Below are 142500 nucleotides of genomic sequence, written 5' to 3'. Positions count from 1 at the left end.
GCCCTGTCTTGGTACCAGAGCAAATCTGGACTTTAGTTTGCCTAGACTTGCCTGTTGCTCTCCGTCTCTTATTGCCAACTTTGCTCTTGGGCTTTTCTGAAGTCTTCTGCTCTGGCTTAAACAATACCGGTTCATAGATGTCTGTGGTTTGCAAATCAGGTCCACTTTTCCGTAAGGATTTGGGTGGTAAAGGCAAGAGAGGCTGGAATCCAGTCATCCCAGGATGAGAAGGAGATCTGGGTGGTAGGAAGGCCCTCAGAGATTGCCGAACTCTTTCTGGAAGACCCCATCTGTGCTCTGATGTACGATGTCTCAGATGGACCTCCAAGAGTTCCTTTTCCTCAACGCTGAGAAAATCGAGGCCTTGACTGAGGATTTGCACTTCTCCTCTATCACGTGGGGGAATCTTGGTCACAGTGTCTGCGGTGATCTTCTCTGCTTTAAAGAGAGGTGGGGCGAAAGCTTGCAACGATTTTAGCACTGTTGATGGCAAGCCCCATGCACTCTGGATTCTCTTCCACTGGATGTGGAATTCCAGAAGGTTCCGGCTGCTCTCTGGGAGGAAAGAGAGCCCTGTCTTGGTACCAGAGCAAATCTGGACTTTAGTTTGCCTAGACTTGCCTGTTGCTCTCCGTCTCTTATTGCCAACTTTGCTCTTGGGCTTTTCTGAAGTCTTCTGCTCTGGCTTAAACAATACCGGTTCATAGATGTCTGTGGTTTGCAAATCAGGTCCACTTTTCCGTAAGGATTTGGGTGGTAAAGGCAAGAGAGGCTGGAATCCAGTCATCCCAGGATGAGAAGGAGATCTGGGTGGTAGGAAGGCCCTCAGAGATTGCCGAACTCTTTCTGGAAGACCCCATCTGTGCTCTGATGTACGATGTCTCAGATGGGCCTCCAAGAGTTCCTTTTCCTCAACGCTGAGAAAATCGAGGCCTTGACTGAGGATTTGCACTTCTCCTCTATCACGTGGGGGAATCTTGGTCACAGTGTCTGCGGTGATCTTCTCTGCTTTAAAGAGAGGTGGGGCGAAAGCTTGCAACGATTTTAGCACTGTTGATGGCAAGCCCCATGCATGCTGGATTCTTTTCCACTGGCTGTGGAATTCCAGAAGGTTCCGGCTGCTCTCTGGGAGGAAAGAGAGCCCTGTCTTGGTACCAGAGCAAATCTGGACTTTAGTTTGCCTAGACTTGCCTGTTGCTCTCCGTCTCTTATTGCCAACTTTGCTCTTGGGCTTTTCTAAAGTCTTCTGCTCTGGCTTAAACAATACCGGTTCATAGATGTCTGTGGTTTGCAAATCAGGTCCACTTTTCCATAAGAATTTGGGTGGTAAAGGCAAGAGAGGCTGGAATCCAGTCATCCCAGGATGAGAAGGAGATCTGGGTGGTAGGAAGGCCCTCAGAGATTGCCGAACTCTTTCTGGAAGACCCCATCTGTGCTCTGATGTACGATGTCTCAGATGGGCCTCCAAGAGTTCCTTTTCCTCAACGCTGAGAAAATCGAGGTCTTGACTGAGGATTTGCACTTCTCCTCTATCACGTGGGGGAATCTTGGTCACAGTGTCTGCGGTGATCTTCTCTGCTTTAAAGAGAGATGGGGCGAAAGCTTGCAATGATTTTAGCACTGTTGATGGCAAGCCCCATGCATGCTGGATTCTCTTCCACTGGATGTGGAATTCCAGAAGGTTCCGGCTGCTCTCTGGGAGGAAAGAGAGCCCTGTCTTGGTACCAGAGCAAATCTGGACTTTAGTTTGCCTAGACTTGCCTGTTGCTCTCCGTCTCTTATTGCCAACTTTGCTCTTGGGCTTTTCTAAAGTCTTCTGCTCTGGCTTAAACAATACCGGTTCATAGATGTCTGTGGTTTGCAAATCAGGTCCACTTTTCCGTAAGGATTTGGGTGGTAAAGGCAAGAGAGGCTGGAATCCAGTCATCCCAGGATGAGAAGGAGATCTGGGTGGTAGGAAGGCCCTCAGAGATTGCCGAACTCTTTCTGGAAGACCCCATCTGTGCTCTGATGTACGATGTCTCAGATGGGCCTCCAAGAGTTCCTTTTCCTCAACGCTGAGAAAATCGAGGTCTTGACTGAGGATTTGCACTTCTCCTCTATCACGTGGGGGAATCTTGGTCACAGTGTCTGCGGTGATCTTCTCTGCTTTAAAGAGAGGTGGGGCGAAAGCTTGCAATGATTTTAGCACTGTTGATGGCAAGCCCCATGCATGCTGGATTCTCTTCCACTGGATGTGGAATTCCAGAAGGTTCCGGCTGCTCTCTGGGAGGAAAGAGAGCCCTGTCTTGGTACCAGAGCAAATCTGGACTTTAGTTTGCCTAGACTTGCCTGTTGCTCTCCGTCTCTTATTGCCAACTTTGCTCTTGGGCTTTTCTAAAGTCTTCTGCTCTGGCTTAAACAATACCGGTTCATAGATGTCTGTGGTTTGCAAATCAGGTCCACTTTTCCGTAAGGATTTGGGTGGTAAAGGCAAGAGAGGCTGGAATCCAGTCATCCCAGGATGAGAAGGAGATCTGGGTGGTAGGAAGGCCCTCAGAGATTGCCGAACTCTTTCTGGAAGACCCCATCTGTGCTCTGATGTACGATGTCTCAGATGGGCCTCCAAGAGTTCCTTTTCCTCAACGCTGAGAAAATCGAGGTCTTGACTGAGGATTTGCACTTCTCCTCTATCACGTGGGGGAATCTTGGTCACAGTGTCTGCGGTGATCTTCTCTGCTTTAAAGAGAGGTGGGGCGAAAGCTTGCAACGATTTTAGCACTGTTGATGGCAAGCCCCATGCATGCTGGATTCTCTTCCACTGGATGTGGAATTCCAGAAGGTTCCGGCTGCTCTCTGGGAGGAAAGAGAGCCCTGTCTTGGTACCAGAGCAAATCTGGACTTTAGTTTGCCTAGACTTGCCTGTTGCTCTCCGTCTCTTATTGCCAACTTTGCTCTTGGGCTTTTCTAAAGTCTTCTGCTCTGGCTTAAACAATACCGGTTCATAGATGTCTGTGGTTTGCAAATCAGGTCCACTTTTCCGTAAGGATTTGGGTGGTAAAGGCAAGAGAGGCTGGAATCCAGTCATCCCAGGATGAGAAGGAGATCTGGGTGGTAGGAAGGCCCTCAGAGATTGCCGAACTCTTTCTGGAAGACCCCATCTGTGCTCTGATGTACGATGTCTCAGATGGGCCTCCAAGAGTTCCTTTTCCTCAACGCTGAAAAAATCGAGGTCTTGACTGAGGATTTGCACTTCTCCTCTATCACGTGGGGGAATCTTGGTCACAGTGTCTGTGGTGATCTTCTCTGCTTTAAAGAGAGGTGGGGCGAAAGCTTGCAACGATTTTAGCACTGTTGATGGCAAGCCCCATGCATGCTGGATTCTCTTCCACTGGATGTGGAATTCCAGAAGGTTCCGGCTGCTCTCTGGGAGGAAAGAGAGCCCTGTCTTGGTACCAGAGCAAATCTGGACTTTAGTTTGCCTAGACTTGCCTGTTGCTCTCCGTCTCTTATTGCCAACTTTGCTCTTGGGCTTTTCTAAAGTCTTCTGCTCTGGCTTAAACAATACCGGTTCATAGATGTCTGTGGTTTGCAAATCAGGTCCACTTTTCCGTAAGGATTTGGGTGGTAAAGGCAAGAGAGGCTGGAATCCAGTCATCCCAGGATGAGAAGGAGATCTGGGTGGTAGGAAGGCCCTCAGAGATTGCCGAACTCTTTCTGGAAGACCCCATCTGTGCTCTGATGTACGATGTCTCAGATGGGCCTCCAAGAGTTCCTTTTCCTCAACGCTGAGAAAATCGAGGTCTTGACTGAGGATTTGCACTTCTCCTCTATCACGTGGGGGAATCTTGGTCACAGTGTCTGCGGTGATCTTCTCTGCTTTAAAGAGAGGTGGGGCGAAAGCTTGCAATGATTTTAGCACTGTTGATGGCAAGCCCCATGCATGCTGGATTCTCTTCCACTGGATGTGGAATTCCAGAAGGTTCCGGCTGCTCTCTGGGAGGAAAGAGAGCCCTGTCTTGGTACCAGAGCAAATCTGGACTTTAGTTTGCCTAGACTTGCCTGTTGCTCTCCGTCTCTTATTGCCAACTTTGCTCTTGGGCTTTTCTAAAGTCTTCTGCTCTGGCTTAAACAATACCGGTTCATAGATGTCTGTGGTTTGCAAATCAGGTCCACTTTTCCGTAAGGATTTGGGTGGTAAAGGCAAGAGAGGCTGGAATCCAGTCATCCCAGGATGAGAAGGAGATCTGGGTGGTAGGAAGGCCCTCAGAGATTGCCGAACTCTTTCTGGAAGACCCCATCTGTGCTCTGATGTACGATGTCTCAGATGGGCCTCCAAGAGTTCCTTTTCCTCAACGCTGAGAAAATCGAGGTCTTGACTGAGGATTTGCACTTCTCCTCTATCACGTGGGGGAATCTTGGTCACAGTGTCTGCGGTGATCTTCTCTGCTTTAAAGAGAGGTGGGGCGAAAGCTTGCAATGATTTTAGCACTGTTGATGGCAAGCCCCATGCATGCTGGATTCTCTTCCACTGGATGTGGAATTCCAGAAGGTTCCGGCTGCTCTCTGGGAGGAAAGAGAGCCCTGTCTTGGTACCAGAGCAAATCTGGACTTTAGTTTGCCTAGACTTGCCTGTTGCTCTCCGTCTCTTATTGCCAACTTTGCTCTTGGGCTTTTCTAAAGTCTTCTGCTCTGGCTTAAACAATACCGGTTCATAGATGTCTGTGGTTTGCAAATCAGGTCCACTTTTCCGTAAGGATTTGGGTGGTAAAGGCAAGAGAGGCTGGAATCCAGTCATCCCAGGATGAGAAGGAGATCTGGGTGGTAGGAAGGCCCTCAGAGATTGCCGAACTCTTTCTGGAAGACCCCATCTGTGCTCTGATGTACGATGTCTCAGATGGGCCTCCAAGAGTTCCTTTTCCTCAACGCTGAGAAAATCGAGGCCTTGACTGAGGATTTGCACTTCTCCTCTATCACGTGGGGGAATCTTGGTCACAGTGTCTGCGGTGATCTTCTCTGCTTTAAAGAGAGGTGGGGCGAAAGCTTGCAACGATTTTAGCACTGTTGATGGCAAGCCCCATGCATGCTGGATTCTCTTCCACTGGATGTGGAATTCCAGAAGGTTCCGGCTGCTCTCTGGGAGGAAAGAGAGCCCTGTCTTGGTACCAGAGCAAATCTGGACTTTAGTTTGCCTAGACTTGCCTGTTGCTCTCCGTCTCTTATTGCCAACTTTGCTCTTGGGCTTTTCTAAAGTCTTCTGCTCTGGCTTAAACAATACCGGTTCATAGATGTCTGTGGTTTGCAAATCAGGTCCACTTTTCCGTAAGGATTTGGGTGGTAAAGGCAAGAGAGGCTGGAATCCAGTCATCCAAGGATGAGAAGGAGATCTGGGTGGTAGGAAGGCCCTCAGAGATTGCCGAACTCTTTCTGGAAGACCCCATCTGTGCTCTGATGTACGATGTCTCAGATGGGCCTCCAAGAGTTCCTTTTCCTCAACGCTGAGAAAATCGAGGTCTTGACTGAGGATTTGCACTTCTCCTCTATCACGTGGGGGAATCTTGGTCACAGTGTCTGCGGTGATCTTCTCTGCTTTAAAGAGAGGTGGGGCGAAAGCTTGCAACGATTTTAGCACTGTTGATGGCAAGCCCCATGCATGCTGGATTCTCTTCCACTGGATGTGGAATTCCAGAAGGTTCCGGCTGCTCTCTGGGAGGAAAGAGAGCCCTGTCTTGGTACCAGAGCAAATCTGGACTTTAGTTTGCCTAGACTTGCCTGTTGCTCTCTGTCTCTTATTGCCAACTTTGCTCTTGGGCTTTTCTAAAGTCTTCTGCTCTGGCTTAAACAATACCGGTTCATAGATGTCTGTGGTTTGCAAATCAGGTCCACTTTTCCGTAAGGATTTGGGTGGTAAAGGCAAGAGAGGCTGGAATCCAGTCATCCCAGGATGAGAAGGAGATCTGGGTGGTAGGAAGGCCCTCAGAGATTGCCGAACTCTTTCTGGAAGACCCCATCTGTGCTCTGATGTACGATGTCTCAGATGGGCCTCCAAGAGTTCCTTTTCCTCAACGCTGAGAAAATCGAGGTCTTGACTGAGGATTTGCACTTCTCCTCTATCACGTGGGGGAATCTTGGTCACAGTGTCTGCAGTGATCTTCTCTGCTTTAAAGAGAGGTGGGGCGAAAGCTTGCAACGATTTTAGCACTGTTGATGGCAAGCCCCATGCATGCTGGATTCTCTTCCACTGGATGTGGAATTCCAGAAGGTTCCGGCTGCTCTCTGGGAGGAAAGAGAGCCCTGTCTTGGTACCAGAGCAAATCTGGACTTTAGTTTGCGTAGACTTGCCTGTTGCTCTCCGTCTCTTATTGCCAACTTTGCTCTTGGGCTTTTCTAAAGTCTTCTGCTCTGGCTTAAACAATACCGGTTCATAGATGTCTGTGGTTTGCAAATCAGGTCCACTTTTCCGTAAGGATTTGGGTGGTAAAGGCAAGAGAGGCTGGAATCCAGTCATCCCAGGATGAGAAGGAGATCTGGGTGGTAGGAAGGCCCTCAGAGATTGCCGAACTCTTTCTGGAAGACCCCATCTGTGCTCTGATGTATGATGTCTCAGATGGGCCTCCAAGAGTTCCTTTTCCTCAACGCTGAAAAAATCGAGGTCTTGACTGAGGATTTGCACTTCTCCTCTATCACGTGGGGGAATCTTGGTCACAGTGTCTGCGGTGATCTTCTCTGCTTTAAAGAGAGGTGGGGCGAAAGCTTGCAACGATTTTAGCACTGTTGATGGCAAGCCCCATGCATGCTGGATTCTCTTCCACTGGATGTGGAATTCCAGAAGGTTCCGGCTGCTCTCTGGGAGGAAAGAGAGCCCTGTCTTGGTACCAGAGCAAATCTGGACTTTAGTTTGCCTAGACTTGCCTGTTGCTCTCCGTCTCTTATTGCCAACTTTGCTCTTGGGCTTTTCTAAAGTCTTCTGCTCTGGCTTAAACAATACCGGTTCATAGATGTCTGTGGTTTGCAAATCAGGTCCACTTTTCCGTAAGGATTTGGGTGGTAAAGGCAAGAGAGGCTGGAATCCAGTCATCCCAGGATGAGAAGGAGATCTGGGTGGTAGGAAGGCCCTCAGAGATTGCCGAACTCTTTCTGGAAGACCCCATCTGTGCTCTGATGTACGATGTCTCAGATGGGCCTCCAAGAGTTCCTTTTCCTCAACGCTGAAAAAATCGAGGTCTTGACTGAGGATTTGCACTTCTCCTCTATCACGTGGGGGAATCTTGGTCACAGTGTCTGCGGTGATCTTCTCTGCTTTAAAGAGAGGTGGGGCGAAAGCTTGCAACGATTTTAGCACTGTTGATGGCAAGCCCCATGCATGCTGGATTCTTTTCCACTGGATGTCGAATTCCAGAAGGTTCCGGCTGCTCTCTGGGAGGAAAGAGAGCCCTGTCTTGGTACCAGAGCAAATCTGGACTTTAGTTTGCCTAGACTTGCCTGTTGCTCTCTGTCTCTTATTGCCAACTTTGCTCTTGGGCTTTTCTAAAGTCTTCTGCTCTGGCTTAAACAATACCGGTTCATAGATGTCTGTGGTTTGCAAATCAGGTCCACTTTTCCGTAAGGATTTGGGTGGTAAAGGCAAGAGAGGCTGGAATCCAGTCATCCCAGGATGAGAAGGAGATCTGGGTGGTAGGAAGGCCCTCAGAGATTGCCGAACTCTTTCTGGAAGACCCCATCTGTGCTCTGATGTACGATGTCTCAGATGGGCCTCCAAGAGTTCCTTTTCCTCAACGCTGAGAAAATCGAGGCCTTGACTGAGGATTTGCACTTCTCCTCTATCACGTGGGGGAATCTTGGTCACAGTGTCTGCGGTGATCTTCTCTGCTTTAAAGAGAGGTGGGGCGAAAGCTTGCAACGATTTTAGCACTGTCGATGGCAAGCCCCATGCATGCTGGATTCTCTTCCACTGGATGTGGAATTCCAGAAGGTTCCGGCTGCTCTCTGGGAGGAAAGAGAGCCCTGTCTTGGTACCAGAGCAAATCTGGACTTTAGTTTGCCTAGACTTGCCTGTTGCTCTCCGTCTCTTATTGCCAACTTTGCTCTTGGGCTTTTCTAAAGTCTTCTGCTCTGGCTTAAACAATACCGGTTCATAGATGTCTGTGGTTTGCAAATCAGGTCCACTTTTCCGTAAGGATTTGGGTGGTAAAGGCAAGAGAGGCTGGAATCCAGTCATCCCAGGATGAGAAGGAGATCTGGGTGGTAGGAAGGCCCTCAGAGATTGCCGAACTCTTTCTGGAAGACCCCATCTGTGCTCTGATGTACGATGTCTCAGATGGGCCTCCAAGAGTTCCTTTTCCTCAACGCTGAGAAAATCGAGGCCTTGACTGAGGATTTGCACTTCTTCTCTATCACGTGGGGGAATCTTGGTCACAGTGTCTGCGGTGATCTTCTCTGCTTTAAAGAGAGGTGGGGCGAAAGCTTGCAACAATTTTAGCACTGTTGATGGCAAGCCCCATGCATGCTGGATTCTCTTCCACTGGATGTGGAATTCCAGAAGGTTCCGGCTGCTCTCTGGGAGGAAAGAGAGCCCTGTCTTGGTACCAGAGCAAATCTGGACTTTAGTTTGCCTAGACTTGCCTGTTGCTCTCCGTCTCTTATTGCCAACTTTGCTCTTGGGCTTTTCTAAAGTCTTCTGCTCTGGCTTAAACAATACCGGTTCATAGATGTCTGTGGTTTGCAAATCAGGTCCACTTTTCCGTAAGGATTTGGGTGGTAAAGGCAAGAGAGGCTGGAATCCAGTCATCCCAGGATGAGAAGGAGATCTGGGTGGTAGGAAGGCCCTCAGAGATTGCCGAACTCTTTCTGGAAGACCCCATCTGTGCTCTGATGTACGATGTCTCAGATGGGCCTCCAAGAGTTCCTTTTCCTCAACGCTGAGAAAATCGAGGCCTTGACTGAGGATTTGCACTTCTCCTCTATCACGTGGGGGAATCTTGGTCACAGTGTCTGCGGTGATCTTCTCTGCTTTAAAGAGAGGTGGGGCGAAAGCTTGCAACGATTTTAGCACTGTTGATGGCAAGCCCCATGCATGCTGGATTCTCTTCCACTGGATGTGGAATTCCAGAAGGTTCCGGCTGCTCTCTGGGAGGAAAGAGAGCCCTGTCTTGGTACCAGAGCAAATCTGGACTTTAGTTTGCCTAGACTTGCCTGTTGCTCTCCGTCTCTTATTGCCAACTTTGCTCTTGGGCTTTTCTAAAGTCTTCTGCTCTGGCTTAAACAATACCGGTTCATAGATGTCTGTGGTTTGCAAATCAGGTCCACTTTTCCGTAAGGATTTGGGTGGTAAAGGCAAGAGAGGCTGGAATCCAGTCATCCCAGGATGAGAAGGAGATCTGGGTGGTAGGAAGGCCCTCAGAGATTGCCGAACTCTTTCTGGAAGACCCCATCTGTGCTCTGATGTACGATGTCTCAGATGGGCCTCCAAGAGTTCCTTTTCCTCAACGCTGAGAAAATCGAGGCCTTGACTGAGGATTTGCACTTCTCCTCTATCACGTGGGGGAATCTTGGTCACAGTGTCTGCGGTGATCTTCTCTGCTTTAAAGAGAGGTGGGGCGAAAGCTTGCAACGATTTTAGCACTGTTGATGGCAAGCCCCATGCATGCTGGATTCTCTTCCACTGGATGTGGAATTCCAGAAGGTTCCGGCTGCTCTCTGGGAGGAAAGAGAGCCCTGTCTTGGTACCAGAGCAAATCTGGACTTTAGTTTGCCTAGACTTGCCTGTTGCTCTCCGTCTCTTATTGCCAACTTTGCTCTTGGGCTTTTCTAAAGTCTTCTGCTCTGGCTTAAACAATACCGGTTCATAGATGTCTGTGGTTTGCAAATCAGGTCCACTTTTCCGTAAGGATTTGGGTGGTAAAGGCAAGAGAGGCTGGAATCCAGTCATCCCAGGATGAGAAGGAGATCTGGGTGGTAGGAAGGCCCTCAGAGATTGCCGAACTCTTTCTGGAAGACCCCATCTGTGCTCTGATGTACGATGTCTCAGATGGGCCTCCAAGAGTTCCTTTTCCTCAACGCTGAGAAAATCGAGGCCTTGACTGAGGATTTGCACTTCTCCTCTATCACGTGGGGGAATCTTGGTCACAGTGTCTGCGGTGATCTTCTCTGCTTTAAAGAGAGGTGGGGCGAAAGCTTGCAACGATTTTAGCACTGTTGATGGCAAGCCCCATGCACTCTGGATTCTCTTCCACTGGATGTGGAATTCCAGAAGGTTCCGGCTGCTCTCTGGGAGGAAAGAGAGCCCTGTCTTGGTACCAGAGCAAATCTGGACTTTAGTTTGCCTAGACTTGCCTGTTGCTCTCCGTCTCTTATTGCCAACTTTGCTCTTGGGCTTTTCTGAAGTCTTCTGCTCTGGCTTAAACAATACCGGTTCATAGATGTCTGTGGTTTGCAAATCAGGTCCACTTTTCCGTAAGGATTTGGGTGGTAAAGGCAAGAGAGGCTGGAATCCAGTCATCCCAGGATGAGAAGGAGATCTGGGTGGTAGGAAGGCCCTCAGAGATTGCCGAACTCTTTCTGGAAGACCCCATCTGTGCTCTGATGTACGATGTCTCAGATGGGCCTCCAAGAGTTCCTTTTCCTCAACGCTGAGAAAATCGAGGCCTTGACTGAGGATTTGCACTTCTCCTCTATCACGTGGGGGAATCTTGGTCACAGTGTCTGCGGTGATCTTCTCTGCTTTAAAGAGAGGTGGGGCGAAAGCTTGCAACGATTTTAGCACTGTTGATGGCAAGCCCCATGCATGCTGGATTCTCTTCCACTGGATGTGGAATTCCAGAAGGTTCCGGCTGCTCTCTGGGAGGAAAGAGAGCCCTGTCTTTGTACCAGAGCAAATCTGGACTTTAGTTTGCCTAGACTTGCCTGTTGCTCTCCGTCTCTTATTGCCAACTTTGCTCTTGGGCTTTTCTAAAGTCTTCTGCTCTGGCTTAAACAATACCGGTTCATAGATGTCTGTGGTTTGCAAATCAGGTCCACTTTTCCGTAAGGATTTGGGTGGTAAAGGCAAGAGAGGCTGGAATCCAGTCATCCCAGGATGAGAAGGAGATCTGGGTGGTAGGAAGGCCCTCAGAGATTGCCGAACTCTTTCTGGAAGACCCCATCTGTGCTCTGATGTATGATGTCTCAGATGGGCCTCCAAGAGTTCCTTTTCCTCAACGCTGAGAAAATCGAGGTCTTGACTGAGGATTTGCACTTCTCCTCTATCACGTGGGGGAATCTTGGTCACAGTGTCTGCGGTGATCTTCTCTGCTTTAAAGAGAGATGGGGCGAAAGCTTGCAATGATTTTAGCACTGTTGATGGCAAGCCCCATGCATGCTGGATTCTCTTCCACTGGATGTGGAATTCCAGAAGGTTCCGGCTGCTCTCTGGGAGGAAAGAGAGCCCTGTCTTGGTACCAGAGCAAATCTGGACTTTAGTTTGCCTAGACTTGCCTGTTGCTCTCCGTCTCTTATTGCCAACTTTGCTCTTGGGCTTTTCTAAAGTCTTCTGCTCTGGCTTAAACAATACCGGTTCATAGATGTCTGTGGTTTGCAAATCAGGTCCACTTTTCCGTAAGGATTTGGGTGGTAAAGGCAAGAGAGGCTGGAATCCAGTCATCCCAGGATGAGAAGGAGATCTGGGTGGTAGGAAGGCCCTCAGAGATTGCCGAACTCTTTCTGGAAGACCCCATCTGTGCTCTGATGTACGATGTCTCAGATGGGCCTCCAAGAGTTCCTTTTCCTCAACGCTGAGAAAATCGAGGTCTTGACTGAGGATTTGCACTTCTCCTCTATCACGTGGGGGAATCTTGGTCACAGTGTCTGCGGTGATCTTCTCTGCTTTAAAGAGAGGTGGGGCGAAAGCTTGCAACGATTTTAGCACTGTTGATGGCAAACCCCATGCATGCTGGATTCTCTTCCACTGGATGTGGAATTCCAGAAGGTTCCGGCTGCTCTCTGGGAGGAAAGAGAGCCCTGTCTTGGTACCAGAGCAAATCTGGACTTTAGTTTGCCTAGACTTGCCTGTTGCTCTCCGTCTCTTATTGCCAACTTTGCTCTTGGGCTTTTCTAAAGTCTTCTGCTCTGGCTTAAACAATACCGGTTCATAGATGTCTGTGGTTTGCAAATCAGGTCCACTTTTCCGTAAGGATTTGGGTGGTAAAGGCAAGAGAGGCTGGAATCCAGTCATCCCAGGATGAGAAGGAGATCTGGGTGGTAGGAAGGCCCTCAGAGATTGCCGAACTCTTTCTGGAAGACCCCATCTGTGCTCTGATGTACGATGTCTCAGATGGGCCTCCAAGAGTTCCTTTTCCTCAACGCTGAGAAAATCGAGGTCTTGACTGAGGATTTGCACTTCTCCTCTATCACGTGGGGGAATCTTGGTCACAGTGTCTGCGGTGATCTTCTCTGCTTTAAAGAGAGGTGGGGCGAAAGCTTGCAACGATTTTAGCACTGTTGATGGCAAGCCCCATGCATGCTGGATTCTCTTCCACTGGATGTGGAATTCCAGAAGGTTCCGGCTGCTCTCTGGGAGGAAAGAGAGCCCTGTCTTGGTACCAGAGCAAATCTGGACTTTAGTTTGCCTAGACTTGCCTGTTGCTCTCCGTCTCTTATTGCCAACTTTGCTCTTGGGCTTTTCTAAAGTCTTCTGCTCTGGCTTAAACAATACCGGTTCATAGATGTCTGTGGTTTGCAAATCAGGTCCACTTTTCCGTAAGGATTTGGGTGGTAAAGGCAAGAGAGGCTGGAATCCAGTCATCCCAGGATGAGAAGGAGATCTGGGTGGTAGGAAGGCCCTCAGAGATTGCCGAACTCTTTCTGGAAGACCCCATCTGTGCTCTGATGTATGATGTCTCAGATGGGCCTCCAAGAGTTCCTTTTCCTCAACGCTGAAAAAATCGAGGTCTTGACTGAGGATTTGCACTTCTCCTCTATCACGTGGGGGAATCTTGGTCACAGTGTCTGCGGTGATCTTCTCTGCTTTAAAGAGAGGTGGGGCGAAAGCTTGCAACGATTTTAGCACTGTTGATGGCAAGCCCCATGCATGCTGGATTCTTTTCCACTGGCTGTGGAATTCCAGAAGGTTCCGGCTGCTCTCTGGGAGGAAAGAGAGCCCTGTCTTGGTACCAGAGCAAATCTGGACTTTAGTTTGCCTAGACTTGCCTGTTGCTCTCCGTCTCTTATTGCCAACTTTGCTCTTGGGCTTTTCTAAAGTCTTCTGCTCTGGCTTAAACAATACCGGTTCATAGATGTCTGTGGTTTGCAAATCAGGTCCACTTTTCCATAAGAATTTGGGTGGTAAAGGCAAGAGAGGCTGGAATCCAGTCATCCCAGGATGAGAAGGAGATCTGGGTGGTAGGAAGGCCCTCAGAGATTGCCGAACTCTTTCTGGAAGACCCCATCTGTGCTCTGATGTACGATGTCTCAGATGGGCCTCCAAGAGTTCCTTTTCCTCAACGCTGAGAAAATCGAGGTCTTGACTGAGGATTTGCACTTCTCCTCTATCACGTGGGGGAATCTTGGTCACAGTGTCTGCGGTGATCTTCTCTGCTTTAAAGAGAGATGGGGCGAAAGCTTGCAATGATTTTAGCACTGTTGATGGCAAGCCCCATGCATGCTGGATTCTCTTCCACTGGATGTGGAATTCCAGAAGGTTCCGGCTGCTCTCTGGGAGGAAAGAGAGCCCTGTCTTGGTACCAGAGCAAATCTGGACTTTAGTTTGCCTAGACTTGCCTGTTGCTCTCCGTCTCTTATTGCCAACTTTGCTCTTGGGCTTTTCTAAAGTCTTCTGCTCTGGCTTAAACAATACCGGTTCATAGATGTCTGTGGTTTGCAAATCAGGTCCACTTTTCCGTAAGGATTTGGGTGGTAAAGGCAAGAGAGGCTGGAATCCAGTCATCCCAGGATGAGAAGGAGATCTGGGTGGTAGGAAGGCCCTCAGAGATTGCCGAACTCTTTCTGGAAGACCCCATCTGTGCTCTGATGTACGATGTCTCAGATGGGCCTCCAAGAGTTCCTTTTCCTCAACGCTGAGAAAATCGAGGTCTTGACTGAGGATTTGCACTTCTCCTCTATCACGTGGGGGAATCTTGGTCACAGTGTCTGCGGTGATCTTCTCTGCTTTAAAGAGAGGTGGGGCGAAAGCTTGCAACGATTTTAGCACTGTTGATGGCAAGCCCCATGCATGCTGGATTCTCTTCCACTGGATGTGGAATTCCAGAAGGTTCCGGCTGCTCTCTGGGAGGAAAGAGAGCCCTGTCTTGGTACCAGAGCAAATCTGGACTTTAGTTTGCCTAGACTTGCCTGTTGCTCTCCGTCTCTTATTGCCAACTTTGCTCTTGGGCTTTTCTAAAGTCTTCTGCTCTGGCTTAAACAATACCGGTTCATAGATGTCTGTGGTTTGCAAATCAGGTCCACTTTTCCGTAAGGATTTGGGTGGTAAAGGCAAGAGAGGCTGGAATCCAGTCATCCCAGGATGAGAAGGAGATCTGGGTGGTAGGAAGGCCCTCAGAGATTGCCGAACTCTTTCTGGAAGACCCCATCTGTGCTCTGATGTATGATGTCTCAGATGGGCCTCCAAGAGTTCCTTTTCCTCAACGCTGAAAAAATCGAGGTCTTGACTGAGGATTTGCACTTCTCCTCTATCACGTGGGGGAATCTTGGTCACAGTGTCTGTGGTGATCTTCTCTGCTTTAAAGAGAGGTGGGGCGAAAGCTTGCAACGATTTTAGCACTGTTGATGGCAAGCCCCATGCATGCTGGATTCTCTTCCACTGGATGTGGAATTCCAGAAGGTTCCGGCTGCTCTCTGGGAGGAAAGAGAGCCCTGTCTTGGTACCAGAGCAAATCTGGACTTTAGTTTGCCTAGACTTGCCTGTTGCTCTCCGTCTCTTATTGCCAACTTTGCTCTTGGGCTTTTCTAAAGTCTTCTGCTCTGGCTTAAACAATACCGGTTCATAGATGTCTGTGGTTTGCAAATCAGGTCCACTTTTCCGTAAGGATTTGGGTGGTAAAGGCAAGAGAGGCTGGAATCCAGTCATCCCAGGATGAGAAGGAGATCTGGGTGGTAGGAAGGCCCTCAGAGATTGCCGAACCCTTTCTGGAAGACCCCATCTGTGCTCTGATGTACAATGTCTCAGATGGGCCTCCAAGAGTTCCTTTTCCTCAACGCTGAGAAAATCGAGGTCTTGACTGAGGATTTGCACTTCTCCTCTATCACGTGGGGGAATCTTGGTCACAGTGTCTGCGGTGATCTTCTCTGCTTTAAAGAGAGGTGGGGCGAAAGCTTGCAATGATTTTAGCACTGTTGATGGCAAGCCCCATGCATGCTGGATTCTCTTCCACTGGATGTGGAATTCCAGAAGGTTCCGGCTGCTCTCTGGGAGGAAAGAGAGCCCTGTCTTGGTACCAGAGCAAATCTGGACTTTAGTTTGCCTAGACTTGCCTGTTGCTCTCCGTCTCTTATTGCCAACTTTGCTCTTGGGCTTTTCTAAAGTCTTCTGCTCTGGCTTAAACAATACCGGTTCATAGATGTCTGTGGTTTGCAAATCAGGTCCACTTTTCCGTAAGGATTTGGGTGGTAAAGGCAAGAGAGGCTGGAATCCAGTCATCCCAGGATGAGAAGGAGATCTGGGTGGTAGGAAGGCCCTCAGAGATTGCCGAACTCTTTCTGGAAGACCCCATCTGTGCTCTGATGTACGATGTCTCAGATGGGCCTCCAAGAGTTCCTTTTCCTCAACGCTGAAAAAATCGAGGTCTTGACTGAGGATTTGCACTTCTCCTCTATCACGTGGGGGAATCTTGGTCACAGTGTCTGCGGTGATCTTCTCTGCTTTAAAGAGAGGTGGGGCGAAAGCTTGCAACGATTTTAGCACTGTTGATGGCAAGCCCCATGCATGCTGGATTCTTTTCCACTGGCTGTGGAATTCCAGAAGGTTCCGGCTGCTCTCTGGGAGGAAAGAGAGCCCTGTCTTGGTACCAGAGCAAATCTGGACTTTAGTTTGCCTAGACTTGCCTGTTGCTCTCCGTCTCTTATTGCCAACTTTGCTCTTGGGCTTTTCTAAAGTCTTCTGCTCTGGCTTAAACAATACCGGTTCATAGATGTCTGTGGTTTGCAAATCAGGTCCACTTTTCCATAAGAATTTGGGTGGTAAAGGCAAGAGAGGCTGGAATCCAGTCATCCCAGGATGAGAAGGAGATCTGGGTGGTAGGAAGGCCCTCAGAGATTGCCGAACTCTTTCTGGAAGACCCCATCTGTGCTCTGATGTACGATGTCTCAGATGGGCCTCCAAGAGTTCCTTTTCCTCAACGCTGAGAAAATCGAGGTCTTGACTGAGGATTTGCACTTCTCCTCTATCACGTGGGGGAATCTTGGTCACAGTGTCTGCGGTGATCTTCTCTGCTTTAAAGAGAGATGGGGCGAAAGCTTGCAATGATTTTAGCACTGTTGATGGCAAGCCCCATGCATGCTGGATTCTCTTCCACTGGATGTGGAATTCCAGAAGGTTCCGGCTGCTCTCTGGGAGGAAAGAGAGCCCTGTCTTGGTACCAGAGCAAATCTGGACTTTAGTTTGCCTAGACTTGCCTGTTGCTCTCCGTCTCTTATTGCCAACTTTGCTCTTGGGCTTTTCTAAAGTCTTCTGCTCTGGCTTAAACAATACCGGTTCATAGATGTCTGTGGTTTGCAAATCAGGTCCACTTTTCCGTAAGGATTTGGGTGGTAAAGGCAAGAGAGGCTGGAATCCAGTCATCCCAGGATGAGAAGGAGATCTGGGTGGTAGGAAGGCCCTCAGAGATTGCCGAACTCTTTCTGGAAGACCCCATCTGTGCTCTGATGTACGATGTCTCAGATGGGCCTCCAAGAGTTCCTTTTCCTCAACGCTGAGAAAATCGAGGTCTTGACTGAGGATTTGCACTTCTCCTCTATCACGTGGGGGAATCTTGGTCACAGTGTCTGCGGTGATCTTCTCTGCTTTAAAGAGAGGTGGGGCGAAAGCTTGCAACGATTTTAGCACTGTTGATGGCAAGCCCCATGCATGCTGGATTCTCTTCCACTGGATGTGGAATTCCAGAAGGTTCCGGCTGCTCTCTGGGAGGAAAGAGAGCCCTGTCTTGGTACCAGAGCAAATCTGGACTTTAGTTTGCCTAGACTTGCCTGTTGCTCTCCGTCTCTTATTGCCAACTTTGCTCTTGGGCTTTTCTAAAGTCTTCTGCTCTGGCTTAAACAATACCGGTTCATAGATGTCTGTGGTTTGCAAATCAGGTCCACTTTTCCGTAAGGATTTGGGTGGTAAAGGCAAGAGAGGCTGGAATCCAGTCATCCCAGGATGAGAAGGAGATCTGGGTGGTAGGAAGGCCCTCAGAGATTGCCGAACTCTTTCTGGAAGACCCCATCTGTGCTCTGATGTATGATGTCTCAGATGGGCCTCCAAGAGTTCCTTTTCCTCAACGCTGAAAAAATCGAGGTCTTGACTGAGGATTTGCACTTCTCCTCTATCACGTGGGGGAATCTTGGTCACAGTGTCTGTGGTGATCTTCTCTGCTTTAAAGAGAGGTGGGGCGAAAGCTTGCAACGATTTTAGCACTGTTGATGGCAAGCCCCATGCATGCTGGATTCTCTTCCACTGGATGTGGAATTCCAGAAGGTTCCGGCTGCTCTCTGGGAGGAAAGAGAGCCCTGTCTTGGTACCAGAGCAAATCTGGACTTTAGTTTGCCTAGACTTGCCTGTTGCTCTCCGTCTCTTATTGCCAACTTTGCTCTTGGGCTTTTCTAAAGTCTTCTGCTCTGGCTTAAACAATACCGGTTCATAGATGTCTGTGGTTTGCAAATCAGGTCCACTTTTCCGTAAGGATTTGGGTGGTAAAGGCAAGAGAGGCTGGAATCCAGTCATCCCAGGATGAGAAGGAGATCTGGGTGGTAGGAAGGCCCTCAGAGATTGCCGAACCCTTTCTGGAAGACCCCATCTGTGCTCTGATGTACGATGTCTCAGATGGGCCTCCAAGAGTTCCTTTTCCTCAACGCTGAGAAAATCGAGGTCTTGACTGAGGATTTGCACTTCTCCTCTATCACGTGGGGGAATCTTGGTCACAGTGTCTGCGGTGATCTTCTCTGCTTTAAAGAGAGATGGGGCGAAAGCTTGCAATGATTTTAGCACTGTTGATGGCAAGCCCCATGCATGCTGGATTCTCTTCCACTGGATGTGGAATTCCAGAAGGTTCCGGCTGCTCTCTGGGAGGAAAGAGAGCCCTGTCTTGGTACCAGAGCAAATCTGGACTTTAGTTTGCCTAGACTTGCCTGTTGCTCTCCGTCTCTTATTGCCAACTTTGCTCTTGGGCTTTTCTAAAGTCTTCTGCTCTGGCTTAAACAATACCGGTTCATAGATGTCTGTGGTTTGCAAATCAGGTCCACTTTTCCGTAAGGATTTGGGTGGTAAAGGCAAGAGAGGCTGGAATCCAGTCATCCCAGGATGAGAAGGAGATCTGGGTGGTAGGAAGGCCCTCAGAGATTGCCGAACTCTTTCTGGAAGACCCCATCTGTGCTCTGATGTACGATGTCTCAGATGGGCCTCCAAGAGTTCCTTTTCCTCAACGCTGAGAAAATCGAGGTCTTGACTGAGGATTTGCACTTCTCCTCTATCACGTGGGGGAATCTTGGTCACAGTGTCTGCGGTGATCTTCTCTGCTTTAAAGAGAGGTGGGGCGAAAGCTTGCAACGATTTTAGCACTGTTGATGGCAAGCCCCATGCATGCTGGATTCTCTTCCACTGGATGTGGAATTCCAGAAGGTTCCGGCTGCTCTCTGGGAGGAAAGAGAGCCCTGTCTTGGTACCAGAGCAAATCTGGACTTTAGTTTGCCTAGACTTGCCTGTTGCTCTCCGTCTCTTATTGCCAACTTTGCTCTTGGGCTTTTCTAAAGTCTTCTGCTCTGGCTTAAACAATACCGGTTCATAGATGTCTGTGGTTTGCAAATCAGGTCCACTTTTCCGTAAGGATTTGGGTGGTAAAGGCAAGAGAGGCTGGAATCCAGTCATCCCAGGATGAGAAGGAGATCTGGGTGGTAGGAAGGCCCTCAGAGATTGCCGAACTCTTTCTGGAAGACCCCATCTGTGCTCTGATGTATGATGTCTCAGATGGGCCTCCAAGAGTTCCTTTTCCTCAACGCTGAAAAAATCGAGGTCTTGACTGAGGATTTGCACTTCTCCTCTATCACGTGGGGGAATCTTGGTCACAGTGTCTGTGGTGATCTTCTCTGCTTTAAAGAGAGGTGGGGCGAAAGCTTGCAACGATTTTAGCACTGTTGATGGCAAGCCCCATGCATGCTGGATTCTCTTCCACTGGATGTGGAATTCCAGAAGGTTCCGGCTGCTCTCTGGGAGGAAAGAGAGCCCTGTCTTGGTACCAGAGCAAATCTGGACTTTAGTTTGCCTAGACTTGCCTGTTGCTCTCCGTCTCTTATTGCCAACTTTGCTCTTGGGCTTTTCTAAAGTCTTCTGCTCTGGCTTAAACAATACCGGTTCATAGATGTCTGTGGTTTGCAAATCAGGTCCACTTTTCCGTAAGGATTTGGGTGGTAAAGGCAAGAGAGGCTGGAATCCAGTCATCCCAGGATGAGAAGGAGATCTGGGTGGTAGGAAGGCCCTCAGAGATTGCCGAACCCTTTCTGGAAGACCCCATCTGTGCTCTGATGTACAATGTCTCAGATGGGCCTCCAAGAGTTCCTTTTCCTCAACGCTGAGAAAATCGAGGTCTTGACTGAGGATTTGCACTTCTCCTCTATCACGTGGGGGAATCTTGGTCACAGTGTCTGCGGTGATCTTCTCTGCTTTAAAGAGAGGTGGGGCGAAAGCTTGCAATGATTTTAGCACTGTTGATGGCAAGCCCCATGCATGCTGGATTCTCTTCCACTGGATGTGGAATTCCAGAAGGTTCCGGCTGCTCTCTGGGAGGAAAGAGAGCCCTGTCTTGGTACCAGAGCAAATCTGGACTTTAGTTTGCCTAGACTTGCCTGTTGCTCTCCGTCTCTTATTGCCAACTTTGCTCTTGGGCTTTTCTAAAGTCTTCTGCTCTGGCTTAAACAATACCGGTTCATAGATGTCTGTGGTTTGCAAATCAGGTCCACTTTTCCGTAAGGATTTGGGTGGTAAAGGCAAGAGAGGCTGGAATCCAGTCATCCAAGGATGAGAAGGAGATCTGGGTGGTAGGAAGGCCCTCAGAGATTGCCGAACTCTTTCTGGAAGACCCCATCTGTGCTCTGATGTACGATGTCTCAGATGGGCCTCCAAGAGTTCCTTTTCCTCAACGCTGAGAAAATCGAGGTCTTGACTGAGGATTTGCACTTCTCCTCTATCACGTGGGGGAATCTTGGTCACAGTGTCTGCGGTGATCTTCTCTGCTTTAAAGAGAGGTGGGGCGAAAGCTTGCAACGATTTTAGCACTGTTGATGGCAAGCCCCATGCATGCTGGATTCTCTTCCACTGGATGTGGAATTCCAGAAGGTTCCGGCTGCTCTCTGGGAGGAAAGAGAGCCCTGTCTTGGTACCAGAGCAAATCTGGACTTTAGTTTGCCTAGACTTGCCTGTTGCTCTCTGTCTCTTATTGCCAACTTTGCTCTTGGGCTTTTCTAAAGTCTTCTGCTCTGGCTTAAACAATACCGGTTCATAGATGTCTGTGGTTTGCAAATCAGGTCCACTTTTCCGTAAGGATTTGGGTGGTAAAGGCAAGAGAGGCTGGAATCCAGTCATCCCAGGATGAGAAGGAGATCTGGGTGGTAGGAAGGCCCTCAGAGATTGCCGAACTCTTTCTGGAAGACCCCATCTGTGCTCTGATGTACGATGTCTCAGATGGGCCTCCAAGAGTTCCTTTTCCTCAACGCTGAGAAAATCGAGGTCTTGACTGAGGATTTGCACTTCTCCTCTATCACGTGGGGGAATCTTGGTCACAGTGTCTGCGGTGATCTTCTCTGCTTTAAAGAGAGGTGGGGCGAAAGCTTGCAACGATTTTAGCACTGTTGATGGCAAGCCCCATGCATGCTGGATTCTCTTCCACTGGATGTGGAATTCCAGAAGGTTCCGGCTGCTCTCTGGGAGGAAAGAGAGCCCTGTCTTGGTACCAGAGCAAATCTGGACTTTAGTTTGCCTAGACTTGCCTGTTGCTCTCCGTCTCTTATTGCCAACTTTGCTCTTGGGCTTTTCTAAAGTCTTCTGCTCTGGCTTAAACAATACCGGTTCATAGATGTCTGTGGTTTGCAAATCAGGTCCACTTTTCCGTAAGGATTTGGGTGGTAAAGGCAAGAGAGGCTGGAATCCAGTCATCCCAGGATGAGAAGGAGATCTGGGTGGTAGGAAGGCCCTCAGAGATTGCCGAACTCTTTCTGGAAGACCCCATCTGTGCTCTGATGTACGATGTCTCAGATGGGCCTCCAAGAGTTCCTTTTCCTCAACGCTGAGAAAATCGAGGCCTTGACTGAGGATTTGCACTTCTCCTCTATCACGTGGGGGAATCTTGGTCACAGTGTCTGCGGTGATCTTCTCTGCTTTAAAGAGAGGTGGGGCGAAAGCTTGCAACGATTTTAGCACTGTTGATGGCAAGCCCCATGCATGCTGGATTCTCTTCCACTGGATGTGGAATTCCAGAAGGTTCCGGCTGCTCTCTGGGAGGAAAGAGAGCCCTGTCTTGGTACCAGAGCAAATCTGGACTTTAGTTTGCCTAGACTTGCCTGTTGCTCTCCGTCTCTTATTGCCAACTTTGCTCTTGGGCTTTTCTAAAGTCTTCTGCTCTGGCTTAAACAATACCGGTTCATAGATGTCTGTGGTTTGCAAATCAGGTCCACTTTTCCGTAAGGATTTGGGTGGTAAAGGCAAGAGAGGCTGGAATCCAGTCATCCCAGGATGAGAAGGAGATCTGGGTGGTAGGAAGGCCCTCAGAGATTGCCGAACTCTTTCTGGAAGACCCCATCTGTGCTCTGATGTACGATGTCTCAGATGGGCCTCCAAGAGTTCCTTTTCCTCAACGCTGAGAAAATCGAGGCCTTGACTGAGGATTTGCACTTCTCCTCTATCACGTGGGGGAATCTTGGTCACAGTGTCTGCGGTGATCTTCTCTGCTTTAAAGAGAGGTGGGGCGAAAGCTTGCAACGATTTTAGCACTGTTGATGGCAAGCCCCATGCACTCTGGATTCTCTTCCACTGGATGTGGAATTCCAGAAGGTTCCGGCTGCTCTCTGGGAGGAAAGAGAGCCCTGTCTTGGTACCAGAGCAAATCTGGACTTTAGTTTGCCTAGACTTGCCTGTTGCTCTCCGTCTCTTATTGCCAACTTTGCTCTTGGGCTTTTCTGAAGTCTTCTGCTCTGGCTTAAACAATACCGGTTCATAGATGTCTGTGGTTTGCAAATCAGGTCCACTTTTCCGTAAGGATTTGGGTGGTAAAGGCAAGAGAGGCTGGAATCCAGTCATCCCAGGATGAGAAGGAGATCTGGGTGGTAGGAAGGCCCTCAGAGATTGCCGAACTCTTTCTGGAAGACCCCATCTGTGCTCTGATGTACGATGTCTCAGATGGACCTCCAAGAGTTCCTTTTCCTCAACGCTGAGAAAATCGAGGCCTTGACTGAGGATTTGCACTTCTCCTCTATCACGTGGGGGAATCTTGGTCACAGTGTCTGCGGTGATCTTCTCTGCTTTAAAGAGAGGTGGGGCGAAAGCTTGCAACGATTTTAGCACTGTTGATGGCAAGCCCCATGCACTCTGGATTCTCTTCCACTGGATGTGGAATTCCAGAAGGTTCCGGCTGCTCTCTGGGAGGAAAGAGAGCCCTGTCTTGGTACCAGAGCAAATCTGGACTTTAGTTTGCCTAGACTTGCCTGTTGCTCTCCGTCTCTTATTGCCAACTTTGCTCTTGGGCTTTTCTGAAGTCTTCTGCTCTGGCTTAAACAATACCGGTTCATAGATGTCTGTGGTTTGCAAATCAGGTCCACTTTTCCGTAAGGATTTGGGTGGTAAAGGCAAGAGAGGCTGGAATCCAGTCATCCCAGGATGAGAAGGAGATCTGGGTGGTAGGAAGGCCCTCAGAGATTGCCGAACTCTTTCTGGAAGACCCCATCTGTGCTCTGATGTACGATGTCTCAGATGGGCCTCCAAGAGTTCCTTTTCCTCAACGCTGAGAAAATCGAGGCCTTGACTGAGGATTTGCACTTCTCCTCTATCACGTGGGGGAATCTTGGTCACAGTGTCTGCGGTGATCTTCTCTGCTTTAAAGAGAGGTGGGGCGAAAGCTTGCAACGATTTTAGCACTGTTGATGGCAAGCCCCATGCATGCTGGATTCTTTTCCACTGGCTGTGGAATTCCAGAAGGTTCCGGCTGCTCTCTGGGAGGAAAGAGAGCCCTGTCTTGGTACCAGAGCAAATCTGGACTTTAGTTTGCCTAGACTTGCCTGTTGCTCTCCGTCTCTTATTGCCAACTTTGCTCTTGGGCTTTTCTAAAGTCTTCTGCTCTGGCTTAAACAATACCGGTTCATAGATGTCTGTGGTTTGCAAATCAGGTCCACTTTTCCATAAGAATTTGGGTGGTAAAGGCAAGAGAGGCTGGAATCCAGTCATCCCAGGATGAGAAGGAGATCTGGGTGGTAGGAAGGCCCTCAGAGATTGCCGAACTCTTTCTGGAAGACCCCATCTGTGCTCTGATGTACGATGTCTCAGATGGGCCTCCAAGAGTTCCTTTTCCTCAACGCTGAGAAAATCGAGGTCTTGACTGAGGATTTGCACTTCTCCTCTATCACGTGGGGGAATCTTGGTCACAGTGTCTGCGGTGATCTTCTCTGCTTTAAAGAGAGATGGGGCGAAAGCTTGCAATGATTTTAGCACTGTTGATGGCAAGCCCCATGCATGCTGGATTCTCTTCCACTGGATGTGGAATTCCAGAAGGTTCCGGCTGCTCTCTGGGAGGAAAGAGAGCCCTGTCTTGGTACCAGAGCAAATCTGGACTTTAGTTTGCCTAGACTTGCCTGTTGCTCTCCGTCTCTTATTGCCAACTTTGCTCTTGGGCTTTTCTAAAGTCTTCTGCTCTGGCTTAAACAATACCGGTTCATAGATGTCTGTGGTTTGCAAATCAGGTCCACTTTTCCGTAAGGATTTGGGTGGTAAAGGCAAGAGAGGCTGGAATCCAGTCATCCCAGGATGAGAAGGAGATCTGGGTGGTAGGAAGGCCCTCAGAGATTGCCGAACTCTTTCTGGAAGACCCCATCTGTGCTCTGATGTACGATGTCTCAGATGGGCCTCCAAGAGTTCCTTTTCCTCAACGCTGAGAAAATCGAGGTCTTGACTGAGGATTTGCACTTCTCCTCTATCACGTGGGGGAATCTTGGTCACAGTGTCTGCGGTGATCTTCTCTGCTTTAAAGAGAGGTGGGGCGAAAGCTTGCAATGATTTTAGCACTGTTGATGGCAAGCCCCATGCATGCTGGATTCTCTTCCACTGGATGTGGAATTCCAGAAGGTTCCGGCTGCTCTCTGGGAGGAAAGAGAGCCCTGTCTTGGTACCAGAGCAAATCTGGACTTTAGTTTGCCTAGACTTGCCTGTTGCTCTCCGTCTCTTATTGCCAACTTTGCTCTTGGGCTTTTCTAAAGTCTTCTGCTCTGGCTTAAACAATACCGGTTCATAGATGTCTGTGGTTTGCAAATCAGGTCCACTTTTCCGTAAGGATTTGGGTGGTAAAGGCAAGAGAGGCTGGAATCCAGTCATCCCAGGATGAGAAGGAGATCTGGGTGGTAGGAAGGCCCTCAGAGATTGCCGAACTCTTTCTGGAAGACCCCATCTGTGCTCTGATGTACGATGTCTCAGATGGGCCTCCAAGAGTTCCTTTTCCTCAACGCTGAGAAAATCGAGGTCTTGACTGAGGATTTGCACTTCTCCTCTATCACGTGGGGGAATCTTGGTCACAGTGTCTGCGGTGATCTTCTCTGCTTTAAAGAGAGGTGGGGCGAAAGCTTGCAACGATTTTAGCACTGTTGATGGCAAGCCCCATGCATGCTGGATTCTCTTCCACTGGATGTGGAATTCCAGAAGGTTCCGGCTGCTCTCTGGGAGGAAAGAGAGCCCTGTCTTGGTACCAGAGCAAATCTGGACTTTAGTTTGCCTAGACTTGCCTGTTGCTCTCCGTCTCTTATTGCCAACTTTGCTCTTGGGCTTTTCTAAAGTCTTCTGCTCTGGCTTAAACAATACCGGTTCATAGATGTCTGTGGTTTGCAAATCAGGTCCACTTTTCCGTAAGGATTTGGGTGGTAAAGGCAAGAGAGGCTGGAATCCAGTCATCCCAGGATGAGAAGGAGATCTGGGTGGTAGGAAGGCCCTCAGAGATTGCCGAACTCTTTCTGGAAGACCCCATCTGTGCTCTGATGTACGATGTCTCAGATGGGCCTCCAAGAGTTCCTTTTCCTCAACGCTGAGAAAATCGAGGTCTTGACTGAGGATTTGCACTTCTCCTCTATCACGTGGGGGAATCTTGGTCACAGTGTCTGCGGTGATCTTCTCTGCTTTAAAGAGAGGTGGGGCGAAAGCTTGCAACGATTTTAGCACTGTTGATGGCAAGCCCCATGCATGCTGGATTCTCTTCCACTGGATGTGGAATTCCAGAAGGTTCCGGCTGCTCTCTGGGAGGAAAGAGAGCCCTGTCTTGGTACCAGAGCAAATCTGGACTTTAGTTTGCCTAGACTTGCCTGTTGCTCTCCGTCTCTTATTGCCAACTTTGCTCTTGGGCTTTTCTAAAGTCTTCTGCTCTGGCTTAAACAATACCGGTTCATAGATGTCTGTGGTTTGCAAATCAGGTCCACTTTTCCGTAAGGATTTGGGTGGTAAAGGCAAGAGAGGCTGGAATCCAGTCATCCCAGGATGAGAAGGAGATCTGGGTGGTAGGAAGGCCCTCAGAGATTGCCGAACTCTTTCTGGAAGACCCCATCTGTGCTCTGATGTATGATGTCTCAGATGGGCCTCCAAGAGTTCCTTTTCCTCAACGCTGAAAAAATCGAGGTCTTGACTGAGGATTTGCACTTCTCCTCTATCACGTGGGGGAATCTTGGTCACAGTGTCTGTGGTGATCTTCTCTGCTTTAAAGAGAGGTGGGGCGAAAGCTTGCAACGATTTTAGCACTGTTGATGGCAAGCCCCATGCATGCTGGATTCTCTTCCACTGGATGTGGAATTCCAGAAGGTTCCGGCTGCTCTCTGGGAGGAAAGAGAGCCCTGTCTTGGTACCAGAGCAAATCTGGACTTTAGTTTGCCTAGACTTGCCTGTTGCTCTCCGTCTCTTATTGCCAACTTTGCTCTTGGGCTTTTCTAAAGTCTTCTGCTCTGGCTTAAACAATACCGGTTCATAGATGTCTGTGGTTTGCAAATCAGGTCCACTTTTCCGTAAGGATTTGGGTGGTAAAGGCAAGAGAGGCTGGAATCCAGTCATCCCAGGATGAGAAGGAGATCTGGGTGGTAGGAAGGCCCTCAGAGATTGCCGAACCCTTTCTGGAAGACCCCATCTGTGCTCTGATGTACAATGTCTCAGATGGGCCTCCAAGAGTTCCTTTTCCTCAACGCTGAGAAAATCGAGGTCTTGACTGAGGATTTGCACTTCTCCTCTATCACGTGGGGGAATCTTGGTCACAGTGTCTGCGGTGATCTTCTCTGCTTTAAAGAGAGGTGGGGCGAAAGCTTGCAATGATTTTAGCACTGTTGATGGCAAGCCCCATGCATGCTGGATTCTCTTCCACTGGATGTGGAATTCCAGAAGGTTCCGGCTGCTCTCTGGGAGGAAAGAGAGCCCTGTCTTGGTACCAGAGCAAATCTGGACTTTAGTTTGCCTAGACTTGCCTGTTGCTCTCCGTCTCTTATTGCCAACTTTGCTCTTGGGCTTTTCTAAAGTCTTCTGCTCTGGCTTAAACAATACCGGTTCATAGATGTCTGTGGTTTGCAAATCAGGTCCACTTTTCCGTAAGGATTTGGGTGGTAAAGGCAAGAGAGGCTGGAATCCAGTCATCCAAGGATGAGAAGGAGATCTGGGTGGTAGGAAGGCCCTCAGAGATTGCCGAACTCTTTCTGGAAGACCCCATCTGTGCTCTGATGTACGATGTCTCAGATGGGCCTCCAAGAGTTCCTTTTCCTCAACGCTGAGAAAATCGAGGTCTTGACTGAGGATTTGCACTTCTCCTCTATCACGTGGGGGAATCTTGGTCACAGTGTCTGCGGTGATCTTCTCTGCTTTAAAGAGAGGTGGGGCGAAAGCTTGCAACGATTTTAGCACTGTTGATGGCAAGCCCCATGCATGCTGGATTCTCTTCCACTGGATGTGGAATTCCAGAAGGTTCCGGCTGCTCTCTGGGAGGAAAGAGAGCCCTGTCTTGGTACCAGAGCAAATCTGGACTTTAGTTTGCCTAGACTTGCCTGTTGCTCTCTGTCTCTTATTGCCAACTTTGCTCTTGGGCTTTTCTAAAGTCTTCTGCTCTGGCTTAAACAATACCGGTTCATAGATGTCTGTGGTTTGCAAATCAGGTCCACTTTTCCGTAAGGATTTGGGTGGTAAAGGCAAGAGAGGCTGGAATCCAGTCATCCCAGGATGAGAAGGAGATCTGGGTGGTAGGAAGGCCCTCAGAGATTGCCGAACTCTTTCTGGAAGACCCCATCTGTGCTCTGATGTACGATGTCTCAGATGGGCCTCCAAGAGTTCCTTTTCCTCAACGCTGAGAAAATCGAGGTCTTGACTGAGGATTTGCACTTCTCCTCTATCACGTGGGGGAATCTTGGTCACAGTGTCTGCGGTGATCTTCTCTGCTTTAAAGAGAGGTGGGGCGAAAGCTTGCAACGATTTTAGCACTGTTGATGGCAAGCCCCATGCATGCTGGATTCTCTTCCACTGGATGTGGAATTCCAGAAGGTTCCGGCTGCTCTCTGGGAGGAAAGAGAGCCCTGTCTTGGTACCAGAGCAAATCTGGACTTTAGTTTGCCTAGACTTGCCTGTTGCTCTCCGTCTCTTATTGCCAACTTTGCTCTTGGGCTTTTCTAAAGTCTTCTGCTCTGGCTTAAACAATACCGGTTCATAGATGTCTGTGGTTTGCAAATCAGGTCCACTTTTCCGTAAGGATTTGGGTGGTAAAGGCAAGAGAGGCTGGAATCCAGTCATCCCAGGATGAGAAGGAGATCTGGGTGGTAGGAAGGCCCTCAGAGATTGCCGAACTCTTTCTGGAAGACCCCATCTGTGCTCTGATGTACGATGTCTCAGATGGGCCTCCAAGAGTTCCTTTTCCTCAACGCTGAGAAAATCGAGGCCTTGACTGAGGATTTGCACTTCTCCTCTATCACGTGGGGGAATCTTGGTCACAGTGTCTGCGGTGATCTTCTCTGCTTTAAAGAGAGGTGGGGCGAAAGCTTGCAACGATTTTAGCACTGTTGATGGCAAGCCCCATGCACTCTGGATTCTCTTCCACTGGATGTGGAATTCCAGAAGGTTCCGGCTGCTCTCTGGGAGGAAAGAGAGCCCTGTCTTGGTACCAGAGCAAATCTGGACTTTAGTTTGCCTAGACTTGCCTGTTGCTCTCCGTCTCTTATTGCCAACTTTGCTCTTGGGCTTTTCTGAAGTCTTCTGCTCTGGCTTAAACAATACCGGTTCATAGATGTCTGTGGTTTGCAAATCAGGTCCACTTTTCCGTAAGGATTTGGGTGGTAAAGGCAAGAGAGGCTGGAATCCAGTCATCCCAGGATGAGAAGGAGATCTGGGTGGTAGGAAGGCCCTCAGAGATTGCCGAACTCTTTCTGGAAGACCCCATCTGTGCTCTGATGTACGATGTCTCAGATGGACCTCCAAGAGTTCCTTTTCCTCAACGCTGAGAAAATCGAGGCCTTGACTGAGGATTTGCACTTCTCCTCTATCACGTGGGGGAATCTTGGTCACAGTGTCTGCGGTGATCTTCTCTGCTTTAAAGAGAGGTGGGGCGAAAGCTTGCAACGATTTTAGCACTGTTGATGGCAAGCCCCATGCACTCTGGATTCTCTTCCACTGGATGTGGAATTCCAGAAGGTTCCGGCTGCTCTCTGGGAGGAAAGAGAGCCCTGTCTTGGTACCAGAGCAAATCTGGACTTTAGTTTGCCTAGACTTGCCTGTTGCTCTCCGTCTCTTATTGCCAACTTTGCTCTTGGGCTTTTCTGAAGTCTTCTGCTCTGGCTTAAACAATACCGGTTCATAGATGTCTGTGGTTTGCAAATCAGGTCCACTTTTCCGTAAGGATTTGGGTGGTAAAGGCAAGAGAGGCTGGAATCCAGTCATCCCAGGATGAGAAGGAGATCTGGGTGGTAGGAAGGCCCTCAGAGATTGCCGAACTCTTTCTGGAAGACCCCATCTGTGCTCTGATGTACGATGTCTCAGATGGGCCTCCAAGAGTTCCTTTTCCTCAACGCTGAGAAAATCGAGGCCTTGACTGAGGATTTGCACTTCTCCTCTATCACGTGGGGGAATCTTGGTCACAGTGTCTGCGGCGATCTTCTCTGCTTTAAAGAGAGGTGGGGCGAAAGCTTGCAACGATTTTAGCACTGTTGATGGCAAGCCCCATGCATGCTGGATTCTTTTCCACTGGCTGTGGAATTCCAGAAGGTTCCGGCTGCTCTCTGGGAGGAAAGAGAGCCCTGTCTTGGTACCAGAGCAAATCTGGACTTTAGTTTGCCTAGACTTGCCTGTTGCTCTCCGTCTCTTATTGCCAACTTTGCTCTTGGGCTTTTCTAAAGTCTTCTGCTCTGGCTTAAACAATACCGGTTCATAGATGTCTGTGGTTTGCAAATCAGGTCCACTTTTCCATAAGAATTTGGGTGGTAAAGGCAAGAGAGGCTGGAATCCAGTCATCCCAGGATGAGAAGGAGATCTGGGTGGTAGGAAGGCCCTCAGAGATTGCCGAACTCTTTCTGGAAGACCCCATCTGTGCTCTGATGTACGATGTCTCAGATGGGCCTCCAAGAGTTCCTTTTCCTCAACGCTGAGAAAATCGAGGTCTTGACTGAGGATTTGCACTTCTCCTCTATCACGTGGGGGAATCTTGGTCACAGTGTCTGCGGTGATCTTCTCTGCTTTAAAGAGAGATGGGGCGAAAGCTTGCAATGATTTTAGCACTGTTGATGGCAAGCCCCATGCATGCTGGATTCTCTTCCACTGGATGTGGAATTCCAGAAGGTTCCGGCTGCTCTCTGGGAGGAAAGAGAGCCCTGTCTTGGTACCAGAGCAAATCTGGACTTTAGTTTGCCTAGACTTGCCTGTTGCTCTCCGTCTCTTATTGCCAACTTTGCTCTTGGGCTTTTCTAAAGTCTTCTGCTCTGGCTTAAACAATACCGGTTCATAGATGTCTGTGGTTTGCAAATCAGGTCCACTTTTCCGTAAGGATTTGGGTGGTAAAGGCAAGAGAGGCTGGAATCCAGTCATCCCAGGATGAGAAGGAGATCTGGGTGGTAGGAAGGCCCTCAGAGATTGCCGAACTCTTTCTGGAAGACCCCATCTGTGCTCTGATGTACGATGTCTCAGATGGGCCTCCAAGAGTTCCTTTTCCTCAACGCTGAGAAAATCGAGGTCTTGACTGAGGATTTGCACTTCTCCTCTATCACGTGGGGGAATCTTGGTCACAGTGTCTGCGGTGATCTTCTCTGCTTTAAAGAGAGGTGGGGCGAAAGCTTGCAATGATTTTAGCACTGTTGATGGCAAGCCCCATGCATGCTGGATTCTCTTCCACTGGATGTGGAATTCCAGAAGGTTCCGGCTGCTCTCTGGGAGGAAAGAGAGCCCTGTCTTGGTACCAGAGCAAATCTGGACTTTAGTTTGCCTAGACTTGCCTGTTGCTCTCCGTCTCTTATTGCCAACTTTGCTCTTGGGCTTTTCTAAAGTCTTCTGCTCTGGCTTAAACAATACCGGTTCATAGATGTCTGTGGTTTGCAAATCAGGTCCACTTTTCCGTAAGGATTTGGGTGGTAAAGGCAAGAGAGGCTGGAATCCAGTCATCCCAGGATGAGAAGGAGATCTGGGTGGTAGGAAGGCCCTCAGAGATTGCCGAACTCTTTCTGGAAGACCCCATCTGTGCTCTGATGTACGATGTCTCAGATGGGCCTCCAAGAGTTCCTTTTCCTCAACGCTGAGAAAATCGAGGTCTTGACTGAGGATTTGCACTTCTCCTCTATCACGTGGGGGAATCTTGGTCACAGTGTCTGCGGTGATCTTCTCTGCTTTAAAGAGAGGTGGGGCGAAAGCTTGCAACGATTTTAGCACTGTTGATGGCAAGCCCCATGCATGCTGGATTCTCTTCCACTGGATGTGGAATTCCAGAAGGTTCCGGCTGCTCTCTGGGAGGAAAGAGAGCCCTGTCTTGGTACCAGAGCAAATCTGGACTTTAGTTTGCCTAGACTTGCCTGTTGCTCTCCGTCTCTTATTGCCAACTTTGCTCTTGGGCTTTTCTAAAGTCTTCTGCTCTGGCTTAAACAATACCGGTTCATAGATGTCTGTGGTTTGCAAATCAGGTCCACTTTTCCGTAAGGATTTGGGTGGTAAAGGCAAGAGAGGCTGGAATCCAGTCATCCCAGGATGAGAAGGAGATCTGGGTGGTAGGAAGGCCCTCAGAGATTGCCGAACTCTTTCTGGAAGACCCCATCTGTGCTCTGATGTACGATGTCTCAGATGGGCCTCCAAGAGTTCCTTTTCCTCAACGCTGAAAAAATCGAGGTCTTGACTGAGGATTTGCACTTCTCCTCTATCACGTGGGGGAATCTTGGTCACAGTGTCTGTGGTGATCTTCTCTGCTTTAAAGAGAGGTGGGGCGAAAGCTTGCAACGATTTTAGCACTGTTGATGGCAAGCCCCATGCATGCTGGATTCTCTTCCACTGGATGTGGAATTCCAGAAGGTTCCGGCTGCTCTCTGGGAGGAAAGAGAGCCCTGTCTTGGTACCAGAGCAAATCTGGACTTTAGTTTGCCTAGACTTGCCTGTTGCTCTCCGTCTCTTATTGCCAACTTTGCTCTTGGGCTTTTCTAAAGTCTTCTGCTCTGGCTTAAACAATACCGGTTCATAGATGTCTGTGGTTTGCAAATCAGGTCCACTTTTCCGTAAGGATTTGGGTGGTAAAGGCAAGAGAGGCTGGAATCCAGTCATCCCAGGATGAGAAGGAGATCTGGGTGGTAGGAAGGCCCTCAGAGATTGCCGAACTCTTTCTGGAAGACCCCATCTGTGCTCTGATGTACGATGTCTCAGATGGGCCTCCAAGAGTTCCTTTTCCTCAACGCTGAGAAAATCGAGGTCTTGACTGAGGATTTGCACTTCTCCTCTATCACGTGGGGGAATCTTGGTCACAGTGTCTGCGGTGATCTTCTCTGCTTTAAAGAGAGGTGGGGCGAAAGCTTGCAATGATTTTAGCACTGTTGATGGCAAGCCCCATGCATGCTGGATTCTCTTCCACTGGATGTGGAATTCCAGAAGGTTCCGGCTGCTCTCTGGGAGGAAAGAGAGCCCTGTCTTGGTACCAGAGCAAATCTGGACTTTAGTTTGCCTAGACTTGCCTGTTGCTCTCCGTCTCTTATTGCCAACTTTGCTCTTGGGCTTTTCTAAAGTCTTCTGCTCTGGCTTAAACAATACCGGTTCATAGATGTCTGTGGTTTGCAAATCAGGTCCACTTTTCCGTAAGGATTTGGGTGGTAAAGGCAAGAGAGGCTGGAATCCAGTCATCCCAGGATGAGAAGGAGATCTGGGTGGTAGGAAGGCCCTCAGAGATTGCCGAACTCTTTCTGGAAGACCCCATCTGTGCTCTGATGTACGATGTCTCAGATGGGCCTCCAAGAGTTCCTTTTCCTCAACGCTGAGAAAATCGAGGCCTTGACTGAGGATTTGCACTTCTCCTCTATCACGTGGGGGAATCTTGGTCACAGTGTCTGCGGTGATCTTCTCTGCTTTAAAGAGAGGTGGGGCGAAAGCTTGCAACGATTTTAGCACTGTTGATGGCAAGCCCCATGCATGCTGGATTCTCTTCCACTGGATGTGGAATTCCAGAAGGTTCCGGCTGCTCTCTGGGAGGAAAGAGAGCCCTGTCTTGGTACCAGAGCAAATCTGGACTTTAGTTTGCCTAGACTTGCCTGTTGCTCTCCGTCTCTTATTGCCAACTTTGCTCTTGGGCTTTTCTAAAGTCTTCTGCTCTGGCTTAAACAATACCGGTTCATAGATGTCTGTGGTTTGCAAATCAGGTCCACTTTTCCGTAAGGATTTGGGTGGTAAAGGCAAGAGAGGCTGGAATCCAGTCATCCAAGGATGAGAAGGAGATCTGGGTGGTAGGAAGGCCCTCAGAGATTGCCGAACTCTTTCTGGAAGACCCCATCTGTGCTCTGATGTACGATGTCTCAGATGGGCCTCCAAGAGTTCCTTTTCCTCAACGCTGAGAAAATCGAGGTCTTGACTGAGGATTTGCACTTCTCCTCTATCACGTGGGGGAATCTTGGTCACAGTGTCTGCGGTGATCTTCTCTGCTTTAAAGAGAGGTGGGGCGAAAGCTTGCAACGATTTTAGCACTGTTGATGGCAAGCCCCATGCATGCTGGATTCTCTTCCACTGGATGTGGAATTCCAGAAGGTTCCGGCTGCTCTCTGGGAGGAAAGAGAGCCCTGTCTTGGTACCAGAGCAAATCTGGACTTTAGTTTGCCTAGACTTGCCTGTTGCTCTCTGTCTCTTATTGCCAACTTTGCTCTTGGGCTTTTCTAAAGTCTTCTGCTCTGGCTTAAACAATACCGGTTCATAGATGTCTGTGGTTTGCAAATCAGGTCCACTTTTCCGTAAGGATTTGGGTGGTAAAGGCAAGAGAGGCTGGAATCCAGTCATCCCAGGATGAGAAGGAGATCTGGGTGGTAGGAAGGCCCTCAGAGATTGCCGAACTCTTTCTGGAAGACCCCATCTGTGCTCTGATGTACGATGTCTCAGATGGGCCTCCAAGAGTTCCTTTTCCTCAACGCTGAGAAAATCGAGGTCTTGACTGAGGATTTGCACTTCTCCTCTATCACGTGGGGGAATCTTGGTCACAGTGTCTGCAGTGATCTTCTCTGCTTTAAAGAGAGGTGGGGCGAAAGCTTGCAACGATTTTAGCACTGTTGATGGCAAGCCCCATGCATGCTGGATTCTCTTCCACTGGATGTGGAATTCCAGAAGGTTCCGGCTGCTCTCTGGGAGGAAAGAGAGCCCTGTCTTGGTACCAGAGCAAATCTGGACTTTAGTTTGCGTAGACTTGCCTGTTGCTCTCCGTCTCTTATTGCCAACTTTGCTCTTGGGCTTTTCTAAAGTCTTCTGCTCTGGCTTAAACAATACCGGTTCATAGATGTCTGTGGTTTGCAAATCAGGTCCACTTTTCCGTAAGGATTTGGGTGGTAAAGGCAAGAGAGGCTGGAATCCAGTCATCCCAGGATGAGAAGGAGATCTGGGTGGTAGGAAGGCCCTCAGAGATTGCCGAACTCTTTCTGGAAGACCCCATCTGTGCTCTGATGTATGATGTCTCAGATGGGCCTCCAAGAGTTCCTTTTCCTCAACGCTGAAAAAATCGAGGTCTTGACTGAGGATTTGCACTTCTCCTCTATCACGTGGGGGAATCTTGGTCACAGTGTCTGCGGTGATCTTCTCTGCTTTAAAGAGAGGTGGGGCGAAAGCTTGCAACGATTTTAGCACTGTTGATGGCAAGCCCCATGCATGCTGGATTCTCTTCCACTGGATGTGGAATTCCAGAAGGTTCCGGCTGCTCTCTGGGAGGAAAGAGAGCCCTGTCTTGGTACCAGAGCAAATCTGGACTTTAGTTTGCCTAGACTTGCCTGTTGCTCTCCGTCTCTTATTGCCAACTTTGCTCTTGGGCTTTTCTAAAGTCTTCTGCTCTGGCTTAAACAATACCGGTTCATAGATGTCTGTGGTTTGCAAATCAGGTCCACTTTTCCGTAAGGATTTGGGTGGTAAAGGCAAGAGAGGCTGGAATCCAGTCATCCCAGGATGAGAAGGAGATCTGGGTGGTAGGAAGGCCCTCAGAGATTGCCGAACTCTTTCTGGAAGACCCCATCTGTGCTCTGATGTACGATGTCTCAGATGGGCCTCCAAGAGTTCCTTTTCCTCGACGCTGAAAAAATCGAGGTCTTGACTGAGGATTTGCACTTCTCCTCTATCACGTGGGGGAATCTTGGTCACAGTGTCTGCGGTGATCTTCTCTGCTTTAAAGAGAGGTGGGGCGAAAGCTTGCAACGATTTTAGCACTGTTGATGGCAAGCCCCATGCATGCTGGATTCTTTTCCACTGGATGTCGAATTCCAGAAGGTTCCGGCTGCTCTCTGGGAGGAAAGAGAGCCCTGTCTTGGTACCAGAGCAAATCTGGACTTTAGTTTGCCTAGACTTGCCTGTTGCTCTCCGTCTCTTATTGCCAACTTTGCTCTTGGGCTTTTCTAAAGTCTTCTGCTCTGGCTTAAACAATACCGGTTCATAGATGTCTGTGGTTTGCAAATCAGGTCCACTTTTCCGTAAGGATTTGGGTGGTAAAGGCAAGAGAGGCTGGAATCCAGTCATCCCAGGATGAGAAGGAGATCTGGGTGGTAGGAAGGCCCTCAGAGATTGCCGAACTCTTTCTGGAAGACCCCATCTGTGCTCTGATGTACGATGTCTCAGATGGGCCTCCAAGAGTTCCTTTTCCTCAACGCTGAGAAAATCGAGGTCTTGACTGAGGATTTGCACTTCTCCTCTATCACGTGGGGGAATCTTGGTCACAGTGTCTGCGGTGATCTTCTCTGCTTTAAAGAGAGGTGGGGCGAAAGCTTGCAACGATTTTAGCACTGTTGATGGCAAGCCCCATGCATGCTGGATTCTTTTCCACTGGATGTGGAATTCCAGAAGGTTCCGGCTGCTCTCTGGGAGGAAAGAGAGCCCTGTCTTGGTACCAGAGCAAATCTGGACTTTAGTTTGCCTAGACTTGCCTGTTGCTCTCTGTCTCTTATTGCCAACTTTGCTCTTGGGCTTTTCTAAAGTCTTCTGCTCTGGCTTAAACAATACCGGTTCATAGATGTCTGTGGTTTGCAAATCAGGTCCACTTTTCCGTAAGGATTTGGGTGGTAAAGGCAAGAGAGGCTGGAATCCAGTCATCCTAGGATGAGAAGGAGATCTGGGTGGTAGGAAGGCCCTCAGAGATTGCCGAACTCTTTCTGGAAGACCCCATCTGTGCTCTGATGTACAATGTCTCAGATGGGCCTCCAAGAGTTCCTTTTCCTCAACGCTGAGAAAATCGAGGTCTTGACTGAGGATTTGCACTTCTCCTCTATCACGTGGGGGAATCTTGGTCACAGTGTCTGCGGTGATCTTCTCTGCTTTAAAGAGAGGTGGGGCGAAAGCTTGCAACGATTTTAGCACTGTTGATGGCAAGCCCCATGCATGCTGGATTCTCTTCCACTGGATGTGGAATTCCAGAAGGTTCCGGCTGCTCTCTGGGAGGAAAGAGAGCCCTGTCTTGGTACCAGAGCAAATCTGGACTTTAGTTTGCCTAGACTTGCCTGTTGCTCTCTGTCTCTTATTGCCAACTTTGCTCTTGGGCTTTTCTAAAGTCTTCTGCTCTGGCTTAAACAATACCGGTTCATAGATGTCTGTGGTTTGCAAATCAGGTCCACTTTTCCGTAAGGATTTGGGTGGTAAAGGCAAGAGAGGCTGGAATCCAGTCATCCCAGGATGAGAAGGAGATCTGGGTGGTAGGAAGGCCCTCAGAGATTGCCGAACTCTTTCTGGAAGACCCCATCTGTGCTCTGATGTACGATGTCTCAGATGGGCCTCCAAGAGTTCCTTTTCCTCAACGCTGAGAAAATCGAGGTCTTGACTGAGGATTTGCACTTCTCCTCTATCACGTGGGGGAATCTTGGTCACAGTGTCTGCGGTGATCTTCTCTGCTTTAAAGAGAGGTGGGGCGAAAGCTTGCAACGATTTTAGCACTGTTGATGGCAAGCCCCATGCATGCTGGATTCTTTTCCACTGGATGTGGAATTCCAGAAGGTTCTGGCTGCTCTCTGGGAGGAAAGAGAGCCCTGTCTTGGTACCAGAGCAAATCTGGACTTTAGTTTGCCTAGACTTGCCTGTTGCTCTCTGTCTCTTATTGCCAACTTTGCTCTTGGGCTTTTCTAAAGTCTTCTGCTCTGGCTTAAACAATACCGGTTCATAGATGTCTGTGGTTTGCAAATCAGGTCCACTTTTCCGTAAGGATTTGGGTGGTAAAGGCAAGAGAGGCTGGAATCCAGTCATCCCAGGATGAGAAGGAGATCTGGGTGGTAGGAAGGCCCTCAGAGATTGCCGAACTCTTTCTGGAAGACCCCATCTGTGCTCTGATGTACGATGTCTCAGATGGGCCTCCAAGAGTTCCTTTTCCTCAACGCTGAGAAAATCGAGGTCTTGACTGAGGATTTGCACTTCTCCTCTATCACGTGGGGGAATCTTGGTCACAGTGTCTGCGGTGATCTTCTCTGCTTTAAAGAGAGGTGGGGCGAAAGCTTGCAATGATTTTAGCACTGTTGATGGCAAGCCCCATGCATGCTGGATTCTCTTCCACTGGATGTGGAATTCCAGAAGGTTCCGGCTGCTCTCTGGGAGGAAAGAGAGCCCTGTCTTGGTACCAGAGCAAATCTGGACTTTAGTTTGCCTAGACTTGCCTGTTGCTCTCCGTCTCTTATTGCCAACTTTGCTCTTGGGCTTTTCTAAAGTCTTCTGCTCTGGCTTAAACAATACCGGTTCATAGATGTCTGTGGTTTGCAAATCAGGTCCACTTTTCCGTAAGGATTTGGGTGGTAAAGGCAAGAGAGGCTGGAATCCAGTCATCCCAGGATGAGAAGGAGATCTGGGTGGTAGGAAGGCCCTCAGAGATTGCCGAACTCTTTCTGGAAGACCCCATCTGTGCTCTGATGTACGATGTCTCAGATGGGCCTCCAAGAGTTCCTTTTCCTCAACGCTGAGAAAATCGAGGTCTTGACTGAGGATTTGCACTTCTCCTCTATCACGTGGGGGAATCTTGGTCACAGTGTCTGCGGTGATCTTCTCTGCTTTAAAGAGAGGTGGGGCGAAAGCTTGCAACGATTTTAGCACTGTTGATGGCAAGCCCCATGCATGCTGGATTCTCTTCCACTGGATGTGGAATTCCAGAAGGTTCCGGCTGCTCTCTGGGAGGAAAGAGAGCCCTGTCTTGGTACCAGAGCAAATCTGGACTTTAGTTTGCCTAGACTTGCCTGTTGCTCTCCGTCTCTTATTGCCAACTTTGCTCTTGGGCTTTTCTAAAGTCTTCTGCTCTGGCTTAAACAATACCGGTTCATAGATGTCTGTGGTTTGCAAATCAGGTCCACTTTTCCGTAAGGATTTGGGTGGTAAAGGCAAGAGAGGCTGGAATCCAGTCATCCCAGGATGAGAAGGAGATCTGGGTGGTAGGAAGGCCCTCAGAGATTGCCGAACTCTTTCTGGAAGACCCCATCTGTGCTCTGATGTACGATGTCTCAGATGGGCCTCCAAGAGTTCCTTTTCCTCAACGCTGAAAAAATCGAGGTCTTGACTGAGGATTTGCACTTCTCCTCTATCACGTGGGGGAATCTTGGTCACAGTGTCTGTGGTGATCTTCTCTGCTTTAAAGAGAGGTGGGGCGAAAGCTTGCAACGATTTTAGCACTGTTGATGGCAAGCCCCATGCATGCTGGATTCTCTTCCACTGGATGTGGAATTCCAGAAGGTTCCGGCTGCTCTCTGGGAGGAAAGAGAGCCCTGTCTTGGTACCAGAGCAAATCTGGACTTTAGTTTGCCTAGACTTGCCTGTTGCTCTCCGTCTCTTATTGCCAACTTTGCTCTTGGGCTTTTCTAAAGTCTTCTGCTCTGGCTTAAACAATACCGGTTCATAGATGTCTGTGGTTTGCAAATCAGGTCCACTTTTCCGTAAGGATTTGGGTGGTAAAGGCAAGAGAGGCTGGAATCCAGTCATCCCAGGATGAGAAGGAGATCTGGGTGGTAGGAAGGCCCTCAGAGATTGCCGAACTCTTTCTGGAAGACCCCATCTGTGCTCTGATGTACGATGTCTCAGATGGGCCTCCAAGAGTTCCTTTTCCTCAACGCTGAGAAAATCGAGGTCTTGACTGAGGATTTGCACTTCTCCTCTATCACGTGGGGGAATCTTGGTCACAGTGTCTGCGGTGATCTTCTCTGCTTTAAAGAGAGGTGGGGCGAAAGCTTGCAATGATTTTAGCACTGTTGATGGCAAGCCCCATGCATGCTGGATTCTCTTCCACTGGATGTGGAATTCCAGAAGGTTCCGGCTGCTCTCTGGGAGGAAAGAGAGCCCTGTCTTGGTACCAGAGCAAATCTGGACTTTAGTTTGCCTAGACTTGCCTGTTGCTCTCCGTCTCTTATTGCCAACTTTGCTCTTGGGCTTTTCTAAAGTCTTCTGCTCTGGCTTAAACAATACCGGTTCATAGATGTCTGTGGTTTGCAAATCAGGTCCACTTTTCCGTAAGGATTTGGGTGGTAAAGGCAAGAGAGGCTGGAATCCAGTCATCCCAGGATGAGAAGGAGATCTGGGTGGTAGGAAGGCCCTCAGAGATTGCCGAACTCTTTCTGGAAGACCCCATCTGTGCTCTGATGTACGATGTCTCAGATGGGCCTCCAAGAGTTCCTTTTCCTCAACGCTGAGAAAATCGAGGCCTTGACTGAGGATTTGCACTTCTCCTCTATCACGTGGGGGAATCTTGGTCACAGTGTCTGCGGTGATCTTCTCTGCTTTAAAGAGAGGTGGGGCGAAAGCTTGCAACGATTTTAGCACTGTTGATGGCAAGCCCCATGCATGCTGGATTCTCTTCCACTGGATGTGGAATTCCAGAAGGTTCCGGCTGCTCTCTGGGAGGAAAGAGAGCCCTGTCTTGGTACCAGAGCAAATCTGGACTTTAGTTTGCCTAGACTTGCCTGTTGCTCTCCGTCTCTTATTGCCAACTTTGCTCTTGGGCTTTTCTAAAGTCTTCTGCTCTGGCTTAAACAATACCGGTTCATAGATGTCTGTGGTTTGCAAATCAGGTCCACTTTTCCGTAAGGATTTGGGTGGTAAAGGCAAGAGAGGCTGGAATCCAGTCATCCAAGGATGAGAAGGAGATCTGGGTGGTAGGAAGGCCCTCAGAGATTGCCGAACTCTTTCTGGAAGACCCCATCTGTGCTCTGATGTACGATGTCTCAGATGGGCCTCCAAGAGTTCCTTTTCCTCAACGCTGAGAAAATCGAGGTCTTGACTGAGGATTTGCACTTCTCCTCTATCACGTGGGGGAATCTTGGTCACAGTGTCTGCGGTGATCTTCTCTGCTTTAAAGAGAGGTGGGGCGAAAGCTTGCAACGATTTTAGCACTGTTGATGGCAAGCCCCATGCATGCTGGATTCTCTTCCACTGGATGTGGAATTCCAGAAGGTTCCGGCTGCTCTCTGGGAGGAAAGAGAGCCCTGTCTTGGTACCAGAGCAAATCTGGACTTTAGTTTGCCTAGACTTGCCTGTTGCTCTCCGTCTCTTATTGCCAACTTTGCTCTTGGGCTTTTCTAAAGTCTTCTGCTCTGGCTTAAACAATACCGGTTCATAGATGTCTGTGGTTTGCAAATCAGGTCCACTTTTCCGTAAGGATTTGGGTGGTAAAGGCAAGAGAGGCTGGAATCCAGTCATCCCAGGATGAGAAGGAGATCTGGGTGGTAGGAAGGCCCTCAGAGATTGCCGAACTCTTTCTGGAAGACCCCATCTGTGCTCTGATGTACGATGTCTCAGATGGGCCTCCAAGAGTTCCTTTTCCTCAACGCTGAGAAAATCGAGGTCTTGACTGAGGATTTGCACTTCTCCTCTATCACGTGGGGGAATCTTGGTCACAGTGTCTGCAGTGATCTTCTCTGCTTTAAAGAGAGGTGGGGCGAAAGCTTGCAACGATTTTAGCACTGTTGATGGCAAGCCCCATGCATGCTGGATTCTCTTCCACTGGATGTGGAATTCCAGAAGGTTCCGGCTGCTCTCTGGGAGGAAAGAGAGCCCTGTCTTGGTACCAGAGCAAATCTGGACTTTAGTTTGCCTAGACTTGCCTGTTGCTCTCCGTCTCTTATTGCCAACTTTGCTCTTGGGCTTTTCTAAAGTCTTCTGCTCTGGCTTAAACAATACCGGTTCATAGATGTCTGTGGTTTGCAAATCAGGTCCACTTTTCCGTAAGGATTTGGGTGGTAAAGGCAAGAGAGGCTGGAATCCAGTCATCCCAGGATGAGAAGGAGATCTGGGTGGTAGGAAGGCCCTCAGAGATTGCCGAACTCTTTCTGGAAGACCCCATCTGTGCTCTGATGTATGATGTCTCAGATGGGCCTCCAAGAGTTCCTTTTCCTCAACGCTGAAAAAATCGAGGTCTTGACTGAGGATTTGCACTTCTCCTCTATCACGTGGGGGAATCTTGGTCACAGTGTCTGCGGTGATCTTCTCTGCTTTAAAGAGAGGTGGGGCGAAAGCTTGCAACGATTTTAGCACTGTTGATGGCAAGCCCCATGCATGCTGGATTCTCTTCCACTGGATGTGGAATTCCAGAAGGTTCCGGCTGCTCTCTGGGAGGAAAGAGAGCCCTGTCTTGGTACCAGAGCAAATCTGGACTTTAGTTTGCCTAGACTTGCCTGTTGCTCTCCGTCTCTTATTGCCAACTTTGCTCTTGGGCTTTTCTAAAGTCTTCTGCTCTGGCTTAAACAATACCGGTTCATAGATGTCTGTGGTTTGCAAATCAGGTCCACTTTTCCGTAAGGATTTGGGTGGTAAAGGCAAGAGAGGCTGGAATCCAGTCATCCCAGGATGAGAAGGAGATCTGGGTGGTAGGAAGGCCCTCAGAGATTGCCGAACTCTTTCTGGAAGACCCCATCTGTGCTCTGATGTACGATGTCTCAGATGGGCCTCCAAGAGTTCCTTTTCCTCGACGCTGAAAAAATCGAGGTCTTGACTGAGGATTTGCACTTCTCCTCTATCACGTGGGGGAATCTTGGTCACAGTGTCTGCGGTGATCTTCTCTGCTTTAAAGAGAGGTGGGGCGAAAGCTTGCAACGATTTTAGCACTGTTGATGGCAAGCCCCATGCATGCTGGATTCTTTTCCACTGGATGTCGAATTCCAGAAGGTTCCGGCTGCTCTCTGGGAGGAAAGAGAGCCCTGTCTTGGTACCAGAGCAAATCTGGACTTTAGTTTGCCTAGACTTGCCTGTTGCTCTCCGTCTCTTATTGCCAACTTTGCTCTTGGGCTTTTCTAAAGTCTTCTGCTCTGGCTTAAACAATACCGGTTCATAGATGTCTGTGGTTTGCAAATCAGGTCCACTTTTCCGTAAGGATTTGGGTGGTAAAGGCAAGAGAGGCTGGAATCCAGTCATCCCAGGATGAGAAGGAGATCTGGGTGGTAGGAAGGCCCTCAGAGATTGCCGAACTCTTTCTGGAAGACCCCATCTGTGCTCTGATGTACAATGTCTCAGATGGGCCTCCAAGAGTTCCTTTTCCTCAACGCTGAGAAAATCGAGGTCTTGACTGAGGATTTGCACTTCTCCTCTATCACGTGGGGGAATCTTGGTCACAGTGTCTGCGGTGATCTTCTCTGCTTTAAAGAGAGGTGGGGCGAAAGCTTGCAACGATTTTAGCACTGTTGATGGCAAGCCCCATGCATGCTGGATTCTCTTCCACTGGATGTGGAATTCCAGAAGGTTCCGGCTGCTCTCTGGGAGGAAAGAGAGCCCTGTCTTGGTACCAGAGCAAATCTGGACTTTAGTTTGCCTAGACTTGCCTGTTGCTCTCTGTCTCTTATTGCCAACTTTGCTCTTGGGCTTTTCTAAAGTCTTCTGCTCTGGCTTAAACAATACCGGTTCATAGATGTCTGTGGTTTGCAAATCAGGTCCACTTTTCCGTAAGGATTTGGGTGGTAAAGGCAAGAGAGGCTGGAATCCAGTCATCCCAGGATGAGAAGGAGATCTGGGTGGTAGGAAGGCCCTCAGAGATTGCCGAACTCTTTCTGGAAGACCCCATCTGTGCTCTGATGTACGATGTCTCAGATGGGCCTCCAAGAGTTCCTTTTCCTCAACGCTGAGAAAATCGAGGTCTTGACTGAGGATTTGCACTTCTCCTCTATCACGTGGGGGAATCTTGGTCACAGTGTCTGCGGTGATCTTCTCTGCTTTAAAGAGAGGTGGGGCGAAAGCTTGCAACGATTTTAGCACTGTTGATGGCAAGCCCCATGCATGCTGGATTCTTTTCCACTGGATGTGGAATTCCAGAAGGTTCTGGCTGCTCTCTGGGAGGAAAGAGAGCCCTGTCTTGGTACCAGAGCAAATCTGGACTTTAGTTTGCCTAGACTTGCCTGTTGCTCTCTGTCTCTTATTGCCAACTTTGCTCTTGGGCTTTTCTAAAGTCTTCTGCTCTGGCTTAAACAATACCGGTTCATAGATGTCTGTGGTTTGCAAATCAGGTCCACTTTTCCGTAAGGATTTGGGTGGTAAAGGCAAGAGAGGCTGGAATCCAGTCATCCCAGGATGAGAAGGAGATCTGGGTGGTAGGAAGGCCCTCAGAGATTGCCGAACTCTTTCTGGAAGACCCCATCTGTGCTCTGATGTACGATGTCTCAGATGGGCCTCCAAGAGTTTCTTTTCCTCAACGCTGAGAAAATCGAGGTCTTGACTGAGGATTTGCACTTCTCCTCTATCACGTGGGGGAATCTTGGTCACAGTGTCTGCGGTGATCTTCTCTGCTTTAAAGAGAGGTGGGGCGAAAGCTTGCAACGATTTTAGCACTGTTGATGGCAAGCCCCATGCATGCTGGATTCTTTTCCACTGGATGTGGAATTCCAGAAGGTTCCGGCTGCTCTCTGGGAGGAAAGAGAGCCCTGTCTTGGTACCAGAGCAAATCTGGACTTTAGTTTGCCTAGACTTGCCTGTTGCTCTCTGTCTCTTATTGCCAACTTTGCTCTTGGGCTTTTCTAAAGTCTTCTGCTCTGGCTTAAACAATACCGGTTCATAGATGTCTGTGGTTTGCAAATCAGGTCCACTTTTCCGTAAGGATTTGGGTGGTAAAGGCAAGAGAGGCTGGAATCCAGTCATCCTAGGATGAGAAGGAGATCTGGGTGGTAGGAAGGCCCTCAGAGATTGCCGAACTCTTTCTGGAAGACCCCATCTGTGCTCTGATGTACGATGTCTCAGATGGGCCTCCAAGAGTTCCTTTTCCTCAACGCTGAAAAAATCGAGGTCTTGACTGAGGATTTGCACTTCTCCTCTATCACGTGGGGGAATCTTGGTCACAGTGTCTGCGGTGATCTTCTCTGCTTTAAAGAGAGGTGGGGCGAAAGCTTGCAACGATTTTAGCACTGTTGATGGCAAGCCCCATGCATGCTGGATTCTCTTCCACTGGATGTGGAATTCCAGAAGGTTCCGGCTGCTCTCTGGGAGGAAAGAGAGCCCTGTCTTGGTACCAGAGCAAATCTGGACTTTAGTTTGCCTAGACTTGCCTGTTGCTCTCTGTCTCTTATTGCCAACTTTGCTCTTGGGCTTTTCTAAAGTCTTCTGCTCTGGCTTAAACAATACCGGTTCATAGATGTCTGTGGTTTGCAAATCAGGTCCACTTTTCCGTAAGGATTTGGGTGGTAAAGGCAAGAGAGGCTGGAATCCAGTCATCCTAGGATGAGAAGGAGATCTGGGTGGTAGGAAGGCCCTCAGAGATTGCCGAACTCTTTCTGGAAGACCCCATCTGTGCTCTGATGTACAATGTCTCAGATGGGCCTCCAAGAGTTCCTTTTCCTCAACGCTGAGAAAATCGAGGTCTTGACTGAGGATTTGCACTTCTCCTCTATCACGTGGGGGAATCTTGGTCACAGTGTCTGCGGTGATCTTCTCTGCTTTAAAGAGAGGTGGGGCGAAAGCTTGCAACGATTTTAGCACTGTTGATGGCAAGCCCCATGCATGCTGGATTCTCTTCCACTGGATGTGGAATTCCAGAAGGTTCCGGCTGCTCTCTGGGAGGAAAGAGAGCCCTGTCTTGGTACCAGAGCAAATCTGGACTTTAGTTTGCCTAGACTTGCCTGTTGCTCTCTGTCTCTTATTGCCAACTTTGCTCTTGGGCTTTTCTAAAGTCTTCTGCTCTGGCTTAAACAATACCGGTTCATAGATGTCTGTGGTTTGCAAATCAGGTCCACTTTTCCGTAAGGATTTGGGTGGTAAAGGCAAGAGAGGCTGGAATCCAGTCATCCCAGGATGAGAAGGAGATCTGGGTGGTAGGAAGGCCCTCAGAGATTGCCGAACTCTTTCTGGAAGACCCCATCTGTGCTCTGATGTACGATGTCTCAGATGGGCCTCCAAGAGTTCCTTTTCCTCAACGCTGAGAAAATCGAGGTCTTGACTGAGGATTTGCACTTCTCCTCTATCACGTGGGGGAATCTTGGTCACAGTGTCTGCGGTGATCTTCTCTGCTTTAAAGAGAGGTGGGGCGAAAGCTTGCAACGATTTTAGCACTGTTGATGGCAAGCCCCATGCATGCTGGATTCTTTTCCACTGGATGTGGAATTCCAGAAGGTTCTGGCTGCTCTCTGGGAGGAAAGAGAGCCCTGTCTTGGTACCAGAGCAAATCTGGACTTTAGTTTGCCTAGACTTGCCTGTTGCTCTCTGTCTCTTATTGCCAACTTTGCTCTTGGGCTTTTCTAAAGTCTTCTGCTCTGGCTTAAACAATACCGGTTCATAGATGTCTGTGGTTTGCAAATCAGGTCCACTTTTCCGTAAGGATTTGGGTGGTAAAGGCAAGAGAGGCTGGAATCCAGTCATCCCAGGATGAGAAGGAGATCTGGGTGGTAGGAAGGCCCTCAGAGATTGCCGAACTCTTTCTGGAAGACCCCATCTGTGCTCTGATGTACGATGTCTCAGATGGGCCTCCAAGAGTTTCTTTTCCTCAACGCTGAGAAAATCGAGGTCTTGACTGAGGATTTGCACTTCTCCTCTATCACGTGGGGGAATCTTGGTCACAGTGTCTGCGGTGATCTTCTCTGCTTTAAAGAGAGGTGGGGCGAAAGCTTGCAACGATTTTAGCACTGTTGATGGCAAGCCCCATGCATGCTGGATTCTTTTCCACTGGATGTGGAATTCCAGAAGGTTCCGGCTGCTCTCTGGGAGGAAAGAGAGCCCTGTCTTGGTACCAGAGCAAATCTGGACTTTAGTTTGCCTAGACTTGCCTGTTGCTCTCTGTCTCTTATTGCCAACTTTGCTCTTGGGCTTTTCTAAAGTCTTCTGCTCTGGCTTAAACAATACCGGTTCATAGATGTCTGTGGTTTGCAAATCAGGTCCACTTTTCCGTAAGGATTTGGGTGGTAAAGGCAAGAGAGGCTGGAATCCAGTCATCCTAGGATGAGAAGGAGATCTGGGTGGTAGGAAGGCCCTCAGAGATTGCCGAACTCTTTCTGGAAGACCCCATCTGTGCTCTGATGTACAATGTCTCAGATGGGCCTCCAAGAGTTCCTTTTCCTCAACGCTGAGAAAATCGAGGTCTTGACTGAGGATTTGCACTTCTCCTCTATCACGTGGGGGAATCTTGGTCACAGTGTCTGCGGTGATCTTCTCTGCTTTAAAGAGAGGTGGGGCGAAAGCTTGCAACGATTTTAGCACTGTTGATGGCAAGCCCCATGCATGCTGGATTCTCTTCCACTGGATGTGGAATTCCAGAAGGTTCCGGCTGCTCTCTGGGAGGAAAGAGAGCCCTGTCTTGGTACCAGAGCAAATCTGGACTTTAGTTTGCCTAGACTTGCCTGTTGCTCTCTGTCTCTTATTGCCAACTTTGCTCTTGGGCTTTTCTAAAGTCTTCTGCTCTGGCTTAAACAATACCGGTTCATAGATGTCTGTGGTTTGCAAATCAGGTCCACTTTTCCGTAAGGATTTGGGTGGTAAAGGCAAGAGAGGCTGGAATCCAGTCATCCCAGGATGAGAAGGAGATCTGGGTGGTAGGAAGGCCCTCAGAGATTGCCGAACTCTTTCTGGAAGACCCCATCTGTGCTCTGATGTACGATGTCTCAGATGGGCCTCCAAGAGTTCCTTTTCCTCAACGCTGAGAAAATCGAGGTCTTGACTGAGGATTTGCACTTCTCCTCTATCACGTGGGGGAATCTTGGTCACAGTGTCTGCGGTGATCTTCTCTGCTTTAAAGAGAGGTGGGGCGAAAGCTTGCAACGATTTTAGCACTGTTGATGGCAAGCCCCATGCATGCTGGATTCTTTTCCACTGGATGTGGAATTCCAGAAGGTTCTGGCTGCTCTCTGGGAGGAAAGAGAGCCCTGTCTTGGTACCAGAGCAAATCTGGACTTTAGTTTGCCTAGACTTGCCTGTTGCTCTCTGTCTCTTATTGCCAACTTTGCTCTTGGGCTTTTCTAAAGTCTTCTGCTCTGGCTTAAACAATACCGGTTCATAGATGTCTGTGGTTTGCAAATCAGGTCCACTTTTCCGTAAGGATTTGGGTGGTAAAGGCAAGAGAGGCTGGAATCCAGTCATCCCAGGATGAGAAGGAGATCTGGGTGGTAGGAAGGCCCTCAGAGATTGCCGAACTCTTTCTGGAAGACCCCATCTGTGCTCTGATGTACGATGTCTCAGATGGGCCTCCAAGAGTTTCTTTTCCTCAACGCTGAGAAAATCGAGGTCTTGACTGAGGATTTGCACTTCTCCTCTATCACGTGGGGGAATCTTGGTCACAGTGTCTGCGGTGATCTTCTCTGCTTTAAAGAGAGGTGGGGCGAAAGCTTGCAACGATTTTAGCACTGTTGATGGCAAGCCCCATGCATGCTGGATTCTTTTCCACTGGATGTGGAATTCCAGAAGGTTCCGGCTGCTCTCTGGGAGGAAAGAGAGCCCTGTCTTGGTACCAGAGCAAATCTGGACTTTAGTTTGCCTAGACTTGCCTGTTGCTCTCTGTCTCTTATTGCCAACTTTGCTCTTGGGCTTTTCTAAAGTCTTCAGCTCTGGCTTAAACAATACCGGTTCATAGATCTCTGTGGTTTGCAAATCAGGTCCACTTTTCCGTAAGGATTTGGGTGGTAAAGGCAAGAGAGGCTGGAATCCAGTCATCCCAGGATGAGAAGGAGATCTGGGTGGTAGGAAGGCCCTCAGAGATTGCCGAACTCTTTCTGGAAGACCCCATCTGTGCTCTGATGTACGATGTCTCAAATGGGCCTCCAAGAGTTCCTTTTCCTCAACGCTGAGAAAATCGAGGTCTTGACTGAGGATTTGCACTTCTCCTCTATCACGTGGGGGAATCTTGGTCACAGTGTCTGCAGTGATCTTCTCTGCTTTAAAGAGAGGTGGGGCGAAAGCTTGCAACGATTTTAGCACTGTTGATGGCAAGCCCCATGCATGCTGGATTCTCTTCCACTGGATGTGGAATTCCAGAAGGTTCCGGCTGCTCTCTGGGAGGAAAGAGAGCCCTGTCTTGGTACCAGAGCAAATCTGGACTTTAGTTTGCCTAGACTTGCCTGTTGCTCTCCGTCTCTTATTGCCAACTTTGCTCTTGGGCTTTTCTAAAGTCTTCTGCTCTGGCTTAAACAATACCGGTTCATAGATGTCTGTGGTTTGCAAATCAGGTCCACTTTTCCGTAAGGATTTGGGTGGTAAAGGCAAGAGAGGCTGGAATCCAGTCATCCAAGGATGAGAAGGAGATCTGGGTGGTAGGAAGGCCCTCAGAGATTGCCGAACTCTTTCTGGAAGACCCCATCTGTGCTCTGATGTACGATTTCTCAGATGGGCCTCCAAGAGTTCCTTTTCCTCAACGCTGAGAAAATCGAGGTCTTGACTGAGGATTTGCACTTCTCCTCTATCACGTGGGGGAATCTTGGTCACAGTGTCTGCGGTGATCTTCTCTGCTTTAAAGAGAGGTGGGGCGAAAGCTTGCAACGATTTTAGCACTGTTGATGGCAAGCCCCATGCATGCTGGATTCTTTTCCACTGGATGTGGAATTCCAGAAGGTTCTGGCTGCTCTCTGGGAGGAAAGAGAGCCCTGTCTTGGTACCAGAGCAAATCTGGACTTTAGTTTGCCTAGACTTGCCTGTTGCTCTCTGTCTCTTATTGCCAACTTTGCTCTTGGGCTTTTCTAAAGTCTTCTGCTCTGGCTTAAACAATACCGGTTCATAGATGTCTGTGGTTTGCAAATCAGGTCCACTTTTCCGTAAGGATTTGGGTGGTAAAGGCAAGAGAGGCTGGAATCCAGTCATCCCAGGATGAGAAGGAGATCTGGGTGGTAGGAAGGCCCTCAGAGATTGCCGAACTCTTTCTGGAAGACCCCATCTGTGCTCTGATGTACAATGTCTCAGATGGGCCTCCAAGAGTTCCTTTTCCTCAACGCTGAGAAAATCGAGGTCTTGACTGAGGATTTGCACTTCTCCTCTATCACGTGGGGGAATCTTGGTCACAGTGTCTGCGGTGATCTTCTCTGCTTTAAAGAGAGGTGGGGCGAAAGCTTGCAACGATTTTAGCACTGTTGATGGCAAGCCCCATGCATGCTGGATTCTCTTCCACTGGATGTGGAATTCCAGAAGGTTCCGGCTGCTCTCTGGGAGGAAAGAGAGCCCTGTCTTGGTACCAGAGCAAATCTGGACTTTAGTTTGCCTAGACTTGCCTGTTGCTCTCTGTCTCTTATTGCCAACTTTGCTCTTGGGCTTTTCTAAAGTCTTCTGCTCTGGCTTAAACAATACCGGTTCATAGATGTCTGTGGTTTGCAAATCAGGTCCACTTTTCCGTAAGGATTTGGGTGGTAAAGGCAAGAGAGGCTGGAATCCAGTCATCCCAGGATGAGAAGGAGATCTGGGTGGTAGGAAGGCCCTCAGAGATTGCCGAACTCTTTCTGGAAGACCCCATCTGTGCTCTGATGTACGATGTCTCAGATGGGCCTCCAAGAGTTCCTTTTCCTCAACGCTGAAAAAATCGAGGTGTTGACTGAGGATTTGCACTTCTCCTCTATCACGTGGGGGAATCTTGGTCACAGTGTCTGCGGTGATCTTCTCTGCTTTAAAGAGAGGTGGGGCGAAAGCTTGCAATGATTTTAGCACTGTTGATGGCAAGCCCCATGCATGCTGGATTCTTTTCCACTGGATGTCGAATTCCAGAAGGTTCCGGCTGCTCTCTGGGAGGAAAGAGAGCCCTGTCTTGGTACCAGAGCAAATCTGGACTTTAGTTTGCCTAGACTTGCCTGTTGCTCTCTGTCTCTTATTGCCAACTTTGCTCTTGGGCTTTTCTAAAGTCTTCTGCTCTGGCTTAAACAATACCGGTTCATAGATGTCTGTGGTTTGCAAATCAGGTCCACTTTTCCGTAAGGATTTGGGTGGTAAAGGCAAGAGAGGCTGGAATCCAGTCATCCCAGGATGAGAAGGAGATCTGGGTGGTAGGAAGGCCCTCAGAGATTGCCGAACTCTTTCTGGAAGACCCCATCTGTGCTCTGATGTACAATGTCTCAGATGGGCCTCCAAGAGTTCCTTTTCCTCAACGCTGAGAAAATCGAGGTCTTGACTGAGGATTTGCACTTCTCCTCTATCACGTGGGGGAATCTTGGTCACAGTGTCTGCGGTGATCTTCTCTGCTTTAAAGAGAGGTGGGGCGAAAGCTTGCAACGATTTTAGCACTGTTGATGGCAAGCCCCATGCATGCTGGATTCTCTTCCACTGGATGTGGAATTCCAGAAGGTTCCGGCTGCTCTCTGGGAGGAAAGAGAGCCCTGTCTTGGTACCAGAGCAAATCTGGACTTTAGTTTGCCTAGACTTGCCTGTTGCTCTCTGTCTCTTATTGCCAACTTTGCTCTTGGGCTTTTCTAAAGTCTTCTGCTCTGGCTTAAACAATACCGGTTCATAGATGTCTGTGGTTTGCAAATCAGGTCCACTTTTCCGTAAGGATTTGGGTGGTAAAGGCAAGAGAGGCTGGAATCCAGTCATCCCAGGATGAGAAGGAGATCTGGGTGGTAGGAAGGCCCTCAGAGATTGCCGAACTCTTTCTGGAAGACCCCATCTGTGCTCTGATGTACGATGTCTCAGATGGGCCTCCAAGAGTTCCTTTTCCTCAACGCTGAGAAAATCGAGGTCTTGACTGAGGATTTGCACTTCTCCTCTATCACGTGGGGGAATCTTGGTCACAGTGTCTGCGGTGATCTTCTCTGCTTTAAAGAGAGGTGGGGCGAAAGCTTGCAATGATTTTAGCACTGTTGATGGCAAGCCCCATGCATGCTGGATTCTTTTCCACTGGATGTGGAATTCCAGAAGGTTCTGGCTGCTCTCTGGGAGGAAAGAGAGCCCTGTCTTGGTACCAGAGCAAATCTGGACTTTAGTTTGCCTAGACTTGCCTGTTGCTCTCTGTCTCTTATTGCCAACTTTGCTCTTGGGCTTTTCTAAAGTCTTCTGCTCTTGCTTAAACAATACCGGTTCATAGATGTCTGTGGTTTGCAAATCAGGTCCACTTTTCCGTAAGGATTTGGGTGGTAAAGGCAAGAGAGGCTGGAATCCAGTCATCCCAGGATGAGAAGGAGATCTGGGTGGTAGGAAGGCCCTCAGAGATTGCCGAACTCTTTCTGGAAGACCCCATCTGTGCTCTGATGTACGATGTCTCAGATGGGCCTCCAAGAGTTCCTTTTCCCCAATGCTGAGAAAATCGAGGTCTTGACTGAGGATTTGCACTTCTCCTCTATCACGTGGGGGAATCTTGGTCACAGTGTCTGCGGTGATCTTCTCTGCTTTAAAGAGAGGTGGGGCGAAAGCTTGCAACGATTTTAGCACTGTTGATGGCAAGCCCCATGCATGCTGGATTCTCTTCCACTGGATGTGGAATTCCAGAAGGTTCCGGCTGCTCTCTGGGAGGAAAGAGAGCCCTGTCTTGTTACCAGAGCAAATCTGGACTTTAGTTCGCCTAGACTTGCCTGTTGCTCTCTGTCTCTTATTGCCAACTTTGCTCTTGGGCTTTTATTTATTTATTTATTTATTTGATTTATATACCGCCCTTCTCCTGGAGGACTCAGGGCGGTGTACAGGGTAATAAAATAAGAATATATTAGATAAATAATTTTAAAACCCAAGTCCATCAGGCCAGGCCGGCTTGTTCGAATAGATAAGTTTTTAGATCACGCCGGAAGGAGCGAAGGTCGGGGGCCATCCGTAGTTCAGCTGGTAAGCGGTTCCAAAGGATTGGTGCACCCACCGAGAATGCTCTCCCCCTGGGGGTCACCAGCCGACATTCTCTGACCGGTGGTACCCTGAGGAGGCCGTCTCTGTGGGAACGTACTGGACGGAGGGACGTTGACGCCGGCAGTAGGTGCTCCCGTAGGTAATCCGGGGGGTAATAACTCGCCCCCAATATTAAGAGATGGAATAATCTGAATTTCCTGACATGCCGGTATGTACAGCCATTCAGTCTTGTCCGGGTTGAGTTGAAGCCTGTTCCTCCCCATCCATTCCCGGACCGCTTCCAGGCAACGGGACATCACGTCGAGGGCATCACTGGTGTGGTTTGGGGTCGAGATGAAAAGCTGGGTGTCATCAGCATACTGATGATAACCCACTCCAAAACCACGGATGATCTCACCTAGCGGCTTCATATAGATGTTAAACAGGAGAGGTGAGAGGACCGACCCTTGAGGAACTCCATAAATGAGAGGCTTCGGGGTCGATCTCTGCCCACCCGCCAACACCCACTGTGAAAGTTCCAGAAGGTAGGAGGAGAACCACTGAAGAACAGTGCCTCCCACTCCCAATCTCCTGAGACGCCGCAGTAAGATACCATGGTCGATGGTATCAAAAGCCGCAGAGAGGTCTAATAGGACCAAGACAGAGGAATAACCCCTGTCCCGAGCTCGCCAGAGATCATTCATCAGAGTGACCAATGCCGTCTCCGTGCTGTGTCCGGGCCTGAAACCCGATTGGTACGGGTCTAGATAGTCAGTATCTTCAAGGAACAGAGGAAGCTGATGCGCCACTACGCTCTCAACAACCTTCGCAAGAAAGCGAAGGTTGGAGACCGGGCGAAAGTTGTTTAAAACAGCTGGGTCCAGGGAAGGCTTTTTGAGGAGGGGTCTCACCACCGCTTCTTTCAAGGCTGCGGGGAAACTGCCCTCTTTCAATGAAGCAGTTATCAATGCATGGATCCAGCCTCGTGTCCCATCCCGAGCCGCATAAACCAGCCAGGAGGGGCACGGGTCCAATAAGGATGTAGTGGAGCTCAGCTTCCTCATGATCTTGTCTACCTCGTCCAGAGTCACAGGATCGAACACTTCCCAGATAACATCAACAAGACTGTCCATGTTCTCATCGTCAGATTCTGCCCAGTCGGTATCCAGACTGGTCCGGATCCGAGCGATTTTGTCCAGCAGATGTTGGCTAAATTCCTCGGCACGACCCTGTATGGGATCCTCCTTCACCTCTAGATTAAGGAGGGAGCGGGTCACCCTAAACAGGGCGGTCGGGCGATTATCTGCGGACGCGATAAGGGTAGCAAAGTAATTTGACCTTGCCCTCCTCAGCGCCGCGAGATAAGACCTCGTAAAGGACCTTAGTCGCGATCGGTCGGATTCGGATCGGCTGGATCTCCAACAGCTCTCTAGGCCCCGTCTCTGACGTTTCATCTCCCGGAGCTCCGTAGAAAACCAAGAGGGTCTCAGGCAAATGAGGCCACTTCCTGTGCCCAAGAGGGAAACGTCTCTAGTACAGAAACCGGGCAAGAAGGCCAAAAGATCAGTGGTCACAGGTCCACCATTGCCCCAGAGATCATTGGCTGTAGTTCAGATGAAGGTGAAACTCCACCTGGCTAAGAAGTGTGTCGAAATACAAGCAGAGGTGTTTCCAGATGTGGCCCTTCGCTCCTGGAGACTCTTGGCCCGTTTGACCGCCCAACCTCTGCCCAAGCTGGTATCTCATGCGGACAAACCCTTGCAAACTCGCCTGGTCTTCCTCCCCTTTGTGCTCCCCCAGGAGGCTAAGAAGATGGAGATGGTTGTGCAGAGATGGCGCCTGAGTTCCTGTTGGGATCTGGGAAAGTGGTACGTAGAGTCCCTGGTTGCCATGGCCCCTCCTTCATCTTCCTCCAAGCCCTTCCCATGCAGAAGGGAAGCTTCTGAATTCTCTGGGGCGCAGACCCCCTTTCTCCCGCAGCGGGGGCGAGAAACCTTGGAAGCCCACGTGAGAAAAAAGAGACTGCACCATGAGTGGGGTCTCCCAAGTGTGATCAGGAGATCTCTGAAGGCTTTCCTGCCAAGCATGGCCCCACGTTCTTCCGTCCTCTACAAGACCAGGAGCCGCGTCAAAACTCTGCCACGGAAACTTACCTTTCTTCCCGAGGACACTTGCGTCGTCCTGGAGTTCCATCTTCAGAGGATGAAGCTCCAGCTGAGGTGGGGCTTGCCTAGAAGAGTCCTCGAAACCTGTCGACGGCTGTTGCCGGATGTTCTTTATAAAGAGAAGAGAGTGGCAGTAAAGCCCTTTTCTCAGCAGCCCAGATTGGGGATAGGAACACCACCAGGGCACCTTGTAAGGCCCAAGAAGGAAGAGGAGAAAATTAGGAAAAATCAGGGTCTTCCGTTATGTCCAGCTCAGCCACTCCTCGTGTTAAAAATGAAAGTCTTGAAGAAACTGCAGGTCCACCTGACGAAGAAACATTTGGAGATGCGCTTGGAAAGCTTCCCTGCTGCCCCACAAATCTCCTGGAAATCTTTTTGGTGGTCTCAAAGGCAACCTCTCCCCAAGCTTATCCTTCCGGGTCTGAAGACTCCCCAAAGCCGTATCTTCAGCTCCTCCTGTGGCTTGGCAGCCATGAGTCGGATTGAATCGGTGTTGCAACGGGGCCACCTGGCCTCTCTCTGGGGGCTCGGTCTCAAGTACGTGGAAGCTGTTACCGAAATGGCCACCATCATCCAGCAGGATGCAGAGAGGCCACGTCTGTCTGATGGGACCAGGGAGTTTGGCTTTCGTTTTGCAGAAGGGAAGACCCCGTTCTTCCAGCCATCAGCCAGGGAGGTCTTGGAGATGCACCTTAGGAAGAAAAGGATACAGCACCAGTGGGGTCTTCCTTTCCTGGTCCAGAGTTCCCTGAGGAACTTCAGTGGCCGCATGTCCCCACTGCGTCCTTCAAAGGCTGTCACTCAAGCCTCCGTCTTCCCTCGAGAGCTACTTTTCCTTCCTCCAAAAGTCACCAACTTCCTAGAGTTCCACCTTCAGAGGATGAAGCTCCAGAAGAGATGGGGCTTGCCCAGAAGAGTCCTTGAATCGTGCAGACGCCTGTTCCCAGGACTTTTTGACAAAGAGAAGACCAAGCTGTTGGTGAAACACTATCCACGGAAGCCCGGTCTGGGGATAAAAACATGGGCAGCAGACCTGGTAAAACCTCGACCGGACATTCAAAAGATGCGAGGAGTTGGATTATGTCGAGCTCGGTCACTTCGGAATTTAAGCCTTCAGGCCTTGAAGAAGCTGGAGGTCCACCTGACTAAGAAACATTTAGAAGTGCGCTTGGAAACCTTCCCTGCTCTCCCACGAATCTCATGGCGTTGTGTGTGGTTGTCCACAAGCCAACCCCTTCCCAAGCTGATCCTTCCTGGTCTCAGGACCCCCCAGACTCGTAGCCCCTGCCTCTCCTTTGACTTGTCAGCCATGGATCAGATCGAAGTAACTTTGCAACGGGGTCGCTTGGTGTCCCTCTGGGGCCTGGGGCTAAAGTACGTGGAGACATTGGCAGCTATGTGTCCTGGTGGACCTTTGTCTTCAGTCAGGTTCAAAGAGATTCCCGTTGAGTTTTCAGAAGTCAAGTCTCTGTTTTTCAAAAATGCGGTCAGAGAAAACTTAGAAATGCATGTTAAGAAGAAGAGACTACAACATGAGTGGGGATATTGTACCCTGGTCCAGAGATCCCTTAGAAGCTTAATTGGAGAACCACCCAAGTGGCATCGCGATCTTCCAAAGGCGGTGACTCAGATTTCCTTGCTTCATCTAGAGTTGCATTTCCTTTCTGAGAAAGTCAAACAAAACCTGGAGCTCCACATTCAACGGCTAAAGTTACAGCGAAAGTGGGGCATCCCTCAGAAAGTCCATCAGTTTGTAAAGTTTTTTCACTCACTACTTCCAGAGGAGAAACCTCAAGCCACATTTGGAGAAACTCAGGTGGAGAGTGGAAGGTGGGAAGAAACCAACATTCTCCTCCCAAATAACACGGGATAATAATAATAATTTAATTTTTATACCGCCCTTCTCCCGAAGGACTCAGGGCGGTGTACAGGGCAATACAATAAAATACAATATATAAAAATGATGTCTAGAAGATCTGCTTAGATATACTCTGGAGACTCACCTCAAGAAAAAAATCTCTGGAGATTAAGTTCCAGTTAATAAGATATAAGAAGTTTTCTGGCCCCATCGAACATGCTTTTCTTCCTAAATGTTCCCTTGTGTCCTCAGAAATCAAACCCAGGCCATCTTGCTTGTATTTTCTGGAACAGGACATTGTGGAAAAGATGAACTTGAACATTAAATGCAAACAATTAATGCATCTTTGGGGTCTTCCCAGTATCTACACTAAATCCTTAAACAAGATGTTTGGCAATGTTCTTGTAGGAAGCCCACCACTAGAGATGTCCAAGCTCAGGAGGTGGACTCTGGAGAAGAATGTTGGCCAGGAGAGTCAAACAGCCAATGCAATGGATTCCAGAACAAAAGAACTGAGATTCTCAAGGACAGCTCCATGTTTTGTCCAAACAGAGATTTTGGACCTTCTGGAGATGCACGTTCGGCGCAAGAAGTTACAGCATGAATGGGGATTACCATCCATGGTTCAAAAATCTCTTCAGGCCTTTGCTGCACTCCCTTTAGAACCAGAACGGCTGCTGGAGGGACTTGGCATTGCCATCACCGCTTCGTGGGGTGTATTAAAAGTGACAATTAAAATAACCAACAGCTTGTTCTTCTTGGGTCTTGTGACGCAGAAACTACTGGAGGCTCACATGAAGAACCGAACTGCAGTCCATCGATGGGGTCTTCCCAAGCGTGTCCAGGAGTCACTGAAAATGTTTCTGCCCCCTGCTTCTCGTTCCCAGGTTGAGGGCGACCAGGGTCAAGCCGAAACCCCACGGCATGCCTACAACCGACTCTTCCAGACTGCCTCAAAGCCATGGCACAAAGCAGAACACATACATCATGTAACCACAGTCAAGAGGGCTCTCCCCAAAGGTGATCTTCTAGGAGAAAGATCCCCAGGAAAAATCTCAAGGTCTGGGAGAGAAAAAATGGCACTTGCTGAAGAGACCACCCTTATGTCCCTTAAACAGGAAGACCTGGAATTTATGGGATTACATGTACAATAGAAGAGGATCCAACACGAGTGGGGATTACCTGCTCTTGTACACAAATCTCTACAGGCTTTTGCACCAGTCCCACCTGAGCCTCAGAAGAGGTCCTTCAGAGGTCCAGGTCTACAGAGATTGGGAGATGGAAGAAAAAAACACAGGGGGGTACAAGTCCCATCATCTCTGAGTAAAGTACTGGTCCCTCCCCATTGTTTGCATTTTTTTAGTCAAGATGCAAAAGATCACCTGGAGTCCCATGTGAGGAGTTGGATCAGGGAACATAAATGGGGCCTTCCTCAACTGATCCAAGATTCGTTGAGAGCAATGGTTCCTCCTCCACAGGTCTCTGATGAAAAACCCCACTGTGAACGTCATTTGAGATTCCCACTGCAAGAGGGAGCTCATGCTTCCCATTCCAGAAGAAAAGGATCACCATGGTGGACTTCATCCTGGAAAGAAGCCACCATGAAGCCTATGAAGAACATCCACCAGAGGAAACCAGATGCAAGAACTAGTTCCAGCTTTCCAGTGGCTGCCATCAGATCCCCAGAGGTGAGGCTGCTTTTCTACATCCATACGTCCTGGGATCTTTTGGAGTTTCATGTCACCCACAAGAAGATCCAGCACGCTTGGGGACTGCCATCTGCTATCTTGAAATCTCTGCGCATCTTTGCTCCTTTTCCACTTGGCCTACAGAAGCACACCAGAAAGAGAACTCAGAGGAGTCCAACAGACAAGGCAGATTTGGAAACGAAGGCCCAGCAGCTTTGATTCCTCAACACAAATACACAGGAACATCTGGAGACCAGTGTGAGGACCATGGTCATAAAGCATAAGTGGGAGATTCCAAAACGGATTCAACATTCATTTCATCCATTCCTGCCTTCTCTCCCCTCTTCCCAGGTTCCAGCACAGCCTCACTGGCCTTGCAGGTATAGACCATTTCAAGACACATCATCTCCCCGAATTTCAGTGCCATTGCAAAAGGCAAAGCACCATTTGGGGGCGATGAAGATACCTCCCAAAGCATTACAGGTTAAGACAGGGGGGACTACTGAAGCAACAAGGTTCTTATGTCCCAAAATAGTGCTCTCTTTCCTCCCCATTGAGGAGAGGGACCTCCTGGAATTCCATATCCAACGAAAGAAAATCCAGCATGCATGGGGCTTACCATCGATGGTGGTTAGATCTCTCCATGTCTTTGCCCCATATCTTCTTCAATCAGAGAGGACTACTGCGAAAATCACATCTAGGAAACCAAGAAGGGAAAAAATAGATGTGCAGATCCTTAGTCAAGACCTTGTTTTCCTCAGCATTGAGATGAAAGAACGCTTGGAGGCCCATCTGAGACATCGTACATCAGAGCACAGATGGGGCCTTCCAGAAAGAGTTCGGCAATCTCTGAGGGACACTGTGACCAAGATTCCCCCACGGGATAGAGGAGAAGTGCAAATCCTCAGTCAAGACCCCGATTTTCTCAGCGTTGAGGAAAAAGAACTCTTGGAGGCCCATCTGAGACATCTTACATCAGAGCACCGATGGGGACTTCCAGAAAGGGTTCGGCGATCTCTGAGGTTGTTCTTGCCACCCAGATCTCCTTCTTGCTTTGAGATGACTGGATCCCAGCCTCTCTTGCCATATCCACCTTTGTGCAGCCTTCAAGGATTTCTAAGGGGACAGAAGAACCTCAAATCCTGCCACTTTCCTCTCCTTCTGCATACAGAGGACAGCCAAGCACACGGGAAAAACCACGACGAAGTACGGATGACTGGAAAGAGTACCTTTAATAGCAGGATCTCTAAACATGAAAAAAGTCAGCGTTGGGAACCACTCGTCCCAACGCTTCTTTTAAACGCAACTACTAATTGAGTAATAGCCCCACCCGTCAGCTCCACCCTCCCCTACGCAGACCAGCATCTGCCTAAACCACGTAAAACCCCACCCCTCTATCCTGTCGCCCCACGCCCCGCTTCCGCCTTTGGCGCCGAAGTCCATACTGCGCGAAAGAAGGCGTAAGTCCAATATCCCCCTCTCTCACCCCCTGGAATCCCTAACGTGCTCCCCTCCACCAACCCTGTGTTTCGTGTCACACCCGTTGTTAAGGCTGGCGTGACTCCCCCATGTGTGACGAGACCCGCTGTCGGCCGCTCAACAACCGTCCGGGCAGGGGCAGGTCCTTCGCCCCGCGCTGCCGGCTGCCGATCAGCTGTGCAAGCAGACGCGGCCTCGGAGTTGGCGCCCAGAACCTTCGTCAGCTGCCGAGCAGCTGAGTGAGATGTTGCGGCTCCAGCGTGGGCGCCCGGGGCTTCCTTCGGCCGTGGATCAGCTGTTAGGCGCGGCTGCGATACGGGCCTAGCGTGGGCGCCCGGGATCCCCATTGGCCGCTGAGCAGCTGTCGGGCGCGGCTGCGGCTGTGGCTGCGGGCGGTGACGGGAACCCTCACCCGGTGAGAATGTCGAGCCCAAAGGGCTCGACAGTCGGCCCCTCCTACCAAGGCTCCTCCTGGAAGGCAAGATGGAGAAGTCAAACAAGCACCAAGGAGAGCAACAGTTTCCCCTCGACCCCCTCCCGAGGGTTTACCAGGGTGCCTCTGGTGGAACACCTTAACTAATCTAGGGGCCTGATCATTCGATTCCGCCACCCAGGATGCCTCAGTAATTGGATACCCTTTCCAAAGCACCAGGTATTGCAGTCGCCCTCTCCGCCTCCTGGAGTCCAGAATCTCCTGTATCTCATATTGTCCATCGCTCACAGGCCCAGGCCCTACTGGATCCCCCCGGACAGGAACAGGGGCTGGTTTTAGTAAGCTGCCGTGAAACACGGGATGCACCTTGCCCAGAAATTTAGGCAGCCGGAGGCGCACCGTAACCGGGTTGATGATGTGGGTGACCTGGAAGGGGCCTATATATTTAGGGCCGAGCTTCTTGCTAGGTAATTGTAACCTCATGTATTTTGTAGACAAGTACACCCAGTCCCCAACTCCTGGAGTGTAGAACGGTTGGCGCTTCTTATCTGCTTGGGCCTTTACGATACTGGCTTGCTTGTTCAGGGCCTCCTTGGTTGCTGCCCATGCCTTTCTCACTTGTAGCATCCACTCCTGGGGTTGACAAGGGGAAGCCGATCCCTGATCGCACTCGGGAACAGGAGGGAAGTCGTAGCCAGACACCACTGTGTACGGCGGGAGACCAGTACTACTGTGCACAGCGTTGTTGTGGGCGATTTCTGCAAACGCCAATAGGTCAGCCTAGTCTGCCTGCTGGTACGAGACATAACTGCGTAGGTATTGCTCTACTGCTGCGTTGGCCCGTTCAGCAGCACCGTTCGTGCAGGGATGATACCCCGAGCTTAATCCCTGAGATGACCCGATGAACTGGAGGAATTCACGCCAAAATCTGGCGGTGAACTGTACTCCTCGGTCCGAAATAACACGTCTAGGCGCCCCGTGTAAGCGGTACACGTGGGTAATAAAGAGCCAGGCCAGACGCCGGGCCGAGGGCAAGCCCCTCAACGGAACAAAATGGGCCTGTTTAGAAAACAGGTCAACTATGGTCCAGATAACAGTGTACCCCCGGCTCTCTGGTAGGTCAACGATGAAATCCATCCCGATGTCCTGCCATGGCCGGCTGGGGTCCGCCACTGTCTGTAAAAGCCCCGCTGGTTTCCCGGGCTGGGGTTTGGCCATAGCACACGTGCGGCAACGCTGGACATAATCTTTGACCTGCCGCCTCATCCCGGGCCACCAGAACTGACGTCTAGCAAGGTGCAGAGTTTTCAGGAACCCGAGGTGTCCGGCCTGCTTGGCATCATGACACCTATAAAGTACAGCGTTTCGCAGGGTCTGCGGCACGTACATCTTACTCCCATACCAGGCCAGGTCGTCCCGTCGGGTTAGGAGCTGCGGGTGCTGCTGTAGCCAGCCATCTCCCGCCAAAGCTTTTTTCAGCCGCTGTTCAAGGTCAGCTACAATCCTGTCCTGTACAGCCCGTACCATCTCTGGGCCGAGAGGAGGGATAAGAGCTTGCACCACCTCCTCCCGCTGGTTGTCATACTGCGGAAGCTGCGAGAGGGCATCCGCCAGGAAATTCTTCCCCCCGGGACGTATTTCAGGGTAAACCTGAACCGCCTGAAATACAGGGCCCACCGTACATGCTTAGGGGCCAACTTACGTGGGGATTGCAGGGCTTCTAAATTTCTATGGTCCGTCCATACTTCGAAGGGCTTCTCTGCCCCCTCTAGGAGATGCCGCCACGTCTCCAATGCCCACCGAATGGCGTAGGCCTCCTTTTCCCAGATAGCCCAGGCGCGTTCGGTGGTCGATAGCTTTTTGGACGCATAAGCACAGGGTTGCAATGCGCCTTCACTGTTGTGCTGCAATAGGACAGCTCCGACTGCCACGTCGCTAGCATCTGCTTGCACAACGTATGGCGCTGCTGGGTCGGGGTGCAAAAGTATGGGCTCTCGGGTGAACAAACCTTTCAGGGTCTCGAAGGCCCGTTGACAGTCTATGGTCCACGTTACACGCAACCCTGGCCGTGGTTTCACCGCTAACTTTTTGGTTTTTAACAAGTCTGTTAACGGAAGAGCTACTGCAGCGAAAGATGGTATGAATTGGCGGTAAAAATTGGCAAACCCCAGGAAGCTCTGTAGCTGTTGTCTGGTCCCCGGGGCTTGCCACTGCAGTATAGCCTCCACTTTCTTTGGATCCATTGCAATCCCGGCCGCCGAGACCCGATAGCCCAAGTAGTCCAGTCGAGACGCGTGAAATTCACATTTTGATAATTTCACGTACAATCGTGCCTCTAGGAGTTTCCGCAGAACCTGGCGCACAAGGGCAACGCGCTGGTCCAGTGTCTCCGTATATATAAGGATGTCGTCAAGATACACGAGCACCCCCCTATATAAATGTTCATGCAAAACTTGATTTATTAGTTGCATGAATACGGCGGGGGCCCCCTGGAGTCCGAATGGCATTACACGAAATTGGTAGCTGCCCAATGGGCAGTTAAACGCCGTTTTCCACTCGTCTCCTCTCTTGATACGCACCTGATAATAGGCCTCGCGCAAGTCCAAGCGGGTAAACACCCTCCCCTTAGCCAGGTGGGACAACATGTCTTTCATTAAGGGCAGTGGATACAAATGTTCAACACACACTGCGTTGACCCCCCGGTAGTCCACACAAAGACGCAGGCCCCCGTCTTTCTTCTCCCTAAAAAGAACTGGTGCTGCCATCCGCGAGCGAGCTGGTTGTATGAACCCCCGTGCAAGATTCTTGTCGATGTAATTCCGGAGTTCTGTCATCTCCCGTGGGGTCATGGCATACATCCGGGGCTTAGGAAGTTTGACCCCCGGCTCCAGCTCAATCGCGCAGTCCGTCGGTCGATGGGGAGGCAAGAGATCGCATTCTTGCTCACTGAAAACCTCGAGGAATTCGGTGTACTCTGGCGGTACGTGTACTTCAGCCCCAGCCCTACAACTCTCCCCCGGCTTCCCTGGCGAGCCAGACGTCCCCGACTGCTCATGATCAGGGGGCTGTGGCCCAATCCCTAAGCGAAGGTGTCGACAACCCCCCTCCCACCAAATGGTCGGGCCCCACCTGTCCAGCCACGTTAGCCCCAGAATCACCTCCTCCATCATGGAGGGCACCACGATGAACCGCAACCGTTCCCAGTGCTCCCCCATATCCAGCCGCACGAGTTCTGTGACATGGGTGATTGGCACCCCCCCCAGAAGAGACCCATCCACCTGCTGGAAGCGTATTGGATTCCTCAGCCGTACCACCCTAACACCCAGTTTAGCCACCACCTTCCGGCTGATGAGACACCTCGTGCTACCCGAATCAATTAAAGCCTTAACCTCCATCACCTCCCCCGTGGCAGGGTTTGTTAACGTAACCGGGATTGAAAATGGGCTAACCGAAGCACTTACCATGGGGTCCTCCTCTGGTCTATCCCCGTGCTCGCCCGGGGGTTGTGCTCCTTGTTGGGATTGCTGCCGCAACCACCCGGGATGCGGGTATAGGGCAGGCGGCCACACGGTGCCCTGGCTGATCGCACCTGAAGCAACGCAGAACGGACCGTGGTGGCTGGACGACAGGACCCAGCGACGATGGTGACGGCTTCTGCACCTGGCCCTGCGACCTCGGCGGGACCTGACGGGAGTCTCCTACGGCCCGCACACGGCGTTGGTCCAAGGTCCCGGATCTTAGGGCGAACCACAGGTGGGGCCTCTGCCAATTCCCCCACCTCAAGGGGCACAGCAACCCCAGCTGGCTCCTCCCCTCCTGCCACAGGCACACCACCCTGGGTCCCCTCAGCCATGGTAGCAGGCAAAATGCAGAGCCCAACAGAAGGAGTGCTGTGCTAAATGAATGCTGACTTACTGTCAACTCCTCATCTTCGCCGGATCAACAAGCACACGGGAAAAACCACGATGAAGTACGGATGACTGGAAAGAGTACCTTTAATAGCAGGATCTCTAAACATGAATAAAGTCAGCGTTGGGAACTACTCGTCCCAACGCTTCTTTTAAACGCAACTACTAATTGAGTAATAGCCTCACCCGTCAGCTCCACCCTCCCCTACGCAGACCAGCATCTGCCTAAACCACGCAAAACCCCACCCCTCTATCCTGTCGCCCCACGCCCCGCTTCCGCCTCTGCCGCCGACGTCCATACTGTGTGAAAGAAGGCGTAAGTCCAATATCCCCCTCTCTCACCCCCTGGAATCCCTAACGTACTCCCCTCCACCAACCCTGTGTTTCGTGTCACACCTGTTGTTAAGGCTGGCGTGACTCCCCCATGTGTGACGAGACCCGCTGTCGGCCGCTCAACAACCGTCTGGGCAGGGGCAGGTCCTTCGCCCCGCGCTGCCGGCTGCCGATCAGCTGTGCGAGCAGACGCGGCCTCGGAGTTGGCGCCCAAAACCTTCGTCAGCCGCCAAGCAGCTGAGTGAGATGTTGCGGCTCCAGCGTGGGCACCCGGGGCTTCCTTTGGCCGTGGATCAGCTTTTAGGCGCGGCTGCGATACGGGCCTAGCGTGGGTGCCCGGGATCCCCATTGGCCGCTGAGCAGCTGTCGGGCGCGGCTGTGGCTGCGGACTGCGGGCGGCGACTGGAACCCTCACCCGGTGAGAATGTCGAGCCCGAGGGGCTCGACAGAGAGGCACTCTAGAACGGTTGACTCCTCCTCTGAAACCTTCATTTCCTAGAAGGGAACTGAAAAAGTCTCGTAAGAGTTGTCTTTCCTGTCATTCATCAGCCTCAATCTCCTCATCAAAGTCTGATAGACAACCAAAATGGCCAGAGAAAAAGAAGAAAAAGAAGGAAGTCTTATGGAAGGGAGGGGAAGCTGTAGTAGGTGATTCCTCTCTACTAGCAGAAGACAACGAAGCCCAGGATTCTCCTTGGTCCTCAGGAGACAACATGGAAGAGTTGGAAGAGTCCTTAGGAGATAACATGGAAGAGTTGGAAGGGTCCTCAGGAGACAACATGAGTCATTCTTCTCTCCAAGAGCCAGAAGCTGTCAAGATGTATTACAGGCCGTGGGAGGCACATGTTCAACCATATCATGCTCCTATTTCTCAACAAGTCTCATATTTTTCCCCACACCATATTCATGTTCCCAATTCCTGCTACGAGGATGTTGTAGCCAGATGTTAAAGGCAAATCAGGAGGGGGCATCATGCAACACAGAGCAGTAGGCTACAAAGGAGAGGAAGTAGGCTTACATGGAGAGAGTTCCTTGACCATTCTCTGGAAGAAGCAGCCAGGTGCCAAACATTTTTTAGAACCCAACTGCTGGACCATTGGTTCTCCGACTGCGAGAGATTCCTCTACCTGCAACTCCTTCATCCTCTAGAGGAAGAAGAAGACCACAGAAGACCAAGATGTTCAACCTCCCAAGGAGAGTAGAAAGGGCCCCCATCAAAATCAAGACTTTGTAAGGACAGATGTTGAACTTCAGGTCCATCATGAAAGTTGTAGCTTGACCCTGAAGGCAGATAGTGAGGAAGAGGGGAGGATGGAGAGAGTCACCTTTTCCATCGCTAAGGAGCAGAGCCTTTTGTCCCTAAAGACCCTGTCCCAAGGCAGCACAGAATGTAAACACATGAGGATAGATGACTGGGATCAAGGAAGAAGGCTGGAAGTGAAGTGGGAAGATCAGAACAAGGGAGCAGAAGAGTCCTTCAGAGAAGAGATGGGCAGCTGGACATGGGCTAATTCCTCAGTAGTGAGACAACCCCCTTTAGCTGAGGACTCTGCCCCTTCCTTGGTGGCCCTCTCAGAAGAAGCAAGAGTCATCATCAGTGATCAGCTTTGCAGCGGAGTAGCAGAAGTAGTTGTGGGATCACCTAAAGATCATGGTGTCCTAAAACCAGGTGAAATCTCAGAGGGTAAGGATGTGGTCATCTGGCAGAAAAGGCAGATTCCAGTAGACCTCATGCAAGCAGGAGCTGTGGGGCAGGCGAGTGGGGTCCAACGTCCTCTCCCTAGAGGGATGAGGCCTATCAGCTGTTCACCTGGAAGGCCCCCAAAAGCTAGGAAGAAGAAACAGGTGAAGGTAAGCTGGTCTTCCAAGGAAACACACCAATAATGTCTTGTCATCAGAAGGCTGGCCTTTGACCCGAAGCTCAGCCAGACTTTGGAGGTTCCTAGGCAAGGAGCCAACAAGAGACCTCAAGAACAGAAGTCTTCGAATAGCGAAAAGATTACCATGTTGGGTAACATCCTGGAGAAGAAATTGAACTTGCAACAGGGGCTGTTCATTTGAAGGCAGAGCCCCAGACAGAAGGAAGAGGAAGGAAGAGGCCCAAAGAGAGACAAAAGGGAAGGCACAGGAGGACAGGGAGGGAGATCAGCATCATCCACTTCTGTGGACAAGCGGAGCTCCACCCTCACCAGCATCCTGCAGGGGAAGCTCCATCTCTGCAGGAACCTCCTGCTCAAGCAGAAGAACTCAAACTATTCCTACTAAATGGCTTTCCAATCTTTTCTTAAAAACCTCCAGGGATGGAGCACCCACTAACTTCTGAAGGCAAGCCTTTCCACTGAACAACAGAGTTGGAAGGGGCTTTGAAGTTCCTCTAGTCCAGAGGCTCCCAACACCCAGGCTGATATATATAAACGTTATATCTGTTTAATGTTATTAGTTATTGTTAATGAGTTGGTTACATGAGGTAAATACGGCTGGTAAGAAAATGCGGCAATTTGACAGCTGTCAAATTGCCGCCGGCTAGAGTGCAAGCGCGATAGCTGACAGCACAGCACGAGGACTCTAGCTGTCAAAACGCCGACACAGCCGATTGGTCCAGCTTCCCGGCGGGAGAAGCCGAACCGCTGATTGGAGGAACCAACTTCCAGCTGGCTATATAAAGAACTCAAACCGGCAGAGTTTTGCCGGGTGTACCTCAATAAACCTGTAACCCGAGCCTGCTGTCTCCGCGTGATCCTTGCACCCATGAGCCACTTCACTGGCGACGAGGATGGGATCTGCTTGCTGAGCTGAAGTCGCTTAAGCCTAGGAAGGGAAACCTGGAGGCTCAGAGCAAGTCACTAGAAAGGAAGTTATAACTTCCACCACACTCCGGCAAGCAGCGCAAGGACTTAGACAGCATGGCCACTTTCGGTCAGATCCGAGAATTTGACACTCAATACCCCGAACGTTGGGAGTCGCACCTGGGCCAAGTGGAAGGGTTCCTGCTGGTCAGTAAAGTAACCGAGGACCAAGCCAAAGCAGCAGCCCTCCTGTGCTTGAGCGGGCCCGCCGTGTACAACGTGGCCATAGGACTATGCAGTCCAGAACCGGTCGCACAGGCGACCTACGCTGAGCTTACCGAGAAGCTCAGCAAACACTACATGCCAACGTGCTCGGAGATTTACTGGAGGGTCCAGTTCGCGCGTCGACGCCAGCTACCTGGAGAACCGGCAGCCGACTTCGTAGCAGGAGTCAGGCAAGCCGCCCAATGGTGTCAATTTCCGGACCTGGAGGACCGGATCAGGGACCAATTGGTCATAGGGCTGAGGGACGAAACGCCTCCAGAAAAAAATTATAGCAAATCCCACCCTGAATCTAACTGAAGTCACTAGAGAGATTCAGGCGTACGAGGATAGTCACCCCGGAGACCTCGTACAAGCCGGGAACGGACAACTCGGAGCGGTGAACCAGGGTGAGATAGTTCCCAGAGACGGCGGGGAACTTGAATACCTAACTGATGTGGATGCTATCCACCGACGATTCGAAAGACTACAAACACGCAAAACCGAGCGAGGAGAAGGGGCAAGACCAAAAAACAACCCCAGGGAACCGCGAGCCACCTGCGCCAGCTGTGGAGGGAACCACATCAGAACCTCCTGCCGGTTCCGGAATGCCAAATGCCACAACTGTGGCAAATCCGGACACATTAAAACTGTGTGCCGAAGCCGGAATCGTGAGGACCTCCACGAACTCGAAGCAACGTCCTCAGGTATGAGACTCCAACCTTCCCCAAAGACAAAGCCCCCCAGGTACCTAGTACAGGCGGTAGACAGGGACGGGGAAGTAGGGGAGGGCCACCGACTAAATCGGAAAGTTAAGATCAAAGCCAGGCTATAGGGACTCCCCTGTGAGCTGGAGGTAGATTCCAGCTCCTCAGTCACCCTAATTTCGGGAAAAACATTTAAGGAAATTTGCCAAAGGAACCGTAGGTAAATTCCATTAAAAATCCCCCAAATTTATCTAGCGGATTACCAAAAGTCCCCCATACCTCTGAAAGTCAGAGCAAAATTTTTCGTGGAATTTAAGAAATTCTGAGGACCCCTTAACGTCCTAGTCACCCAAGGGGACCGATCCAACTTAATAGGGTTGGATTGGTTCAAGGCTTTAGGCATTAGATTAACAGGGGTAAACACCACACAGGCCGCAAACCTCGACAACGTCTGCAAACAATTTGCAGACGTCTTCGACGGTTCCCTTGGCGAATATACAGGGGCCCCAATCGCTCTTAAACTAAACCCCGAGGTCCCATCCATAAGAAGTAGGGCAAGGAGGGTCCCATTCGCCCTTAAAAAGAAAATTGAGGACGAATTGGACCGCCTAGTCAAAATAGGAGTCTTAGAGCCTACCGACAGAGGGACCTGGGAAACCCCTATAGTTACCCCTATCAAACCCAACGGCCAAATTTGATTATGTGCCGACTACAAAGCCACCCTAAACCAGGCATTAAACGCACATGCTTACCCGGTCCCCGCGGTGAAAGACGTCCTCTCCGTCCGTTCCGGTGCCATTTTCGCCAAGCTTGACTTGGCACAGGTGTATTTACAGCTCCCGGTAACTCCAGAAACCGCAGATGCGCAGACCATCGTTACACACCGCGGGGCTTTTAAAGTCAAACGCCTCCAATTCGGCATTTTGGCAGCCCCGGGAATTTTCCAAGAGATAATGGAAAAAACACTTAAAGGGATTCCTGGGGTATGCCCCTACTTTGACGATGTCCTCATCGCTGGTGAAACTAAACAAAATCTGGCAGACCGGCTATCAGCTGTTCTGAGCAGATTCAGAATGGCAGGTCTCAAATTACAAAAAGACAAATGTGCAATTGGAGTTCCCTCAACCGAATTCCTGGGATACAGAATAGATGCCCAGGGAATCCACCCTACCGGCACCAAGATTAAAGCCATCAAAGCAGCCCCCACGCCCAAAAACAAACAAGAGCTGCAAGCATTCCTTGGACTCTTAAACTTTTACCACTCATTCCTCCCCCACAAAGCCACTCTAGCTGAACCCCTACATAAGCTTTTGGACAAGGGGAGCCCATGGCTCTGGACACCAGATCACGACACTAGCTTCCAAGCCTTAAAGAACACCCTGTGCGACAGTTCCACCATCACCCTATTCAGAGAGGATCTACCCCTATGCATCGCTTGCGATGCATCCCCGTACGGAATAGGGGCAGTTCTCAGTCACTTGCAAGAGACGGGAATTCAAAAACCTATTGCCTTTTATTCCAGGACACTCACGAAGGCAGAAAGAAATTATGCCCAAATAGATAGGAAAGCTCTGGCCATCGTCGCTGGAGTTAAAAAGTTCCATGATTACCTATATGATAGGACTGTAGGAAACCTGTGATATTTCTACCTTAGGCTCACATAAAATGGCGCAGGTCTGGCTCAGGGCAGAGACAAGTTTCGTTTCTGTTCATAAGTTGCAGTTTACCAGAAATCAGATGACCTTGCTACGTGCAGACGGACAATCCCGTTGGAACACGTACAAGAAAGTAACACATACAAGAAAGTTACAGGAACAAAGACATTCCATACAGGGCTATAGCTGAAATGTAACCATTGCATAGCTGAAATGTAACCATTAGATAACTGCGTGTTGCTTGTATCTCAATAAAAGAGAGCTTGGGACTTTGGTCTTGGCCCTCATCCCGAGAACGCTCAGAGAGACGTGTCCTCATTTATTGGCAAGTTCATGAGGAGCCCGCCAGGTGCGAAAAACCCGCAACTGCTGACCCCGACGTGATCCGCCACGAGTGGATACGTCTCTGACGGTCTCCATACTCATCGCCTGGAATAGGCTGTGCACCCGATCTCGCCTCGTGAAGACGACGATCCATTCGTGAGTATGGGGAACAAATTTTCTAAGCAACAGACAGCGCATCTGAAAGAGCTTGAGGAAATAGTCAGAACTTCTAATATTTTACTTAAAAGTAGTGGCAAACAATTACCAGCAGTTTCAAAAAAGGAGTTGATTGCCTTGATGGAATATATTTGGGAAAATACTCCGGCTTATCCGGAAAAGGGCTCGTTGAAAACAGGGACTTGGAGAAAAATTGGAGAATGGCTCCACGAACCTCCTCGAGCACTTCCAAAAATACTAACAGCCTGGCGAGTCTTAATGGAAAGTTTGTTGATTCACGAAAAGGGACTCAAAGAAGCCTTTTCCGTTTCTCCGGCTCCCCCTCCTTATGAGGAACCTATTCAGCCGGGAGAAACTCAGCAGGGCACCTCAGCTGCGGCTCCCAGTGCCCCTCAGGCTCAGCCAGAAGTAATTAACAATTATCCTAAAGAAGGAATGGTGGCAAATGCTAAGATTCAAGGTACTGGTAACGGTATTTAAAGCACTCCATGGCATGGGGCCGGAGTACCTCAGGGAACATCTGCTGCCGGCATCAAGCTCCCTGCGCCCTGTGCGTTCCCACAGAGAGGGTCTCCTCAGGGTGCCACCGATCAGAGAATGTCGATTGGTGGCCCCCAGGGGGAGATCCTTCTCTGTGGGCGCTCCGGAGCTGTGGAATCAGCTACCGGTTGAGCTCCGGATGGCGCCCGATCTTCGCTCCTTTCGTCGCGATCTTAAGACATTTCTGTTTGTACAAGCCGGCCTAGCCTGAGGGGGAGTGTTGGGGTTATTTTATTTTTTGTTTTTTAACTTTTCTTGGGGTTTTTAGTGTTGTATTTATATTGTTTTTAACTAGGGCAATTTGTTTAATCTCTTTTTTAATGTTTGTATTCACTATTTTATTCTGCCCTGTGAACCGCCCTGAGTCCTCAGGGAGAAGGGCGGTATATAAATGTTATTAAATTAAATTAAATTAAATTAGACAGGCCGCCCGATCAGGACAGCTAACATTGGAAGATTTGTCTTGCTATCCAGTAAACATCCAGCCAGCTCCGGCAGCTGGAGGAAATGCTGTTCACACATATGAAGGACTGCAATGGAATGTAGTGAAATATCTTTAAAAAGCCGTTGCTTCATATGGCATTCAATCGCCTTTTGTACAAGGACTTTTCGTTTCCATGGCCGCTACTTATGTGATGGCCTTGGTAGACTGGAAGTCCATTGCACACATGATACTGACACCTTCACAATATGTAGTTTGGGAATCTGAGTATAAAAAAGAAATAGAGAAAAAAATTCTTGCTGGATTACCCCAAGGGGTAGATAGGGATCAATTATTTGGCACGGGACAATTCGTTACGAATGACCAACAGGCTCAAAGCCCAAGGGAGGCTTTTAATTTGATACAGGAAGGGGCTTTAGCAGCTTTCCGCAAGATAGATGATCCTCATGGAAAAGCTAAAATGTCTTTTGCAAAAGTTTATCAAGATCCCAATCAGGCTTATTCAGAATTTGTGGATAGACTGCAGGAAGAAATAACAAGGCAAATAGACAATGAATATGCCCGAAATGAACTCCTGTTGAAATTGGCTTATGAAAATGCTAATGAAGACTGTAAAAAATTGTTAAAATCAATTATTGCCATGCCAAATGCCACTCTTGCTGATTATTTAAACGCATGTCGCATAGTAGGCACAACGGCATATTCTATGGATGCCCTGGCTATGGCACTAAATAATGGAGGACAAAGAAAACCAATGGGAAATTGTTTTAACTGTGGCAAGCCTGGACATTTTAAAGCACAATGCCGGGCACCCGGTAGAGGAGCAAATCAGCCTCAAAATAGCTCCTCCGCGAAAGCAAAAACAGTCTGTCCTCGCTGTAAAAAGGGATTTCATTAGGCAAATCAATGCCGCAACTCTTCTTCATCTGCTCCCCAAGATCAATTCCAGGGAAACTAGGGGGGGCGTTCAGCTAGCCCAGGGGTGTCAAACTCAATTTCATTGAGGGCCGCATCAGCATTGCAGTTGCCCTCAAGGGGCCAGGTGGGTGTGGCCTGGGTGGGTGTGGCCTACTGGGTAGGTGTGGCTAGAGTGCGTATGGCCTACTGGGTGGGCGTGGCCAACTCTACATCGTTTGCATCAAGGGTGCCTATGCGGGCCTGGGCAGGAGTGGGACAGATCTGAGGGTCTCTGGCAAAAGGAGGGTCTCTGGGCCAGGGCCAAGGCAGTAGGGGCCTTTCCCTCACTGTTTCCAGGATGGATTCGCGGGCCGCATGAAACCACTTCACTGGCCGGATCTGGCCCCCGGGCCTTGTGTTTGACATGTCTGAGCTAGCCCAACACTAAAGGCTGACTTTTCACAATCACATCCTGATGTTTTTAATATTGTTACATCAGAAGCCCTGGAAATCAATGTGCCTGGGATGGTTTATTTTTTGCCAACTCGGCCCGACCCTCAGGGTCCCCAACCACCAAATGCTCCTTTGTTAGTGTTTCCAGTGCGAGACCTCATGGCTCGGGGAATTTTGGCCTCGCCTTTTTTGCGAGATTCAAACAATTTTTCATCCGTTGCAATGGCGGTTACCGGAAACACACCCACTTCTTTTCAACAGGGAGAACTCGTGGTGACGGCCATTTTGATTTCACCTGCCACACCCTTTCCCTCCTTTCAAATGGCGGATGCACTTGCAATTGAAAAAACGGTTCAGGATGGCCGCCCTATGATGACATTTAAAATTCATAACTGGAACTTTTCTGGTTTATTGGACACAGGGGCTGATGTTAGTGTCATTCGAACAGAAGAGTGGCCGGAAAATTGGGAAACAGAAAGTGCTCCGGCAGTGAGAGGAGTGGGGGGAATTCAACACGCTGTCCGCAGCAAGCAGTGGCTTCCGGTAACTTCCTCTGCTGTGTCTTCTATTGCCTATTTTCAACCTGTGATTTTGCCCATTCACACAAACTTGTGGGGAAGGGATTTGATGTCACAATTTCAAGCAAAAGTGACCCTTGAGTAACATGTTTCAGACCATTCAACCTTTAAAGCTTCATTTGAAAACTGATACGCCCGTTTGGGTAGACCAATGGCCATTAACTCAGAAAAAATTAAGAGCTTTAAAGCAATTAGTAAATGAGCAATTGGACAATGATCACATTGAATCTTCACACAGCCCTTATAACACTCCAGTGTTTGTCATTAAAAAGAAATCAGGCAAATTGAGCTTTTTGCACAATCTCAGAGCCATCAATTCGATTTTGAAACCAATGGGCGCGCTACAACTTGGCTTGCCTAATCCAAATTTAATTCCTCAAAATTATGATTTAATGATAATTGATTTAAAGGATGCATTTTTTTTCTATCCCATTGTGTAAAGAAGACAGACAACCTTTTGCTTTTACATTGCCTGTTTTTAATAATTCAGAACCTGCCCAAAGATACCAATGGAAAGTTCTGCCTCAAGGCATGCTTAATAGCTCCACCATGTGTCAATGGTACGTGGCAAGTGTTGCAGCCATATCGTGATAAGCATCCACATTTTTTGGTTTATCACTATATGGACGATATTTTAATTGCAGCACCAGGCCTCAAAGGAACTGTTATGGCAACTTTTGATTTTTTAACAAAAATTTTAAATCAGTTTGGATTTTTTGTCAGTCCACAAAAAGTGCAACACATGTCGCCTTATTCCTACTTAGGCCATAAGCTTTTGTCCACAGCAGCTTTTCCTCATATTCCAAAATTATTTTTGCCATCAGAACCAACATTGGTACAATTGCAGCAATATCTAGGAACCATTAATTGGGCAAGACCATATCTGTCCTTAACAACATCAGATTTGTCTCCTTTGTTTAATGCCTTGACCTTAGGAAAGCATCCAGCAAACACAATTTGTTTGTCAGAACAACATATTAAAACTTTGCAGTTAGTAAATGATGCCTTAAAAAAGGTCTGGGTAGATTGTATGGTTATCGATGTTCCTTTTGCTGCTATTATTTTAAACACGCCTGGACTATTTACTGCTGCTATCGTTCAATGTGCTAACCAATTGAAAATTTTGGAGTGGATTCATTTATCCCATACGCCCAAAGTTTCTATTTTAACCAGAGAAGCCCAATTGGCTCAATTGATTTTTAAAATTCGTCACCGAACGAAAGCCTTGATTGGGCTGGAGATAGACACTCTTTTTGTGCCTATGTCTTTGCAAATTTGGGAATCATTTTTTCAAACCTCAAGTGAATTGCAGTTTTCCTTAGCTGATTGGCATGGCAAGGTTTCTTGTCACCCACCACCCGATTATCGTTTGCAAATTGTTCTCACTGTACCCATTGACTGGTTGTCACCCTTGTCTCCTCACCCCCTATATTCGGCTGTTACAGTTTTTGCAGATGGGAGCAAGGAGTGTGGCGCCTGTGCCTGGTTGGAGCATGGTCAGTGGATAACCAAGCAAACAACACCCCAGCGGTCAGCTCAAAAAGCTGAATTGGCTGCTTCAATTTTGGCCTGTCAAATTTTTTCATTTCAACCTTTGAATCTTATTGTGGATAGCTTTTATGTTTATCACACAATTCAAGTGATTTATGGATCTTATTTATCCCCATCCATTCAACCAGATTTGTTACAACTCTTTTTAACCTTGCAAAATTTGGTTTTTGAATGCCAACATCCTGTTTTTGTTGCTCACATTCGTAGTCATCAGCCTTTTCCAGGTTTTTTGCAAGAGGGAAACAATGTTGCAGATCAGGCTGCCTCCGGACCTTCCGCCTGTTCCTTGCAACCCCTCACCCCCTGGGAAAGTCATTCATATTTTCAACAAAATTCCAAAGCATTGCAGAAGCAGTTTGGCATCACCGCTGCAGAGGCAATTGCAATTCACCAGCAGTGCCCAACCTGCAGCCAACAAGCAACTGCAATCCCTATGGGTGTCAATCCAAGGGGATTGGAGCCTTGCCAAATTTGGCAAATGGATGTCACACAATATGCACCATTTGCCCCATGGAAGTATTTGCATGTTTCAAGTGATACCTTTTCAGGATTCATCATGGCCACCCCCCAAAGAGGAGAAGCCACCAAATATGTCATTAATCATTGCATTCGGACCTTTGCAGTGCTGGGATGTCCAAAAGAACTCAAAACAGATAATGGCCCTGCCTATAGCAGTCAAGCCATGGCAGAATTTTGTCATCATTGGCAAATAACACACAAATTTGGAATTCCATATAATAGCCAAGGCCAAGCCTTGGTGGAAAGAGCTAACCAAACCTTGAAACATGCTTTAGATCGCTATAAAAATCAGAACGGGGGAAAACGAAGCCCCAACCTCCCAGCAGTGCAAGAAACTCTTAATCTTTGCCTGTACACTCTAAACTTTTCAAACTTGACTGGCTATCCCTTAACCACGGCTGCAGAGCGGCATTTTTCATCTCAAGTTGCAGATCAGCCTAAACCCAAAGTGTGGTATCGCCAACTTCCAGACCTAACTTGGAAAGGCCCCGCAGACCTTCTCACTTGGGGAAGAGGCTACGCAGCTGTTCAACTGCCAGACAAAGTGCTGTGGATCCCCAGTCGTCATGTTCGTCTGTATCATGCCTGCACAAACACAACTGCAGCACCCATTAAAGATGACAGCATGGTTTGTGACTTTTTTCAGCTTTGTTCTAACACCACTGACTGATGCCACTAAAACACAATTCCATCTGAAAGCTTACCCCAGACGTCAAGTTTTGCTGTCTACTCAGCCTGCAGTATTTCATTGTGCCTCCACTTCACCAGCTATCCCATCCCGTTCTTTACAATGGCTCACACCTTTGACATTGGTTCCAGTCAAAAATGACTCTTTTCACACTGTTTTTATTCAAGACTCAGTGCTAACCTTGATTCTTTTTCCACCCATGATCAATCAAACCAACTATTGGTGTTTTGGCTATGACATCATTGATAATTTTGAACATTATTGGATAGGGGTTCGAGTCATTTGGCAGCCACATCCTCGCCCCTCTCGATCCCCACACCATGGGGTGATACTTGGCCCTACCTTTGTTTATGGACATACTGGCGATATTGTTTATTTTCATTGCTCAGATCACTCTCAACCTTATTGCCCCATTGCATGGACCCAGAAGGAACAACCTGTTGTTAACAACGAGTCTATGGTCATTTACCATCATCATCCATGTCGAGTTTTGCTTCAACTTATTGTTAGCCCCAGGACCACTGGCTTCTATTATTGTCAAGGTTTCAGTAGAGGACGCCAATTTAAAGACTGGGTAGGACTTGCTTCCATTGATAACTTTGCTAAACCTGCCCTCTCCCAGGACTTGTTTGTTTACACGCATCGTTATAAGACCAAGGCAGGACAGATGAACACGTATAAAGTTTTGTCCTGGCGTCAACGTTCCACTGATACTCATACTGAGGGACGATGTGAACTCTGTATGGTTACCACCAAGCTAGGTACAACAATAACCAAAACATTGATATTATGCAAAATCGATTGGCCCTCTCTTAGCTAAAGAAGGGGGGGTATGTGGAAAATTTAATCTTACAAATTGTTGTATTGAAATTGATGACAGTGGGAAAGTGATTCAGGAGATCACAGACAAAATGATTAAAGTAGCTCATGTTCCTGTCCAAACTTGGAATGGTTTTAACTTTCAGGAATTATTTGGCTCCTGGTTTCCCAAATTACCTGGTTTGCAAGCTATTGTAGGTTTAATTAGTATGATTGCTTTAGGATGTATTATTTTACCTTGTGTTTTACCTATTTTTGTTAGAACTATCTCCAATAGCATTTCATTTATAGCAGAACAACGTGCCATCAAGCATGTAAATGCCTTGTGGGAAAGAAAATATCAGTTATTGCCTCAAGAAGACCTTGAGTCAAATACTACGGACCGCGCCATTGAAAAGGCCTCCTTCGTATTAGACACAGATGGCGAACAGGGCCAAAAGAAAGCCTTATGCTTAGCAACGGAATGCACCACATCTCTCTCCTCCTGAGCCCCTTGGGTCAAAAAACAAAAAAGGAGGAGATGTAGGAAACCTGTGATATTTCAACCTTAGGCTCACATAAAATGGCGCAGGTCTGGCTCAGGGCAGAGACAAGTTTCGTTTCTGTTCATAAGTTGCAGTTTACCAGAAATCAGATGACCTTGCTACGTGCAGACGGACAATCCCGTTGGAACACGTACAAGAAAGTAACACATACAAGAAAGTTACAGGAACAAAGACATTCCATACAGGGCTATAACTGAAATGTAACCATTGCATAGCTGAAATGTAACCATTAGATAACTGCTTGTTGCTTGTGCGTTGCTTGTATCTCAATAAAAGAGAGCTTGGGACTTTGGTCTTGGCCCTCATCCCGAGAACGCTCAGAGAGACGTGTCCTCATTTATTGGCAAGTTCATGAGGAGCCCGCCAGGTGCGAAAAACCCGCATAGGACATTGACCATTTTTACCGACCACAAACCCTGTTAGGCATATGGTGTTAGCCTACAATGTTGGGTTGAAAATATATTAACCGTAATGCTATGGCTTTAAGATGTTAATTGGCCAATGGGTGTGTAAGTGTTCTCATGGCCATAAGAGGAAGCTAGTAACGTAGCTTCTCTCTCTCTCTGAATTCACTGATCTCTACTATTACTGTTTTTGCTCTGTTGTTGGTTTACTACTGTTGTAACCTGAACTGTGTATTGACCTATGGACCGGTAAGAAGACTTTGTAGTTTGGACTGTTGCTATTGTTTATGACCTGGACTGTTTATTTTTGACTGTGCATTTTTGTCTTTACACCACCTCAAAGTAAAATACTTTTTGCTTTTAGAACTCAGTGTACTCCTGTGCGTGACTTTTACTACTCTCAGTACCCTTCCTTGTCTGTGCAACTCTTTGGTAGCACAAGGAGACCCTGCACAACAAATTCCTTAACACTGGTTATGGGCCCAGGCCTGTACTGAGAGTTAGTACACACAGTATTCCTAGCTGAGTTTGTGTTAGCTATTTGGTGTAAAATGGCACAGGAACTGTTGTCAGGCATCTCCTGGATAACCCGGTTGGATGGGACAAACTATATTTCCTGGTCCACAAAATGCTGCTTGCTTTTAGTTTTAGTTTTAGTTTTTATTAAATTTTTATACCGCCCTTCTCCCTAGGGACTCAGGGCGGTGAACAGGGCAGATAATAAAAGTACAAAACTACAAAAGTTAAAATAGAATTAAATTAATGCCCAAGATAAAACAGTAAAATATACAAATATTTAAAAACCCAAATTAACTCCCCATCAGGCCAGGCCAGCTTGTTCAAACAGGTGGGTCTTTAACCCGCGCCGGAAGGAGCGGAGATCCGGTGCCATCCGGAGCTCCACCGGCAGTTCATTCCATAAGGCCGGGGCGCCCACAGAGAAGGCCCTCCCCCTGGGGGCCACCAGCCGGCATTCTCTGACTGGAGGCACCCTGAGGAGGCCCTCTCTGTGGGAACGCACAGGGCGGAGGGGGGTTGACGCCGGCAGCAGGTGGTCCCCGAGGTATTCCGGACCCATGCCATGTAGGGACTTAAAAACCATCACTAAGACCTTGAACCTCACCCGGAAGACAACTGGTAACCAATGTAGCTCGCGGAGCAAAGGTGTAACATGGGAGTACCGGGAAACTCCCAAGACAACTCTCGCGGCCGCATTCTGTACCAGTTGGAGCTTCCGAGTGGTCTTCAAGGGAAGCCCCATGTAGAGAGCATTACAGTAGTCAAGGCGAGAGGTCACGAGCGCATGAGTGACCGTACACAGGGCATCCCGGTCCAGATAGGGCCGCAACTGGCGCACCAGGCGAACCTGGGCGAAAGCCCCCCTAGTCACAGCTGCTACATGATCTTCCAAGGTAAGTCGTGAATCTAGGAGGACTCCCAAGTTGCGAGCCCTATCCACGGGGGGTAACAGCTCACCCCCCATAGAAAGAGATGGAACAATTTGAATGTCCCGGGATGCCGGAATGTACAGCCACTCAGTCTTGTCCGGGTTGAGTTGAAGTCTGTTCCTCCCCATCCAGACCCGAACCGCCTCCAGGCAACGGGACATCACAGCGAGGGCATCACTGGGGTGGTTTGGGGTAGAAATAAAAAGTTGGGTATCATCAGCATATTGATGATACCCAACTCCAAAACCACGAATGATCTCACCCAGCGGTTTCATGTAGATGTTGAACAGGAGAGGCGAGAGAACCGACCCCTGAGGAACTCCACAAACGAGAGACCTAGGGGCCGATCTCTGGCCCCCTGCCAACACCGACTGCGAACGTCCCAGGAGATAGGAGGAGAACCACCGAAGAACTGTGCCTCCCACTCCCAATCCCCTGAGACGCCGCAGCAGGATACCATGGTCGATGGTATCGAAAGCCGCTGAGAGGTCTAATAGGACTAGGACAGAGGAACATCCCCTATCCCGAGCCCTCCAGAGATCATTCACCAGAGCGACCAATGCCGTCTCCATGCTGTACCCGGGCCTGAAACCCGATTGGTACGGGTCCAGATAATCCGCTTCATCCAGGACCAGAGGGAGCTGGTGCGCCACCACACTCTCAACAACCTTCGCAAGAAAGCGAAGGTTGGAGACTGGACGAAAGTTGTTCAACACAGCTGGGTCCAAGGCAGGCTTCTTGAGGAGGGGTCTCACCACCGCCTCCTTCAAGACGGTGGGGAAATTACCCTCACTCAAAGAAGCAGATATCACCGCCTGGAACCAGCCTCGTGTCCTCTCCCTAGCTGCATAAACCAGCCAGGAAGGGCACGGGTCCAATAAACATGTGGTGGAGCTCAGCCTCCCCATAATCCTGTCCACTTCATCAGGGGTCACAGAATCAAACTCCTCCCAGATAACATTGACAAGACCGCCCGTGTCCTGATCGTCAGACTCTGCCCAGCTGGAGTCCAAACCGGTCCGAATCCGAGCGATTTTGTCCGACAGATGCTGACCAAACTCCTCGGCACGACCCTGTAAGGGATCCCCCCTCACCTCCTGATTAAGAAGTGAGCGAGTCACCCTAAACAGGGCGGCCGGGCGATTATCTGCGGACGCGATGAGGGTGGAGAAGTAATTACACCTCGCCACCCTCATCGCAGCGAGATAAGACCTAATATAGGTTCTTAACCGCAATCGGTCGGATTCGGATCGGCTGGACCTCCAGCAGCTCTCTAGGCCCCGTTTCCGACGCTTCATCTCCCGGAGCTCCGCGGAGAACCATGGAGCTCGTTGGGATCTGCGCCGGGTCAGGGGCCGCAAGGGTACAACTCGGTCCAGTGCCTCAGTGGCTGCCCTTTCCCAGGCTTCCACTAAGGCATCCGCCGAGTTGTGAGCGACGGAAGCAGGTGGGGATCCCAGCACTGCCTGGAACCCATCAGGGTCCATTAAGCGCCTGGGGCGGTACCATCTAATTGGTTCCGTATCCCCACGGCGGGGGGTGGTAAAACGGAAGACCAGCCGCAGGAGGTGATGATCCGTCCATGACAGGGGCATGATAAATGGAGAGCCCCCACCAAGATCATCCAGCCAACGTCCAGATAAAAAAACTAGGTCCAGGGTGTGGCCTCCCTCATGAGTTGGTTCAGAAATTACCTGCGTCAGGTCCATGGCCGTCATGGAAGCCATGAACTCCCGAGCCAACTCAGATGACCCTCCCAGGGATGGTAGATTGAAGTCACCCAAAACTAAAAGTTTGGGGAACTCAATCACCAAACCGGAGAGGACATCGAGTAGCTCAGGCAGGGCTGCCGCTGTGTGACTAGGCGAAACGTACACCAGCAGCAAGCCCAACTGCGCCCCCGAACCAAACCTCAAAAAGAGAGACTCACACCCGACTATCTGAGGGACGGTGGTCTCCCGCGGGCATAAGGTCTCCCTAATAACTACCGCCACTCCCCCGCCCCTACCATGAGCCCGGGGCCGGTGTAACGCTCGGAAACCTGGTGGGCAAAGATCAACCAAAGGGACCCCACCCTCTGGGCCCAACCAGGTTTCGGTAATACAAGCCAGGTCCGCATGCTCACCCTCCACCAAATCCCGCACAAGGGGAGCCTTATTAACCACGGACCTGGCATTCAGGTACACCAGCCGGAGCTCAGGAGGCTGCGCATCCTCGCTCCCGGCACCTCGGGGAAGAAACAGAGGGTTGGAGCACCTCACCGCTTGTAAACAGCGGGGACGGCCCTCCCGGTAACGATACGGCCCTCTGTCCATACGCCTGCTGCCATACCCCAGTGTCGTGGGAATCGGCAATCCCACGACCCGCTCCTGAGCCCCAGATGTAACCACACCCCGCTCCCCCCGAACGCAGTCAGACCCAGGCCTGGCCTGCACCGTGGTTGTATGGCCACCCCCCATAGTCAAACAACCATTACCCCCCGCCCCCCTCCCTAACCCCCTAAAAAATTTAACTAAAAAAGTAACCAGGGGCCTCCTATTAAATTTGGATCGAGAGCCCCTGACCTTACCCGGCCATCTCTCAGGGTCCCAATAATTGGGCCCCTCATCGAGACTGGGAATGGCGAAAAAGGCGGGACGCACCCAGGAGAGGGGGGCACCCCTGAGGGCGAGCAAGTCCGTGCTGGAGTATCTATACATAAGTCCAACAAGTCCAGATAAGGCAGTCCCATAATGGAAAAGTCCAGTAGGAGGTTCTAAAGGAAGGGAGTAAAACATTCAGGCCATCAACCAACCTACTGCCACCAGGTTGGATGCTCCCGGGGGCAGACCCCAACCCGTCCTCCCACGACCGGTCGAGAGTCTGAACCAGGGGGATGGTCAAGAATGTATACCCTGGGTGGGGCATAACCCATAGAGCTCCCACCTCTATGGGAGTGCCGATGTGAAAACAGGCCGCTCTCCCACTGCGGCCTGCACCCAGGTCCGTCCCAGTCCAAAGGGGAATAGAGAGGCAGATGGAGAGTTAGTAATTGGCAGTCCACCGGAGCTGCTACGGCCCTCGCAGACCAGATGGAAAAGCACCGACCACCGCCATATCACTGCCGATGGAACGGGCCAGCAAGCCCCGAAAACGCCGTCGTCGCCATCACCGTCGAAGGCCGGAACAAGGCAAACGAAGCAGCAACACCACCGTCGTCGCCGCAGTCGTCCTCTCCACTGCCAAAGGCAGCCCGAGGACGCCGTCACCGTCGCCACCTCCGCCGCCGGCAGCGGCTCGAAAAACAATACCAGGGACATCTCTGCCACCAAGCTGACCAGCGGTCGTCCCCTCCACCGTCGAAACGGCCCGAAGACGCCGCAGCCGCCGAAAGCGGCCCGAGGCAGGTCCAACAGAGAGCTCCCCGCCGCCGCCGCCGCTAACATCGCCGCCAACACAGAAGGGCCAAAATAGAGGCGCCGATCAGCTGGAGCTCCGAGGCCACCGCCGACCAGCTGGAACTCCGAGGCCGCCGCCGACATCGCCGCCAACACGGAAGCGCCAAAATGGAGGCGCCGATCAGCTGGAAGTCCGAGGCCGCCGCCGATCAGCTGGAACCTCAGAGACGCCGAAAACCGCCGAGAGCCAGCCAGAAGCAACAGCGCTACTGCCCGAAGCAGCAGAGAACGCCGTCACCACCAGCCACAACCCGTCAAGAGCAGCCCAAGGCAGTCCGGAGACATCGAGGCGAAGCAGCCCGGAGACGCCGAGGCTGTAGAAACCGGCAGGCCGAAACCAAACACAGCGAACACAGCGGCAGCACAAACGAAGCAGATGGAAACAGCGGGCGAAGCAGCAGACGGAGCAGATGGAAGCAGCCACTCACAGACGGGAGAAAACGAACAGCAAGCTACCTCATTCTTTGCCTCTAAAATTAATAGTCTAAATCCCCTACCCAGGGGCTCAAAATGACCCCTGGGGGGCTCCCAAGGGACGCCCAGCAACCGGAGCTCGCGGAGCTCAGCCCAACACGTCCGCCATCTTAGAATAGAAGTCCTTCTTTTCCGCAAAGAAGGACTATGGACTGTTGTAAATAACCCACCAGATACTACTGCTTGGGATCCAGATGACGAAGAGGATGCAAGGAAGATAGACGACTTTAAATGAAGCAATGAGAAAGCTCTTTGCATTATTGGACTAACACTGAATGACCAGCAGCTTGTCCATATTCATGGTGAGGAGTCTGCTGCAAGGTGTTGGGATGTTTTGCAAAGCTTTTATGTTCGTGACAGTGTGGGTGCACATATACACCTTACACGTAAGCTGTTTAGGGCTCGTCTGCAGAAGGATGGAGATATGCTGACGCATTTAAATTACATGAAGGCAATTTTTCAAGAGCTTCATGAAAAGGAGCTGATTTTTTCAGAGTTGCATCAGGTCTACATTATTCTGTCTTCTTTGGATGAGAGTTATGATGGGTATGTTTCTTCTTTGGAAGTCCTGACCAGAGAGGAACTGACTTTGACTAACATTACTGGGAGACTGCTGGAAGAGTCCAGAAGGAGGCGTGACAGAGACCAGCTGAGAGAGACACAGCCACGAGAGGAGCAGCCATTTACCACTGCTTACAACATCAAGAAATGTTATTCTTGTGGGGCTAGAGGGCATATAGCCAAATTCTGCAGAAAGTGTAGAAAACAGAATGTGAATAGCAGTGGAAAGGCTAAAAAGAGCATTGGTTTGGCTATTTCTGGTGAACCAACATCCAGAAACAATGAATTGTGGGTTGTTGATAGTGGGGCTTCACAATGCATTAATAAAGTGAAAGAGAGGTTTATTAATATGAAAAACAGCAACCAATATGTTTCACTAGCCAATGGTTGGAAGATGAAGGCCTCTGGTGAAGGTAATTCCTATTGTCCATGCATTGATGAACAGTTACCTATGTTATATATACCTAAACTAAGATTCAACCTGTTATCTGTAAGGAAATTGGTTAAAGTTGGGTTTGTGGTAACATTCAGAGGGGAGCAATGCACTATTGAGAGGAATGGAACCTGTGTAAATGCTAATTTGAAAGATGGTTTATTCGTTCTCACAAGTAACCAGGTTAGTACAGTTAAAGCTAACTCAATATGTGAGAATAAGAAGCCACATGATGAATGTATACATTTATTGCATAGGCGGTTAGGGCATGTGAACTTTAACTCACTACGTAAAACAGTTGAGTTAGTAGAGGGAATTAAACTGCAGCCATGTAGTAAGTATTTGAATTGCAATGCCTGTAATCAGGGAAAGAGTAAGGCAACTCCTGCAAACAGGATAAACAGCTTCAAAACAACTGTTCCTTTGGAAGTTGTGTTTGCTGATTTAATTGGACCCATGAAGCCAAGTTTAGATGGGTCATGTTATATTTTAAGTAAATTGGACCACTACTCTCGTTATGGATTTTGTTATCTGCTTAAGTCAAAGGCAGACACTTTCCAACAATTTGCAAACTGGCTGAAGTTCATGGAAAGGAAAACAAAGAGAAAGGTTCAGTGCATAATTACTGATAATGGTACTGAATTTACAAACAAGCGTTTTGTTGACATGTTAGAATCTGCTGGTATTGAGCATAAACGTTCAGCCCCTTATAGGCCTCAACATAATGCATTTGTTGAGAGACGTGGGCAAACGTTACAAGCATGATGAGAACCATGTTAAGAGATTCTGGCTTGACAGATAGACTGTGGGGGGAGGCAGCAAAATGTGCAAACCATGTTCTGAATATAGTTGTTAATACTTCTACTGGTAAAATACCATATACTGTACAATATGGCATGGTAGAAGACCAAACCTTGATTATCTGCACACGTTTGGCACCCCAGCTTGGGTCCACATTCCTGCACAACTCAGGATTAAAGGCCAACATAGGGCTAGGCAATTATACTTTGTAGGTTACGAAGCTAACCACAGATCATATCGTTTCTGGGAACGAGGCACAACTAATGTATATAACAGTTCTAGTGCAAAATTCCTTGAGCACGTTGGTTGGGATAGGTTAGAGCAAGTAACCATTAATACTGATCCTCTAGTGTTTGAGGACTCCCATGATAACGTAACTAGTAATGATAATGCATCTCCTGTAAATATAAAAGATGAAGAGGAGATAGGGGAGATTAAAGATGAATCAGAGAAAGGAAAGGAGTCAGACATTCAAAGCCCTGTAATTCCTTGGCGTTCAACGCGTATCAGACGTCCACCTGATCGCTATGAAGCAAATGTAATATGTCAAGTTAGTGTAGAGCCATCTAACTATGATGAGATCAGGATGTATCCTGAAAAGGAACAGGCATCATGGAAAGCTGCAATGAACAGGGAGTTGAAGTCTTTGCAGGATCTTAAGGTTTATGTGAAAGCAAAACTGCCACCTGGTGAGCAAGCTATAGGTTGTAAATGGATATATAAGATAAAGAAGGGTGTAGATGGAACTATAACCCATAAGGCACGTTTGGTTGCACAAGGTTTTGCCCAAACTACTGAGGATTATGACGAGGTGTTTGCACCCAGTCTGAGGGCAACTACTTTAAGAGCAGCTTTAGTATGGGTGGCTTAAAACCAATATATGGTTAACCATGTAGATGTTGAAACTGCATATTTACATGCTCCATTGCAACATACTATTTATTTAAGAATACCACCAGGATTGACCAGTGATAGAAACCATGATTGTTGGGAGTTAAAGAAAAGCCTCTATGGATTGAAACAATCAGGCTATGAGTGGAACAAATGTATAGTTAATGAGTTAAGTGCATTAGGTTTTGTAGCCAGTAATGCTGATCCTTGTTTGTTTAGAAGAGAACACAACGGAGCATTATCTTTTCTCTTATTATTCATGGATGATATTGCAATAATAACAAAAACTGAGTTAGAAGCACAAACTATCATTTCAAGATTGCAAAATAAATTCACAATTAGAAATCTTGGGGAAATAAGCCACTATTTGGGGTTAGATATTGTGAAAACAAATAGGGGTTTTAAGATTTCGCAAGCCAGTAAAATATCTCAGTTATTAAAGAGATACAATATGGAAATGTGTAAACCAGCAAAAACTCCAGTGGCTATGGATTTTAAGGACACTAATGTTGAGAGTCCTGTATTTGATAAGACTATGTACCAATCTTTGATAGGAAGTCTTATGTATTTGAGTAATTGGACTAGACCTGATATTTCTTACTGTGTAAACCAATTAGCCAGGTACAACAATAATCCAACTGTTAGACACTGGCAGCTAAACGAGTATTAAGGTATTTGAAGCAAACTATTCACTACTCGTTATATTTAGAGCCAAATCGTGAGTTAATCCTCACAGCATATGCAGATGCGAGTTTTGCCTCTGATACAAGCACTCGTAAATCTACTTCAGGGTTGGCTATAATGCAGGGTGATTCTTTGATTGGATGGAAGTCCATCAGACAAAAACACATAAGCTTGTCTACAATGGAGGCTGAATTTTCATGTCTGTCAGTGTTATGTACAGAACTGCTAGTGTACAAACAATTATTGTTAGATATGGGTTTAAATGTAAATGATCCATTCATTGTGTATGAGGACAATCAAGCTGCGATAAAGATGGCTAATAATGCTGCAGTAAGAACAAGATCTAAACATACTGATCTTCGTTATTTAAATGTCAGACAATGTGTCAAGGATAAATTAATACAGCTAGAATATTGTTCATCTGATGTAAATATTGCAGACCATTTTACGAAGGTACAAAGTGCTGTGAAGCACAATGCTAATTGTGAAAGAATGTGCATAAGATTGTAAGAGTTATATATTATTCTACCCAAAGGGGAGAATGTTAGGCATATGGTGTTAGCCTACAATGTTGGGTTGAAAATATATTAACCATAATGCTATGTCTTTAAGATGTTAATTGGCCAATGGGTGTGTAAGTGTTCTCATGGCCATAAGAGGAAGCTAGTAACGTAGCTTCTCTCTCTCTCTGAATTCACTGATCTCTACTATTACTGTTTTTGCTCTGTTGTTGGTTTACTACTGTTGTAACCTGAACTGTGTATTGACCTCTGGACCGGTAAGAAGACTTTGTAGTTTGGACTGTTGCTATTGTTTATGACCTGGACTGTTTATTTTTGACTGTGCATTTTTGTCTTTACACCACCTCAAAGTAAAATACTTTTTGCTTTTAGAACTCAGTGTACTCCTGTGTGTGACTTTTACTACTCTCAGTACCCTTCCTTGTCTGTGCAACTCTTTGGTAGCACAAGGAGACCCTGCACAACAAATTCCTTAACAAACCCCTTCTAGGCGTCTTTACATGGAACAAATTAACCCTGCAAATCCTGTCACCAAGGATATTATGATGGTCGACTTTTCTGTCAGCCTATTCGTACGAACTGGTTCACAAACCAGGGAAGGAATTAGGACACGCAGACGGGCTCAGCAGACTGCCCCTACCCACTTCAGACCCCGACCCGGCTCCGGCAGGGCACATCCTAGCGATTTCAGTACTGCCGGAATGCCCACTAATGGCAAAGGATATATCCTCTGCCACAGCCACCGATAAAATCTGCAACAGAGTGCTACATTGGGTTACGGCAGGATGGCCGGCCACATGCCCCGGACAAGACTTCCAGGCATACATCACAAGAAGACAAGAACTGTCGTCCCATTTAGGATGCATTCTGTGGGGAAACAGGGTAGTAGTCCCAGAGAAACACAGGGAACGAACCTTGCTCACACTACACGAGGGACACCCGGGGATAGTCAAGATGAAAGCCCTGGCCAGAAGCTACGTATGGTGGCCTAAAATCGATAAAAACATAGAAGACCATGTTGCAGGGTGCTATCCCTGCCAGTTAACCCGCTCAGCCCCCCCTCATAGCCCAACACATAGATGGGAAACGACCAAAAACCCGTGGTCCCGGGTTGACTTAGACTTTGCAGGACCCTTCCAGGGAGAAACATTCCTTATTGCAGTGGACAGCTATTCCAAGTGGTTAGAAATAGTACCAGTCCACAGCATTAATACCGCCACCACAGTACAGGTGCTTCGGGGGCTTTTTGCCACACACGGCCTCCCAGATGTCTTGGTCACCGATAATGGACCCCAATTTACGTCTCGTGAATTTCAGATATTCACCAAGGGCAACTCTATTAAGCATATCACATCAGCTCCGTTCCACCCCTCGTCCAATGGATTGGCAGAAGTTATGGTGAGGTCCACCAAAGATGCCCTCCGGAAAATTAAAGGCAACTGGCACCGACGACTATCCCAATTCCTGCTCACCCAGCACACCACCCCATGCACCACCACGGGGAAATCTCCGGCAGAGTTACGTTGGGGACATCGACTCATCACTACGTTGGATAGAATGCACCCCGATATAACCTACACCGACGTAGAACAACCCCTGCCTCAAAGGTCCTTTCCAATTGGTCAAACTGTGCGCGGAACTATGCTGAAGGACCTAAGTGGCTCCAGGGGGTTGTCATCGACCAAACAGGCCCCCTTTCATATCTGATAGACACAGGGCGTAATGGTCACATCCGCAGACACACCGACCAATTGAGGAGCCGACAGCCCCAAAACATCACTCAAACGCCGCAACATAACGGGGCCACTCAACAACCGGGACCTGAACCCCTGCACCTTCCCGTATCAAACCAACCTAGACTGGGGGAAAGGGTGCAAGAAAATGAAACACCCCCACATCGCTCCAGCCGGACAAGACAACCCACAAACTACTTACAGGACTACGAATGGACAGGCAGCAATCAGCAACCAAGGGGCAGGGCTAACACCAGTTCGGGGGAGGGGTAAGGGGTGATATATATAAACGTTATATCTGTTTAATGTTATTAGTTATTGTTAATGAGTTGGTTACATGAGGTAAATACGGCTGGCAAGAAAACACGCGGCAATTTGACAGCTGTCAAATTGCCGCCAGCTAGAGCGCAAGCGCAATAGCTGACAGCGCAGCACGAGGACTCTAGCTGTCAAAACGCCGACACAGCCGATTGGCCCAGGTTCCCGGCGGGAGAAGCCGAACCGCTGATTGGAGGAACCAACTTCCAGCTGGCTATACAAAGAACTCAAACCGGCAGAGTTTTGGCAGGGACACGGAGAGTGGCGAGCGTGCCTCTGAGCCAGTGCAGAGGGCGTGGGGCGGAGGATTGGGCCCTTTCTCGGCCAGAACCCGCACCTGCCGAGCACCGAAGCGGCGGTCTTTCCCAGGGGGGGAGCCTCGCAGATAGAATATCCCTGTTGCTGGAGGCTCGCTCGGCCCCTTCCCGGGGGCGGGGGAGGGGGGAAAGGTGCTGGCTGGGAAGCCTTGGCGTGGAGTGGGGCTCGCATTGCAGTCGCGACTGCGGGAGGGTCTCAGTGCCCTAGCAGGGCACGACTTCTGGACCTCGGGGTGACCCTCCTGCAAGGTTGAGCCGGGCCAGGACGCTTCGCGTCGGACCGGAAAGCGAATCGGGGCTCAAAGTTGTGCCAAGTTTTTCAGCTGTTAAAAAAAAGGAAAGAAGGAAGGAAGGAAGAAAAGGGGGGGCGGTTCCTCTTTGTGCCTAGATCCACTCTGGGATTTTGGGACACCCCCCCCCAAAGTGGGTTGTTTCCTTGGGACCCTTTGGAGAGGGGAGGGGGTCAGCGGCTTCTTCCACAATGCTTCCAGCTGGGATTTCCTCGTGGTCTCCCATCCCTCGCTGGCCTGAGGCTGGGAGAAGGAAGCGAGGTAGGGGTGGCACAGCCCTTCTGATCCCGGCGCCAAGGGGCCCCGCCTGCCCCGGGAACATTTCGGAAATTCTGCCCCAAATCGCATCCTAGAAGGAGTCCCCTGGCAGTACTTCACACATGTAGAAGACTTGCAGGTATCACAGAGATGGCAAAGGGGCCTTTTGAGGCTTTAGGCTTTTCTAGAACTCCTCTTGAAGTTACTAGTCCACAAGCAAACCTCCTACATCCATCTCTCTCTCTCTCTCTCTCTCTCTCTCTCTCTCTCTCTCACACACACACACACACACACACACACACACACACACACACACCTCTTTTGTTTCCTTAAAGTTACAGGTTGCATTCTGGGTGAGGCGGGCAAAGCAAGAGTCCCGGCTCCCGTCATTTCCTACCCTGAGAGCACTCAAATGTACCCCATATGGTTGTCGTGCGATGGGGGAGGGGCTGAACTATCCTTGTTGGATGCCACAAGTGCCACTCTGTGTGTGTGTGTGTGTGTGTGTCTTTCTGTATGTGTCTTTTGTGAGATCTGCTGGAGCAGCTTAGTAGAAAGTCTGTGCAGTTGTACTGGAAATATAGCTAGTCCCTGACGTAACAATCATTCGTTTAGTGACCATTCAGTCACAACAGCACTGAAGAAAGTGACTTATGACCAGTTTCACGCTTATGACCATTGCAGCATCCCCGCGCTCACGGGACCAAAATACAGACGCTTGGCGACTGACTCGTACTTATGATGGTTGCAGTGTCCCGGGGGTCATGTGATCAAAATTCAGACGCTTGGTGACTGACTCGTACTTATGACGGCTGCGGTGTCCCGGGGTCATGTGATCCCCATCTGACCAGCAAAGAATGGGGAAGCCAGATTCACTTAAGAATTGTGTTACTAGCTTAACAGCTGCAGTGATTCACTTAACAATCGTGGCAAGAGAGATCGTAAAAAGGGGCAAAACTCACTTAACGACTTATCAGAAATGTTGGGCTCAATTGTGGTCGTAGGTTGAAGACTAGAATTTATTTGCGGGGTTTTCTGGGTTGAGGTGGACCAGAAAACTGTGGAAGCTCAAGATTAGGAGAGCCTTTCCCCTGGAAATAAGCTTCAGAGTTGTTTTCCCAGGTCATGGGAGGTAGTGAGTTCGAGTTGATCCCGCTTGCAGTGGTACATGCAATTGAAAAATAGCAAATCCTAACTCCAAGAGCCAACCACGTAAGAAAGCATTTTTAAAATTGGTTTCCCATCCTATGCAATCTGGGATCTCTCGATGCCTTACACATGCAATAAAGTCGAGCATCAAAAGGCCACCACGGTAAGCTAACAAATTAAAAAAATAGATTTATTTCTGAGCCAGCATGGGCCAATGTTTCTCAAACTTGGCAACCTGAAGATGTTTGAACTTCAACTCCCAGAATTCCTTAGCCAACACTGCTTCCCCATTAACTTCGCAAAAGGGGATTACATGACCCCGAGACACCATCATAACCCTGGGACTGCTACAGTGGTCATGTGAAAAATGGTCATAAACCACTTTTTTCAGTGCCGTTGTAAATTCGAACAGTCGCTAAACAAATGGTCGTAAGTTGAGGACTAGCTGTGTTTTTCCGAGATTGGACTTACAAGTCTCTTTTAAACAAACCAACTACCCAGATTATCTGACCTGGTTTTCCCTTTGCCCACCCCCTGTCGAAACAATTTGGACCTTAGCTTAGAAAGTACAGGTAGTCCTCGACTTACAGCCAACTGAGTCCAACACCTCTGTTGTTAAGTGAGACATTTGTCAAGTGAGTTTTGCCCCATTTTACAACCCTCCTTGCCACAGTTGTTAAAATGAATTATTTTGGTTGTTAAGTTAGTGACACAGTTGTCAGAAAGTTACAAAAGGGGATCACCTGACCCTGGGACAGTACTTATGAATCAGCTGCCAAGCATCTGAAGTTTGATCACATGACCATGGGGATGCTGCAATGGTTGTGAAAGTGTGGAAAATGGTCATAAGTCATGGTTCCAAGTGCCGTTATAACTTCAATGGTCACTAAATGAACTGTTGTAAAATTTATCTATTTATTTTTTATTTTAATTCCATTTATATCCCGCCCTTCTCCGAAGACTCAGGGCGGCTTACAAGCTTAGCAGTAGCCTTCATTCTATGTATATGCCTGCTTATTAGGGCTTTCACACACCCCACAAGCGGCATTATTACAAAGTCAGCTTATTGCCCCCAACAATCTGGGTCCTCAGGGGAACCTCTTTTATTTCTGCCACTGAACTACAAATGCTTTCTTTTGATGTGTTTCTTTAGATCGCAAGAAGAAATATAAGAGGCACATCCAACAGGTTTTTCAAAATCTTCCTCAACTGGGCCCACACCCCAATCCAAGAGTGACCCTGCAAGAGACCTATGTAGATCTTCTTCTGAAGAGGAGACCAGATCTGCCCCAAACAGGTCATGAGATTATGGCTGTGCAGAGAAAGTACTGGGAGATGAAGACCCATCTAGAAGGTGGCCCGAACGTTGATCTGGAGAATTTATTTCATCCAGATCCTGAAGGAGAAAACTCCAAAACTCTTTTGTTGCTTGGACCTTCTGGGGTAGGAAAAACCACAGCCACGTGGAAGTTCATGTTGGACTGGGCATCAGATAAACTATGGCAGACCAAGTTGGATTATGCCTTTTATATCTCTTGCGATGCGCTCCGCTGTGGCACCAAGTTTATGAGTGCAACGGAGATGATCCTCAACAATTGTCCTTCAGGAATGGTATCCATGGAGGATGTTTTGGCCAACCAAGACAACCTCCTCCTCATTGTTGATGGTTTGGAGGACCTGAAGCTCTCTCATGTCCCAATTGATGGGCTGGACAAGGATCCCCATCAAAAGCAAGAGGTGGTGAAGCTGTTGATGGGTCTGCTCAAGAAAAAGATCTTTCCGAAGGGTCACCTCCTGGTGACCACAAGGCCCATGGGTGTACGCTCAATGTTGAAGTATCTGAGATCACCACTCTTGGTGGAGGTTTTTTCAACAAAACCCACAGACAGAACTTCTTCAAGGTATCCCAGAAACTGCAACACTCACCGAAATTCACCTGCATCTCCTCCTGAGTTTCTTGGGTACCTTTTCCAGGCAAAGTCACCTGGAAGACCTGTGCTGTCTAGCAAAAGATGGGATGATCCGCGGAACAATGGTCTTCCGTGAAGAAGAGCTAAAGGAACTCTTCCTTCCTTCCTTCCGAGCAGATGAGGGTCCCAGACCACAGAGCCAACGAGGAGAGCGACTCTCTCTGACTCCCACTATTCTTTATAGCAAGATTCTGAAAATGTTGGAAGTGTCTGATTCTCAGTCTCTCAGAAGGGTGTTGGTGTCAGACAAGCAGCCTTCGGGACAGGGGGTGTCGTCTGTCTGCAGGAAGGGAGTCAGAAAGTCAAGATGGTCAAGGAGGAACCAACCTGGAACTAAGGAGAAATTTCCTGGCAGTGAGAACAAATTATCAGTGAAACGACTTGCCTTCAAATTTCGTGGGTGCTCCACCGCTGGAGGTTTTTAAGAAGAAATTAGACAACCCTTTGTCTGAAATGGCATAGAGTCTCCTCCTCAAGCAGGGGGCTGGACTAGAGGACCTCCAAGGTCCCTTCCAACTCTGTTATTCTGTTTTCCTGATGTGAATACATCATTAAATAAAATGGCATTTGCCCTCTTTCCCAAGGTAAAGGTAAAGGTAAAGGTTCCCCCGCACATGCGTGCTAGTCGTTTCCAACTCTAGGGGCCGGTGCTCATCTCCGTTTCAAAGCCGAAGAGCCAGCGCTTGTCTGAGGACGTCTCCGTGGTCCTGTGGCCGGCATGACTAGACGCCAAAGGCGCACGGAACGCTGTTACCTTCCCACCGTAGTGGTCCCTATTTTTCTACTTGCATTTTTACGTGCTTTCGAACTGCTAGGTTGGCAGAAGCTGGGATGAGTAACAGGCGCTCACTGCTACGCGGCACTCGGGATTCGACCCCCCAAACTGCCAACCTTCTGATCGACAAGCTCAGCGTCCTAGCCCACTGAGCCACCGCGTCCCTTCTCTTTCCCAAACATCGTCCTAAAATGGAAGACTCTAACCAGGAAATGTTAGAAAAACAAAGGAAAACCATGAGAAGGAGGCTTTGGTCTTCTTTGCTTATTTTAATTTATTTATCCCATTTTTAAACTGGCCATCTCCCTCCCTCCCACTTCCTTTAAAAGCTTTGGATAACAAGATTGGGCAAGGATTACCCTAACTTAACTGTCTGCCTTCTTTGCTCACCCTCCAGGAGCTGTATAAAAACGAGGCATTCCATTAAGAAATTGCAAAATAGAGGCTTTTCCTGAAAAAAATGTCCTTGGCTTTCCAGGCCACAGGAAAAACTTTGATGGCCAAGGCGTCTGGAAGACATCTCTGACTAGAGGGGAAAAACCATGGGATAAAATGCCAGCGAGTCCCCCTGTCAATAATTCGATGTGACACTGGCCTACATTTTCCCGCAAGCGCCTGTTGACGCAAGCATTGCTCGGTCTGGGACCGTTCGGCTCCCCCCTTGAGTTGCCCAGCAGTCACCAGAGCTGAGAATTGCACTTTCACCCCAAAGGCAGATTTTGAAGGTTAGAGGAAACCTGGGACGACCTGAATGAATGAAAGAGGTCTTCATAAATAGACTGGTGTGTCCGGCTTCTCAGCCCAGATTCAGGCAAAGCAAACAGAGGCACTTTGGGTGTCTTGCATGGAAGAAATTTAGCCCATGTTTTCAGGCATTTCCTGAAGGCCAGACGGGTGGGTGTGGATCCCACCTTGGGGGAAGGGGGGAAAGATATTCCCAAGGGCGGGGGCCATGGCAGAAAAGGCTCTTTTTGGACCCCACCAGCAGCAATTCCTCCCCTGGCAGGATTTGAACATGTTCCCTTTGCAAGTGGGGCAGGCCGATCCCACTGGCCAAGACGGTTCCTTGGGTAGCCGGGCCCCGTGCCATGAAGGGCTTGGAAGATAATCCCAAAATGCTTTTCCACGAAGCAGCTGGACTTTCTCGTTTTTCTCCGAAGACGTTTCGCTTCTCATCCAGGAAGCTTCTTCAGCTCTTGACTGGATAATGGGGGAATGGCCGGATTTATACTCCTGGCAGATAGCTGATCCTTTGCCTTCTTTTAGAGCAGACATGTCAAACACAAGGCCCGGGGGCCGGATGCGGCCCGTGAAGTGGTTTCATGCAGCCCGTGAAGCCATCCTGGAAACAGTGAGGGAACGGCCCCCACTGCCTTGACCACATGAGTATGTGTATGGTTTTTAAAAAAGGAGGTTAAGTTGCAAAGAGATGTGTTAAAAGCTTTGTTAGGCTTAACACCCCTATTCTGAATTAAAAAACGTCCCGGTTCCTCTTGACACAAACAGGGTGACGACATCAGGCTCACCCCATTTCTGTGATATTCTTCCTCTCCTTTGGAGGGCACAATTAAAAAGAATAATTAAGTTTCACCTCCTTGCCTTTCCTCAGGAGCAACCTGCGTACACTCGGTCTGGTGTTGGTTGAAACTTCTTTTATGTTTTAAGTGAAAACCTGTTCGGCTAGAGAGGCGTTTTGCTTCATCTCGGTTTTATTGTTCTGTGTTGGAATTACATTGATTTTTGTAAATACTGCCTGGAGATGCACTTTGGAACAAAAGGGCAGCTTCTAAATTCTCAAAATATAATCGTTAATCAATGTGCAGACGGGATGGAAGTCTTTCCCGTGGGAAATGTGGATCTATCCAGGAGGTGAATCACTGTTTGTGGCTAGTTGGCCAAAAACCTGGTTGGTCCTTGGGGGTCCTGAGCTGATGGGACGATAAGAAACACAGGGGTCCCTTCTGCTTGTCCCTGATACTTTCCATTAGCTGGTTTCACCAGAAGTGTCCCGGCAACAAAACGTAACACAACACGTGAGGAAAAGGAAAGAGCCTTCAGATGGAATCAAAGAACTCAGTAAGGTTGACCAAGCCTTAATGTTCTTTTGCGAACCAAACCAGGAGCCATCTTAATGTGGAGTTTCAGGTGCTCTATTGGTAAAGGTAAAGGTTCCCCTGCGACTCTAGGGGCCGGGGCTCATCTCCGTTTCAAAGCCGAAGAGCCAGCGCTTGTCCGAGGACGTCTCCGTGGTCATGTGGCCGGCATGACTAGATGCCAAAGGCGCACGGAACGCTGTTACCTTCCCACCGTAGTGGTCCCTATTTTTCTACTTGCATTTTTACGTGCTTTCGAACTGCTAGGTTGGCAGAAGCTGGGACGAGTAAAAGGCGCTCACTCTGCTACGCGGCACTCGGGATTCGACCCGCCAAACTGCCGACCTTCTGATCGACAAACTCAGCGTCCTAACCCACTGAGCCACCGCGTCCCTCTACTCCAGACATGTCAAACACAAGGCCTGGGGGCTGGATCCAGCCCGCGAAGTGGTTTCATGCGGCCCGCGAAGCCATCCTGGAAACAGTGAGGGAACGGCCCCCACTGCCTTGGCCCTGGCCCAGAGACCCTCCTTCTGCCAGAGACCCTCAGATCTGTCCCACTCCTGCCCAGGCCCCCATAGGCACCCTTGATGCGAACAATGTAGAGCTGGCCATGCTCACCCAGTAGGCCATGCACATTCTAGGCATGCCCACCCAGTAGGCCACACCCACCCTGGCCATACCCCCCCTGCCCCGAGGGCAACCGCAGTGCTGATGCGGCCCTCAATGAAATTGAATTTGACACCCCTGCTCTACTCTATTGGTAGTCCTTGATTTACAACAGTTTGTTTAGTGGCCGTTTGAAGTTACAACAGTACTAAAAGAAGATATTTGTTGTGACTCAGGGTCAGCCTGTGGGTTCGGCAGTTGGGTCGGACGACTCAGAGGAGGAGGGGGGGTGTTGAAGACCTTGCTGAGGGGGTTGAAGATCTTGCTGATGATAGCCCTCAGCCAGGCCCCTCCCACTTGGTCACCACGGAGGCCCAGCTGTGTGAGCCTGACAGTGTGGATGAAGATGACCCACAGCTGGCCCTGTTCAAGGACGCCCGACGCAGGAGGCAGTCAATTAGGAGTAAACAGAGGAAGGCAATGGGGCTTCTCGGAAGGAGGCAGAGAGAAGCCACGCCCTGAACTCTATATAAGGGGAATGTCTGGGAGGGCTGGTTTGCTGAAGGCAACCGCTCGGATGGTTCATGTTTCTTTAAGCTTCTGTTTCTTGGTTCGTGTCTTGTTTGTTTTTGTTGCAATAAATTTGGCAAGCGTATTCCAGCCTCTTGCCGTTTGTGGAGGGGTTGTCCCTGCCTTTTCTGCAGGGCCGGTAGCAGGCTGGTACAGAACAATATTTAGGACTTTTCACACTTATGACCATTGCAGCATCCCCAGGGTCACGTGATCAAAATTCAGCCGCTTGGCAACTGGCTCGTATTTATGACAGCTGCCGCAACCTGGGTCATGTTATATCCCCTTTTGCGACCTTCTGACAAGCAAAGTCAACGGGGAAGCCGGATTCATTTAGTAACCGTGATAGTAACTGAACACTGCAGTGATTGACTTAACTGTGGGAAGAAAGTAAAATGGGGTAAAAGCCACTGGAAAACTGTCTTGCTTAACAATGGGATTTTGGACTCAGTTGTGGTCGTAAGTCAAGGACTATCCGGTATTAAATTCCGACATTCAGTTCCAGAGGAGGGAGTGAAAGTAGCCTGAATGCTTTTTCAATTGTTTTCTGCAATAATCTTGGCTGCGACAACCTTACTCTTTTAAGAGACTTAATTCAGACCCCAGGTGTAAAATTTCCCTGTATGGGCTTCCAACGCATGACATTTATTTTTATGCGCTCCCCTTAATCACCTGGGAGTTTAAGATTTCAATCATGACCCCCTTCTCCCTTCTGTGCTTCAGGCTGCTGATATTCGTGTTTTATTTGACCTTGTCATTTTTGTTGCCGCTCTCTGGACTTGTTGCTCAATCTTATGAATCTCTTTTTAAGTGAGGTCTCCAGAACTGGACACAGTACTCCAAGTGGGGGTCTGACTAAAGTCCTAGGACCTCCCTTTTCTTGCTAGCGATTCTTTTAGCGATACATCCCAGGATTTGGGTTGTCTTCATGGCTGCCTGGCCACACCGATTGTTCATTTTGCAGTCATCCAGAAGGATAGAATCAAGATCACATGAAGCGTTAATGCCATTTTATAAGGCCTTGGTAAGGCCACACTTGGAATAGTGCATCCAGTGTTGGTCACCACGATGTAAAAAAAGATGTTGAGATTCCAGAAAGAGTACAGGAAAGAGCAACAAAGTTGATTCAGAAGGTGGAGGCTGAAATATAGGAAGAACTGTTGCTGCAGTTGGGAATGTCTAGTTTAATGAAAAGAAGGACTAGGGGGTGACATAATAGCAGTCTTCCTTTTCAGAGAAGAGGAAAGGGTCAACCTATTCTCCAAAGCACCTGAAGGCAGGACAAGAAGCAAAGGATGGAAACTTATCAAGGAGAGAAGCAACCTGGAATTATGGAAAACTTTTCTGACGGTGACAACAAATAACCGGTGGAAAGGCTTCCCTCCAGTTGTGGGTGCTCCATCACTGGAGGTTTTTAAGAAGAGACTGGGCAGCCATTTGTCCGGAATTGTCTAAGGCCTCCTCGGGGTTGGACTAGACAACCTGCAAGGTCCATTCCAACTGTTATTCTGTTATCTGCAATGAGTGCTCCTAAATCTTTTTCTTCTATTATTCTAACACTGTGCCCCCAGCGCTTGTTTTTCCCCGAGTGTGTGATCTTACATTTAGAAACCGTGAACTACAATTTCCACATTTCTGACCAATTTTTCAGCAACGTCAAATCATTTCCCATGTTATAAGTACCCCATCAACTCTACTACACACCTTCGTGTCCTTAGCAAAAAACAAGCAAACCTTCCTTAACAATCCTTCTGTTTTATCACTTACAAACACACCGAACAGGACCTAGGACTGAGCCTTGTGGTACATCACTTGTGACTGGTCCTGGTCCATTAACAATCACACGCTGGGATTTATCCCTGGGTCAATTTCTTATCAATTGAAACACAGAGTGGCTAAAACCTGGCCTGTACAACTCTTCAATGAGCTTGTTATGTGGAACTATATCAAATGCTTTGCTGAAATTCTTTTCTAATCTCTTATCAAGATTTACTAAAATTCTTCATGAGTTCACTCAAGTGCAGAATGCTTTTGCATCCGTGCATATGGTTGCAGCAAATAGCCTCGCTCTGATCTCTCCTGCACTTTCAGCCTGAATTCAAGCCCAGTCTCAAGCTATGATTGTAGAAGCAGAAATAAATGTTCCCAATTCTGCAATTTGACTGCATTAAATCCAAATATACTAGATTCAAGAAAGCATCAAGTTCAGCAAGAGATAGAGCAAGCAATGAACTGGATATTTTTTTTAAAAAAAATCAAGATAATCCATCAGGCCATAATTTCAGTGGAAAGGAAATGTTAGATGTCGGAGGGCACTGGGGGATTAAGAACAATCATTGTGGGCAAAGAGCAGCTTGGCAACTGGCATGTCTTTTTGATGGTTGCAATATCATGTGATCCCCTTTGAGACCTTCCGACCAGTTAAGTCAATGGGGACGCCTGATTCGCTTTACAACCGTGATACTAATGCTGGAGTCATTTACTCAACAACTGTGGTAAGAAAGGTTGTAAAATGAGGCAAAAGTCACTTAACTGTCTTGCTTAGCAACATAAATTTTTGGCTCAGATGTGGTCGTAAGTCAAGGAATATCTGTAATTCTTATTTCTCAATTCTTTCTGTTCTCTTAGTTTTTAGCTACATGTTGTCAACCTATGACTGCTAAATCTTTGGCACAGTATATTTGAAAATCCAATGTCATGAACTGTAGAACATTATCAAGGAAATCTAGAAAAAGAGCAAGACTGTTTTGTTTAGCAGAGATTACCTATAAGCTGGATTCTAATAATTGGAAGTATTTACTGCTTGGGCATTCAAGAACATTCACACTGACAGAATTTTACAACATGCTTAACTAGGTCAGTTCTGCAGTTCCACCACCATCCTAAACTTGCTAAGTGGACTTACTATCATTCATTTTGTGCCAATCATAATGTTCTGGAAACAGGCAAACTTTTTCTTCTTTCAGCAGCAACTTCCCAATTCTCATCTGAAATGTGTTTCAGTTGTGAATTTTTATCTCAGATCTGTGAGATAAAAGTCACTTTATGAGCAGAGATGACATTACAAACTCAGCTTTCTTAGCTCAACCTGTTAGCTGCTCTGACTGATCTTGAAACAGTTAAGCAGCAAAATGTCTGGAAAGTGAATGGAAGACCACTAGAATATTCCAGGAGGGCTGTAGGCCTAACTGGAAACTTGGAACACACATCCTACAAATTATTTTTGAATGATGCCCAAGAAAAGAAGATCAAATCTCTTTGTTTCAACTCAGAAAATTGTGGTTGGACACTGAGAACAGAATGCTAGACAGCTAAGGCTTTAGGCTCCTAGGTTTTTGTTATGTTGTTAATAACGAGATGCGAGCCTCAAAAGTACTAAGAATGTGATTTTTTTAATGGTTTGATTGAATACAAATAATCCATCAGTATTGTCATTGCAGTCAAACGGATAAAATTCCTGCCCCTGCCCACTCGAGCATCAGTGCTTTCAGAGGTACATGAACTTACATCAGCTACAAAGGGAAAATGCTCTTCATAACATTTTACATTTCCTCAGGCAACACTTATGGAGGGAAACAGAATTACTGGAGATAAGTATCAGCAAGTAGCAACAACCCTTTCATAGATCAACATTTTTCAAACATTGAAAAAAATAATTAAAAATTTAAAAAATAAAATAAAATAGTATTGTTGTGCAATCTTACATCTATTTAACAATCAAATAACCTCAGCATTTTTCCAACTGTCTTTTTGGGCAATCGAGACCGCCTCATGTTTACGCTGAATCAAATCTTGAGTATACAGGAAGGCAGATGCTTAGGTTACAAGGGGGGGGTTGAAGTTGAAATCCATGAGTCATAAAAGAGCCGAGGTTGCCTACCCCTGACCTAGGTTGTGTCATGTAGCACCACCTGGGCCCCTTAGCCGTTTTACCTTTAGATGGGACAGGCAAAGATGTTCCCCAAAGAGGTCCAATGTTGGGACAATTCTTCTCTGCAGGGACCACAGAAGACAGTGTCCGTCTGACGTCCTACCAGCGTCTCCGTCAATTGCTCTGCAAAGACCTGCACTGCCAGGTGTGCCTGCGAGTAGCTCAGGACGCCTGGCAGCTAATTTATTGGCAACGCACAGAGCACTGTGTCCACACCAAATCCAGATTGGATGCAGAGAGGCCATGTCTGTCTGATGGGACCAGGGAGTTTGGCTTTCGTTTTGCAGAAGGGAAGACCCCGTTCTTCCAGCCATCAGCCAGGGAGGTCTTGGAGATGCACCTTAGGAAGAAAAGGATACAGCACCAGTGGGGTCTTCGTTTCCTGGTCAAGAGTTCCCTGAGGAACTTCAGTGGCCGCATGTCCCCACTGCGTCCTTCAAAGGCTGTCACTCAAGCCTCCGTCTTCCCTCGAGAGCTACTTTTCCTTCCTCCAAAAGTCACCAACTTCCTAGAGTTCCACCTTCAGAGGATGAAGCTCCAGAAGAGATGGGGCTTGCCCAGAAGAGTCCTTGAATCGTGTGCCTGCGAGTAGCTCAGGACGCCTGGCAGCTAATTTATTGGCAACGCACAGAGCACTGTGGCCACACCAAATCCAGATTCCTGCTTTCTCCCAGGCCTTGCAAGGAAACCAAAGTCTCCACTGCCACCTCAGTAGAGGAAGAACATGAGTCCTGCCTCTGGTCCTCCAGTGTGACCTCTGCCTGCCTGGGACCTATTTCCTTTGGCCCAGAGGGCACAGCATCCACTGATACAACCCAGCATGTGGCAAGTGTCGCAGCAGGGAAGAAGGCCTCGAAACGTAGCCTCCAGGATCGAAAGACCCAGGGCAGTTTCCTTGGGGAGCTGGACGTTTACACGGAGGACCTCTCGAGCTTGTCCTCCAGCACTTATGAGACCTCCTCCATCAGTAGCTGGACAGATTCTTCTGGCCCCTCTACCATCATCTTCAGCAGACTGAGGAGCTGCAGGTCCCTTAAGCACCACAAAAGGGTCCTTCAAAAGCAGAAGAGTAGCAGAAGCTCCAAGCCAGCTTCTCCCGAGGCTGCCAAGGTAGAGGAGATGCACTTTCCATCTGTGTCCGTCTCCTTCATGGAAGAAGCTATGATTCAGAGCTTAGAGTCTCACTGGCTAGCCAAGAAGCTCCAGCATCTGCTGGGGATGTCCTGGATTCTCCTCAGGTCCCACAGGAACTTCATGCCCTCTGCTCCAGTTTCCTCCTTGGGGAGGCCCCTGGGGGTCAGGGTTGTGGTGAGAAGGCCTCAGGTCCTCGCCTTTGTGGCCACCAAGACCAAAAAGAAGCTGCTCTTCATAACATTTTACATTTCCTCAGGCAACACTTATGGAGGGAAACAGAATTACTGGAGATAAGTATCAGCTAGTAGCAACAACCCTTTCATAGATCAACATTTTTCAAACATTGGAAAAAATGATTAAAAATTTAAAAAATAAAATAAAATAGTATTGTTGTGCAATCTTACGTCTTTTTAACAATCAAATAACCTCAGCATTTTTCCAACTGTCTTTAGACATACTAAGCTGCACCCTCTGCATGTTGGGCAATCGAGACCGCCTCATCTTTACGCTGAATCAAACACGATAATCTTGACTATACAGGAAGGCAGATGCTTAGGTTACAACGGTGTGTGTGTGTGTGTGTGTGTGTGTGGTCTCCAAACTTGACAACTTGTGGACTTCAGCTCCCAGAATCCCCCAGCCAGCATGCGGTCTGGGAGTTGAAATCCACTAGTTTTACAGTCGCCAAGTTTGGAGAGCCCTGTGCTAAAGCCAAAGAATACCACGAAAAACAGGGCCTCCTTCCCCTGTCACTATCCAATTTTGGAACCAGGAAATACCTGCCCTTTCACAGAATTAGATCCTAAGGTAACATCCAAGTCATCCACTGAGGAAATCAGGCAAACGTCATAGCTACCTTCTTGGTAAACAGGCACAGATTTTACACATCTCCTCCAACCAGGAAGGCTTTTTTTCATCATTATTGTTTCGACCACTAGAACAATCCACCAGAGCATTTGTTTCCCTCTGAAAGGAAGAAAAGAGCCCTTTTGCTAGATGCCGATGATCAACCCGACCCAGGCAGTTCTGAAATCTCAGCCTCTTTTCTTCCGCTTCCTTTAAATCAGCCTCTTTCCATTCCAAGGTTCTCCCTTTTTCTCTCTCAACACGAAAAACTGTCCGGCTTTCTTTTGCTCTGTAGGTTAAGTAATTCTGCCAGCTCGACTGAGGCTTGTTTTGGGATTCTTATCAAAAGGCAGAGGAAGGGTGCTTTCCTGCATGGCCTGCCCTTCTTCTGCCCCCCTTCTTCCTTTTCGGCTGACTTTGGGACTCCGAATTCAGCGTTTCCAACCAGAAAGCATCAAAAGATCCCGGAGCCTGATAACCTGGCTCCTGATGATCTAGGGGCTCTTTGCTCAGCAAAACGCAAATGGCAGGGATATTTCGTTTCACAGTCAAGGGATCCAGGCCAGCCTCTGGCACAATCGGTTCCCAGATCTCCTCTATTTGCTGAAAGAACACTTTCGTGATCTGATGAAGATCCTTGAGCCGCCGCTTCATAATCTCCACGCAGGTGATGGTCTTGTTGATGGCTTTGCCAACCCCGCTGAAGAGCATCTGTCTCGTCGTCTCTTGCTCCATCTTGCCAATGGCATAGCCCATCAGATTCCGGATCTTGCTTCCATCCTTCACTTTCATTTCAATGATGTCTGAGGGCAAGCTGGTGAAAGGGAGAGGAGAAGGCTTCTCCACTACCTTGGACTTCTGGTAATTCTCCATGGTTTGCAGTGCTGTAAGGAACAAGGACAGAAATGGCATTTCAGGATCCAATTATGCTATAGGATTACGGATGCAAAGTCTTAGAAATCTGGGAATTTACCCCACTGAACACGACGAGGTTTATCCCCAGTCCCTTGTTCCATCTTCAAGGGTGATAAAAACCCTTCAGGCATGGGCCCAGGTTATCCTTATTGTGCTAGCAGAAGAGGTCTACTGCAGACCATGGCACTCAAGACATTCCAGCTGGTGGGGGCCAGGAGAAGAGCGTTTTCTGCTGTGGCTTCTGCCCTTTGAAATATCATCCACCACCCCGCAGGTGAGATTTGCACACGTCCTGAAAGGGCCTGAAGATCTGGCTCTGCCAGCTGGCCTGGGCCCCCAACTGGGGCATCTCACTCTGGAGGTGGTTAATGTGCTAAGACCCCACCTCCTTTTGTGCATCTTCTTCCCTTTCTTCCCAGCTTGCAATTTCAATTTAATCCTAGTGTTAATATTTATGGTTATTACACTTAAATGTTTCATCTTGAGCTTTTTTTTATTGTAAGCTGCTTAGGGTCGGCTCTAGGCTAGATGGGTGGCATGTAAGCCCCAATAAATAATAAGAATAAAAGGAAAAAAGGGAAGGAGATAACTGTACAATGAAACAATAATTACCGAAAACACTGTTTAGCAAAGACAAGCCAGATCAATGTTTCAACTCACTCCAAGGTGCCTTCGTCACATTAAAGCATCCTTATTCCTGCTCTTATTCACACCCTCGTTAACAATGCATAAGAGGAAGCTTCAGTCACCCATGTATAACTAATGCTTTTGGCTTGCTTTCAAAAGTTGTGGGTGCCGCATCACTGGAGGATTTCAAGAAGAACAAGAAAGAGAAATGGGACCTTGGGAGTCCCAGTGGACGATCATTTAAACATGAGGCAGCCATGTGCAGCAGCCGCCAAAAAAAGCTAATACAATCCTGGGTTGTATAAACAGAGGTATAGAATCAAAATCATATGAAATATTAGTACTGCTTTATAAAGTCTTAGTAAGGCCACACAGTATCCAGTTTTGGTCACCACTTTACAAAAAAGATGTTGTGACTTTGGAAAAATTACAAAGAAGAGCAACTAGATGATTAAGGGCCTGGAGACAAAAACATATGAAGAATGGTTGCAGGAATTGGGTATGGCCAATTTAGAGAAAAGAGGGACCAGGGGTGACATGAGAGCAGTATTCCAGGATTTGAGGGGCTGCCACAAAAAAGAGGGGGTCAACCTATTCTCCAAAGGACCTGAAGGCAAGACAAGAAACAATGGATGGAAACTATTCAAGGAGCAAAGCAACCTGGAATTAAGGAGAAACTTCCTAACAATGAGAACAGTCGATCAGTGGAACAACTTGCCTCCAGAAGTTGTGGGTGTTCCAACACTGGAGGCTTTTAAGAAGAGATTGGACAGTCACTTGTCTGAAATGGTATGTCAGGGGTCCCCAGACCCCAGTCTGTGGACCAGTACCAGGCTGTGGCATTCCAGCAACCGGTCCGCACAAACAAGCAAAGCCCCATCTGTGGGATGCAGGCAGCACACAAAACCATGCACCTTCCGGTCCGTGTAAAAACCTCTCTCCACGGAACCGGTCCCTGGTGCCCAAAAGTTGGGGACCTCTGGTATAAGTGCTTGAGCAGGAGTTTGGACTACAAGACCTCCAAAATCCCTTCCAACTCTGTTATTCTATGTAATGTTGCTTATGTGCAGCAAGTGAATTTTAAGCCACCCAAAGACACTTTGCAGATTGAGATGGGCAGAATATAAATGTCATAAAAAATAAATGTTTTATTAAGCAGAGCAGGCAAACAAGCGTGTGCTGGTTTACCTTTAAGCGTTCTTCATTAATATCTCATGTTCAACAATCAGTGCTATGCAAATCTAGAAGAAAATGTTCTGTCATTTAAGCCATCAATTTTAATCAGTTGATTAAAATTCAATTAATCACACAACTCCATCCTCTCATTTCCTTTGAAAGAGAGGACGAGTTGCTGATGTACTTTTAAATGGAATATTAGAGAAAGCCTTGTACCACAGGTAATCTTTGACTTATAACCATTTATTCAGTGATCATTTGAAGTTACAAGGGCAGTGGGGAAAAAAATGACAAGATCATTTTTCACACTGCAGCCTCCCCAAAATCCAGATGCTTGGCAACTGTCTCACATTTATGACAGTTGCAGGGTCACGTGATCCTTTTGTAACCTTCTGACAAGCAAAGTCAACGGGGAAGCCAGATTCACTTAACGACCGGGCGACTAATTGAACAACCCGTTTGATTTACATATATTATTTGGGCTGCAGCGAAACAATTCACTAATATTCCTGAATTACTGTAGCGAAGTAATATTATCTAAGACTATCACTCTGTGCTTATTATCTGGATTACAGAGACCATTCAGTAATATTCCTGAATATATTAGCGAATTATTGTGGTGAAGTAACTCACCAATATTAATCAATTGCTGATAATGAAATAATATTGCAGATATTTTGGTTTGTTTGAACTGGATCCCCTTCTTTTGCAGTGTACTGTATAAATGGTCTTTATGGGGGTGGGAGGAATGTTGGCTCGGTTTTTCTCTCAGGCCAGGCAGGCCCACCTCGCAGGGTTGTTGTGGGGAAAATAGGATCAGGCAAATTTGCTACCTTGAGTTATCCCAAATACATAAAAAGCAGGATAAAAATTCCAACAAGGCGAAATAAAAATTAATAAATTAAATAAAAACGCACCTCACGGCAAAGCGCCGAGCTGCGGATTCCCCTCAGAACTGCTGAGGGACCAACCCGGGCTGACCCAGAAACATGTGAACGCGGCCCCGGACTTTTTTCACCTCACCACTGGTCTCCCTAGGCTTCGGGCACTCACCCCCATCATCCCCAGCCCACGCCTTCCTCCGCTCACCGAATTGCCGCCGCCACCGGCGCCGCCGGGCCGCAACCAAAATGGCGCCCACCCGGCTTCCTCAGCGCGAATGATGGACCACGCATGCACTACAATGCAGAGCGCGGGGAAAGACTCGCGCCTGCGCAAAGAGGGAGGGCCGCCCTTTTCTTCCTATTGGCCAGAGCTGATGTGGGCGGAACTCTCTCTTCCGGAACGCCCCCGTCGCGTGGCTTTAGAAGCTTGTAAAAACTCTGCCAGGTTTGCTTCTTCCTTGACCAAGAAACGTGGTTTATCGTGACTCAGGTTTTTCCCATCGTTCAGCTTTTGTATAAATCTGCTCGGGGATTGCTTATGGTGCGGTGATCACTTTCATCAATATTTTTATTTTTCTTTTGCAGTCAAGGCTCTTGCAATTGTTATTTGTGTATATTGAGAGCTATATGCAACGAAAATCTCAGTTTAATGTATGCCGATTTATTTATAGTACAATAAAGTTCTTATTCTATTTTCTGTAAACATAAAAGGGTGCAACTTGGACTTTAGTAAGACATTTGATAACGTAGACCACAACCTACCACTTGATAAGATAGGAAAATGTGGGCTAGCCGCACCAGATGGATTTGTAGCTGGCTGACCGGCAGGCAAAGACCGCGTGTGGTCCTCAATAGAACCGCATCTACATGGAGGGAAGTGTGTAGTGGGGTGCCCCAGGGCTCTGTTCTGGGCCCAGTGCTCTTCAACAGCTTCATCAGTGATCTGGACGAGGGGATAGATGGGGAACTCATCAAATTTGCAGGCGACACGAAGCTGGCAGGAACAGCCAACACTCCAGAAGACAGGCTTAAGATACAGCAGGATCTTAACAGACTTGAACATTGGGTGCTATCTAACAAAATGAAATTCAATGATGGAAAAAGTAAGGTTCTACATTTAGGCAAGAAAAACCAAATGCACAGGTATAGTATAGGTGGTACCTTGGTCGATACTAGTAACTGTGAGAGAGATCTCGGAGTCCTAGTGGACAATCACTTCAATATGAGCCAGCAGTGTGCTGCAGCTGCCAAAAAGCCAACACAATGCTAGGCTGCATTAACAGAGGGATAGAATCAAGATCGTGTGAAGTGTTAATACCACTTTACAATGCCTTGGTAAGACCACACTTGGAATACTGCATCCAGTTTTGGTCACCACGATGTAAAAAAGATGTCGAGACTTTAGAAAGAGAGAAGAGCAACAAAGATGATTAGGGGACTGGAGACTAAAACATACAAAGAACGGTTGCTGGAATTGGGTATGTGTAGTTTAATGAAAAGGACTGTGTGTGTGTAACATGATAACTAGTGTTCCAATATCTCAGGGGTTGCCACAAAGAAGAGGCAGTCAAGCTATTCTCCAAAGCACCTGAAAGCAGGACAAGAAGCAACGGATGGAAACTAGTCAAGGAGAGAAGCAACCTGGAACTAAGGAGAAACTTCCTGATAGTTAGAACAATTAACCAGTGGAACAACCTGCCTCCAGAGGTGGTGAATGCTCCAACACTGGAGGTTTTTAAGAAGAGACTGGACAGCCATTGGTCTGAACTTGTATAAGGTTTCCTGCTTGAGCAGGGGGTTGGACTAGATGACCTCCAAGGTCCCTTCCAACTTTATTATTATTATTATTATTATTATTATTATTATTATTATTATTATTATTATTATTATTATTATGTTTATTATGATTATGATTATGATTATTATTATTATGATTATTATTAAATACAGGAAGAATCCCCTGGCAAGCTGAACATACTGACTTGGAAAGCTACTTGGCAAAAGAAGAAAGCTAGAATTAGATTCAAGAGATTTGACTCGATTTACCAGATGGAGTACTATATGATTAAACACTTGTTTGAATATGGTTAAAAGAATAGATAAATTTTGGATATAGAGGGGCCCTACAGTAAGAGGGATAAGACATGCAAGTAGTATAGTATCTTTTATAACATATGAAATGTAAAAATATTGGGATGGTGTGTGTGAATGAAAAGTTTAGCTGTGTAAAGGCAATTAACTTTGAGAAAATCATGACTGATAAAAATGGTTTGAACACTGAGGGAAAACTAAGCTTAAATAAGAATCTTGAAAACAGGACACATAGTGACTCAATAAGATGGCCTTTATAAATGCAATTGAAACATAAGCCAATTAGAAAAGATGTTATACGTTGATGTTATTGTTATTTGTACAAACCCAAGAAAAATGTTTATATTTAACCTTGAATGCATTGAAAGTATTGGATTTGTTTGATGTTGACAAAAGGGAGAATACTACTGGAAGAGAAGATCAAGGAAAAATATCATTAATATATTATGGAATTTTAGAAATTAATTATTATTGATTGTTTTTAAATATACGAACCCAGACAACATGCTGTTTGCTAAGCAATAAAAGATTGTTATTGTTAAAAATCAATAAAATATGTTAAAAAAAGAAGAGGGGGGTCAACCTACTCTCCAAGGCAGGGCAAGAAGCAACAGATGGAAACTAATGAAGCAGAGAAGCAACCTGGAATTAAGGAGAAACTTCCTAACAGAGTTAGAACAACTAACCAGTGGAACAACCTGCCTCCAGAAGCGGTGAATGCTCCAACACTGGAAGTTTTTAAGAAGACACCGGACAACCATTTGTCTGAAATGGAATAGGGTCTCCTGCCTGAGCAGGGGGTTGGGCTAGATGACCTCCAAGGTCCCTTCCAGCTCTATTCTGATTTTCTAAGATGATAAACTCCAGATGATAAATGTATAGACATGAGGGTGGAGCATCATGAATTCTAGCAAGTAGGTGAGGGCTTTTCTATGTGACAATTTCCAGGAAGAGGATGATGAGGGACTTTTGAGATGGGGCTGGCATAGTGCTGTGTGGTGACCTTTATGATGCGCTCAGAACGCATCATACAAAGACCCTGTTTATCTTTAAACCCAGCCCAGGACTTTAGCTATCTGGATATTTTTTTTCCAGTATGGAGCTGGCAGCTCCATGTTTTGGCATTTTAGCTCTTCAGAAATTGATTATACTTCTCGGCAAAAATGCCCCTTTGATCTTAGTTTTCTTTATTATCTGGAAAATCTTGAAAACTTTCACAGTGTGGCGTGTGGCTTTTGAGCTGATCCAAAGCAGCTTGAAATTCCTCTTGGACCCTCGTAAATGGTTTCCCAAGGCAGAATCTGTAAGTTTTTGAGACATCTGTGCCATAGGGAAGAAGTCATAGGGAGAAAAATGTGACTTTTCTTAATAAGATGAATTCAAGGCCTGAGTCTTACATCTGTAGTTGAATATGCTGAAGAAACCTGGTGTATAACAGACTAACAGACTTGGAAGGGATCTTGGAGGTCATCTAATCCAACCCCTTGCTCAGGCAGGAGACCCTATACATTTCAGACAAGTGGCTGTCCAGTCTCTTCTTAAAAACGTCCAGTGTTGGAGAGCATTCACAACTTCTGGAGGCAAGCTGTTCCACTGGTTAATTGTTCTAACAGTCAGGAAATTTCTTCTTAGTTCCAGGTTGCTTCTCTCCTTGATGAGTTTCCCATCCGTTGCCTCTTCTTCTGCCTCTGGGTGCTTTGGAGAAGAGGTTGACACCCCTATTCTTTCTGGCAGCCCCTCAAATATTGGAACAGGGCTTTTCAACCAGTGGTACGGGTACCACCTGTGGTGCACTGGCACCTGGCAGGTGGCACACGACCATCCTAGAAAAGTAGCGGGGGAGGGGAATGAGCTGAACCAGTGGCAGCACCGCACAAGCCTGAGCGAAACATGGCTGGAGCTGCAGGGCTGTCAGGGCTCAGCGGAAGCACCAGGATCAGCACCAGGCTCCAGCTGGAGCTCGGCGCTGATCCCGGTGCTTCTGAGCCCAGAAGAAGTGCTGATCAGCTGGAATGTTGCAGCATCTCCAGGGTCTTGTGATTTACATTCAGAGGCTTGGCAACTGATTCATATTTATGACGGTCACAGTATCCCAGGGTCATGTGAAGTGACCAAAACCTGCTGCAACCACCCAGCAGAGGGGGAGAAATAAAAAACAAACAGCCCCCCACCCCCACTGCCAATCCTCAACAGAAATGCTCACAACAATGAAAACCTCGGACAGGAGGAAGAGCACCACCGGGTGGGCAGGCAGGTGTCTTGCTTGGTTGTGGCTTGGGGGGCACTTTTTCAGTGCCGTTGTAACTTCAAACAGTCACTAAGTGAACTGTTGTAAGTCAAGGCCTACCTGTACTTAATCACTTTTTTCCACCTTGCTAGGCGATTGGTGGTACTCGGATGTTGCCATATCCTAAAAGTGGTACAATGGGTGAAAAGGTCGAAAAGCCCTGAGTTAGAACATTGGGTGTTTCCTTTGCTGTCCTTTCATGACCCAGCATTCAGAGGCCTGCAAGTGACCAGAGAGAGAGTGGGCATCTGGACACATTCACTGTCCCCTAAGTCCTGGTCATCACTTGGAGAAAAGATTTTCTTTTTTCTTTTGTCTCTTTGCAGATTCAGCAGAAAAGTGAGGCCAGCCTGCAGGAAACTAAAACCATCGGAAAAGGTTTTAAGTTGTTTCAAGCATTTAACCCACCAGTTTGTTGCAGTACTTTTTCTGTCTGTCTGTCTATCTATTCATCATCTTTCTCTCCATCCCTCTATCTCTCCATCTCTGTCTGTCTGTCTATCTATCTATCTATCTATCTATCTATCTATCTATCTATCTATCTATCTATCCATCATCTTTCCATCCCTCTATCTCTCCATCTCTGTCTATGTATGTATGTATGTATGTATGTATGTATGTATCTATCTATCTATCTATCTATCTATCTATCTATCCATCTTTCTCTCCATCCCTCTATCTCTCCATCTGTCTGTCTGTCTGTCTATCTATCTATCTATCCATCATCTTTGCATCCCTTTATCTCTCCATCTCTCTCTGTCTGTCTATCCATCATCTTTCTCTTCATCCCTCTATCTCTCCATCTGTTTGTCTGTCTGTCTGTCTGTCTATCTATCTATCTATCTATCTATCTATCTATCTATCTATCTATCTATCTATCTATCATCTATCTATCATCTCTATCATCTCTATCTATCTATCATCTATCTATCTATCTATCTATCCATCCATCCGTCCGTCCATCCATCCATCCATCCATCCATCCATCCATCCATCCATCCATCCATCCATCCATCCATCTATCTATCTATCTATCTATCTATCTATCTATCTATCTATCTATCTATCTATCTATCTATCTATCTATCTTTATCATCTCCCTTTTTCTTTATCTCTCTATCTCCCTAGCTAGCTATCATCTTCTCCCTCTCTCTGTCTCTTTCTTCTGTTCCCTTCCCTTCAGGAAATCCCTCCTTAGTTCTAGGTCAGGGGTAGGCAACCTCGGCTCTTTTATGACTCATGGACTTCAACTCCCAGAATTCCTGAGTCAGCATAGTTGAAGTCCATGAGTCATAAAAGAGCCGAGGTTGCCTACCCCTGACCTAGGTTGTGTCATGTAGCACCACCTGGGCCCCTTAGCCGTTTTACCTTTAGATGGGACAGGCAAAGATGTTCTCCAAAGAGGTCCAATGTTGGGACATTTCTTCTCTGCAGGGACCACAGAAGACAGTGTTGCAGCAGGGAAGAAGGCCTCGAAACGTAGCCTCCAGGATCGAAAGACCCAGGGCAGTTTCCTTGGGGAGCTGGACGTTTACACGGAGGACCTCTCGAGCTTGTCCTCCAGCACTTATGAGACCTCCTCCATCAGTAGCTGGACAGATTCTTCTGGCCCCTCTACCATCATCTTCAGCAGACTGAGGAGCTGCAGGTCCCTTAAGAAGAGAGTCCAGCTGAAGCTTTGGCAGCTGCCCAGGAGGGTCCAAGTGGCAGTAAAGCCCTTTTCTCAGCAGCCCAGATTGGGGATAGGAACACCACCAGGGCACCTTGTAAGGCCCAAGAAGAAAGAGGAGAAAATTAGGAAAAATCAGGGTCTTCCGTTATGTCCAGCTCAGCCACTCCTCCTGTTAAAAATGAAAGTCTTGAAGAAACTGCAGGTCCACCTGACGAAGAAACATTTGGAGGTGCGCTTGGAAAGCTTTCCTGCTGCCCCACAAATCTGGAAATCTTGTTGGTGGTCTCAAAGACAACCTCTCCCCAAGCTTATCCTTCCTGGTCTCAGGACCCCCCAAACTCGTAGCCCCTGCCTCTCCTTTGACTTGTCAGCCATGGGTCAGATCGAAGTAACTTTGCAACGGGGTCGCTTGGTGTCCCTCTGGGGCCTGGGGCTAAAGTACGTGGAGACATTGGCAGCTATGTGTCCTGGAGGACCTTTGTCTTCAGTCAGGTTCAAAGAGATTCCCGTTGAGTTTTCAGAAGTAAAGTCTCTGTTTTTCAAAAATGCGGTCAGAGAAAACTTAGAAATGCATGTTAAGAAGAAGAGACTACAACATGAGTGGGGATATTCTACCCTGGTCCAGAGATCCCTTAGAAGCTTAATTGGAGAACCACCCAAGTGGCATCGCGATCTTCCAAAGGCGGTGACTCAGATTTCCTTGCTTCATCTAGAGTTGCATTTCCTTTCTGAGAAAGTCAAACAAAACCTGGAGCTCCACATTCAACGGCTAAAGTTACAGCAAAAGTGGGGCATCCCTCAGAAAGTCCATCAGTTTGTAAAGTTTTTTCACTCACTACTTCCAGAGGAGAAACCTCAAGCCACATTTGGAGAAACTCAGGTGGAGAGTGGAAGGTGGGAAGAAACCAACATTCTCCTCCCAAATAACACGGGATGTCTAGAAGATCTGCTTAGATATACTCTGGAGACTCACCTCAAGAAAAAATCTCTGGAGATTAAGTTCCAGTTAATAAGATATAAGAGGTTTTCTGGCCCCATCGAACATGCTTTTCTTCCTAAATGTTCCCTTGTGTCCTCAGAAATCAAACCCAGGCCATCTTGCTTGTATTTTCTGGAAAAGGACATTGTGGAAAAGATGAACTTGAACATTAAATGCAAACAATTAATGCATCTTTGGGGTCTTCCCAGTATCTACACTAAATCCTTAAACAAGATGTTTGGCAATGTTATTGTAGGAAGCCCACCACTAGAGATGTCCAAGCTCAGGAGGTGGACTCTGGAGAAGAACGTTGGCCAGGAGAGTCAAACAGCCAATGTAATGGATTCCAGAACAAAAGAACGGAGATTCTCAAGGACAGGTCCATGTTTTGTCCAAACAGAGATTTTGGACCTTCTGGAGATGCACGTTCGGCGCAAGAAGTTACAGCATGAATGGGGATTACCATCCATGGTTCAAAAATCTCTTCAGGCCTTTGCTGCACTCCCTTTAGAACCAGAACGGCTCCTGGAGGGACTTGGCATTGCCATCACCGCTTCGTGGGGTGTATTAAAAGTGACAATTAAAATAACCAACAGCTTGTTCTTCTTGGGTCTTGTGACGCAGAAACTACTGGAGGCTCACATGAAGAACCGAACTGCAGTCCATCGATGGGGTCTTCCCAAGCGTGTCCAGGAGTCACTGAAAATGTTTCTGCCCCCTGCTTCTCGGTCCCAGGTTGAGGGCGACCAGGGTCAAGCCGAAACCCCACGGCATGCCTACAACCGACTCTTCCAGACTGCCTCAAAGCCATGGAACAAAGCAGAAGACATACATCATGTAACCACAGTCAAGAGGGCTCTCCCCAAAGGTAATCTTCTAGGAGAAAGATCCCCAGGAAAAATCTCAAGGTCTGGGAGAGAAAAGATGGCACTTGATGAAGAGACCACCCCGATGTCCCTTAAACAGGAAGACCTGGAATTTATGAGATTACATGTACAATACAAGATGATCCAGCACGAGTGGGGATTACCTGCTCTTGTACACAAATCTCTACAGGCTTTTGCACCAGTCCCACCTGAGCCTCAGAAGAGGTCCTTCAGAGGTCCAGGTCTACAGAGATTGGGAGATGGAAGAAAAACACACAGGGGGGTACAAGTGCCATCGTCTCTGAGTAAAGTACTGGTCCCTCCCCATTGTTTGCATTTTTTTAGTCAAGATGCAAAAGATCACCTGGAGTCCCATGTGAGGAGTTGGATCAGGGAACATAAATGGGGCCTTCCTCAACTGATCCAAGATTCGGTGAGAGCAATGGTTCCTCCTCCACAGGTCTCTGATGAAAAACCCCACTGTGAACGTCATTTGAGATTCCCACTGCAAGAGGGAGCTCATGCTTCCCATTCCAGAAGAAAAGGATCACCATGGTGGACTTTATCCTGGAAAGAAGCCACCATGAAGCCTATGAAGAACATCCACCAGAGGAAACCAGATGCAAGAACTAGTTCCAGCTTTCCAGTGGCTGCCATCAGATCCCCGGAGGTGAGGCTGCTTTTCTACATCCATAGGTCCTGGGATCTTTTGGAGTTTCATGTCACCCACAAGAAGATCCAGCACGCTTGGGGACTGCCATCTGCTATCTTGAAATCTCTGCGCATCTTTGCTCCTTTTCCACTTGGCCTACAGAAGCACACCAGAAAGAGAACTCAGAGGAGTCCAAGAGACAAGGCAGATTTGGAAACGAAGGCCCAGCAGCTTTGGTTCCTCAACACAAATACACAGGAACGTCTGGAGACCAGTGTGAGGACCATGGTCATAAAGCATAAGTGGGAGATTCCAAAACGGATTCAACATTCATTTCATCCATTCCTGCCTTCTCTCCCCTCTTCCCAGGTTCCAGCACAGCCTCACTGGCCTTGCAGGTATAGACCATTTCAAGACACATCATCTGCTCCCCGAATTTCAGTGCCATTGCAAAAGGCAAAGCACCATTTGGGGGCGATGAAGATACCTCCCAAAGCATTACAGGTTAAGACAGGGGGGACTACTGAAGCAACAAGGTTCTTATGTCCCAAAATAGTGCTCTCTTTCCTCCCCATTGAGGAGAGGGACCTCCTGGAATTCCATATCCAACGAAAGAAAATCCAGCATGCATGGGGCTTACCATCGATGGTGGTTAGATCTCTCCATGTCTTTGCCCCATATCTTCTTCAATCAGAGAGGACTACTGGGAAAATCACATCTAGGAAACCAAGAAGGGAAAAAATAGATGTGCAGATCCTTAGTCAAGACCTTGTTTTCCTCAGCATTGAGGTGAAAGAACGCTTGGAGGCCCATCTGAGACATCGTACATCAGAGCACAGATGGGGTCTTCCAGAAAGAGTTCGGCAATCTCTGAGGGCCTTCCTACAACCTAGATCTCCTTCTCATCCTGGGATGACTGGATTCCAGCCTCTCTTGCCTTTACCACCCAAATCCTTACAGAAAAGTGGACCTGATTTGCAAACCACAGACATCTATGAACCGGTATTGTTTAAGCCAGAGCAGAAGACTTTAGAAAAGCCCAAGAGCAAAGTTGGCAATAAGAGACGGAGAGCAACAGGCAAGTCTAGGCAAACTAAAGTCCAGATTTGCTCCGGTACCAAGACAGGGCTCTCTTTCCTCCCAGAGAGCAGCCGGAACCTTCTGGAATTCCACATCCAGTGGAAGAGAATCCAGCATGCATGGGGCTTGCCATCAACAGCGCTAAAATCGTTGCAAGCTTTTGCCCCACATCTCTTTAAAGCAGAGAAGATCACCGCAGACACTGTGACCAAGATTCCCCCACGTGATAGAGGAGAAGTGCAAATCCTCAGTCAAGACCTCGATTTTCTCAGCGTTGAGGAAAAAGAACTCTTGGAGGCCCATCTGAGACATCTTACATCAGAGCACCGATGGGGACTTCCAGAAAGGGTTCGGCGATCTCTGAGGTTGTTCTTGCCACCCAGATCTCCTTCTTGCTTTGAGATGACTGGATCCCAGCCTCTCTTGCCATATCCACCCATATCCACCTCTGTGCAGCCTTCAAGGATTTCTAAGGGGACAGAAGAACCTCAAATCCTGCCACCTTCCTCTCCTTCTGCATACACCACCAGGGATTACATGCCCAGTGTTGAAAATATAGTGAAGTGGGAAGATCAGAACAAGGGTGCAAAAGAGTCCTTCAGAGAAGAGATGGGCAGCTGGACATGGGCTAATTCCTCAGTAGTGAGACAACCCCCTTTAGCTGAGGACTCTGCCCCTTCCTTGGTGGCCCTCTCAGAAGAAGCAAGAGTCATCATCAGTGATCAGCTTTGCAGCGGAGTAGCAGAAGTAGTTGTGGGATCACCTAAAGATCATGGTGTCCTAAAACCAGGTGAAATCTCAGAGGGTAAGGATGTGGTCATCTGGCAGAAAAGGCAGATTCCAGTAGACCTCATGCAAGCAGGAGCTGTGGGGCAGGCGAGTGGGGTCCAACGTCCTCTCCCTAGAGGGATGAGGCCTATCAGCTGTTCACCTGGAAGGCCCCCAAAAGCTGGGAAGAAGAAACAGGTGAAGGTAAGCTGGTCTTTCAAGGAAACACACCAAGAACGTCTTGTCATCAGAAGGCTGGCCTTTGACCCGAAGCTCAGCCAGACTTTGGAGGTTCCTAGGCAAGGAGCCAACAAGAGACCTCAAGAACAGAAGTCTTCGGATAGCGAAAAGATGACCATGTTGGGTAACATCCTGGAGAAGAAATTGAACTTGCAACAGGGGCTGTTCATTTGGAGGCAGAGCCTCAGACAGAAGGAAGAGGCCGAAAGAGAGACAAAAGGGAAGGCACAGGAGGACAGGGAGGGAGATCAGCATCATCCACGTCTGTGGACAAGCGGAGCTCCTCCCTCACCAGCATCCTGCAGGGAAGCTCCATCTCTGCAGGAACATCCTAAAAGGAAAGCTCTGCTTCTGGAAGAAAAGCCAGGAACTTTCCAAAACCAGGAGAACTGGGAAATATGGTGGGGTGCAGGGACAAAAATTGGGGACCGTTAAGTAAATTGGCTCTATTCTGCAGTACCTTTTCACCAATAAACCTTCATTTTTGGCAGTGTTGTGTTTAGGGTCTGCAGTGCCTGAAAGAACAAAGAATAAGGTTGGAAGGCACCTTGGAGGGACCTTGGAGGTCCTCTAGTCTAACCTTCTGCTCAAGCAGGAGACCCTATCATTCTGGACAAATAGCTGTGTAGTTTCTTTTTGAAAGACTCCAGGGATGGAGCATCCAGAATGTCTGGAGGCAAGCTTTCCACTGATTAATGAACAGAAAAACAGAGCTGGAAGGGACCTTGGAGGTCTTCTAGTGTAACCTCCTGCTCAAGCAGAAGAACTCAAACTATTCCTACTAAATGGCTTTCCAATCTTTTCTTTAAAACCTCCAGGGATGGAGCACCCACTAACTTCTGAAGGCAAGCCTTTCCACTGAACAACAGAGTTGGAAGGGGCTTTGAAGTTCCTCTAGTCCAGAGGCTCCCAACACCCAGGCCACGGCCCACTACCAGGCTGTGGCTTATTCGGAACTGAGCCATGTGAGCAGTGGGCTGGCATGCACATGCGCATGCAGCTCAACTCATGCAAACAGCAGGCTGGCGCACACTTGAAGTCAAGTTGAGCTGTGCACAAGCATCGGCCCATTGCTCGTATGGCCTGGTTCCTGTCTCCCCCACTCCTAGCCGTGCCACCAAGCCGCAAAGGTTGGGGACCACTTGTCAACTGTCCAGTTGGCATTTCCAGAAAAAGAAACTCCTCAGACATGATTTTACCAAGAGTCTAATACTTTACTGAAATTTTACATTGGCGCAGAAGAAGCAAAACCAGCTCTTGATTTTCCGGCTCAAAGGCTTGCTTAGCTAAACAATAAATTCCCTCATCCCCACCCACCAGGTGTTCATATTGTCCAATAGTAACATTTGTTCTTATTATGGAAACAGTCCACTTCCCTGCTGAGCACCTGCATTAGTGACCTTGGTTCTCAGAAGCCTCGGTTGCCTAGAAACCACTCCTCCCAGTTCTGCATCCCATCCCACTGTAAAGCTATAAGGGAGGGTAGAAGGGCGAATCAGTCTTGACACTACTGCTGTAGTCCAATCCCCTGCTCAAGCAGAAGACCTTATACCATTCTGGGCAACTGGCTGTCCACTCTCTTCTTGAAAGCCTCAAGGGATGAAGCACCACAGACTGGTCACTCATGTGCTCCTCAAAGAGGAGGGGTCATTTTTTTTTACTGCTGGCTAAGTCCTCGATTTATGACCACAACTGGGTCCAGAATTTAGTTGCTAAGCAAGTTAGTGGTTAAGGAAGCTGCACCCAATGGTCAAGTGAACCATTGCGGTTGTTAAGGGAATCATGTGATCGTTAAACGAATCGGCTTCTCCCCCTTGACTTTGCTTGTTCGAAGCCAGCTGGGAAGGTTGCAAATGGGGCTCACCTGACCCTGGGATGCTCAGTTGTGGTTGTAAGTCGAGGACTACCTATACAACAATCCTGCAAGTCATGAGTAGGACCAATTTGGTTGCTGGTCAGCATCCCAGTCCAGTTCAAAATGCTGGTCATCCCCCCCTGAAGCTCTTTATGCTTGTTGAAATAATTTTACAATTTAAGTAATTTTATTCATGCACTCCCTGTGAACTTCGTTAATCATATATGTGCCTGTAGCCAGAAGACAGTATGTTAATAAATATTAATAAAGGAGAATATTTGTAGCTCAGAGTTGAAGTGTAGGGTCCTTGGTGCTCTCCGAGCTTGGTTGTTTTCTTGCAGACATTTCAGGACCCAACTAGGTAACATTTTTGTTGTTAGTTGCGAAGTCGTGTCCGACCCATCGCGACCCTATGGACAATGTTCCTCCAGGCTTTCCTGTCCTCTGCCATCTTCTGGGCTCCATTTAAGCTCACGCCTACTGCTTCAGTGACTCCATCCAGCCACCTCATTCTCTGTCGTCCCCTTCTTCTATTGCCCTCAATCTTTCCCAGCATTAGGCTCTTCTCCAGTGAGTCCTTCCTCCTCATTAGGTGGCCAAAGTATTTGAGTTTTAGCTTCAGGATCTGGCCTTCTAAAGAGCAGTCAGGGTTGATCTCCTCTAGGACTGACCGGTTTGATCGCCTTGCAGTCCAAGGGACTCGCAGGAGTCTTCTCCAGCACCAGAGTTCAAAGGCCTCAATTCTTTTGCGCTCAGCCTTTCTTATGGTCCAACTTTCACTGCCATACATTGCAACTGGGAAGACCATAGCCTTGACTATACGCACTTTTGTTGACAGGGTGATGTCTCTGCTTTTTAGTGTGCTGTCTAGATTTGCCATGGCTTTCCTCCCCAGGAGCAAGCGTCTTTTAATTTCTTGGCTGCAGTCCCCATCTGCAGTGATCTTGGAGCCCAGGAAAATAAAATCTGTCAGTACCTCCATTTCTTCCCCATCTATTTGCCAGGAATTGAGAGGGCCGGATGCCATGATCTTGGTTTTCTTAATGTTTAGTTTCAACCCAACTTTTGCACTCTCCTTCTTCACTCGCAACAAGAGACTCTTCAGTTCCTCTTCACTTTCTGCCATTAGAGTGGTATCATCTGCGTATCTTAGGTTGTTGATATTTCTTCCAGCAATCTTAATTCCAACTTTTGATTCATCTAGCCCTGCCTTTCTCATGATGTGCTCTGCATATAAGTTAAATAGGCAAGGCGACAGTATACAGCCTTGCCGGACTCCTTTCCCAATTTGGAACCAATCAGTGGTTCCGTGTCCAGTTCTCACTGTTGCATCTTGGCCCGCATATAGGTTTCTCAAGAGACAAATAAGATGTTCTGGTACTCCCATCTCTTTAAGAACTTGCCACAGTTTGTTATGATCCACACAATCAAAGGCTTTAGCATAGTCAATGAAGCAGAAGTAGATGTTTTTCTGGAACTCTCTAGCTTTCTCCATGATCCAGCGTATGTTGGCTATTTGATCTCTAGTTCCTCTGCCTCTTCGAAATCCTGCCTGTACTTCTGGTAGTTCTCGATCCACATACTGCTGGAGTCTAGCTTGTAGGATTTTAAGTATAACTTTACTAGCATGAGAAATGAGTGCAATGGTGCGATAGTTTGAACATTCTTTGGCACTGCCTTTCTTTGGAATTGGAATGTAAACTGATCTTTTCCAATCCTGTGGCCACTGTTGAGTTTTCCAAATTTGCTGGCAAATTGAGTGTAGCACTTTTACTGCATCGTCTTTTAAGATTTTGAATAGCTCAGCTGGAATACTGTCACCTCCACTAGCTTTGTTGTTGCTCAGCTTTTCTAAGGCCCACTTCACTTCACATTCTAGGATGTCTGGCTCGAGGTCAGTGACCACCTCATTGTGATTATCAGGGACGTTAAGCTCATTCTTGTATAGTTCTTCTGTGTAGTTTTGCCACCTCTTCTTAATCTCTTCTGCCTCTGTTAGGTCCCTGCCATTTTGGTCCTCTATCATGCCTATTTTTGCATTAAACGTTCCCTTCATCTCTCCAATTTTCTTGAAAAGATCTCTGGTCCTCCCTATTCTATTGTTTTCTTCTATTTCTTTGCACTGTTCATTTAAGAAGGCATTCTTATCTCTTCTAGCTATTCTCTGGAATTCTGCATTCAATTGGGCGTATCTTTCTTTTTCTCCCTTGCCTTTTGCTTCCCTCCTTTCCTCAGCTATTTGCAAAGCTTCCTCAGACAGCCATTTTGCTTTCTTGCATTTCTTTTTCTTTGGGATGGTTTTGGTTGCTACCTCTTGTACAATGTTGCGAACCTCTGTCCATAGTTCTTCAGGCACCCTGTCTATCAGATCTAATTCCTTAAATCTATTTGTCACCTCTACTGTATATTCAACGGGGATATGATTTAATTCATACCTGACTGGCCTGGTGCTTTTCCCTACTTTCTTCAGTTTAAGCCTAAACTTTGCAACAAGAAGCTCATGGTCTGAGCCACAGTCAGCTCCTGGTCTTGTTTTTACTGACTGTATAGAGCTTCTCCATCTTTGGCTGCAGAGCATATAGTCAATCTGATTTCTGTGTTGACCGTCTGGTGATGTCCATGTGTAGAGCCGTCTCTTGGGTTGTTGGAAAAGAGTGTTTGCTATGACCATCGTATTCTCTTGACAAAATTCTATCAGCCTGTGCCCTGCTTCATTTTGTACTCCAAGGCCAAACTTGCCTGTTATTCCGGTTATCTTTTGGCTTCCTACTTTAGCATTCCAATCCCCCATGATGATAAGGACATCATTTTTGGGTGTTTGTTCTATAAGGTGCTGTAGGGCTTCATAGAACCGGTCAATTTCATCCTCTTCAGCACCGGTGGTTGGGGCATAGACTTGGACTACTGTGATATTGAATGGTTTGCCTTGGATTCGAACTGAGATCATTCTGTCATTTTGAGGATTGTATCCCAGTATTGCTTTTCCTACTCTTTTATTGACTATGAAGGCTACTCCATTTCTTCTGAGGGATTCTTGCCCGCAGTAGTATACCTGATGGTCATCTGAATTAAATTCACCCATTCCTGTCCATTTTAGTTCACTGATACCTAAGATGTCAATGTTCAGTCTTGTCATCTCTTGTTTGACCACGTCCAGCTTGCCTTGATTCATGGATCTTACATTCCAGGTTCCTATGGAGAAAAAATCTTTACAGCATCGGACTTTCCTTTCACCACCAGACACATCCACAGCTGAGCGTCCTTTCGGCTTTGGCCCAGTCGCTTCATTCTTTCTGGCGCTACTAGTACTAGCCCTCTGCTCTTCCCCAGTAGCATATTGGACGCCTTCCGACCTGAGGGGCTCATCTTCCAGCGTCATATCGTTTTGCCTTTTGGTACTGTCCATAGGGTTTTCATGGCAAAGATACTGGAGTGGGTTGCCATTTCCTTCTCCAGTGGATCACGTTTTGTCAGAACTCTCTGCTATGACCTGTCCGTCTTGGGTGGCCCTGCACGGCATAGCTCATAGCTTCATTGAATTACGCAAGCCCCTTCGCCACGACAAGGCAGTAATCCATGAAGGGGCTAGGTAACATAATCAGTGGTAGAAGGGAGGAGGAGGAGGAGGAATGTGGGGTCTTTGGTGCTCTCTGAAGTGGGTTGTTTTCTTGCAGACATTTCAGGACCCAACTAGGTATTTTTTATTTTATTTTTTATTTTAATTCCATTTATATCCCGCCCTTCTCCGAAAACTCAGGGCGGCTTACAAACTTAGCAGTAGCCTTCATTCTATGTATATGCCTGCTTATTAGGGCTTTCACACACACACACCCCAAGTGGCATTATTACAAAGTCAGCTTAATTGCCCCCTCATTTTACCTACCTCGGAAGGATGGAAGGCTGAGTCAACCTTGAGCCTGGTGGGATGCGAACCTGCACTAATTGCAGGCAGCTGGTGTTACTTAAGGAGGCATTAGCCCACTGCTCCACCAAGGTAACATCATCAGTGCTAGAAGGGAGGAGGAGGAGGAGGAGGAGGAGGAGGAGGAGTCTTTGGTGCTCTCTGAAGTGGGTTGTTTTCTTGCAGATGTTTCATGACCCAACTAGTTAACATCATCAGTCCTAGTAGTCCTAGTCTGGGTTGTGAAACATCTGCAAGAAAACAACCAAGCTCAGAGAATACCGTCTCCTCAGAAACTATATTGCAAAGACAATATAAGGTTGCAAATACTCTTCAACTAGTTTTAGCCGATAATTGACAGCCAGGCTGAAGTTGATTAAATCAAGCAAATAATAGCAAACAGGGAATATCCCTTATAATACAAACTTCCCTGAGCATATAGATGTGGCATTCCAGAATCAGCACATAGACACTTGCCAAAGAAAAGATCTACACACTCAGCAAAATAAGATAAGGCCATCCCTACTGGAACTGCATGTCCACCAAATTAAACATTACAAAGGGCATATTCGCGCACACCTCACAATGGACCATCTTTCTTATAAGTATTACCAGCCTGTATATCCAAAATTGTAGCTACTCCAAGGGCTGTTTCTATGCTCTTGAAAAACAGAACAACAGAATTGGAAAGGACCTTGGGGGTCTTCTAGTCCAATCCCCTACTCAAGCAGGAAACCCTATACCAGTGGTGGAAAACCTATGGCACGGTTGCCAGAGGTGGCACTCGGAGCTCTCTCTGTGAGCATGCGCACCTCACTCTTTGGCTAAGTTTTTGCAGGAAAAAGCCATTTCTCAAGCCCCTTCCTAGCCAAAACAAGCCTCTGGAGCAAGCACACTGTTTTTAGCTTTGAATTATATCAAATCTGACACCAGAAACAGATTAACAAATGACCTGAGTGCTGCATGTGTTGCTCTCAAACTTACAAAGTATAAGCCAAGGTTAGACAAATTATCAGCATGCATACAACAGCAAAAATCACATTAATTGTTCAAAAGCATGCCAAAGGCAAACTTTTACCTTTCAGTAAAAAGTTGTTTGAATCGAAAGCTTTGTTATTGTGTTTTTTCTTTTAAGACAAAAGATGTTAATGTATGAGTTGTTTTTTTATAAACGAAAACCTCAGTATTCAGATTAAATTGCCGTGTTGGCACTTTGCAATAAATAAGTGGGTTTTTGGGTTGCAGTTTGGGCACTCGTCTCTAAAAGTTTCGCCATCACTGCCCTATACTATTCAGGACAAATGGCTGCCCAATCTTTTCTTGAAAACCTCCAGTGGTGGAGTAACCAGAACTTCTGGAGGCAAGTCGTTCCACTGATTAATTGTTCTCACTGTCAAGAAATTCCTCTTTAGTTCTAGGTTGAATCTCTCCTTGATTGGTTTCCATCCCTTGGTTTTGTGTTGCCTTCTGGTGCGTTGGGGAATAGGTTGAACCCCTCATCTTTGTGGCAACCTCTCAAACACTGGAATACTGCTATCATGTTGCTCCAGGTCCTTCTTTTCATTAATCTAGGCATACCCAATTCCCGCAACTTTTTCTTCATATGTTTTAACTCCAGTCCTCCAGTCATCTTTGTTGAATATACTACTTCTTCTTCAAGCAGTGACTCCGGTGTCATTCTTATGCAAATCCTGGCTCAAACCGGAGCAGGATATTCTTCTGACATGCTAGTTGGGGATTATGGAAGGGATGGATCCCTGAAGGGGATCCCAGTTGAAAAGATCTTTCACATGGCCAAGTCCCACTTGCTCTAAGTCCAGAGGGCTACCATAAGCCTCATAGCCAGGCATGTGAATCAGATGTATGACTGCGATGCAACAGGTAATGCAAAAGCTGAGCTGAGCTGGCCTTTGAAGGTTTCCAGATCTACTACCCATTGCACCAACCTTCCAATCCTTGAGGGGCCCAAGGAAAGCAGGTGTGAACTCCACCTTTACTCTTCATCACCTGGGAAGCAGGGAAAATCCGGAGGATAGTAGGAAGTCAGAACTAAGCCAGGATTCTTCTCACAAACTGCCTTCAATTTCCACTTCGTGTTTTGGTTTAACGATTTCATGGTAAGTCTGGAAGGAGGAGAAACAAAGCAAAGCATCAAAATTGGGACACTCTCAAGAACACCAATTGGCTTGCAAATCTCTGCTCATCAGCAGCTCTGCAGGGAGTTGGGGGTCAAGCTATTCTCCAAGGTTTCCTGACAGGGAGGACAATTAATCAGTGGAACTACTTGCCTCCAGAAGTTGTGAGTGCTCCATCACTCGAGGTTTTCAAAAGAAGATTGGACAGCCATTTGTCTGGAAAGGTATAGGGCTTATTCCTGAGGAGAGGGTTAGACTAGAAGAGCTCCAAGGTCCCTTCCAACTCTGTTAGTCTGTTAGTCTGTTTCTGTTCTGTTATTCTGTCACTCTGTTGCTCATCTTCCTTCCTCTGTCCTGACCACTTTCTACAGGGGGAACGATCGAGAGCATCCTTTCATGCAGCATCACAGTCTGGTTTGGAAGCCTCACTGCTTCAGACAGGAAGGTGGTGCAGAGAGTGGTGAGGATGGCCGAAAAGATCATTGGCAGTTCCCTCCCTCCCATCCAGGACATAGCACAGAAGCGTTGTTTGAGCACGGCCCGTAAGATTATCTGGGACACTACTCATCCTCTTCGCGACCTGTTTTCCTTGTTACCTTCTAGGAGGAGATTTTGTGGTATCCGCAGCAGAACATCCAGATTCAGCCATAGTTTCATTGCGTACAGCATTAACCTTGTGAACTCTCAAGCTTCCTCCTTCCGTTATATATTCAAGATGGACAGTATTTCATATTTTATTGTTCTGTATATTTATTTTTTATTTTAATTTCATTTATATCCCGCCCTTCTCCGAAGACTCAGGGCGGCTTACAAGCTTAGCAGTATGTAGGGGTGTAGGTCTATACATATGTTGTGTATAGTATGGTTTAGGTGTGTGTCATGTATGTGTTTGACTTTGAGAGCGGGCAACTAAATTTTATTTTTGATGTGTGCCGTTATGCCCACAGTAAAAAAAATGACAATAAAGGTTATCTTATCTATTCTGCTGAGAGATATGTCGAAAGAGGTCAGCCTTTTGAGCAAATTCTGGCGTAAATTCATGAGCCACATGGCCTTGGTTTGGAAGCTGATATGGGTGTTGCCCACCAGCCAGGTGGTTGGGAGACCTCCTGACAAAACATTATGCAGAGATTAAATCATCTTTATTTTTCATAGCATCTTTTGGCAGAGTGGAAAATTCAACGAATCTGGGCTGGAAGATGAGAGTCAACTTAAGATTTATCATATGGATAGCAATATTCCAATATTTGAGGGGCTGCTACAAAGACGAGGGGGGTGTGTGTGTCAAACTATTTTCCCAGGTCCCTGGACAAACTGTACACTTACGTCAACTTTTGAAGCTTGCAGCGCCTTTGTATCAACTTCTGGCACAGCTGCCTGATTCCTTTATCTCCCAGGCTGTTATCGCCCAGGTTCAGCTCCAAGAGGGTCTGGCTAGTCTCCAAAACAGAGGCCAGGTTTTCACAGGCAAGGGCTGTCATGCCACAGGAGTGTAAACTGCAAGAGAAGAAAGACAAGGACACCTGTGACCCCAGATTCGCTTAACCACCATGTTCCTAACTTAACAACTGCCGTGATTCGCTTAACAAATAATGCACGAGAAGTCGTAAAATCAGGCAAAATTCACTTAACAAATGTCTCACTTAGCAACAGAAATTTTGTTGTCATAAGTCGTGGACTGCCTGTTCTGGTTCTCAACCTACAAACATTTGTTCAGCGACGGTCCCAAGTTAGGATGGTGCTGAATGGATGGTGGTTAGGAGTGGCCCTCAGAGTTCCAGCCATTCCAGAAACCCAGATTGTGATCTTAGTCAAGCTATTCTCCAAAGCACCTGAAGGCAGGACAAGGAGCAACGGATGGAAACTTATCAAGGAGAGAAGCAGCCTGGAACTAAAGAGAAATATCCTGACAGAACAATTAACCAGTGGAATGGCTTGCCACCAGAAGTTGTGGTTGCTCCATCACTGGAGGTTTTCAAGAAGAGATTGGATAACCATGTTGTTTAAAATGTAAATTATCACAGCCTTTTTCTCATTTTCTTCTTGTGATAACACGGGAGCACAAATATCTGACAGTGGTTTGTTCAAAGAATTGTGGTGTAATATATAACATGAAACAACAACATTCAGGGAGCAAACAGAATACAAGATAGTTATCCAGGGGTGGACAACCTTGGCTTTTTTATGACTCATGGACTTCAACTCCCAGAATTCCTGAGCCAGCTATGCTGAGGGGAAAGGGAAAGGTTTCCAAGCTGAGCCATGCTGGCTCAGGAATTCTGGGAGTTGAAGTCCACGAGTCATAAAAGAGCCAAGGGCGTGGCTGTGGTGGTAAAGGCAGACTGGGTGGGACTAAAAAGTTCAATCAATTCCAACTTTGCAAGATCTTTTTTTTCCCCGCAAGAAGTTGAAATTGATTGATTGATTGACTGAACCTTTTTTTTTTGCACACGGCAGCAGAGGTCTAAAGCGAAAAGGTTTTATAAAACCCAGCTGAAGGCCTAGGACTAGGGCGATGGCATGCGTGCCCACAGAGAGGGCTCTGCGTGCCAGCTGTGGCACGCGTGCCATAGGTTCGCCACCACAGCACTAGAAGTTGTGCATGCTCAATCAACGGAGGTTTTAAAAAAGAAATTGCTCAACCATTTATCTGAAATGGTAGGGTCTCCTGCCTAAGCAGGGGGTTGGACTAGAAGATCTCCAAGGTCCCTTCCAGCCCTGTGATTGAGTGTAGCCTTGCCTTCAAAGAAGAGGAGGGGTCACCCTATTCTCCAAAAGACACCAAAAGACAAGAAGCAACAGATGGAAACTAATCAAGGAGAGAAGCAACCCAGAATTAAGAAGAAATTTCCTGAGAGAACAATCAACCAGTGGAGCAGCTTGCCTTCAGAAGTTGTGGGTGCTCCAACACTGGAGGATTTTAAGGAGAGAGTGGACAGCCATTTGTCTGAAATGGTACGGGGTCTCCTGTTTGAGCAGGGGGTTGGACTAGAAGACCTTCAAGGTCCCTTCCAACTCAGTCATTCTTTTATTCTCTCATACGTTATACTCTATCACCCACCGGATCAATATTTCTTAATTTGAAGATGGGTAAACTTCGATTCCCAGAATTCCCCAGCCAGACATAAGAAATTCTGGGAGTTGGCTGGCTGAGGAATGCTGGCTGGAGAATTCTGGGAGTTGGAAGTTCACCCATCTTCAAGTGCACAAAGTTGAACAACACTACACCAGATATTTTTACAGGGTTTTTGTGGTATAATACAGAGAGTTCTCAACATACAACAGTTCATTTAGTGACCATTCAAAGTTACAACAGCGCTGAAAAACGTGACTTATGACCATTCTTCATAGTTGCAACCTTTGTTGCATCCTCGATGATCACGTGATCAAAATTCAGATGCTTGGCAGTTGGTTCATACCTATGACCAGTGCTATGTTGTGTGATCCCTTTTGCCACCTTCTGACAAGCAGTGGGGAAACCAGATTCACTTAACAACCGAGTTGTAAGTGAAGAACTATCTGTATTGATTGGGATCCTGGACAATCAAATGTTAAGTTTTGAACCCATTGCCAACTCAACTATTCCTTGGGTCTCTTTCTACTTACTGGATCTCTGAAGATTTCAAGAATCCTGGTAAAAGTTGTTGGAATCTTTGAGGTCCAAACTCATAGCCAGAGAGCTGAACTGAATTCAAAGTTTCAGCAGCTGAAAGGCAAAATCATAAAGCTTCAAAGTCCAGCTTGGTCAAAAGTTGTGTTCTGAGATCCATATTGTGGATATGTTTCATTGTTCTCTGGGAAAGACGGTGTCCTTCATTTCATAAATATAATGACACAATTCCAGCAGATCCTCCTGTCTTCTAAAGGAGTGAGCCTTGGCTTCTTGATCCACCCACCTTAACAATTCTGGACAAACCTTAGTGGTGGATATCTTGAAGGACCACGATTCTTGAAGGACACTCATCCTTTCCACATTGGACAAGCCATAGAGAAAATGGATCAACATGAGGTATCTGTTGCTGTTCTTCTTATCACCAAATATCTCACTCAAGTCTTGGTAAGGTGTTCTGGTGGTCTCTTCAGTGTCCAGCAAGTAGAACAAGGCAGCAAGGAACTCCTGAAAACTCAAGTGGGTGAACCTGTACAAGGTTCCCACCTGAACATCTTGGAGGAAAACTTTCTTATTTGCAGAAGGAGAGTCTGAAGTCAAGTAATCCAAGCCACGTTCCTTTAGCTCTTCTTCACGGAAGACCATTGTTCCGCGGATCATCCCATCTTTTGCTAGACAGCACAGGTCTTCCAGGTGACTTTGCCTGGAAAAGGCACCCAAGAAACTCAGGAGGAGATGCAGGTGAATTTCGGTGAGTGTTGCAGTTTCTGGGATACCTTGAAGAAGTTCTGTCTGTGGGTTTTGTTGAAAAATGGAGCCAATGACCCAACAGGTTGCAGGGAGAAAGCACAGACTGAAAAGAGTTTCATTTCTTTGAACCAGTTCAAAGATCTGGTTGGCTTGTTCCATGTTTTGAAAGAAGCGATGAAAATATTCTTTCCTGTGCACAGGAGGAAAACCCAACACCTCCACCAAGAGTGGTGATCTCAGATACTTCAACATTGAGCGTACACCCATGGGCCTTGTGGTCACCAGGAGGTGACACTTCGGAAAGATCTTTTTCTTGAGCAGACCCATCAACGGCTTCACCACCTCTTGCTTTTGATGGGGATCCTTGTCCAGCCCATCAACTGGGACATGAGAGAGCTTCAGGTCCTCCAAACCATCAACAATGAGGAGGAGGTTGTCTTGGTTGGCCAAAACATCCTCCATGGATACCATTCCTGAAGGACAATTGTTGAGGATCATCTCCGTTGCACTCATAAACTTGGTGCCACAGCGGAGTGCATTGCAAGAGATATAAAAGGCGTAATCAAACTTGGTCTGCCATAGTTTATCTGATGCCCAGTCCAACATGAACTTCCATGTGGCTGTGGTTTTTCTTACCCCAGAAGGTCCAAGCAACAAAAGAGTTTTGGAGTTTTCTCCTTCAGGATCTGGATGAAATAAACTCTCCAGATCAACGTTCGGGCCACCTTCTAGATGGGTCTTCATCTCCCAGTACTTTCTCTGCACAGCCATAATCTCATGACCTGTTTGGGGCAGATCTGGTCTCCTCTTCAGAAGAAGATCTACATAGGTCTCTTGCAGGGTCACTCTTGGATTGGGGTGCGGGCCCAGTTGAGGAAGATTTTGAAAAACCTGTTGGATGTGCCTCTTATATTTCTTCTTGCGATCTAAAGAAACACATCAAAAGAAAGCATTTGTAGTTCAGTGGCAGAAATAAAAGAGGTTCCCCTCATTTTACAACAGTTCATTTAGTGACCATTGAAGTTATAACGGCACTGGGAACCATGACTTATGACCATTTTCCACACTTTCACAACCATTGCAGCATCCCCATGGTCATGTGATCAAACTTCAGATGCTTGGCAGCTGATTCATAAGTACTGTCCCAGGGTCAGGTGATCCCCTTTTGTGACTTTCTGACAACTGTGTCACTAACTTAACAACCAAAATAATTCATTTTAACAACTGTGGCAAGGAGGGTTGTAAAATGGGGCAAAACTCACTTGACAAATGTCTCACTTAACAACAGAGGTGTTGGACTCAGTTGGCTGTAAGTCGAGGACTACCTGTACTTTCTAAGCTAAGGTCCAAATTGTTTCGACAGGGGGTGGGCAAAGGGAAAACCAGGTCAGATAATCTGGGTAGTTGGTTTGTTTAAAAGAGACTTGTAAGTCCAATCTCGGAAAAACACAGCTAGTCCTCAACTTACGACCATTTGTTTAGCGACTGTTCGAATTTACAACGGCACTGAAAAAAGTGGTTTATGACCATTTTTCACATGACCACTGTAGCAGCCCCAGGGTTATGATGGTGTCCCGGGGTCATGTGATCCCCTTTTGCGAAGTTAATGGGGAAGCAGTGCTGGCTAAGGAATTCTGGGAGTTGAAGTTCAAACATCTTCAGGTTGCCAAGTTTGAGAACATTGGCCCATGCTGGCTCAGAAATAAATCTATTTTTTAAATTTGTTAGCTTACCGTGGTGGCCTTTTGATGCTCGACTTTATTGCATGTGTAAGGCATCGAGAGATCCCAGATTGCATAGGATGGGAAACCAATTTTAAAAATGCTTTTTTACGTGGTTGGGTCTTGGAGTTAGGATTTGCTATTTTTCAATTGCATGTACCACTGCAAGCGGGATCAACTCGAACTCACTACCTCCCACGACCTGGGAAAACAACTCTGAAGCTTATTTCCAGGGGAAAGGCTCTCCTAATCTTGAGCTTCCACAGTTTTCTGGTCCACCTCAACCCAGAAAACCCCGCAAATAAATTCTAGTCTTCAACCTACGACCACAATTGAGCCCAACATTTCTGATAACAGTCGTTAAGTGAGTTTTGCCCCTTTTTACGACCTCTCTTGCCACGGTTGTTAAGCGAATCACTGCAGCTGTTAAGCTAGTAACACAATTCTTAAGTGAATCTGGCTTCCCCATTCTTTGCTGGTCAGATGGGGATCACATGACCCCGGGACACCGCAGCCGTCATAAGTACGAGTCAGTCGCCAAGCGTCTGAATTTTGATCACATGACCCCGGGACACTGCAACCATCATAAGTACGAGTCAGTCGCCAAGCGTCTGTATTTTGATCCCGTGAGCGCGGGGATGCTGCAACGGTCATAAGCGTGAAACTGGTCATAAGTCACTTTCTTCAGTGCTGTTGTGACTGAATGGTCACTAAACGAATGATTGTTACGTCAGGGACTAGCTATATTTCCAGTACAACTGCACAGACTTTCTACTAAGCTGCTCCAGCAGATCTCACAAAAGACACATACAGAAAGACACAGACACACACACAGAGTGGCACTTGTGGCATCCAACAAGGATAGTTCAGCCCCTCCCCCATCGCACAACAAACATATGGGGTACATTTGAGCGCTCTCAGGGTAGGAAATGACGGGAGCCGGGACTCTTGCTTTGCCCGCCTCACCCAGAATGCAACCTGTAACTTTAAGGAAACAAAAGAGGAGTGTGTGTATGTGTGTGTGTGTGTGTGTGTGTGTGTGAGAGAGAGAGAGAGAGAGAGAGAGAGAGAGATAGAGATGTAGGAGGATTGCTTGTGGACTAGTAACTTCAAGAGGAGTTCTAGAAAAGCAGCCCTAAAGCCTCAAAAGGCCCCTTTGCCATCTCTGTGATACCTGCAAGTCTTCTACATGTGTGAAGTACTGCCAGGGGACTCCTTCTAGGATGCGATTTGGGGCAGAATTTCCGAAATGTTCCCGGGGCAGGCGGGGCCCCTTGGCGCCGGGATCAGAAGGGCTGTGCCACCCCTACCTCGCTTCCTTCTCCCAGCCTCAGGCCAGCGAGGGATGGGAGACCACGAGGAAATCCCAGCTGGAAGCATTGTGGAAGAAGCCGCTGACCCCCTCCCCTCTCCAAAGGGTCCCGAGGAAACAACCCGGGTTGGGGGGGGGGTGTCCCGAAATCCCAGAGTGGATCTAGGCGCAAAGAGGAACCGCCCCCCCCTTTTCTTCCTTCCTTCCTTTTTTTTAACAGCTGAGAAACTTGGGACAACTTTGAGCCCCGATTCGCTTTCCGGCCCGAAGCGAAGCGTCCCGGCCCGGCTCGACCTTGCAGGAGGGACACCCCGAGGTCCAGAAGTCGTGCCCCGCCAGGGCACCGGGACCCTCCCGCAGTCGCGACTGCAATGCGAGCCCCACTCCACGCCGAGGCTTCCCAGCCAGCACCTTTCCCCCCTCCCCCGCCCCCGGGAAGGGGCCGAGCGAGCCTCCAGCAGCAGGGATAGTCTATCTGCGAGGCTCTCCCCCCCCGGGAAAGACCGCCGCTTCGCTGCTCGGCAGCTGCGGGTTCCGGCCGAGAAAGGGCCCGATCCTCCGCCCCGCGCCCTCTGCACTGGCTCAGAGGCACGCTCGCCACTCTCCGCGTCCCCGCCCCGCCTACTTACGGGAGCCACCGGCCGCCGACTCGGGAAGCCGCCGCCGCCTCGGCTCGCCTGGCCAGGCTGGGCCGGGTCGGGGGCGCCGCCGCTGATCCCCGCCCCTGCGTGCCATTGGCTGCGGGCGGGCCCGGGGAGCGCTGATTGGCCGCCCGCGCCGGCTCCCCCTCTCTGCACGTGAGCCGCCGCTGGTCGTGTGAACGCGCCTGGGAAGCCGCCACGCGCCCGGGATGCGATCGCAGGCCAGCCTTCCGACCCAGGCCGGCCCGAGCCGGAGGATGCGTAGCGTAGCGGTGTCCGCTTCGCTGCTCGTGTCCCCCGGGAGCTGGCTTTGCAGGGCAGGGTGTTTTGGAGCATGTGCAGAGCTCTGGCGGGCCCGGAGGAGGAGGGAGGGGGGTGGAGGAGGAGGAGAACTATGGGTGCTCTCTGAGCTGGGTTGCAGACGTTTCATGGCCCCACTAGGTAACATCATCAAGGTCAGAAGGGAGTGGGGTTTGCTGAGGAGGAGGAGGAAGAGGAGAAGAGGAGGAGGAAGAGGAAGAGAGGGGGAGGAGGAGAAGAAGAAGAAGGAGAAGAGGAGGAGGAGGAGAAGAAGAGGAGGAGGCAACCCATGTTCCACAGCTGGCCCATTTGCCTGCGAAGGGGCCCAGCTGTGGAACATGGGTTGCCTTTGCCTAGCCCTGCAAAGAGGCCACTTGGCCCTGGAGGTCCCCCTTGAGCGAAGCCCCCCCCCCGCGGAACCCGCTCAGCCCTCTGGGGATCCCCTGTAAGGCCGAGCGGCCATCTTGACTTCTTTGACCACAGGAGGGAGGGGAAGGGCGTGCCTTGGGACAAGGGACAAAGTTGGCTGGAGCAGGAAGGCCCGGTTGGGTCGAGCAAGCCAGTTCTGAAAGAGGCTCATCCGGTTACAGAAGTGACCCCTTGTCTGGGTCTGGGCCGGACCTTGAACCCCGGACTGCCGATGGCTGTAGCCTTCACCCGGCACTCAGGCTAAGCCCTGACGTGGGTAGGAGGGCAAGGGAGATGGCTGCTGGGTGAAGAAGCCGGGGGGGGGCAGGGGGGAAGGCCAGATTTTTCTGGGGGGGGGGAGCGATGCCAGGTGTTCCCTGCGGGGTCCAGCCGAAGATGGCTGACCTTTGTCTCTGGAGGGAGATGCCAAAAGGCAGCCAGGAGCTGTTTGCCCGGTTGAGTGCCAGGGCTGGGGTCATGCCAGGAGGAGCAGCATGGAAGGTGCCAGGTAGTGCCTGATAAAAGTGGGTGCCAGAAAAGATATTGCCCCCCTCCTCCCTCCTTCCTAGCACTGGTGTTATCTCAATGGGATATGAAATGTCTGCAAGGAAACAGCCAAGCTCGGTGCTAAGGATCTTCCCTTTCCCAGTGGAACAGCCGCCCTTCAGAAATTGTGGGTGCTCCATCACTGGAGGAGTTTAAGAAGAGAGTGGACAGCTATTTGAAATGATATACGTTCTCCTACTTGAGCAAGGGGGCTGGACTAGAAGACCTCCGAGGTCCCTTTTAGATTCCATTCCATTTCCTTCCTTCCTTCCTATCTCCTTTCCCTTCTTTCTTTTTCTTTCTTTCTTTTTCTTTCTTTCTTTCTTTCCTCCCTCCCTCCCTCTTTCCTTTTTCTTTCTTTCTTTCTCTTTCTTTCTTTCTCTTTCTTTCTTTTCCTTCCTCCCTCCCTTCCTTCCTCTTTCCTTTCTTTCTTTCTTTCTTTTCCTTCCTCCCTCCCTCCTTTCTTTCTTTCTTTCTTTCTTTCTTTCATTCTTTCTCTTTTCCCTCCCTCCCTCCCTTCCTCCTTTCTTTCTTTCTTTTCCTTCCTCCCTCCCTTCCTCCTTTCTTTCTTTTCCTCCCTCCCTTCCTTCCTCCCTCCCTCCCTTCCTTCCTCCCTTCCTTCCTTCCTCCCTCCCTTCCTCCCTCCCTCCCTTCCTTCCTCCCTCCCTTCCTTCCTTCCTTCCTCCCTCCCTTCCTCACTCCCTTCCTTCCTTCCTCCCTTCCTCCCTCCCTTCCTTTCTTCCTCCCTTCCTTCCTCCCTCCCTTCCTCCCTTCCTTCCTCCCTTCCTTCCTTCCTTCCTTCCTTCCTTCCTTCCTCCCTCCCTCCCTTCCTCCCTCCCTTCCTCCCTTCCTTCCTCCCTTCCTTCCTTCCTTCCTTCCTTCCTTCCTTCCTTCCTTCCTCCCTCCCTTCCTTCCTCCCTCCCTTCCTTCCTTCCTTCCTCCCTTCCTTCCTCCCTCCCTTCCTTCCTCCCTTCCTTCCTTCCTCCCTCCCTTCCTCCCTTCCTTCCTTCCTCCCTTCCTTCCTCCCTCCCTCCCTCCCTTCCTTCCTTCCTCCCTTCCTTCCTTCCTCCCTTCCTTCCTCCCTCCCTCCCTTCCTCCCTTCCTTCCTCCCTTCCTTCCTTCCTTCCTTCCTTCCTCCCTCCCTTCCTCCCTCCCTTCCTCCCTTCCTCCCTCCCTCCCTTCCTTCCTTCCTTCCTTCCTTCCTTCCTCCCTTCCTTCCTTCCTCCCTTCCTTCCTTCCTTCCTTCCTCCCTTCCTTCCTCCCTTCCTTCCTTCCTCCCTCCCTTCCTCCCTTCCTTCCTTCCTCCCTTCCTTCCTCCCTCCCTCCCTCCCTTCCTTCCTTCCTCCCTTCCTTCCTTCCTTCCTCCCTTCCTTCCTTCCTCCCTTCCTTCCTCCCTCCCTCCCTTCCTCCCTTCCTTCCTCCCTTCCTTCCTTCCTTCCTTCCTTCCTTCCTTCCTCCCTCCCTTCCTCCCTCCCTTCCTCCCTTCCTTCCTCCCTTCCTTCCTTCCTTCCTTCCTTCCTTCCTTCCTCCCTCCCTTCCTTCCTTCCTTCCTCCCTTCCTTCCTTCCTTCCTTCCTCCCTTCCTTCCTCCCTTCCTTCCTTCCTCCCTCCCTTCCTCCCTTCCTTCCTTCCTCCCTCCCTCCCTTCCTCCCTTCCTTCCTTCCTTCCTTCCTTCCTCCCTTCCTTCCTTCCTTCCTTCCTCCCTTCCTTCCTTCCTTCCTTCCTTCCTTCCTCCCTTCCTTCCTCCCTTCCTTCCTTCCTCCCTCCCTTCCTCCCTTCCTTCCTTCCTCCCTTCCTCCCTCCCTCCCTTCCTCCCTTCCTTCCTTCCTTCCTTCCTTCCTCCCTCCCTTCCTTCCTTCCTTCCTTCCTCCCTTCCTTCCTCCCTTCCTTCCTTCCTCCCTCCCTTCCTCCCTCCCTTCCTCCCTCCCTTCCTTCCTTCCTCCCTTCCTTCCTCCCTCCCTCCCTTCCTTCCTTCCTCCCTCCCTTCCTTCCTTCCGAGCAGATGAGGGTCCCAGACCACAGAGCCAGCGAGGAGAGCGACTCTCTCTGACTCCCACTATTCTTTATAGCAAGATTCTGGAAATGTTGGAAGTGTCTGATTCTCAGTCTCTCAGAAGGGTGTTGGTGTCAGACAAGCAGCCTTCGGGACAGGGGGTGTCGTCTGTCTGCAGGAAGGGAGTCAGAAAGTCAAGATGGTCAAGGAGGAACCAACCTGGAACTAAGGAGAAATTTCCTGGCAGTGAGAACAAATTATCAGGGAAACGACTTGCCTTCAGATTTCGTGGGTGCTCCACCGCTGGAGGTTTTTAAGAAGAAATTAGACAACCCTTTGTCTGAAATGGCATAGAGTCTCCTCCTCAAGCAGGGGGCTGGACTAGAGGACCTCCAAGGTCCCTTCCAACTCTGTTATTCGGTTTTCCTGATGTGAATACATCATTAAATAAAATGGCATTTGCCCTCTTTCCCAAGGTAAAGTTAAAGGTAAAGGTTCCCCCGCACATGCGTGCTAGTCGTTTCCGACTCTAGGGGCCGGTGCTCATCTCCGTTTCAAAGCCGAAGAGCCAGCGCTTGTCCGAGGACGTCTCCGTGGTCACGTGGCCGGCATGACTAGACGCCAAAGGCGCACAGAACGCTGTTACCTTCCCACCGTAGTGGTCCCTATTTTTCTACTTGCATTTTTACGTGCTTTCGAACTGCTAGGTTGGCAGAAGCTGGGACGAGTAACAGGCGCTCACTGCTACGCGGCACTCGGGATTCGACCCCCCAAACTGCCGACCTTCTGATCGACAAGCTCAGCGTCCTAGGCCACTGAGCCACCGCGTCCCTTCTCTTTCCCAAACATCGTCCTAAAATGGAAGACTCTAACCAGGAAATGTTAGAAAAACAAAGGGAAACCATGAGAAGGAGGCTTTGGTCTTCTTTGCTTATTTTAATTTATTTATCCCATTTTTAAACTGGCCATCTCCCTCCCTCCCACTTCCTTTAAAAGCTTTGGATAACAAGATTGGGCAAGCATTACCCTAACTTAACTGTCTGCCTTCTTCGCTCACCCTCCAGGAGCTGTATAAAAACGAGGCATTCCATTAAGAAATTGCAAAATAGAGGCTTTTCCTGAAAAAAATGTCCTTGGCTTTCCAGGCCACAGGAAAAACTTTGATGGCCAAGACATCTCTGACTAGAGGGGGAAAACCATGGGATAAAATGCCAGCGAGTCCCCCTGTCAATAATTCGATGTGACACTGGCCTACATTTTCCCGCATGCGCCTGTTGACGCAAACATTGCTCGGTCTGGGACCGTTCGGCTCCCCCCTTGAGTTGCCCAGCAGTCACCAGAGCTGAGAATTGCACTTTCACCCCAAAGGCAGATTTTGAAGGTTAGAGGAAACCTGGGACGACCTGAATGAATGAAACAGAGGTCTTCATAAATAGACTGATGTGCCCGGGTTCGCAGCCCAGATTCAGGCAAAGCAAACAGAGGCACTTTGGGTGTCTTGCATGGAAGAAATTTAGCCCATGTTTTCAGGCATTTCCTGAAGGCCAGACGGGTGGGTGTGGATCCCACCTTGGGGGGAGGGGGGAAAGATATTCCCAAGGGCGGGGGCCATGGCAGAAAAGGCTCTTTTTGGACCCCACCAGCAGCAATTCCTCCCCTGGCAGGATTTGAACATGTTCCCTTTGCAAGTGGGGCAGGCCGATCCCACTGGCCAAGACGGTTCCTTGGGTAGCCGGGCCCCATGCCATGAAGGGCTTGGAAGATAATCCCAAAATGCTTTTCCACGAAGCAGCTGGACTTTCTCGTTTTTCTGCGAAGACGTTTCGCTTCTCATCCAGGAAGCTTCTTCAGCTCTTGACTGGATAATGGGGGAAGGGCAGGATTTATACTCCTGGCAGACAGCCGATCCTTTGCCTTCTTTTAGAGCAGACATGTCAAACACAAGGCCCGGGGGCCGGATGCGGCCCGTGAAGTGGTTTCATGTGGCCCACGAAGCCATCCTGGAAACAGGGAGGGAACGGCCCCCACTGCGTTGGCCCTGGCCCAGAGACCCTCCTCCTGCCAGAGACCCTCAGATCTGTCCCACTCCTGCCCAGGCCCCCACAGGCACCCTTGATGCGAACAATGTAGAGCTGGCCACACCCACCCAGTAGGCCATACGCACTCTAGCCACGCCCACCCAGTAGGCCACGCCCACCCTGGCCACGCCCACCCGGCCCCCTGAGGGCAACCGCAATGCTGATGTGGCCCTCAATGAAATTGAGTTTGACACCCTTGTTTTAGAGAGTCATTGAGGCCATTTGGATTCTCTAAACCAGTGGTGGCGAACCTATGGCACGGGCGCTAGAGGGGGCACTCGGAGCCCTCTCTGGGGGCACCCGCGCCAAGCCCCGGAAGTGGCAACTGTCCCTCTTCAACCAGCCGCCTGCTAATTCGTCGAGGTCCCACGTGGCTGGATGCATCCCGGCACGGCTGGTTTCCCTCCTGCCCCCCATCCCGTCCTTCCTTTTCCCAGGCACGACCCACTGCATCACTTCCTCAGCTGTCGGCTGACCATCCATCTCGGAGGCGGCTTCTTTGAACTGCTGGCGACGGGCTGCGGAGCAACAGAGTGCGCCTGTCGAGGGGTCGGCAGGCTGTGGCTACTGACGGACACCGTTGGCCCCCATGCGCTCGCTGGCCTGTGTGCGGGGGCCGATGGTGTCAGGCAGCAGCTGCCCCAGCTCTTGCCTTGCCCCGTGGCAATGGCATCCCCACCCGCCTCACCCCACAGGATGAGTCTCCTGCCTATCGCCCCACCTGCCAGAAACCTCCTGGAGCTCCTCCAACCCTGCCCACCCCCCACAGGTGTCCCTCCCCACGAGCAAGATTGAGGTGACCACACACACCTTGGCCACACCCACCCAATCTTCCATGACCACCACAGCTGCACCCACCCAGTGGGCCACGCCCACCTGGCACCCCGTGATAAATAAGTGGGTTTGGGGTTGCAGTTTGGGCACTCGGTCTCTAAAAGGTTCGCCACCACTGCTCTAAACGATTGCAAATGACCAGCTGTCTGCCAGGACTATCAATCCTTCCGTTCCCCACCATCCACTCAAGAGCTGAAGAAGCTTCTCGGATGAGAAGCGAAACGTCTTCAAAGAAAAACGAAACAGTCCAGCTGCCTCCTGAAAAAAAAGCACCTTTGGGACAACCGTGACCTGGATGACGGAGAATCGCCGTAGGCTTTAAAGGTAGGGACCAACACTGTGGAGATGAACCCGGAAGCAGATCGGCCGCCAGGGAAGCTCACCCAACAGTGATGGAGTCTGGGTCAACCAGGGGACCTCGAAAGCCGTGACATTCCCTGTGACCCCCTACGGAAGCCGAAGTCAGATTCTGAAGATGTAGGAGAGGAAGAGAGCCTTGGTGGAGCAGGGGGCTAATGCCTCCCTAAGTAACACCAGCTGCCTGCAATTAGTGCAGGTTCGAGTCCCACCAGGCTCAAGGTTGACTCAGCCTTCCATCCTTCCCAGGTAGGTAAAATGAGGACCCAGATTGTTGGGGGCAATAAGCTGACTTTGTAAAAATGCCGCTCGGGGGGGGGGAAGCCCTAATAAGCAGGCATATACATAGAATGAAGGCTATTGCTAAGCACATTTGATTTGTGCTTCTTGGACTGTAAGCCGCCCTGAGTCTTCGGAGAAGGGCAGGATATAAATGGGATTTTAAAAAAAAAGAAAAAGAGAGTGAGTCTATGGAGATTCTCAATTGGTCCAGGTCCCGGTTGTCCCAAAGGTGTGTTTCCCCCCCCCCCCAAAAAGGCACCTTGGCTTTTTTTCCCTTGAAAATGTTTCACTTCACTCATCCGAGAAGCTGAACCGAACCGAAGAAGCTTCTTGGATGAGCAGAGTGTTTTAGAGGAAGGGGGGGGGAATAAAAAAAAGCAAAGTCCAGTTGTCTTTTGGGGAGAAAAAGCACCTTTGGGATAGGATAGGAAAGAGTATTGATGTCCTTGAACTTTGACGTTGGGAAAAACACCCGAGACTTCAGACAGCCACGAAAACAAACCGATGGACTATTGAACAAATGAAACCAGCGTTCTCCCTCGAAGCACGAACGTCAGAGCTGAAATGAGCCTACAGGTAAATCCTGGATTTAAAACTGTTCGTTTAATGACCGTTTGAATTGGGAAAAATTGGAAAAGTGTTTTTCACACGAACGTTACAGCATCTCCATGGTCATGAGATCAAAATTCAGATGCTTTTGGCAACTGGTTCATATTTATGACGGTTGCCGTGTCCTTGGGGTCCCGTGATCCTCCTTTTGTGACCTGACAAGCAAAGTCCGGGGTTGGGGGGTGAAAGCCAGATTCACCTAATAATGGTGTTGCTCACTTAACAACTGCAGTGATTCACTTAACAGTGGAAAGAAAGCTCGCAAAATGGGTTCAAAATTCACTTAACATCTGTCTGGCTTAGCAACAGAAATTTGGGGCTTGGTTGTGGTCCTAAATTGAGGACCACCTTTACTTCAGACACAGGTGGCGAAGATCCATTTTTTGGAAAAGGTTTTTGGACCGGAAAAAAGAAGAAAGAAGACAACCAGCATCAAGAAGGACGGACTCAGTTACGGCCATGTGAATTGTTAAGAGGTTAAAAGCATCTGTAGGAAGAATTTTAGGAAACAGACAAATTATGGCTAAACTTTTATCCGTTTCTGAGGCTTTGGGAGTTCCTGTTTGCAAAACGCATCTCAGCCGGCAGATCTGACTCTGCAACCATAACTTGGGATTTTCCAAACTGGACCCAGAAGAAAAAACATATCAGTGAGATTTGGGGGATAGACATCCCCCCCACCCCAAAAAAACCCTCCGAAGGAGAACCAAGGAGACTGACTGCCATCAAACTGCATCCAGCTGCGGAATAATTTGTTAAGTGGATTCCAGAACATTCTGCTTGGCTGAGATGCTCCTGTTTTAATTAGCCTGCAATTTTAGGAAAGTATTTTGTGTTCAGCCATTTATCAAAAAAACTGCCGAGGTCCAATAACCTCCCAGGAGGAACGTGGCAAAACGAAAAAGCCGCCAATTACTTATTGTCTACTCAGGACTATCTGCAACCCACTAGGGCATCATCTGAGCACGTCGTCTTGTTGTTTTGCGTGACGTGCAGGCAAAAGAAAACAGATTGACTCAATTATTGAGTAAAATGGGTGCAATTAATTGACTGGGCTGGCTGGCTGATTTATCCGTATAGCAGGCTGAAATAAATTAGGGACGCTTGGCTTCTATTTCCTGGACCTCAGAGGAAATATTCCTCTGAGGAATCCTTTCAGGAACCCAAAGCTCTGATTGGCAAATTGGTCAGGAGCAACGCAGCAGCCATGGATGCCTCTGAGCTATTTATGTGTCCTGCACATGGGTCTCGTGACTAATTAGTGCTACGTGGTCGACTGCGAAGTTGCTTGAAAACGTTGCATTCCTCCCCAAGATCTGGAGCTGTTATTCTGCACGGGGGAAGAGGACTGTGACGTTCACTTGGCGCGCTTTAGAGATTTCTCCATCCCGTCACTGGAATTGCCACCTGGTTGGATTTTGGCAAACTAATTGTAGGAATATTGCTATCGGGTGTTTTCCATTAAAGACAAAAATGGTGCAGCTTAAGAGGAAGCAGCCCAGAGGTAGGATGAGGAAGGATGCATGTGCCCTGTTGCAGTTGTCTGGCTGATGCAGCACACGTGTTCAGGTGTCTGTATCATGTCTGCAAAATCGGGAAAAAGCATGGCTGCTTGTGAAGTCTTGTGAGACACCAAGGGGACGTGGCGGCCATCTCCCCCCAGACCCACCAAATAGGCTGGAGAAGGCCAGTAGGTTTAGTTTCAGAAGCTTCCCCACCACCCAGATCAGGGGTCTTCAAACTTAGCCTTTTTATGACTTGTGGACTTCAACTGCCAGAATTCCTCAGGCATAGGAAAAAAAGGGGGACGGAAGGAAATCGCTTTGAGTGGAATGCTAAAAATCTCCCTGAAACTATACAGACCTGGGATTCAGCCTTGTTTTGGGAAACACGTTGAGCAAAAGTTGCTGTCCAGTTTGGAACCGACTTGTGGAGTCGGTTGGTGCTCTCTGGGTTGGTGGGTTTATTGCGGACGTTTCATAACCCAACTCGGTCACATCATTAGTACCCTTCGGATGCACTGATGCTGCTACGTAGTTGGGTCGTGAAATGTCTGCAGGGAAAAAAAAACAAGCTCACAGCGCAGTTGGGACTACACAGTCGTCTCCGTCTCTTTCTCACAAACTCCCTTCCTTCTAAGACTGATGATGTTATCTAGTTGGGTCATGAAAGATGCAAAAAAAACAACAACAACCAAGCTCAGTGTCAGAATCCATTTATATCACATTCATAAATGTATGTTTAAAACATTATCCCCCCCTTCCTGGATTCTGCCATCTCCTGAGGAAGGAGGAGCGGATGTGGATTCAGCCTG

The 142500-nt window shown here is 48.5% G+C and overlaps 2 protein-coding genes across 2 annotated transcripts; both read right to left on the bottom strand.

Annotated features, from left to right (window-relative positions):
* Window positions 1-100090: 100090 nt before the first annotated feature.
* Window positions 100091-126175, bottom strand: LOC310635684 (ribonuclease P protein subunit p25-like protein). Its single transcript, XM_083354904.1, has 4 exons — window positions 126073-126175; window positions 124619-124734; window positions 102629-103502; window positions 100091-102034 (listed from the first exon to the last, which is right to left on the bottom strand). The coding sequence occupies exons 2-3, from the start codon at window positions 124725-124727 to the stop codon at window positions 102961-102963; spliced, it is 651 nt and encodes a 216-aa protein (XP_083211030.1). The 5' UTR covers window positions 124728-124734; window positions 126073-126175; the 3' UTR covers window positions 100091-102034; window positions 102629-102960.
* Window positions 126176-128530: 2355 nt separating this feature from the next.
* LOC310634682 (NACHT, LRR and PYD domains-containing protein 12-like) lies at window positions 128531-133967 on the bottom strand (the record flags this gene model as incomplete). The annotated part of the gene is made up of 3 exons (XM_083353217.1): window positions 128531-130032; window positions 132769-133088; window positions 133894-133967. The coding sequence occupies 3 exons, from the start codon at window positions 133965-133967 to the stop codon at window positions 128531-128533; spliced, it is 1896 nt and encodes a 631-aa protein (XP_083209343.1).
* Between the last annotated feature and the right edge of the window lie 8533 nt (window positions 133968-142500).

This window comes from Vipera ursinii, assembly GCF_947247035.1.
Source record: "Vipera ursinii genome assembly, chromosome: 2".
In the NCBI taxonomy this organism is placed as follows: domain Eukaryota; kingdom Metazoa; phylum Chordata; class Lepidosauria; order Squamata; family Viperidae; genus Vipera; species Vipera ursinii.
Note: the sequence above shows the minus strand (reverse complement) of the source record. Positions and strands in the feature narration are given on the sequence as shown.

Excerpts from the sequence above, each read along its gene's own strand:
- LOC310635684 (XM_083354904.1), bottom strand. The coding sequence starts at position 124,727 with ATGAAATCGTTAAACCAAAACACGAAGTGGAAATTGAAGGCAGTTTGT. Across the intron at positions 103,503-124,618 it reads GGATTTTCCCTGCTTCCCAG|CACTGCAAACCATGGAGAAT; the intron begins GTGATGAAGAGT and ends TGTTCCTTACAG.